Genomic DNA, 140,481 nt, shown 5'->3' with positions numbered 1-140,481 from the left:
TACATTTCTAATAGTTCTAAGCTAATTAATTTCCCACAATAACACCTCCCAGGGACAGAGAGCTGGATAATCCTCAGCCCCTCCTGAAGTTAGCTCCTGTGGGGCTGGGCAGCAATCACTGCTCGTTAGTCCCCTGCCACACACAGCCACAACGGGACGGGGATCGATTGCTCTGCAGGAGCACCAGCAGAGAAAACAAGAGAGGGTGGGGTCCCTGTTGACAGAAACTTCACCGGGAGATGGCATCAGGTGAGGGGCTGGGGGGCAAAGGCAGGCACAGCTCTCTAATCTTCATTGACACACAGCAAGAGAGGAGCAGGGAGCAGCCGGGGGGGTCCTGTCATCCCCTGGGGCACCAGGGTGGGGTGCGCGGACTCCCCCAGACCCCGGGCACAGGCAGGTGCCCCCTGAGCAGGGATCCCACAGCGCCCATCCCTGTGCATCCCCCATCACCTGGATCCCACAGCCACCATCCCTGAGCATCCCACACCCTGGATCCCACAGCGCCCATCCCTGTGCATCCCCCATCACCTGGATCCCACAGCCACCATCCCTGAGCAGCCCCCATCACCTGGATCCCACAGCACCCATCCCTGTGCATCCCACACCAGGGATCCCACAGCGCCCATCCCTGTGCATCCCACACCTCACCTGGATCCCACAGCGCCCATCCCTGTGCATCCCACACCAGGGATCCCACAGCCACCATCCCTGAGCATCCCACACCTCACCTGGATCCCACAGCACCCATCCCTGTGCATCCCACACCCTGGATCCCACAGCGCCCATCCCTGTGCATCCCACACCTCACCTGGATCCCACAGCCACCATCCCTGAGCATCCCACACCTCACCTGGATCCCACAGCACCCATCCCTGTGCATCCCACACCCTGGATCCCACAGCGCCCATCCCTGTGCATCCCACACCTCACCTGGATCCCACAGCCACCATCCCTGTGCATCCCCCATCACCTGGATCCCACAGCCACCATCCCTGAGCAGCCCCCATCACCTGGATCCCACAGCACCCATCCCTGTGCATCCCACACCAGGGATCCCACAGCGCCCATCCCTGTGCATCCCACACCTCACCTGGATCCCACAGCCACCATCCCTGTGCATCCCACACCCTGGATCCCACAGCCACCATCCCTGAGCATCCCCCATCACCTGGATCCCGCAGCCACTGTCCCTGTGCATCCCACACCAGGGATCCCACAGCCACCATCCCTGAGCATCCCACACCTCACCTGGATCCCACAGCGCCCATCCCTGTGCATCCCCCATCACCTGGATCCCACAGCCACCATCCCTGAGCATCCCACACCTCACCTGGATCCCACAGCACCCATCCCTGTGCATCCCACACCCTGGATCCCACAGCGCCCATCCCTGTGCATCCCACACCTCACCTGGATCCCACAGCCACCATCCCTGTGCATCCCCCATCACCTGGATCCCACAGCCACCATCCCTGAGCAGCCCCCATCACCTGGATCCCACAGCACCCATCCCTGTGCATCCCACACCAGGGATCCCACAGCGCCCATCCCTGTGCATCCCACACCTCACCTGGATCCCACAGCCACCATCCCTGTGCATCCCACACCCTGGATCCCACAGCCACCATCCCTGAGCATCCCCCATCACCTGGATCCCGCAGCCACTGTCCCTGTGCATCCCACACCTCAGCTGCCCCAAAGCTCCCCCTGCATGTCCCATGGCAGGAACAGCTCTAAAACCAGAGGAGTGACTGTCCCTAAGAGTAGTGGACAATCAGGGAGGATCCCAGCCTGTGCTGTGTTTTGTGGGAGCAAAAATCCCCCAGTTCCCTCAGAAAAGTCCACAAAAGCCTCGGGGGACAGCGAAGGCCAAGCTGGGCACCCTCAGGGGCAGAACATTGATTGCTGCAGGTTCCAATGCTGCTGGCTCTGCAGGTCACACCCAGGGGAATGGTTCTGTATTCACACAGGGAAAACCAGCACCATGCAGAAATGCCACACACCACTCGTGTGCTAATGCAATTCTACTGTGGCAATAGTGACAAGCACCTTCTGCCAGCTCCCTGGGTATCTCTGAAGCTTTCCTTTGCATCGAGCAGAGAGGAATAGTTTAAATTAAATTACATCCAGACTGGGCAGCAATTGGCCTTTTCTGAGGATGCCCACAGTAACAAGAACAGCAGAGGCCAAGCTGTTCTCACTGAAAGGTGCTGTTGTTCCTGAGGAGTTTGTTCAAAATTCCAATCCAGATTCCTGGAGAATTGAGTCTGTACCCATGGAACTCCCCACAGCACAGGAACATGGCTCAGGCTCTCCAGTGCTGCTCTCAGTGCAGAGTCATTCCCAGTTGTGATCCTTATGGATGCAAACCCGGCTGGGAAATCATTCCTTGCCTTCAACATGGGGCTGGCAGGAGCATCCCTGGGGAGCCCCAGCTCCTGAGCCCAGCTGCAGAGCAGGATTGCGGCTGGAAAAACATCCAGAAAAGCACTCAGCAGGGTGAGACTGGCAACCAGCGACACGTGGGGCACAAGGCACAGCTGAAATCAAGTGTTCACTCGCCTTAACTTGGGGAATTCATTTTTTCTCTGATGTCCAGCTCTCTTCAAAATTTACATCTGCTGACTGGATTGCAGCCTTTCATGTTCTGTTTTTGAATTATATGTTGCATATGTTACAGCGCAAGAAATTTGACTTTTCAAATGCCAGCAAATGGCTACAAAATTGGCCCCTTGTGAATAACAGCCCAGCAACATTTCCATGCAATTATTTTGCCCGAGAATTTAATTTGCAAGACATGAAAGTTCTGCTGGCTGAAAGAGCAGCACATAATGATCCCTAAGCACGGGCAGAGGCTGCCCTGCTGCAGACCTGGAGCTGCTGGAGCTCCCTGCCAGAAACCCAGTCCCTGGAGCCCGGGGTGTCCCTGCCACAGCCGGGGTGTCCCTGCAATACCTGGGGTGTCCCTGCCACAGCCGGGGTGTCCCTGCAATACCTGGGGTGTCCCTGCCATACCTGGGGTGTCCCTGCCATACCTGGGGTGTCCCTGCCATGCCCGGGGTGTCCCTGCAATACCTGGGGTGTCCCTGCCACAGCTGGGGTGTCCCTGCAATACCTGGGGTGTCCCTGCCATGCCCGGGTGTCCCCCCCATGCCTGGGGTGTCCTTGCCAGAAACCCAGTCCCTGGAGCCCGGGGTGTCCCTGCCATGCCCGGGCTGTCCCTGCCATGCCCGAGGTGTCCCTGCCATACCTGGGGTGTCCCTGCCATGCTGGGGTATCCCTGCAATACCCGGGGTGTCCCTGCCATGCCTGGGGTGTCCCTGCCATGCTGGGGTGTCCCTGCCATACCTGGGGTGTCCCTGCCACAGCTGGGGTGTCCCTGCCATGCCCGAGGTGTCCCTGCCATGCCCGGGGTGTCCCTGCCATGCCTGGGGTGTCCCTGCCACAGCTGGGGTGTCCCTGCCATGCCCGGGTGTCCCCCCCATGCCCGGGGTGTCCCTGCCATGCCTGGGGTGTCCCTGCCACAGCTGGGGTGTCCCTGCCATGCCTGGGGTGTCCCTGCCATGCCCGGGTGTCCCTGCCATGCCCGGGGTGTCCCTGCCATGCCTGGGGGGAGCTTTGGGGGACAGCAGAGGAGTGGGGGACCCACATCAGCACCCTGCAGTCACAGCACTGGAGCTACCCAGGGACTGCCATCCACCCACACACGGGCACAGCTCTGCATCAGAAATCCCAAAAATCACAAAATCCCAGCACGCTCTGGGTGGGAAGGGACCTTCAATCTCATCCGTGCCATGGCCAGGGACTCCTCCACCAGACCAGGCTGCTCAGGTTGCCACCTGCTCTTAGGAAACAAAAGATCCTTTTATCACTTTAAAAGGTAAAACACGGAGTGACATCAGACACTACCAAATAAAACCCATGGAGAATCACATCCCACAGCCCCAGAGCCAGCCCACGGTGCCTCTGGGCTCAGGACAGGGGGCTGAGCCCCCCTGTGCCCTCCTCAGCCCCAGCCCTGCCTGTGCTCCCAGCTCCTCATCCCAGGGCTCAGCAGCACTGAGTGAGCTGAAAGCAGATGGCATTTGAGACATTTCATATCACTCCTGTCCTGATTCACTCCAGATAAAGTTCTTACATAACTCTGACATTTAGTGTCTCAAACCAGGGAGAAATTCCCCTTTCTTTGTCCTGTACTCTTGTGCCTTTTTTTTTAATTTTAAAGATTTCAAGTTAAATGTTGATCTTGTCACTGTGGAGCTAAATTAACTCTTGTAGCCATGAGGAGAAGGCACTCAGGGGGCAGGACATGGGCTGTGTGATCACCTGTGTGTCTGTCAGGGCAGGACATGGGCTGTGTGATCACCTGTGTGTCACTCAGGGCAGGACATGGGCTGTGTGATCACCTGTGTGTCACTATGGGCAGGACAAGGGCTGTGTGATCACCTGTGTGTCACTATGGGCAGGACATGGGCTGTGTGATCACCTGTGTGTCTGTCAGGGCAGGACATGAGCTGTGTGATCACCTGTGTGTCACTATGGCAGGACATGGGCTGTGTGATCACCTGTGTGTCACTCAGGGCAGGACATGGGCTGTGTGATCACCTGTGTGTCACTATGGGCAGGACATGGGCTGTGTGATCACCTGTGTGTCACTATGGCAGGACATGGGCTGTGTGATCACCTGTGTGTCACTATGGCAGGACATGAGCTGTGTGATCACCTGTGTCACTATGGGCAGGACATGGGCTGTGTGATCACCTGTGTGTCTGTCAGGGCAGGACATGGGCTGTGTGATCACCTGTGTGTCACTATGGCAGGACATGGGCTGTGTGATCACCTGTGTGTCACTCAGGGCAGGACATGGGCTGTGTGATCACCTGTGTGTCACTATGGGCAGGACAAGGGCTGTGTGATCACCTGTGTGTCTGTCAGGGCAGGACATGGGCTGTGTGATCACCTGTGTGTCACTCAGGGCAGGACATGGGCTGTGTGATCACCTGTGTCACTATGGGCAGGACATGAGCTGTGTGATCACCTGTGTGTCACTATGGCAGGACATGAGCTGTGTGATCACCTGTGTGTCACTCAGGGCAGGACATGGGCTGTGTGATCACCTGTGTGTCACTATGGGCAGGACAAGGGCTGTGTGATCACCTGTGTGTCTGTCAGGGCAGGACATGGGCTGTGTGATCACCTGTGTGTCACTATGGGCAGGACAAGGGCTGTGTGATCACCTGTGTGTCTGTCAGGGCAGGACAAGGGCTGTGTGATCACCTGTGTGTCACTATGGGCAGGACATGGGCTGTGTGATCACCTGTGTGTCACTATGGGCAGGACATGGGCTGTGTGATCACCTGTGTGTCTGTCAGGGCAGGACATGAGCTGTGTGATCACCTGTGTGTCACTATGGCAGGACATGGGCTGTGTGATCACCTGTGTGTCACTATGGGCAGGACATGAGCTGTGTGATCACCTGTGTGTCACTATGGCAGGACATGGGCTGTGTGATCACCTGTGTGTCACTCAGGGCAGGACATGGGCTGTGTGATCACCTGTGTGTCACTATGGGCAGGACATGGGCTGTGTGATCACCTGTGTGTCACTCAGGGCAGGACATGGGCTGTGTGATCACCTGTGTGTCACTATGGGCAGGACATGGGCTGTGTGATCACCTGTGTGTCACTCAGGGCAGGACATGGGCTGTGTGATCACCTGTGTCACTATGGCAGGACATGAGCTGTGTGATCACCTGTGTGTCACTATGGCAGGACAGGAGCTGTGTGATCACCTGTGTCACTATGGCAGGACATGGGCTGTGTGATCACCTGTGTGTCACTATGGCAGGACATGGGCTGTGTGATCACCTGTGTGTCACTATGGGCAGGACATGAGCTGTGTGATCACCTGTGTCACTATGGGCAGGACATGGGCTGTGTGATCACCTGTGTGTCTGTCAGGGCAGGACATGGGCTGTGTGATCACCTGTGTGTCACTCAGGGCAGGACATGGGCTGTGTGATCACCTGTGTGTCACTATGGCAGGACAGGAGCTGTGTGATCACCTGTGTGTCACTCAGGGCAGGACATGGGCTGTGTGATCACCTGTGTGTCACTCAGGGCAGGACATGGGCTGTGTGATCACCTGTGTGTCACTCAGGGCAGGACATGGGCTGTGTGATCACCTGTGTGTCTGTCAGGGCAGGACATGGGCTGTGTGATCACCTGTGTCACGTCACCCTAAAGGGCAGAACCTTCACCAGGACACCCTGACTTGGTCTCACCGTCCAGCTCCACCACTCCAACCCCTTCAGGTTCCCACCACGGGCTCCTCCAAGGTGTGGAATCTCTGGTTTGGTTATCCAGCTCTTCCCAGGAAGAATTTCCTTCTTCTCAAAGGAAAAAGTGAAAAAGAGAAAGTCTAGATAAAATCTTCCTGGATTTGGAATTGGGGCACATTTCTATCCAGAACAAATTTTATGTAATATTTGTTTTTGTTAAACTAAGCTCAGCAAAGTGCTTTCTCTAAAGATCCACAAAAGCTGTAGAAAGACAGAAGCAAAGACAAATCATGGGATCATAGATGATGTGTAGGAATAGAACACTGATGAGTATTTGGTTAGCAAGATCATACTGAGCCTTATGGGATCCTGAGACTCCTGGCTAAATCCTGATGAACCCAAATATAAAGTACCAGAAATGAAAGCTTAATGCTGAGCTTAATTTTGGCATTTTTACCTTGGAAACCTTCCAAGGTAGGCTGGATAGCCAGAGACAGCAACCTTGGAAAAGCTGTGAACCTCCATGAGATCTTCATCAACCAATCTAGATGGGAGTGTCTGAAGGAAAATGTAATCCACATGGAAAAACAAACCAGCCACCCTAGAAAATACCAAATGCCACTTACACAAGTTCATGTTTTCCATTCCATCAAATACCCAGGAATACATTTTAAACAAGATTTGTCCCTGTCTACTGCAGAATGCTTTGTCCTCTCATCCTGTGTTACAGAGAGTCTAAGTAAATTGTTTTTCACAAACAGTTTCGTGGCCATGTTCATCTCATGGCTGTTTGGGCAGCTGGAGGTGCACAGCAGCAGGTTCCAAACTGGCCAGCAAGCCCTGGGCTGCTGAGGGCAGCAGGGCTCTTTGAACATTGTGTGATGTTTGCTGCAGCCTGGGGGCTTGTGCTGCCCCTCGTTTCCCCTGGAGCACGATTTGCAGGCAGATGAAAACTAATTGGAAAATAGATTGATATCAAGGTGCAAAAGGCACTCATTATCCCAGGGAACCTGGAGCTGAGGAATTAAACTCATTCTGCCCTCCCACTGCTGGTGCTCCTCCAGCAGCTTTGAGCACACACCAGGCTGAGCTGGGCCGGGCACAGGGCAAGGCCACGAGTGCTGCTTGCTCTGCAAGACTGCAAAATCCATAATTTGTCACCCCAGGCTGCTTCCAAGAAGGCCCCAGCAGCTGCTGCTGCCAGAGCTGAGCTGCAGCTCCCTCAGCCCCAGCAGGAGCCCAGGCATCACCCTGCTCCTCCTGCCCAGGGCACCCCATGGGCATCACCCTGCTCCTCCTGCCCAGGGCACCTCACGGGCATCACCCTGCTCCTCCTGCCCAGGACACCCCATGGGCATCACCCTGCTCCTCCTGCCCAGGGCACCCCATGGGCATCACCCTGCTCCTCCTGCCCAGGGCACCTCACGGGCATCACCCTGCTCCTCCTGCCCAGGGCACCCCACGGGCATCACCCTGCTCCTCCTGCCCATGGCACCTCATGGGCATCACCCTGCTCCTCCTGCCCAGGGCACCCCACGGGCATCACCCTGCTCCTCCTGCCCAGGGCACCTCCTGGGCATCACCCTGCTCCTCCTGCCCAGGGCACCCCACGGGCATCACCCTCCTGCCCAGGGCACCCCCATGGGCACAGGGTGTCCCTGCTGGGCACAGCACAGGGCTGCAGCCCCAGCAGGAGCCCAGGCATCACCCTCCTCCTCCTCCTCCTCCCCAGGGCACCCCACGAGCATCACCCTCCCCATTCCCAGGGCACCCCCATGGGCACAGGGTGCCCTTGCTGGTCACAGCACGGGGCTGTGCCCCCACACAGCACACCACAGGGCTTGGGACCCATCTGATTGCTTGGGTTAAGCAGCAGTTACACCAAACGGGCGTGAGCTGAAAATGCAAATAGAAGAGGAGCAGTGGGTCTGTTGGAATGATCTTACCCCTCCTGCAGACGGCCCAGGAGCCGTGCCTTGGGCAGAGAATTGCAGTATTAGTCTCTGCAAACCAGTTATGGGCTATTGGCTAATGGGCTCAATTAGTCTCCGTGAAAAATCACCCATTTGGCTTTATCATAAGCCTTTGGCCACAGGCTCTGAGGAGACAGAGATCCATTAATTAGTGCTCGTTAGTGCTGCCTCGGGTGGAAGGAGGGTGGCGTTCCTTCCCCCGGAGCTCCAGCAGCTGGATCCCCAGGGAATTATCCCATGGGATGTTCCTGCCCCACCCCAGGGGCTCCCGCAGCCCCCCAAGGCCCAGGCAGGTTTCCTGCTGTTATCTGAGGCTCATGAAGGGTCAGTTTGGGCCATTTTAGGGCAGGACCCTCAATTCCCTCTGCCCATGGCAGGTGAGCTCTGTGCCAGTCCCAGCCCCAGCCTGGCCTGTCCTGCCCCCTTCCCTGTCCCCTCACACAGTGACCGGGCTCAGGAGCCCGTGGGGTCACACCTGTGCCCAGGTGGGCTCAGTCACTCCCAGCCTGTCCTGTCCTGTCCCCTCACACAGTGACCGGGCTCAGGAGCCCGTGGGGTCACACCTGTGCCCAGGTGGGCTCAGTCACCCCCAGCCTGTCCTGTCCTGTCCCCTTACACAGTGACCGGGCTCAGGAGCCTGTAAGGTCACACCTGTGCCCAGGTGGGCTCAGTCACCCCCAGGGCCCTGTCCCACAGCTCTGGGTCACCCTGCAGAACAGCTCCTGGCTGCACCCAAATTACCTGCACTGGGGTGGGCCACCCCAAAACAAAGAGCCCCGTGGAGACAGTGACAGCAACAGCCCCAGTCAGAGCTGCTGGGGAGGAGCGAATCCTAAGGCTTGGCAATAAAAAGCATCTTTAGAAGTTCATGGATATTTTCAGGGGGAAAAAAATGTAATATTAATCCTAAGCACTGAGATAAACTGCCATGCTACATTTAAAAGATGCTCTATTTATTCTAGGGATTTTTTTTTAATTATAAAATCAATGAAGTGTTAATGATTTTAAGAATTACTTCAGCTCACTCGGAGTTTCAAAACAACTTTTTTTAGTCTATGGCATAAATTCATAAGCTGCTCAGTTTGACCAATTTGTCAAGACAATTTCCATTAGTAAACATGAATATTTAATGAAAAGGAAAAATGGCATGAGCAACTTCACTTAAGCGACTAATGACTTACTGGAAAACAAGTAAGATACATTAATATGCCACTTCTTTAGGTATTTGCAGAGCACAACCACCTAAATATTCAGCAAGCTCCTTATTTTACCTTGTCTTTATTTATCTATGTATCTGTGTGTCTGCCCTTGCCATTGTTTATAGATATCAGCAAATCCACTCAAAAATAAACCACTTTTTTTGTTTAATCCAGTCACTGCTGCTTGTTTCCACGTGGCTTTCACAAGAGGGCCTCAAAGTCTCTTCTCCTCCTTCATTGCTAAATTGGCCAATTTGTTTGTTTAAGGCAAATCCGAAGGCCTGACGACCGCACAGCCCTTGTTAATGAACTGAAGGAGAGAAAATCAGTGCCAGGCTCTGATAAACCAGCCCCAGACCCAGGAGCTGTTGCAGATCCCAAACCACAGCAGGCTGCCAGGAGCAGCTGGCCGACAGCAGCTCAGCCCCAGCCATTCTCTGCTGTGACGTTCCCCTGTGGAAACTCCTCGGGCATTTTGGGGAAAACACCACGGGAGGGCCGAGCCGGTGCGGCAGCCGAGCTGGGAGATGTCTCTGTGCGAGGAGACAGGAGAGTGGTGTGGCACAGATCCCTGGTTCCTCCCTGCCCTGACCCGCGCAGGCAGCACCAGCGATGCTCTGCCTTTCCCCCTGCTTGTCCCGGGGTGGTGTGGCCGTGCCACAGTGTCCCCAGCGCCAGGGCACATCCCTCCGTCCCATGGGGACACTGTGCTGTGCCATGGGGACATCCCTCTGTTCTACAGGGACATCCCTCCGTCCCATGGGGACACTGTGCTGTGCCATGGGGACATCCCTCTGTTCTACAGGGACACCCCTCTGTCCCATGGGGACACTCTGCTGTGCCATGGGGACATCCCTCTGTTCTACAGGGACACCCCTCTGTCCCATGGGGACACTCTGCTGTGCCATGGGGACATCCCTCTGCCCCATGGGCACACCCCACTCTCCCACCGGGCGTCAGGGCTGGTCCCAAAGCAGCGGCCCGGCTGCTCTCCGCAGGCAGGTCCGGGATGCCCGCGGGGCTCGGTCCCGGTTGCCGCTCGGGCTCGGTCCCGGTTGCTGCCCGGGCTCGGTCCCGGTTGCCGCTCGGGCTCGGTCCCGGTTGCTGCCCGGGCTCGGTGCCGGTTGCTGCCCGGGCTCGGTCCCGGTTGCCGCTCGGGCTCGGTGCCCGGATGCCCGCGGGGCTCGGTCCCGGTTGCCGCTCGGGCTCGGTGCCGGTTGCTGCCCGGGCTCGGTGCCCGGATGCCCGCGGGGCTCGGTCCCGGTTGCTTCCCGGGCTCGGTCCCGGTTGCTGCCCGGGCTCGGTGCCGGTTGCTGCCCGGGCTCGGTCCCGGTTGCCGCTCGGGCTCGGTGCCGGTTGCTGCCCGGGCTCGGTGCCCGGATGCCCGCGGGGCTCGGTGCCGGTTGCTGCCCGGGCTCGGTCCCGGTTGCTTCCCGGGCTCGGTGCCGGTTGCTGCCCGGGCTCGGTGCCCGGATGCCCGCGGGGCTCGGTCCCCAGTCCCGGTTGCCGCCCGGGCAGCCGCGGGCACACGGGGCTGTAAGGAGCCGCCACGGGCCCCGTTGCAGCCGTTCGGGGGAAGCGGCGCTCCGCAGGAGCCGCTCCCCTCCCCGCTGACCTCCCTCCGCCGCAAATCGCTTCTGACAGGCGCTCACAAATCCTAAAGTGAAAAGCTGTTTCCTTTAGTCACTATCCCCGTAAAATACACTGACTCTCTTAATTACATGCTTAGTTTTTTTCCAAAGGCTCTACCCATGCATGTAGGCAATAACTCGAGCTGAGAGGCAAGGGACCATGTAATGGAGCAAGAGCAGTGCAGCCTGGTGGAAAACATGCCATCCCAGCGCCCAGGGGAGCCCGGCGGGGCCAGCACCGGCTCCCACTCACACCAGCTGAGCTCCGTGCTGGGGATGCTGCTGTCGCTGTCACTGCAGAGGCACAGCTCAGCCCCCAGCCAGCAGGGTCACACACAGCCCTGGCTCCAGTCACCATGGGTACCACCGAGGACCCAGAGCCCAAATTCCTGCCAGCTGCGGCTGTGCTTTGTGTGAGAGAGCAGCTCGCAGCTGCGGGGGCAGCCCCAGGGCACTCTCTGAGGGTCAGAGAGCCCCGGGGCTCGGCACAGCTTTGTGCTGCTGTGCACTGAGCTGGGGGAACACTCTGTGCCCAGCCTGTGCCTGGTGGTGGCTGTTAGAGAGGAAATATGGGATAAAGGCTCACAGAATGAAGGGATCCCCAGCCCAGCCTGATCCACTGGGCTCTTCCTCTGTGCTACCAGCAGCAAAATCAGCAGCTCCAGGAGCAGCCAGCGGAGCAGGAGCCCCACAGTTCCCACAGAACACCAGAAAAATCATGAAAAAAACAACATTGCCTTAATTCTCCTTTCAAAATGCAAAACGAGGAAAACCATTGCACTCTCCTATTGCTCTTTACTTCAGTGGAGTGATAAGCGAAGGGCTCAGAACACAAAGAGCTGTGTGGCAGCTCCAGCTCACCCAGAGCAGGCTCCTCTCCCCCAGCAGCTCTGCCAGGGAGCAGGAATGGCCCAGTGCCCCTTCCAGAGCCTGTGTGCCCCACCAGGGGCTGCCCCCTAAATCCCAGCCAGGCTCCCCCAAAGGGGGCAATGCCCCAGCCAGGCTGGGGATCCCAGCACCAGGGACAGAAATGGCACAGCCAAGGGGGGCAGAGGGGGCTGCCCTTACCCAGGCACACCGAGAGCAAACAGCTGGCTTTGCCCACAGCTGGCTTTGCCCACAGCTGGCTTTGCCCACAGCTGGGTTTGCCCACGGCTGGGTTTGCCCACGGCTGGCTTTGCCCACGGCTGGCTTTGCCCACAGCAACACCCGACTGACCCACGAATCCTCACAGAAAATCTCTGCTGAGAGCTTTTTTTACCCTAACTCAAGCACATCAAAAGCATTCCAGCCAACCAATTTTATGTGAATTTGATATGGATTTACTCGTGGCAGAGTTTGTTTGAAGTCTGCAACAAGACACCTTTATGCTCTTCCACCCCAAAGCATCCTTCTTCAAGGTAGACTAGCCAAAAAAAAAAATTCAGAAAGGAAACAAACAACCCAAATCCAAACATTAAGAAGCAATTAAAAGCTATGTCTCTGAAAAGAGGAAATTATAAGAAAATGCAAGTGATAGAGCCCTGCGCCTCCCAAGAGAAGCCCTGGCATCATCCAAGCTCACAGATTCACAGCCCCTTTTGCACAGGACGGGCTCTGGAATGCAGGGGAGCCCCGGAGCTGCACTGAGCCCTGCACAGCAGCCTGGGCGTGAGCTCACCCTGCTCCAGGGCGCCGAGCTCAGTGGGCACAGCCCCCAGCACACGCTGCTCAGGACACAAAGTGCCGTTCAAGACTTTCCTGCGCTGCAGAATTCCCTGCTGAGTGCCCAGCAGCCACTGGGAAACAGAGGCTGGACACAGAACCAAAGGAAATCAGGATGCAGAGAGGAGCACTGGGCGTTCCTGGGAGGAGGAGGAACAAGGAGGGAAGACCAGTTAGACACAGACTGGACTCACAGGTTTGGAATTCTGTGCCTAACTCTGCCAGAAGTTTTTTTGGTTATTTATCCAGCTCTACCATGGTGTATTCCAAGTCCATCCCCGCTCAAAGCAACAGAAATAACTACATCCTCACAACTTTTCAGAGAGTTCCCTGCAGTTCTCTGAGTCACAGCCAAAATTCTGTCTGGAGCAGTTATTTTGGGTATGACTTTATCACCAGGGAATGAAGGAATTAAAAAATAACTTCTTTTCTGGTCAAGCAGTTTATTGCCACATCTCACATTTCATTCTGAATTTCATTTTTTCAGTGCATTCCTTTTCTGGAGCAACATTGATGGAGATGATATAAGCAGGGTGCTTGGACAGCAGCTTTCCAGTATAGGGACTTTATTTGGAAGTGCATAAAACCCTAAGAACTAATAAAATATTCTTGACTCCCAAGGCAAAGCATGAGCAAGATAAGAAGGGTCAACACTGAATGGATTATAAACACACAAGTTTCTCCAAATTCCCTTCCCCCACCCAGTTTTTAATACAAAATAAGATAAAATACAGAAATAGCTTTAAGCATGCTTGGGAGTTTAATCCCAGAGTGGGGGAGCAGGGCGCGCTGCTGGGCTGCCTTATCACACAGCCTGGCCTGGGTGTGAGATCCAGCACCCAGGGAGGATGGAGCCCACTGACAGCATCCCCACACACAGGCTGCAAATCCCACTGCCACCCTCACAACAGGAGCAGCACTGCAGGGAGAACTCATCCCCAGGGCAGCCAGGGAAAAATACTGCAATTCATTGCACTTACATTGAGAGATTATATATATATCATGTATTAAATATATTATATATATTATATATATAAATTGAATTCATTGCACATTATCCATAGAGATAATATATTTTATATATATTATATATATATAAATTGAATTCATTGCACATTTTATACATATATAAATTGAATCCATTACACACACATATATATATGAATAAGAAAAGCAGAATCCACTCCACTTACATATAAAAGAGAATTCATTGCACATCTATACCCACACAGACACTTCAATTTAATGTGCACAAGTAAAGCTTTCATTTCCATTAATTTGCACGATAAACATCTTCACTAATTATACACAGTGCTTACACTAATCACCTGCCTGAAGCCATCAGATTTTATGTGGGGCTCCTGTCAGACCTCATAAAGCAGAGAGGGCCGGATCAGATGTTGGGTGAGAAGCCCCTGCACTGCCATGCTAAAATCAGACTGGCTGCAATTCCTCCTCCTGAAGGGGCAGAGAGCAGCTGGGGCTGCCTGCCCCTGCCCACTGGCTGCCTCCAGACACCCCACAACCAGGCTCGTGGCTTTTCCTCCTTCCTCCCCCTGCCCTGGAACCCTTCTGCTGCCCCCTGGAATTGCAGATCCCTGCTGGGTTTGTCCTTCCAGCTCCCGTCCCCAAGGTGCGCCTCATTCAGACATGGCCTCATTGCAGGGGCAGCTCTGTGCTTTTGTGATGGAGAGAGAATTACTACAAAATCCTTCCCTGGCAGGGTGGGCAGGCCTGGCACAGGCGCCCAGAGCAGCTGGGGCTGCCCCTGGATCCCTGGCAGTGCCCAAGGCCAGGCTGGACACTGGGGCTGGGAGCACCTGGGGCAGTGGGAGGTGTCCCTGCCCTGGCAGGGCTGGCACTGGGGGGGATTTGGGGTCTCCCCAGCCCAAGCCACGCTGGGGTTCTGGGGCTGGAGCTGGCAGGAGGGTACAGTGCCAGAACAATCCTCCCGAGGAGCAGAACCCAGCACAGCTCAGGTGGAACAGAAACCCTGGCCTTCCTCAGGCCACCAGCACTTGTGGTCTCTGGAGGTGACACTCACACTCTGCAAAGGACCAGCAAAACAGTGGCCAGGTGCACGGAGCCATGTCAGTGATTGCTGCAGCCCCCAGCTCACACCCAGACAAACATCACAACCACAGCACAGCTTGGCACAAAGCGCCACAGGGTCACCACGGAGGCACCCAGGGTCACTGCTCACCCTGAGCTCCCCTCACTGAGAGGCAGCAGCAGCCCCTGTGACCCCAGAGCTGCTGCCAGCATCCAGCCTTCCCCCCCTGCACCTACCAAAGCTCTGCCTTGGGAGGAGTGTGGAAAATGGTTAATTCCAACTTTTCCCACTGAAAGTGAGGCTCCCCTTCTCCCCTTCTCAAATGCAAAACATTTATTAAAGCAGCATTGATTTCCCATGCTGTGGTCAGCTCCTGCTTGATCTGGAAGCTTAATAAACTCTTCCTGGCACACAGTGAAGTATTGCCGGCTGAATTCAGACGAGAGTTTGCGAGCACTGTCTTTGCTAATTAAAATCAAAATGCTTGCATAGGAGAGGACTGTGCTTGGCATGTGCTGCCAGGGCTGGTGGTGAGCCCGTGGAACAGAGCCCCAGGGGCTGCCAGGCTGGGGGCTGCCATTTATATATAATATATATATAATATACCCCATTATAATGCTCAGATTCACCACATCCGTGGGCTAACATGAAAATAACTACTGTAGGAAGAAACCCCAGCCAGGAAAGTGTCAGAAACACAAAACACCAGTATGTGTACTGTAGCCAAAGAAAGGTTAAGAAATAGAAAATTCCAACTCAAGGTATATTTATAATTCATTTTCAGTGGAGGAAAAAATTCTCTAACCTATAGTTGAGCTCTAAATGTTTTTTTTGAAAGCAAGCACAAAAGAAACAGGAATGCAGCAAAGCTGAAGCTTGATTTTTAGTTTGAAAATACTTGAGGGAACAATTTTCCTGCTGCAGCTTCAGGTGGGTTATTTTGACATTAGCCCAGGAACTGGTTTGTTGGGTTTTTTAACGCCTGTGATTGTTCAGCAAATTACAGTGTTTGCAGCTGCCATCCCAGACACCCTGGTGCTGATTTCTGGTTCACTGAACACAAAATTCCTTCCACACCCCACAGAGACCCACTCTGAGCTGCTGCACAGTGTGAGGAGAGGCTCCAGAGGGCACCCAGACCCCAGCACGGCCCAGCCCTGAGACCACTGAGCCCCTGCAGATGGGGGTGTCCTACATCCCCCCTACAAACTGGGGGTGTCCCACTGAGCCCCTAGAAATGGCACTGTCCCCACAGCACCCCCACTGACAGCAAACGGGGGGGTCCCACTGAGCCCCTGCAGATGGGGGGTGTCCCACTGAGCCCCTACAAACTGGGGGTGTTCCCACAGAACCCCTAAAAATGGCACTGTTCCCACAGAGCCCCTACAAACAGGTGTGTCCCATAGAGCCCCTACAAACAGCAAACAGGCACCCTACAAACAGGGGGTGTCCCACAGCAAGTGACAGCAGTGGCAGTGCCAGCAGGACACGGGGTGCAGTGCCCAAGGGAAGGGCAGTGCCCAAGGGAAGGGCAGTGCCCAAGGGAAGGGCAGTGCCCAGCGGGGTCTCTGGACAGGTGCCTACACGTCCATGTGTCTCCACTTCCCTTTGCCCACATCCCAGTTCCCTTATTTTGAGTCCCTTCCCTGTTCCACATTAAGGACAGGCTCTGGAGCCTTTCCTGCTTCTCAGTGTCAGGGAAGTTTTTGAAGCTTTGCAGAGAAGATGTAAGATGAATATTATGATCTCACCTTTTTATACTTGCTGAATATTTAAAGGGTTTTAGCTCCCTTAAAATAAATCCTTTCCAAGTGGAAGGACAGAGGGCTACTGTTTCCATAACAACCACTCCTCAGAAAATCTCCTTTTGGTAAATACAGCAGAATTAACTGCATAGTTTTAATATTTAATCGTATCCTGTTAGACACGTATGAAAGAAGGTAAACTTTAGTTCACCTTGCCTCTCTCCCACCTGTCTCATTGAGCAAAACCTTCCAGAGAGTAACAGAGGAGCCTTGTGAGCTCATCCTCTGCACTGCTGAGCAGCTGATGGGCACCCCTGGAAACAAAACAGGACTGAAACTTGCTGATGCATCTTCCATCATTGCCATTTCCACAAGGCTGGAGCAAGTCACTCCGGATAAAATCCTGGGATACCAGGGCAAGTGTCTGGGCAATAAACATGAAAAGGCATTCTCTGTTCTGTGTGAGGTGGGGACAAAGGGGAATTGAGGCTCCTGGCAGAAACCCAAAATCAAAGTGAGAATCCCCTGATCTGAATGTGGAGAGAGGCAGCTCAGGGGTCCCACACCCCGTCCAGAGGCAAGAGGAACATCCCCAGCCCTGGCAGTGTCCAGGGCCAGGCTGGACGGGCTTGGAGCACCCAGGGCAGGCGCTTGGAGCAAGATGAGCTTTGGGATCCCTTCCAAGCCAAACCCTGGTGGGATGTGTGGGCTGTTCTGTGTCTCTGCACCCCCAGAGCACTGAGAGGAGCACCAGCAGAGCAGACAAACCCTCCTGGGGAGGGACCCTGCCCACCCTCGCAGAGCCAGCCAGAGATCCTGCCCTGCTAATCAGATCAGAACTGCTCACAGCTCAAATTAACTTCCCACGTACGAATGAACTATGAAATTGAAATTCACAGGTTGAAGGTTTTCACACAAAACTCAGTAAACAGTTTCCATCAACTACACTTGAAAAAAAAATCCCATGTCGTAAATTGATATTCAGCTTTTTCCCCATGCTTTAGACAGACAAAGTCCTTATAAATTTCTGCCCATTTTTAATAAGAGCAGCCCAGCAGACACTGCAATACATGGAGCAGGTAGAATATACTTGCCATTTGTAAATACATTGGTTTGGGCTTTTAATAAAATTCATTTCATTGCTATTGTGGTTGTGTTTCTACTACAAAAGAAGTCCAGCTTCAGCCTCAGGAGAGGTGAAAAGCATCTCCCTCCTTTCCAGGCTGAGTACTGCATAGTGACCCCAAAGAAAGAACATTACAATTCAGCTGATTTTTAACCTTTCAGAATAATAAAATTGGAGATCTGACTTGCAACCACAACTAAAAAGCTTCTTTGAAGCTCTTGATAAAGAAAACATTTCACAAAGGCCGTTTGTGCCTGGCGGTGCCTCGGTAGCACTTGCCCAGCCTGAGACACAATTCAGGTTGTGCCACAGCACCCCTGGATGTCCCCCCAGCCCTCCCTCAAGCAGAGGCTGTTTGTGTCCCACCCCCGTCACCCATCCTGCTTTTTGCTGTGATTATTCCTTGGACTGAAAGCAGAGGACAGACTAAAGCCGTGGGATTTAACATCAAGAAATTGCTGCTGTACTGTGGCTATTCAACACAAACATAAGTACCTGTGAGAACCAGGTGAAGACAAAAAGCACAACACAGAAACTGGCCCTGGGTTAAATCTACCCTGGAACTTTGGTACCCAAGAGGTGAAAGTGGGTTTGCATTTTGTTTTCCAGACAATCACTGGCATTATTTCAGACAGCATGAAGGAGTGAGGATTTCTCTAGACAGGGAGTGTGCAAAGCAAAGGGATGCCACAAGCACAGGTGAAGGTTTCATTGAAGAAAAGTACCAGTTTTGATCAAAGGTGGACAAAGTCGAGGCTCTACAGGTCTTGCCCTCGGTGTAGGAGTGGGGGAGTTGTTTGCTCTGGCTGACACAGGAGCAATTCCCTGACTGCCCCTAACACACACTGAAATGTAAGAGTTGTGTATAATCTGAGCATTGTTTACCTGCATTGCACACAAAAGAATAAAAGCTGTCTGGAGAGAACAGAAGATGGCAGCTGGTTCAGGGCATTTCCAGCTTTGGCACGTGGCACTGGGCAGGGAGGATGGGCAAAGCAGGGACAGGTGAGTGCCAGGGGACAGAGGGCTCCTGCCAGCCTGACACCGAGGGGCAGCGAGGGGCTGGGAAAGCTGCAGAACGCACCACAGAGTGGGGAAAGCAGAGGTTACACCATGAGGGTCAGGCATGCACAAAGCCATTCGAATGTGGCTGCTTCCATGTGGATCAGTGTGAGCTCTGAGACACAGCAGGAGGGGACACCACCACACCCAGAGCCTGCCATCAGAGGAACCCACTCTCCATCCTCGAACACGCCTCAAGAATTGGCTTTCTCCACAATTGATTGCCTGCACTGTTCCCCTTTTTTCAACTCATCTGGGAGGGAAAACGCTGAGAAGAATGAAGGTGTCTTTGACCTTCATCTCCTCAGATGGAGATGGCCCTGCTGCCCGTTTCCTGATTTCCATGGCATTGCACTCTCATTTGGGAAACATGAAAAATATGGCTGAGTCAATCCCTTTGAGTTATTCTGGAGGAGTCAGGCTCCTGGTAAGATGGAAGGTGATTGAAATTCTATGGCTTCACTTTCTAAGATATTGGAAACACAAAACTGCCAGCTGCATGAGCCTGAAAACAGCACGGACGCCTGGCAGAATACATCAGAGCCCAGGATTGTGCTGCTGTTATTTATTGTGCATTTTTAACCCTCCACATTCCCACAGCCAGAAACTGCTCTGCATATCCTGGCCTTAGCTGTCTTTGGCTTTACCTTTGCAAAGACCCTGGATAGGTGGCAAAGGGACAGGACCACGAAGTCAGGACTAAGAAACAGGAGGAGCAGCTCTGGTGTCCAAAGCCTTCGGTGCCACAACAGCTTTCAAACATTGCAGGAATCGACTGGAAAACAGGGACAGCGTGATGCACCCCAAAGTTCATCAGACCTCAGGTGGAATTAATGGAAGATGACTCAGTGCTGATAAATTCCAGCCTGTCCCAGTTTTACAATTAAAAGTTGTCAAGGCGAATTACCACAACCAGGTTCCATTCCTTTCCCTGCATTTCAAGGTGCCAAACTGCCCTGTTGGGTGTTTCCAGCAAGAAGGCAAAGCCATTAAAGAGGGGCTGGTGTAAGAAAGCTCACTGACCAGCAGGCCAGCTCTCGGAATTCACACAAACTCTTTAACACATCTTTTGTAAGCAGGGCCCCAGCTCTGGAGTAATTCTCCCTAAGCACCCACAGCAGACAACCACTGCATCCAGCTCTGTGCTATCCCTGTTACACCTTCCAAAGGAGCTCTGTGCTATCCCTGTTACCCCTTCCACCAGGGCTCTGTGCTATCCCTGTTACACCTTCCAAAGGAGCTCTGTGCTATCCCTGTTACCCCTTCCACCCAGAGCTCTGTGCTATCCCTGTTACCCCTTCCAAAGGAGCTCTGTGCTATCCCTGTTACCCCTTCCACCCAGAGCTCTGTGCTATCCCTGTTACACATTCCACCCAGAGCTCTGTGCTATCCCTGTTACCCCTTCCAAAGGAGCTCTGTGCTATCCCTGTTACCCCTTCCACCCAGAGCTCTGTGCTATCCCTGTTACCCCTTCCACCCAGAGCTCTGTGCTATCCCTGTTACCCCTTCCAAAGGAGCTCTGTGCTATCCCTGTTACCCCTTCCACCCAGAGCTCTGTGCTATCCCTGTTACCCCTTCCACCCAGAGCTCTGTGCTATCCCTGCTACACATTCCACCAGGGCTCTGTGCTATCCCTGTTACCCCTTCCACCAGGGCTCTGTGCTATCCCTGTTACACCTTCCAAAGGAGCTCTGTGCTATCCCTGTTACACATTCCACCCAGGGCTCTGTGCTATCCCTGTTACCCCTTCCACCCAGAGCTCTGTGCTATCCCTGTTACCCCTTCCACCCAGAGCTCTGTGTTATCCTGTGTTACCCCTTCCACCCAGAGCTCTGTTCTATCCCTGTTACCCCTTCCACCCAGGGCTCTGTGCTATCCTGTGTTACCCCTTCCACCCAGGGCTCTGTGCTATCCCTGTTACCCCTTCCACCCAGAGCTCTGTGCTATCCCTGTTACCCCTTCCACCCAGAGCTCTGTGCTATCCCTGTTACACATTCCACCAGGGCTCTGTGCTATCCCTGTTACCCCTTCCACCAGGGCTCTGTGCTATCCCTGTTACACCTTCCAAAGGAGCTCTGTGCTATCCCTGTTACCCCTTCCACCCAGGGCTCTGTGCTATCCCTGTTACACATTCCACCCAGAGCTCTGTGCTATCCCTGTTACCCCTTCCAAAGGAGCTCTGTGCTATCCCTGTTACACATTCCACCCAGAGCTCTGTGCTATCCCTGTTACCCCTTCCACCCAGGGCTCTGTGCTATCCCTGTTACCCCTTCCAAAGGAGCTCTGTGCTATCCCTGTTACTCCTTCCACCCAGAGCTCTGTGCTATCCCTGTTACCCCTTCCAAAGGAGCTCTGTGCTATCCCTGTTACCCCTTCCAAAGGAGCTCTGTGCTATCCTGTGTTACACCTTCCACCCAGAGCTCTGTGCTATCCCTGTTACCCCTTCCACCCAAAGCTCTGTGCTATCCCTGTTACCCCTTCCACCCAGGGCTCTGTGCTATCCTGTGTTACACCTTCCACCCAGGGCTCTGTGCTATCCTGTGTTACACCTTCCACCCAGGGCTCTGTGCTATCCCTGTTACCCCTTCCACCCAGGGCTCCCCCAGACCCATGCAGGCTCTGGCTGCTTGCTCAGATAAACCTGAGCCTGACCTTGAGAGCTGCAGGCCAGAGTGAGCTGTTGTGTAAGCAGTGACAGCCCAAATTAAGCAAACACTGCAGAAGGGGCAGACAGACGAGCAGGAAGGAAAGGTCTGTGCCTAGGGTGGAGAGGCAGCGCTCCCCAGGTGAGCTCTGCTCTTGACTCTACAGATTTGCAATTACAGGTACCAGCAATGTTAACAGTGTGGAATTAAAAAAACCTATTTACTCAATTGTAGGGCTGCCCAAATCTCGTTCAGGCAAACACAAGTTAATGCTAAAACACCAGGAGCCAAGCTGAGGCAGCCTGGATAATGAAGATTCCTGGACTGGGATGAGCACATGTGTTTGAATGTGATTTTCAGGGCTGAACCTGCCGTGATTCATCAGCCGCAACCACGTAAAGACAACATGAAAACAAACTTATTAGCGGCGCTTTTCTGGGAGCTGGAAGCGCTGCGTTCTCCAAGTCAGCAGTTTTCCCAGTCTGCAGGATCCTGTTCACTACTGCTCCACTCCCACCTCGCTGCTCCGACTCACAAATGCTCACAAATCACCTCAAAGCGCCGGCAGCAGCGACCCGGGCTGCGGGGAGGGAAGGGCTGGGCAGGAGGGAGCCGAGGGTGGAAGCCCCAAGACACGGGGCTGGGGGTGCCACACGGGGCCGGGGGTCCCACACGGGGCTGGGGGTCCCACACGGGGCCGGGGGTCCCACACGGGGCCGGGGGTGCCACACGGGGCTGGGGGTGCCACACGGGGCTGGGGGGCTCCCACACGGGGCTGGGGGTCCCACACGGGGCTGGGGGCTCCCACACGGGGCTGGGGGCTCCCACACGGGGCTGGGGGTGCCACACGGGGCCGGGGGCTGCCACACGGGGCTGGGGGTGCCACACGGGGCCGGGGGTCCCACACGGGGCTGGGGGTGCCACACGGGGCCGGGGGTCCCACACGGGGCCGGGGGCTCCCACACGGGGCTGGGGGTGCCACACGGGGCCGGGGGTCCCACACGGGGCTGGGGGTGCCACACGGGGCCGGGGGTGCCACACGGGGCCGGGGGTCCCACACGGGGCTGGGAGTGCCACACGGGGCTGGGGGTGCCACACGGGGCCGGGGGTCCCACACGGGGCCGGGGGCTCCCACACGGGGCTGGGGGTGCCACACGGGGCCGGGGGTCCCACACGGGGCTGGGGGTGCCACACGGGGCCGGGGGTCCCACACGGGGCTGGGAGTGCCACACGGGGCCGGGGGTCCCACACGGGGCTGGGAGTGCCACACGGGGCCGGGGGCTGCCACACGGGCCTCGGGGAAGCTGCGGGACAAATCTCACTGGCCGATACAGCATCCCTGGATGCATCCCCTGCATCATCCCTGGCTCCTGCAGCATCCCCACAGCAGCACCCCTACAGCATCCCAGGCTCCTACAGCAGCGCCCCAGGCTCCAGCAGCACCCCTGCAGCTTCCCGCACCCCCCGGGCACTGCCTGGCCCCGGTTTCTCTGGAGGCTGCTCCTCATTCAAGCCACGTCCAACCAATCCATTGACAACGTGTCATTAAACACTGTCAGAAGTGTCAAAACAGGCATCCCATCGTTTTCCATTTCCGTGTTTGTTGTTATTTTTAATGCAACGGATTCAGCACAGAAAATATTCCAGCTGATCTTAGATGTTCCAAATTTCATTAAATTGAACATTTGAACGTCAAGCCAAAGCTGCAGGTTTCGGACCCTGTTTGAGACCCTTTTTGGGAGTACCCAGAAACAGAAACCTCAGTAACACCTTCCCCTTCCTTGCTTGGTGCCACCTGTCCTCTCCATGAATCCCTGCCCTGTGCAGACCCAACCTGCCCTTAGCCTGCCAACACTCTCTTGGTGCAGCTGAGACCTGAAGGAAGGGATTATTTCCATTAAAAAAAAACCAAAGACCTGCACCTGTACAGTAAGATTTTGAACAGCCATAAAGCCAACAATGAAGAAAAAAACCCAAACCAAAGCTACATACAGCCACCAGCCACCCCAATCCTGCTCCCCGAGCTACACAGTAAGACTGCTTTGGTCACAGAGGCCACACAGGTTCACATCAAGCTTATTCTGTAATGAAGATTAATGTTTCTCTAGCTATAGTTCAGCATTAAAAAAAATTAAGAAGTTTTACTTGGGGAAAAAACCTCATGAACTGCACTCTTCCAGCCTGCCCTAAATTAAAGGGACTTTTTCAAGAGCCTGCTTGCACAATTAAAAGAACATTTGAAATATAAACCTTCCTTCCACAGCTCAAAAGCAAGGCAAAAAAAATGATATTCCATTCTCTGCCAGTAATTGCACAAGGGCTCAATATTAACCTGGTCAATGAAATTCAATCAGCTGAAAAGCACAGGTAGCACTGAGCAGGCCAGGCCGTTCCTTCCTGGGGACATTTTCCTGTGAGTGGAACCAAGGAGGAGCATTTATCCTGCCTGCAGTCCTGGCTGCCCCAGGAGTGGGGCTGGGGCAGCTCCTGGAGCTGCTGCCCTGAGCCCCCTGCCCTGGCAGGGCCAGCTCTCAGCACCCAGCCTGAGCCAGGGCTGGACGATGGGAAGAGGACAGAGGAATTGCTGTCCCAGCTACAGTGACACCAACAAGCAGAATATTCAGTGTAGAATCGCAGCAGCAGGCCGGGAAAGCCCTCTCAGAGCAACCATTCCCCAGCCATGCCACCACTGAACCGTGGCCCCAAGTGCCACCTCCACATTCTGCAAAAACCAAAGGGCAGGGACAGCCCCCACTGTGGGCAGCACCCAGTGAGGAGGGCAAGGCAGCTGCCTTGGCTGCCCCAGTTTGTGTGTCACAAACTAAACTACCCGTCCCAGTTTGTGTGTCACAAACTAAACTACCTGTCCCAGTTTGTGTGTCACAAACTACCTGAGCCCACACAGTCCCACACTGGGATGCTGCAGGGGAAGGTGGGGCTGGCCTGGGGACAGCCCAAGGCACAGCACAGGCTGGGGCACGGGGAGCACAAGCTGTGCCACCCTGGGCTGGTTTTAGGGGGCAGCTCAGTGGCAATTCCCCAGCTCTGGGATGGGCTCTCACAAGGATCAGTAGGGCTGCAGGTTCCTGTTTACAGGTTTGCCAGGTTTGCCAGCTGGTGTCAGACACGTGCTGGGAGGCAGCAGAGGCAAAGCTGGGCTTGGCCTTCCTCAAATCCTCCCTTTGTTCACCTTCGGTTTATCTCCATCTCCAGCACAACTGAAATCCAGACAACACGCAGCAGTGGTGGCTGAAAACAGTTTCAGAGCAGCCAGCAGACCCCTCAGGCACAGAGCAGCACAAGGAACCTGCAGAGCTGGGCACTCTCCCAAGTGAGAAATGATGCACAAGGGCCTCTGCTGTCACCAAAGCAGCCCCACCCCAGCATCTCCTGCCACCAGGTTTGCCCTCCTGCCACAGGTGCCCCATCCCTTTGATTGGGAGGAAGTGCTTGAACCTCGTTTGTCTGAAAAAAGCCACTGAACACTGTTGGGACAGCAGCTGATCCCAAAGGAGCTGAGCCAGGGTCAATAACTATCTAAGGTGCAACTGGAGGAAGCCAAGAGCACAGCCCAGCCTGGGCTCCTGCTCCCCTCAGCCCTGATCCAGCTCTCACCCAGGAGCAGCAGGGCCCCAAGCTGGGGACAGTGCCCAGCCTCATGTAAATACTCCATCGATTTTCTTCCTCTCTCCAGATGGTGCAATTCAGAAAAATTGTTTTTAAATGATGCCTTGCAGAAACAGTGAGCAGCACAGCCAATAACAGGCAGATTTCAGGTAAGCACTGACCTCCTTCCCTCCCCAGCCAGCCAAGGCATCCACAGCCCTGAGACAATTCTGTACAAATCACCTGCAGCCCATGACTCCAGCAGATGGCCTCTAATTGGAACTGCAGCCCCTCAGCCTCTTCCCACTCCGCGTTTATGTCTCCAGCAGGACTCAAGAATGGCTGTGGAAAACAACTCTGACTCCTTGCCACGGTCAGTTGGATTCTTTTCCTTCCCTCTAAACCCAAATAACCACACACACCCAGGAAAAATTATTGGGACTGATGAGCCCAGCTTGTTACTGCTTCCAAGTGGTCCAAGCCCTGCAGTGACAGAGGAGAGCCAGCCTGGAGGGGATGGCTCAGGGTGGAGGGACTGGCACAGGACAGAGCCAGCCCCACACCCCAGGGCATGGGCACCCGGGGCAGACACAGGCTCTGGGCAGCAGCAGTGAGCAGGGTGGGTTTTATTGCCAGGAGCTGCTGGAGGGCTGGGCAGGCTCCAGGCAGCCAAGGCTGCTGCTCTCTGGCTCCCAGGGGACGCCAGGCTCGGGCTGCATTCACCCCATGCTGCTCCTTACACACAGGCAGCAGCGAGGGCCCAGCCTCAGGAAAATTAAGACTTGACTTTTTGGCAGTTTTCCCAGTACTCATAAAAAAAAGCTGTAAAGTAGGTCACTGCACAATATGGAATTTCCCAGATATTTGCACCTTTTAGTAGAAACACTGGAGGGAACAAATTTACACTGTGGGTGAAAATGGGCTCAGGGTCATTTAAAACATGAAATCCAGCTGTGAGCCCCTGGCCTTCGGGAGTCCCCCCTGCTCCTGGAGCTGCCCCACCCCAGCCCCAGAGGGCTGCAAGGCCACCTGGAGACCCCCCATGCTCACCCCATCCCTCACCAGCACAGGGTGGGACACAGGACACAGCCCCCCATGCTCAGCCCATCCCTCACCAGCACAGGGTGGGACACAGGACACAGCCCCCCATGCTCAGCCCATCCCTCACCAGCACAGGGTGGGACACAGGACACAGCCCCCCATGCTCAGCCCATCCCTCACCAGCACAGGGTGGGACACAGGACACAGCCCCCCATGCTCAGCCCATCCCTCACCAGCACAGGGTGGGACACAGGACACAGCCCCCCATGCTCACCCCATCCCTCACCAGCACAGGGTGGGACACAGGACACAGCCCCCCATGCTCAGCCCATCCCTCACCAGCACAGGGTGGGACACAGCCCCCAGCCCTGCACCCCTTCCCTGGCCATGGCAGGGAATCTGCCCAGCCCTCCCCAGGCTGTCCCAGAGCAGCGGCTCCTACCTGGAGCTGGGGGCTGCCCGGAGCCCCCGGGACTGGGAGAGCCCAACCTGAGCTCTGCTCCCTCCTGCCAGGGCTGGGCTGTAATGGGGCAGCTGCTCCTTCCCCAGCCCAGCCCCTGCAGAGGGTTAAATTGGGGGGTGCTGATGGCCACGAGAGAGGCACCTGAGAGCATCAAACAACCACCCAGCACCAGCACTGCCCTGGGAGCCTGCACCAGGAGGGAACAGCACAGAACCCTCTCCCCTGACCTCCAGAGTGTCACTGGGTGTCCCCTGGCCCAGCTCAGTCTGGGGGAGCAGCTGCCCCTTCCTGCCCCTGCTCCAGCCACACAAACACATCCAGCTCCCCTGGAAGTGAGGTTCATTACCATTCCTTCGATTTTCTGTACAGAAATATTTGCAGAGGCTCTTTATCTTTTTCCTCAGAGCTGCATCTATCTCCCCACATGCCCAGCCAGCCTGCTTTTTCATCATTAGAAAACGCTGCAGGCTTAAAAAGTCAAACCCAACAAGGTGTAGCAAGAGGAGAAGCATGGCTGGCTCAGGATGCAGTGGAAGTGCCCCGTCCCAGCTCCTCTGTGCTCCGCCTGGCTGGGAAGGGAAGGTTTGCCCAGTAATTCCTCCCATGCCCCCAGGAATGTGTTTTTTATTTATGGAGCACAGCCAGCACCACCCCAGGCTGACTGGGCTGCCTGGAGCCCATGGTGGAACCAGGGCACGCTGTGAGGCATCCCTGCCTTCCCTCCAAAGCTGGGAAATCAGCCTGGCCTTCCTGCTCTCTTCAGGTTCTGATAAAAACAGCTCATCCTCACTGTGTGCCAGTCACTGCGGGCTGTCTGCCCCTCTGCCAGTGCTGGGGACAGCAGTGAGGGTGCAGCAGTGCCGGGGACAGCAGTGAGGGTGCAGCAGTGCCAGGGACAGCAGTGAGGGTGGCAGCAGCGCTGGGGACAGCTCTGAGGGTGCAGCAGTGCCAGGGACAGCAGTGAGGGTGGCAGCAGTGCTGGGGACAGCTCTGAGGGTGCAGCAGTGCCAGGGACAGCAGTGAGGGTGCAGCAGTGCCAGGGACAGCAGTGAGGGTGCAGCAGTGCCAGGGACAGCTCTGAGGGTGCAGCAGTGCCAAGGACAGCAGTGAGGGTGGCAGCAGTGCTGGGGACAGCTCTGAGGGTGCAGCAGTGCCAGGGACAGCTCTGAGGGTGCAGCAGTGCCAAGGACAGCAGTGAAGGTGCAGCAGTGCCAGGGACAGCAGTGAGGGTGCAGCAGGCTGTGCAGCCAGAGCATCCCTCACAGCACATCCCCCTCGCCCTGGGTTAAAAGCTTTTCCATTAGCAGCTTCACTGGATGCATTTTGTAGGAAGATAAAGCACCATGAGAAAATAAAGCCTTGTCATTTCCCTCTGCAGATAATTCAGGGCTGTAATGAGGAGGAATCAATCAAGGCAGAGCACTTGGGTTGCAAGGTCTCTCCCGTGGTGTCAGTGGGAAGCTCGTCTGAGGCCCTGGCGCTCTCACAGCCCTGGCCTCATCTCTGCACAGGGCTGAGGGGCCCAGCCGTGCCTCTGCTGGTGCTTACAGCAGGTGAGAGCAGAGTCTGGCCCCAGGGCTGCCTGCTGCCCCCTCCCTGACCCGCAGCCACACGCCAGAGGCTCCCAGCCCCAAACCCTGCCATCCCCTGCCCAGCAGCCACAGAGCCCAGGCTCCCAGGGCTGGACCCTGCTGTCCCCCTGGCCCCCAGACCCTGTTCCCATCCCCTGCCCCGCAGCCACACATCCCGGGCCCCCAGGGCTGGGGCTCCTGGCTCCCAAAGGAACTGGGACTGCAGCTCTCCAGAGCCCTGGCACCACTTCAAATCCAGCAGCTGGTAAATATGAAAGCAGGTAATGCCCCAGTCCTGCCCCTCCTACTGGAATGTTTGTCCCATTAGCGAGACAGACAGAAACGATTTACAAAACAACAAATAAACGCAGCAAAAATCACACAGAGCTGAGAGCAGGGAACAAGGAGTGTAAATGACGGGTTTAGATCACGGCACAGCTCCCCTGGACTGAATTAATTGGTGCACTCGGAGCTGTCAGCTGCTGCCAGGGTGGCAATGAGCAGCAGGGCTTTGCTGGGACCAGCAGCACTGGCCAGGCCAGGCTCGGCCTCAGACAGGTCCTGGGCACCCACCCAGCTCCTGCTCCTGCCCCGAGCACAGGGGCACCTTGGCTCTGCAGAACAGGATGGATTTACTGAGCTTTTACTATTCATAAACTCACTCTGGGGCTGGGGGCAGATACAAATGCTTCCTCACCCTAATTGCAAAATCCAGAGTGATGTGAGACTAAAAATGCCAGTCCCAAAATTATACATAGCAGTTCAAATAGAAGCAATTTGATAATTTCCTCAGGCACACAAAGCAGCAACTCAATAAGAATAAATATGCTAATGAATGTATTTAGTCTTGGCCATTACATTTCGTAAATATTTACTGCTCACCATTCAGAGTCCCAATTCACAAGCATCAGGCATCAACCACAGCTACAAGTGCAGGGAAGTGCTGGGCTCTGCTGGGCCCCTTTCCTACAGACCCTGCTGGGGCTCACAGGGACCCTCCCTGCCACGAGGGACCCCGGCACAGCCAGGGCTGGGACAGTGCAGGCACCTCCTGACCCGGGGGTGGCGCCTGGCACAGCAACACACACCTGTACATCACTAACATACACACCTGTACAGCACCACACACACCTGTACAGCACCACACACACCTGTACAGCACCACAAACACACCTGTACAGCACCACACACCTGTACAGCACCACAAACACACCTGTACAGCACCACACACACACCTGTACAGCACTAACACACACCCCTGTACAGCACCACACACCTGTACAGCACCATACACACCTGTACAGCACTAACACACCCCTGTACAGCACCACACACACCTGTACAGCACCACACACACACACCTGTACAGCACTAACACACACCTGTACAGCACTAACACACACCTGTACAGCACCACAAACACACCTGTACAGCACTAACACACACCTGTACAGCACCACACACCTGTACATCACCACACACACACCTGTACAGCACCACAAACACACCTGTACAGCACTAACACACCCCTGTACAGCACCACACACCTGTACAGCACCACACACACACCTGTACAGCACCACACACACCTGTACAGCACTAACACACCCCTGTACAGCACCACACACCTGTCAGCACCACACACACACACCTGTACAGCACCACACACACCTGTACAGCACCACACACACCTGGCATAGCACCACAAACACCTGTACAGCACCATACACACCTGTACAGCACCACACACCTGTACAGCACCATACACACCTGTACAGCACCACACACACCCCTGTACAGCACCACACACACCTGTACAGCACCACACACACACCTGTACAGCACTAACACACACCTGTACAGCACCACACACACCTGTACAGCACCACAAACACACCTGTACAGCACCACACACCTGTCAGCACCACACACACCTGTACATCACTAACACACACACCTGTACAGCACCACAAACACACCTGTACAGCACTAACACACCCCTGTACAGCACCACACACCTGTACAGCACCACACACACCTGTACAGCACCACACACACCTGTACAGCACCACACACACACCTGTACAGCACTAACACACACCTGTACAGCACTAACACACACCTGTACAGCACCACACACACCTGTACAGCACCACAAACACACCTGTACAGCACCACAAACACACCTGTACAGCACCACACACCTGTACAGCACCACAAACACACCTGTACAGCACTAACACACACCTGTACAGCACCACACACCTGTACATCACCACACACACACCTGTACAGCACCACAAACACACCTGTACAGCACTAACACACCCCTGTACAGCACCACACACCTGTCAGCACCACACACACACACCTGTACAGCACCACACACACCTGTACAGCACCACACACACCTGGCATAGCACCACAAACACCTGTACAGCACCATACACACCTGTACAGCACCACACACCTGTACAGCACCATACACACCTGTACAGCACCACACACACCCCTGTACAGCACCACACACACCTGTACAGCACCACACACACCTGTACAGCACCACACACACACCTGTACAGCACTAACACACACCTGTACAGCACCACACACCTGTCAGCACCACACACACACCTGTACAGCACCACACACACCTGGCATAGCACCACACACACACCTGTACAGCACCACACACACCCCTGTACAGCACCACACACCTGTACAGCACTAACACACACCTGTACAGCACCACACACCTGTACAGCACCACACACACCCCTGTACAGCACCACAAACACACCTGTACAGCACCACAAACACACCTGTACAGCACCACACACCTGTACAGCACCACACACACCCCTGTACAGCACCACAAACACACCTGTACAGCACCACAAACACACCTGTACAGCACCACACACCTGTCAGCACCACACACACCTGTACATCACTAACATACACACCTGTACATCACCACACACCTGTACAGCACCACACACACCTGTACATCACCAATACAAACACCTGCACAGCACCAACACCCCTGGCACAGCCCCAACACCCCTGTACATCACCACACACCTGTATATCACCACACACCTGTACAGCACCACACACCTGCTCTGAAGGCCACAAGCAGTGCCTGAGTCCCTCAGTCGCACCTGGAGGGGTCCCTGTGTGCAGGAGCAAGCGCCCCCTGACAGCAGGGAGGCCTCCAGGTGTGCCAGGGCAGTCACCCGTGGGTCAGTCACGCTGGCAGGGTGACAGCTGCTCTTTCTTGCATTTCTCTGACAGTGCTGCAGACTTCCAGGCCAAATGGTCTTCAGGAGGCAAAGGGGCAGGAGGGGACTCCATTAGTGAATAAAACAGGAAGGGGCAGGTAAGGTCATTACCTGGTGTCTTTTCAGCAAGGAACAACCAAATCAAAGCCTGATCAAGTAAAGTTCAAGCACAGATCTCAGCCCCAGGAGGCCAGGCTTGAGGGAGCTAAATTTACCCTGCTCAGAGGGCAGGGACGCACCTGCAGTGCAGAGCAAGCCTCAGCTGCCCATTGAATCTGCATTCCACGGCTAAAAGCTGCCCTGAGGAGGCACTCAGGCCCTGCAGAGCCATCCTGCCACCCGTGTGCCCACCCAGCTGGGACACCCCACATGGCCCCAGTGCAGCAACAGCTCCAGGTGACCCCCGGAGTGAGGGCTGGCACTGACAGTGCCCAGGTGAGCCCAGGGCTGGCACTGACACTGCCCAGGTGAGTCCACAGTGAGGGCTGGCACTGACAGTGCCCAGGGTGAGGGCTGGCACTGACACTGCCCAGGTGAGTCCACAGTGAGGGCTGGCACTGACACAGTGCCCACAGTGAGGGCTGGCACTGACAGTGCCCAGGTGAGCCCAGGGTGAGGGCTGGCACTGACACTGCCCAGGTGAGTCCACAGTGAGGGCTGGCACTGACAGTGCCCAGGGTGAGGGCTGGCACTGACACTGCCCAGGGGAGCCCAGGGTGAAGGCTGGCACTGACACAGTGCCCAGGGTGAGGGCTGGCACTGACACAGTGCCCACAGTGAGGGCTGGCACTGACACAGTGCCCAGGGTGAGGGCTGGCACTGACAGTGCCCAGGGTGAGGGCTGGCACTGACACTGCCCAGGGGAGCCCAGGGTGAGGGCTGGCACTGACAGTGCCCAGGTGAGCCCAGGGTGAGGGCTGGCACTGACACTGCCCAGGTGAGTCCACAGTGAGGGCTGGCACTGACAGTGCCCAGGTGAGCCCAGGGTGAGGGCTGGCACTGACAGTGCCCAGGGTGAGGGCTGGCACTGACACTGCCCAGGGGAGCCCAGGGTGAGGGCTGGCACTGACAGTGCCCAGGTGAGCCCAGGGTGAGGGCTGGCACTGACAGTGCCCAGGGTGAGGGCTGGCACTGACACAGTGCCCACAGTGAGGGCTGGCACTGACAGTGCCCAGGGTGAGGGCTGGCACTGCCCGGGGTGGCAGGAGCTCCAGGGGAACTCAGAGCAGCAGCCCCAGCAGCAGTGATGCCCTGAGCAGCCCCGTGTGCAGCTGGAGTCCCTGCCAGGGGCTGGGCTGGCTCCAGGTGACAGGGGCAGGAGCAGTGCCCACCTGTAGCACACCCCACACCTCCTCTGGGAAGCCCCTGTGGGGTTTCAGCTCGGGTGAGGGGGCTCAGGGCCGGCAGAGCAGCCTGGGCTGGCTGCAGGGAAGGGGCACTGTGGTCACCACACCAGCACCCCCAGGCCAGCAGAGCCTTTTGTGCTCCCTCTGGACACAGCACCCAGCGCCTTTCCTTCTCCTTGTAACCAGGACAAGACACTGTTCAGCTCAGCATTCACTGTTTGAGCTCAAACACCACATCCTGCAGTCAGTTGCCTCCTCCATGTGTTCAAGTCAAGCAAAAGGAGCTTGAAAAGGAAAGCAAGTGCAAATGGTAGAAATGTGGGAGCACTTACAGGGGATAAATAACCTATCGATATAGCAGGAGTTTCCTCCTGCAAAAGCATTCCTTCTGCTGTGGCCTTACCTTGGCTCAGAACTGCTCCCACAGCTTCTCACCTGGCTGCCCCACCTGGCAGGGAGCTCCTGCCCTGGACATGGACAGCTTAACTCAGCCACGTTGTAATCGAGTTTTAAAAACTTCCACACCCAGCCCTGGCTCACCACTGCCCCTCCTGGGCTGGAGACTCTGCCCAGGCTTGGCCTGCAGACCCAGAGCCCCCTTTGCCCTCAGCAGGGAGTGATGCTCTCACCAGCAGGTCCAGGCTGGGCTCTGCTGGTAGCTGCATTTACTGGCATTTCTGCTCAGACTCACAAATTATTCACAAAGAAAGTTTTTGGCAATAACGAGGGTGCACATCATTCATCAGCACCCCTTCTGAACAAGCAATAAAAAGTAAATATAAATGCTGTAATTTGCACCCAAATGCACTATGACCTATACCAAAAACCCCAAAGTGGGGCAGGACAACTTTTTCTCATATATTTTTATTCAGAGCAGGAATAAAGTAAGAGAAATATGACAAATATGAGGAGTTGTGAAATGACACTGGCAGTCCATTGGCATTAAAAAACCCTCACCCCACCCACAGATACAGCTCATGTCTCACAAAAATAATGATTAAATAAATCAGTGCCTTTGGTGTCCTTGAAGAGTTTTACAAAGCATAACTTCTATAAAATACAGATATTTAATCTGGACTGTGTAAATACACGAGCTTTATCATAGCCATGCATAACATTTAATATTCATGCAGTACTTTCTCCTGCTCGTCAAGCAGCTCATCCCTGCTCCATTCCTGCCCCTCACTCTGCTGCTTCCCACTGAGCTCTGACTCCCTTATCTCCGAGCTCTCCAGCAGGTGTGGAGCTGCAGGACCCGGGAGATAGGGAGGGACTGGGGCTGGGCTCTGCCAGCAGCCCCCTCCTGTTCCAGCAGCCCCCTCCTGTTCCAGCAGCCCCCTCCTGTTCCAGCAGCCCCCTGGGCCGGGTCTGTCACTAGGACAGGCTCCCTGGGTCGGGTCTGTCACTAGGACAGGTTCCCTGGGCCGGGTCTGTCACTAGGACAGGCTCCCTGGGTCGGGTCTGTCACTAGGACAGGCTCCCTGGGCCGGGTCTGTCACTAGGACAGGCTCCCTGGGCCGGGTCTGTCACTAGGACAGGCTCCCTGGGTCGGGTTTATCAATAGGACAGGCTCCCTGGGTCGGGTTTATCAGTAGGACAGGCTCCCTGGGCCGGGTTTATCAGTAGGACAGGCTCCCTGGGCCGGGTTTATCAGTAGGACAGGCTCCCTGGGCCGGGTTTATCAGTAGGACAGGCTCCCTGGGCCGGGTCTGTCACTAGGACAGGCTCCCTGGGCCGGGTCTGTCACTAGGACAGGCTCCCCGGAAGGAAAGGCTTTGGAATGCTGGCTTGGAGTCCCTTGGAGTCCCTTGGAGTCCCTTGGAGTGCCTTGGAATCCCTTGCAGTCCCTTGGAATGCTGCTCCCTCGGGTCCTGTGCTGGAGTTTTTATCCCTGTTCCTAATCCTGACTGACACACAACTCCTGAAGTGTCAGAGCTGCTGGGGGGAAGTGGCTGGGGCTGCTGTGAAAACCTCCAGCTGCAAAAACCAGCCAGGGCTGGAGAAAGATGAGATAAACTCCCAGGGCCTACTTGTGACTATTTCAGTGTAAAGGTGCTATAGAAGCACAAATTGTTATTACAGTATTAGCTGGTACAATGAGGCATTAGGAAGAAGAACTGCCTCAATGCCTGGGGGAAATCAGGAATGGGAATGAATTACAGAAACTGATACAGTTATACATGCCCTCTTCTAAAATGTATTTGAAACAAAATTATTACCATAATAAAAGTAAATCCATTTCTGTTCTGCTTATTCTCTGTAGACAAAAGAAAGGGTCAAACATTATTTTCATCAATTAAAAGATGTAAAGAATCAGGACTCAAAACATCAATTTAATTTTGAGCACAGATAATCTGGTGATTTGAAAAAAAAAATAGAATTTAATTCAGGGAAGAAATTCAAGTAATAAATGACTTACCTTCGTCACACCTTGTTTCCAAAACTGACTGTGCGAGTTTCCAGCACACAGTCTGTGAGAAGCCTGTCCTAAGAAACAGGGACAGAGCAGAGCACCCTTTCCCTTTTCTGCCTGCTCAGTAAAGACTGGGTAAACTCTGAGTTACAGAGTTGGGGTTTGATCCCTGAGCAGGGCATTCATCTCTCCAGGTATTTTGTGTGACAACCCCAAAGGCAAACACGAGGAGACAGAGGAACATCAGTGCAAGGAGGGGCGGGGATGTCCCCTCCAGGGCCAGCACGGCCCAGGGTCCAGCAGGACTGTCCCCAGAGGGGACACAGTGAGAGGGGACACAGTGAGAGGGGACACAGTGAGAGAGGGGGGACAGGGCTGAGAGACGACATGGCGGCCAGGGGACACAGCTGAGAGAGGACAGAGCTGAGAGGGGACATGGTGACAGGGGACACAGTGAGAGAGGGGACAGGGCTCAGAGAGAGGGGACACGGTGACAGGGGACGGAGCTGAGAGGGGACATGGCAGTCAGGGGACAGGGCTGAGAGAGAGGAAACAGGGCTGACAGGGGACACCCCAAAGCCAGGGCAGCTCACAGGGCTCAGGAGGGGCGCAGCTCCCTGAGCCCAGAGGGACAGCAGCACAGCCCAGCACAGCCCAGCCCAGCACAGCACAGCCCAGCACACCCAGCACACCCAGCCCAGCACACCCAGCACAGCCCAGCACACCCAGCACAGCACAGCCCAGCCCAGCACACCCAGCACAGCACAGCCCAGCCCAGCACACCCAGCCCAGCACACCCAGCCCAGCACAGCCCAGCCCAGCACAGCCCAGCACACCCAGCACAGCCCAGCCCAGCACACCCAGCACAGCCCAGCACACCCAGCACAGCACACCCAGCACAGCCCAGCCCAGCACAGCCCAGCACACCCAGCACAGCCCAGCCCAGCACAGCCCAGCACACCCAGCACAGCACACCCAGCACACCCAGCACACCCAGCACAGCCCAGCCCAGCCCAGCCCAGCACACCCAGCACACCCAGCCCAGCACACCCAGCACACCCAGCACACCCAGCACACCCAGCCCAGCACACCCAGCACACCCAGCACACCCAGCCCAGCCCAGCACACCCAGCCCAGCACACCCAGCACACCCAGCACACCCAGCCCAGCCCAGCACAGCACACCCAGCACACCCAGCACACCCAGCTCTGCACCAGCTGCCCTGCCAGCAGCTTGTTTGTTTGTTTATTTATGCAGTCCTCAGTGCCACCGTGGCAGGGGACAGAGCAGGGAGGCTCAGGGAAGATATTGACCCCGGATTGATCCCCGGGCAGGCAGCTGGCAGGGCCACAGCAGCACAGCACAGGCACAGGGAGAAGTCTATTAATGAGCTCCAACTACTAAATTATTGACTAGTTAAGTACTGCAAATTTGGTCTAATTGTTTTCATGATGGGAGTTTAATTAAAGTGTCTTTTGTGTAAAAAGTCTAGCAATATCCTTGTTCAGATAGTGTCAGGGAGAGTTTCCAAAGCCTGCCCAGCTTTCAAAACCAAATTAAAAGTTACAGCCAGTGCAAAGCTCTTCAAAAGAGGGAGCTTTTGTGTGGGAGAGCACTTTCATTCCCAGTGAATTCCCAGCTCCAGCTCACAAGTCCTGCTCCTTTACCACCTCTCCCCATCTCAGGCTGCACCCTCTGTGCTGTGGGACTGCAGCTCCCAGGGCCAGGGAACCAGGGAGGTGCTGGGCAGCAATGGGAATGGGAGGGAATGGAGGCATGCACACTGAAAAGCGAAGGAAGGCTCCCAGGGAGGAGGGGAAAGCAGTCAAACCAAACCAAAACACCAAGGGACATCAAATGACACCAAAAATTGAGATTGCACACAATTCCCCACTGCAGAAAGACGGGTATCACCTGCCCAGACACACAGGAATCTGCCAGGACACAACCTCAGCACAGATCCAGGCACTCACAGCAGAGTTTGGCCACTGACCTTCCCTTCAGTTTGGGGCTGAGAGCTCTTCCCAGCCCCCTCCTGCACCACGGACCTGCGCGGGTGAGCTCGTCCCCAACACTGCACAGGTGTTCAGGGCACACACTGGTGCATCACCCAGAAACTGCCCCTCAGGCAGACCCAGCACCTGCAAGCAGAGGGGAGCAGCCGGCAGGACACAGCCTGGCTGGAAATGGCAGCCAGGAGCCGCCCAGGCTGCATCCCCACAGCAGCCCTGAGAGCACTGGGGCAGGAGCTCAGCCAAGACAGCAGCACCGGTGCTCCCTGGCCTCCAGAGGCACAGATATGCCTCATCATGCCCTTTCCATGGCTTATCATTTATTTATGGTAATGTCTACTTGCTATTAGGTATTTCCAGACATTTATATGCCCTGCTTGGAAGCAGAAGAACTCTTTGCTAGAATATGGAGCAGTTGGCAGCGCCACATACACATTTATTTAGGACAAAATAACACCTGCCACAAAGAGGAAGAGCTGTGCTGTGGTTAAATTGACTGTTTGGGACCAAGCAAGTGTCACTTCAATTGCCCCAGCTGCATCAGGGACAGCAGGAAGGTCGCAGGCTCCCCTCCCTGATTTGCAGTCCTCTGGCTGAAAATAACAAAGGATGTGACTGTCAGCCTTAAACTGGATAAACTCCCCACAGCCACGGGCGGGGTCTGCCCGATGCCACAGCCACCGGTCCTTGCAGGGGCGGGGTTGGCAGCTTGATTTGTCACTGCTTTGGTCTGCAAGGGCCGGAGCACAGCCCTGAGCCGAGGCAGCTTCAGGCTCGGGATTCCTGTGGGCACCGGGGCTGCGGCTGCCGGGGACCGGCACAGGGGTGGGCACAGCCCCGGGCACAGGCAGTGCCCAGTCAGCTGGGCACACTCCATGCAGTTGTGGTTGCTTGTTTCTCTCCAGTGCCATTGCACAGCCGCGTGCTGCTGATGCCACATCCCTCCCTCCCTCCATCCATGAGTGTCACTGGGCATTGCTCCGGGCTGAAATCTCTCCCCTGTTTGTCCTGGATCCAGGTAGCTCCAGGGACTCCTGGGGAGGTGACAGCGCTGTGCTGAGCACCCCTGGCCATCCTTGAAGCACCTGGGCAGGGCAGGTGAGCGCCCCCGGTGCCCAGGGCAGCTCTGGAGGCAGCTGGGCCCCACAGCTGTGGGAGCTGCAGCCACACCCAGTGGCCTCTGCCCGTCCCCGTGCAGGTGACACCGACAGGACAGGGACAGCACAGCAGGGACAGGGACCTGCCCCACGGGAACACCTTGGACACAGGGCGTGAGCCTGAGCAGCTGCAGGATTCAACGTCTCCACACAACAGCCCAGCACTCACAGCTGCACTGCAGCTCCGGGAGCCCAGGGAGGACACAAGGTCCCAGCAAACTTGTGAAACAAAGCAGTTTAAAAAGCCAGAGGAGTGTGTCCAGCATCGCAGTGTGGGCTCTCAGAAATGCCTGAGCCACAAGGCATTTAATGTTTTCTGAAGTTACTGGGTTTTTTCTTTAATACCCTCAGAGCTTTCTGAAGTCACGTGGCCCTTGCAGGACAGCCCTGCCACACTTCCCAGGGAGCAGCACCAGGCAAAGGCAACGACGAATTACAAGAGACACCAGAACAAAGGAGGAATTAATGGGGTTGACATCAGCTGGAAATAATTTAATTTTTTTTTTTAAGGACAGTCACATGTCTCACATACCTGCTCATTTCAAAGCTACAGGGATCAGAAATTCCGCTCTGATCCTGCCATAAATGTGCATGCAGACATTTCCGTGTTCCCCTCTGCACCAGGCATGATCTCCAGACCCAGCTCACACCTCTGGGGCACAGCAGACACCACAGAGGAGAGGAAAGGAAAGGGAATGGTTTGGGGAGGAGCACGCTCCCTGCCAAGGGCTGGCAAGCAGCAGGGAGCTGATGATTTTTAAGCTTCTGTCCAAGCATCTGCTGGTGGACACGAGAGCACAGCAGAGGCCCTGCCTCACCTGCTGTGCAGAGCAGCAGGCAGCCTGCTCTGGCTGCAGAGCAGCACAGAAAATTAATTACCAGCAATTATTTGTGCCCTGGCCAAAGAACCCGACCTGGTGTGTGAACCAGCCAGGGGAGAGCTCCAGGACACTACAGCTGTGCTGCAAATGATTCGAGGGCCCAAGAAATCTTAATTAAACCCCTCTCACTCCAAGCACTCAAAAAGCAACAAAAAGCCAATTCTGAGGGTCTGGGCCTGCAGCAGCAGCCCTGAGCAGGCACAGGGGCTGCCCAGAGCCCAGCACTGCCCAGGCTGGGGGTCCGGCTCCCTCCCAGCCCCACAGAGTCCTCACTTGCAGGGGACACGTCCTGTGCCCATGTCAGACAGCGAGTTTGCAGAGCTGCATTTCTTTTCTCCTAGGTCAAGATTCTTTTTCCAAGTAGGTGCCAGGTTCGGGTTAGGTTAACAGCCTGATCTGGGGAATGGAAAAATTATAGCTTTAAACAAAACGAACAAAAAAGAGAGGGTAGGCTCAGTTCTCAATGTTTGGGCAGCACTACTGGCCCCAGAGGCAGGACAGAGGGTTCTGGAGGGCACATCAGCCCAGTTATCCCAAACGAGAGCACTCAGCCATCCCAAAGGCCACACCAACGCCCCAAGACAGCTGCTCAGCCCCAGGAGCCCTCCCAGACCCTGCAGGTCCCCCCACCCTCGTGTTCCCACCCTGCACGGGCAGCCAGCCCAGCAGGAAGGGTCACTGGAGCCAATGTCAGAGTCACCTGCGAGGCAGCAGCGCCCACCCCGAGCAGGCAGCAGGGAAGGGCCCCAGCTTCACAGCAGCTCCTCTAATTCCTTAAAAAAGCCATCCGAGGAAATGGGATCCTCTGGAACAAGAGAAACCACAGCAAAGCATGGAGGTTTTACAACTTGACTAAATTACCTCTCTTACAATTTCAGGAATTACATTCTGGCACATTGCAAGTCTCCATAAGTAATCCCCAAATGCAAACCTGATGAGAGAAGAGAATCAGAAGGGAAGAGTCACAGCAGCATATATTACCATTTTTTAAATAAAAACAAAGAAATGGAAGACTTTACAGCACAGCAAATGTACAAGCAGAAATGCTGGCAAATTACAAAGTACTTGGGGAAGATTTCTTTTTTTTTTTTTTAAGCATAACCCAGGGCTGGTGCTGCTTTGCCAAAGGGCTGTAATGGGGCTGCCACAGGGCTCAGGAGGGCACCTGCACCCAGCACTGCCAGCCAGGGCCCCACAGAGCCCAGGGGACACAGGTGGCACTGCCAGCCCCATGGGGACAGGACCCTTCCCACAGTGAGGGGACAAACACAGCACTGCCAGCCCCATGGGGACAGGACCCTTCCCACAGTGAAGGGACACAGGTGGCACTGCCAGCCCCATGGGGACAGGACCCTTCCCACAGTGAAGGGACACAGGTGGCACTGCCAGCCCCGTGGGGACAGGACCCTTCCCACAGTGAAGGGACACAGGTGGCACTGCCAGCCCCGTGGGGACAGGACCCCCACACAGCCCAGGGGACACAGGTGGCACTGCCAGCCCCGTGGTGCCCCTGGCACTGCAGCAGTGACAGTGCCAGGCTGTGTGGGGACAGGACCCCTCCCACAGTGAGGGGACAAACACAGCACTGAGAGCCCCCTCCCTCAGCCCAGGCAGGGTCTGGAGGGACCCCTGGAGCCCCCTGCTCCTGGCTGGGGGCAGAAAAGCTCAGGGACCCGAGTGGCCAGCCCAGCACCCAGACTGAGCTTTGGTTTCATCCTGCCCCACACCAGCTGCTATTCCCAGGCTCATTCTCTCATTCTCCAGGCAGGCAAACACGCTGTGCACTGGATTTACAGAGCACTCCTGTCTCATCACACATTTTTTTCTATTGAGTTGGACTCGGTGACAAGGACAAAACTATCTATTAGGAAACAAATTACAGTTATTTAGTACTTCTAAAAAACGGCTGGCTTTTAGAATCACTTTGCCTTTTAATATTTAATGACCCAGATCAAGAACAGAACGCTCCCGGAGGAGCAGCCAGCTGGCAGGCAGCCCAGGGGAAAGAATTCTCTGGGATCATGGAGCACCTTCTGGAACAGCTGCCTTTGGTGGGGTCTGGCAAAGGAAACTTCATGGGGTCTGGATTCTGAACTGGAACAAACACATCTCGTGGGTAGCATGGAGCATCCCCACACGCAGAGAGCAGAGGAGCTGCCAGGAGAGGAGCAGCAGCTCCCTGCCCTGAAGAGAGGGCAGCACCTCACTAACAGCCACAAACAGCACAAGCCTGGCACCAGAAACCACCACCAAACCAAAAGGCTTCTCTAAATGCATGGCAAAGAATTTAGGGGCTAAAACTCTGGGGATTACAGCATTGGGGACTAAAAATATAATGCCTGAGAGTTGCTGTTTCATCCAAAATGAGCATTTGATTGCAGTTCCTGTAGGAGGAAGAAGGTGGGCTGTTTCCCCCCAGGTCCTACAGCACTTGTTTCCCACGTGGTGCCACAACTGTTAATTCATCCTAGACATGGGATAGGCTGCTGGAGGGCACCATCCTGTGTAAGAAAAGCATGCACACAACAGGACTTCTGAGGAAGAACTCTGCTTGGGAGGGTACAAAGCCCTGGCTAGGAATGAGGCACAGGGGGGACCTGGCTCCCCATCGCAAAAGGCAATCAGCATTCACCTGGATGACAAACGGCACTGTAAGGCACAAGATAATTTAGTGATCCCAGATAGTACCAGAACATTACTGTGACTCCCATACTAATACGAGTGCCAGGCTAAAGAAATACTGCCATCAGCCTGGCAGGAAAGAAAACACAAAGCTTTAGGGAAATTGCATTTTAAGGCCAACACAGTTACATAGTACAATTATGATGTGCAATCACACGTGCTCCAAAGCTCTGATATAACAAAATTCTGATGTAAAAGGAATCTCGTGTTCTAAGCTAAAAAGGTTGACAACTCCAGAAAAAAACTGTTCAATAAACCTAACCCTTCTGTTTTTTCCTGCTGCAGAATACAAGTTGATTGAAAAAGCAGGAGTTTTTCAAGGCCTGTTCTATACCAAAATTGGAGGCTTCTCCAGTGCGTGCTGCTTTGAAATGGCAGTAGTGGCATAATTACATTATCGATGTAACTTGCACTCTCCGAGGCCCAATCGTGTGAAACAAAGAGCCATTTACATAAATCTTTCACTAAATAGCAGGTTCTATTACCCAGTATTTAAATAGAAGTAGACTCAATTTCCCACACGTAACTGTGAAAGCAATAGCATTGCAAGCCTGCAAGCAGCTGTAATAGTGGCTGGGACAGGCGAAGAGCCCCAGCACCCGAGCGTGCAGCCAGGCACAGCCCCCTGCAAGGTCCCAAAACCCGGGGATGGATGGACTGTCCCAGCAGCCAGGCACAGCCTCCCGCATGGTCCCGTTCCCCGGGGATGGACTGTCCCAGCAGCCAGGCACAGCCCCCTGCAAGGTCCCAAAACCCGGGGATGGATGGACTGTCCCAGCAGCCAGGCACAGCCTCCCTCAAGGTCCCGTTCCCCGGGGATGGATGGACTGTCCCAGCAGCCAGGCACAGCCCCCTGCAAGGTCCCATTCCCCTGGGGATGGATGGACTGTCCCAGCAGCCAGGCACAGCCCCCTGCAAGGTCCCATTCCCCTGGGGATGGATGGACTGTCCCAGCAGCCAGGCACAGCCCCCTGCAAGGTCCCGTTCCCCGGGGATGGATGGACTGTCTCAGCAGCCAGGCACAGCCCCGTGCAAGGTCCCGTTCCCCGGGGATGGATGGACTGTCCCAGCTGCCAGGCACAGCCACCCGCACGGTCCCGTTCCCCCGGGGCTGGACTGTCCCAGCAGCCAGGCACAGCCTCCCTCAAGGTCCCGTTCCCCGGGGATGGATGGACTGTCCCAGCAGCCAGGCACAGCCTCCCTCAAGGTCCCGTTCCCCGGGGATGGATGGACTGTCCCAGCAGCCAGGCACAGCCTCCCTCAAGGTCCCGTTCCCCGGGGATGGATGGACTGTCCCAGCAGCCAGGCACAGCCTCCCTCAAGGTCCCGTTCCCCGGGGATGGATGGACTGTCCCAGCTGCCAGGCACAGCCCCCTGCAAGGTCCCAAAACCCGGGGATGGATGGACTGTCCCAGCTGCCAGGCACAGCCACCCGCAAGGTCCCGAAACCCGGGGCTGGACTGTCCCAGCAGCCAGGCGCAGCCACCCGCAAGGTCCCGTTCCCCTGGGGCTGGGCTGTCCCCGTGGTCCCCCCGGTCCCGGGAGCTCCGGGGGCAGCGCAGCGCCGTCCCTGGCCGGGCACGGGGGCTGGGGCAGCGGGACCGCAGAGCCCCCGGGGCCCGCTCTGCTAACCCCGGCCCGGCCCCCAGCGCTCCGCACCCCCTGGCCCCGGTGTCTCTCGGTCCCCGTGTCCCCCGTCCCGCTGTCCGTCTGTCCCTCGGTCCCCCGCACCTCCCGGGCAGTGGCGCCACCGTGTGGCCATCCCCAGAGCCCGCGGGGGGACCCGGGGAGAGACACCTGGGGAGGGAGAGAGAGAGAGAGAGACCTGGAGAGAGACACCTGGGGGAAGAGAGACACCTGGGGAGAGACACCTGGGGAGGGAAAGAGACACCTGGGGAGAGACACTTGGGGAGGGAAAGAGACCTGGAGAGAGACACCTGAGGGAAGAGAGACACCTGGGGAGGGAAAGAGACCTGGAGAGAGACACCTGGGGAGGGAAAGAGACACCTGGGGAGAGACACCTGGGGAGGGAGAGGGAGAGGGAGAGAGAGAGACCTGGAGAGAGACACCTGGGGAGAGAGAGAGAGAGAGAGACCTGGAGAGAGACACCTGGAGAGAGACACCTGGGGAGGGAGAGAGAGAGAGAGAGAGAGACCTGGAGAGAGACACCTGGGGGAAGAGAGACACCTGGGGAGAGGGGGAGAGAGAGAGACCTGGAGAGAGACACCTGGGGAGAGACACCTGGGGAGGGAAAGAGACACCTGGGGAGAGAGAGAGACCTGGAGAGAGACACCTGGGGAGGGAAAGAGACACCTGGGGAGGGAAAGAGACACCTGGGGAGGGAAAGAGACACCTGGGGGGAGAGAGATCCCAGGCTCAGGGACCCCCGGCCCTCAGCTGTGCCCACGCCATCCCTCAGAATGCCCAAGCCCAGCAGGGACAGGTATCCCCACAAAGCGTGCACACTTCTCCTAAAATCGTTAACGAGCTCCTGTAATCAATTTCTTCCCAGAATGATTTGCTTATTTGTCCTCCATCACACTGATGGACCTAAAGCAACCACAAAACTGACTTTGCCTGCAGCTCACCCATAGGTCCAAATTATTTTACCCATCCCACTGTTGGCTCTGAATGTTTCCAGAATCCCTCAGCACCTCAGCCTGGGGGTCCCGGTGGTTCCAGGGCCATCCCTCACATTACTCCAAGCAGAACCAGCCATTCCCCACTTGCAAAAACCCAGCAAATAAAACTACACTAAGAATTCCTGTGCTCTCACCCATCATCCAGCAAATGCATGGACAGTTTCCCACTAGCAGCACTGAGCAGAATGGGTCACATTGGCCATTATTCTGAATCCAGGGAGTTGAGAGCCCACGTACCTGTGCTGGCTGGAACCTGAGCCATCCTTTCCAGAGGACACCACGGCGTTTCTCAGAAGTTGTTGCAGGGGAATCACTGGGCTGCACAGAGTTCTGCAGCAGAGACATCACTGCAGCTCACACAGAGCAGTTTGTATAAAATCAAAAGATTTCAAAGCAATGAAGGGCTGGCTTTACATGTAGATCAAACGTAGCTCACATAAATCAAAACGACAGCCTCAAAGACTTGCAAAAATAATAATGTTTAAACTCATAAATATTCTGATTCTTTCTTTTTTAACTGCAGGGAGATAAGGCAGTGATATTGCAAATTCAGCTAAAGCCTTCCAGATTCCTCCACTTGTTTTCTGCTTTGGAAGGGTGGTGGCTGTAAATGAACGTAAATTAAAAACCCACTGCACAGATTAGTCATGTGATAAAGATTGATAAATACAAAACCCTTTCACATATGGACGTGCATATTTCAAATACAGATCAATTCATCATACCTGAATAAAGTGTTTTGTTCCCAGGTCATGGACTCACTTTAAAACAACCCCTGCGATCAATTAAAGGCCACCCAAAAACTCCCAAACCCTAGAGCAGTGCTTTCCACTGTCCAAGGGACCTCTGTGCTCCATCCCCATGGACCAGAAGGTGCAGCTGATCCCCAAATCCCCCAGCTGAGCCCACACGTGGCATTTCTGTGGGCCAGGAGGTGTCTTGGCACTAACGTGACCTTGAAGAACCCCAAGAGCCTTGGCCCTGATGTCTCTGAGAGCTCGTCTGGTCACACCTTCCCAGCCTGATTTGCAGCACAGCAACATTCCAAGGCTCCACCTGCAGAGTCACAACAGAGAGAACCAGGCAGGAGCAGGAGTCAGCTTTAACCAAGGCATTTATTAGTAACTCTGGGAATCGCCCCTGCAATGCCACTGTGTTCTGGGCTAGAGCCATGCAGCACCCTGCACCACCACAAACAGGATTATTTATCCATTTAACCTCCCATTCTGCGCCCTGCTGCTGCCAGCGCCCCTGCTCAGCTCCAGCCGCCCCTCCTGGGTCTCACACAAATGTGGAACATGGAAACCACTCCCTTTGCACCCCTGCTCTGGCTCAAACCCTCCACCACCACCAAGAGCACTGACTCTGCTTCTCCCTTCGCCTGGAACTGCCAAGCACTCAAGGAGGTCAGCGAGAGGAGGCCCTGGCCTCTCTCTCCCGAGTTTGCTCCCAGTGTTCCCCCGCCTTGCAGAGCACATCCATCACTTGGCCATGGTGTGGCAGCCAACAACAGTCAGTGGATGAGGCTGCCCGAGCTGCCAGACACAGCTCTGCAGTTCTGCAGTGGAGCAAGAGAACAAATGGTTCCTTTTACTCTTCGGTTTGTTTTTTCTTTAGAGAAACCTTTAAATTCCTTTTCGTGTGCTCCCATTCTAAGGCAAAACAAGAACAGCTGTAGAAAGTTAACAAAAAACATGAGAAATAGACTCCAGACTAAGCATCTTTGCCTGTATTTACTGTTCAAAGTCCTGGAAGTTGCAGAGATATTTGGGTTTTTCCTTTGTAAAAGAATATCACATGCAGGACAGTTTGAGTTTTGGTACACCACCACTCCCGGGGTCTGCTTCTATTATTGAGCCATTAAACGCCAGAAAAAAAAACAGGTGCTTAATTAAACCAAACCCACATTTTTTATAGACTCCTGTATTTCCTCCACCATTCTCATCAGAGACACTTGAGCTGACCCTGCTGAGATCACATGCAGAGGCCTGCTGAGTTCAGCCAGTCCCATGTCATCTTTCCAGGCCTTCAGCAAACAGGAAAAACTCGTTATTTTTCAGCAGAAGCGCAACACGTCATCCTCCACTCCTGCCCCGACCCATAAAGTAATCCAGTTTGTAAAGATCTGACAGTTTTTGGTAAAAGGTCACCCAACAGAACTCCCTGTCCAGCTGCTGGCTGGCAGCAGCAGGAGCCAGGCTGCCCGGGGCAGGCCAGGGGGCACTGCCCATCACGAGGAGCCCTGGGCACTGCCTCAGCTGTGCCCATCGAGGCTGGGCCATGGCCAGAGCCAGGTCTGTGCCACCTGTGCCGCTGAGCTGGTGACAGAGGCCGACAGGGCCGCGCTGGGGCTCAGCTTGTGCCCTCCACCCTGTGCCACCAGCCCAGAGGGGAGGGATGGAGGGAGGGATGGGGGGCTCTGAAGGCAGCAGAAATAACAGCAGCAGCAGGTGACAAGCAGCCCATTGCCTCAGCAGTCTGCTCACCAGGATGCTGCAGGAAAGTTCAAACTTGTGCAAGGTGAAATAAGAGCATTTATTGGGTAAATCAAGCCAGCGTATTACCAAAAATGAAAGGAGTACATTGGAAGCTGGGGAAGCAAATCCCTGCTCTGCTTGGTCCCCAGGACACTGGAACCTGTGGGATAGGACTGAGCAGGGGCAGAGCTCAGCTCCTGGCTGCAGGCATCACCCCTGTGCCATGCCCACATGATGGGAACTGCTGACACAGCCAGGAGGAGTGACAGCGGTTGAGAAACATCATCATTACCAAAGAACAATAAATATTGATTTTATAAGTGCATATTTGTGTCTAATTTTATTGTAAACACTATCAGGCAATTTTTGCCTGGTTACTTTTTTCTTATCTTAGGCCAGCAAACTCTCCAGCAAGCCCAACAAACTGAGATCAAACAGGTTGCATTTGAGGGAAGGGACCTGCCTGACAGCAATTTCTGATTTGGGAAGTCTCACCTGCCCTCAGTGATACCCCAAGGACAACATTTTCTGACATTGCAGGTATGATATGATGAATGAGGCCAATCAGGTATCTCCTGTAGATCGATGCACTTTAAAAAAAAAGAAACCCTCAGTACCCACAGCACAATTTCAGCAGAAGACACATGGAAGTGGAGGAGCTAGAACAGTATTATTTTGAATAATTTCAGTATTGCAGAGAAACCTTGTAACCTACCACAGGAGAAGAGAAACTTGGCCATAAATGACCCTGCCTGGGCTTGCAGCCTCAGCGTGAAGCACACGTGAGCAGCCTCTAACTCATCAGGGTCTCAGAGGTATACAGGAGTTAAGGCTGCACTGACATCACTCCTGAATATAAAAAGTAATAAGTCAATGCTTTAGAGAAAAAACAGCATTTCCCCTGTTTACTTCAGGCTCCCACAGCACAGCCCCTGTGCTCTGTGTGCCAGTGGCAGCCTGCAAAGGATCCCCATCGTTGCTTCATTTCACTAATTAGCGTTTACCTGCTGCAGATTACAACACGGGATTAGCGTTAAGCAAGAGCTGTGCTGCTCACCCTCAGCCTGGTCCTGAGAAGTGCTGAGCAGCATTTTAATTCAGCCCTTCCTTGTAGGGAGGCTAAAACTTAATAACTTCTATTTAAAATAATAAATACACATACTTTTTTTATACCTCCAGGTTTGGGAAGGGTTTTCAATTCCCACCATAAATCAGACCCCAAAGGAACCCCTGTGTCACTGAAGGAGGTGTCAGAGCAGCAAAACCTCGGGAAATGCTTGTGACCCTGCAGGGCACAGAGAGAGGACTGCAACGGCAGTGCCACTGTTGGGGCCCAGCAGGTTAAACCCAGAGAGGCACTGCTGGGACAAACAGACCCGGGCTGGACTCCACTGGTACCAGCACCCCTGGTGCCAGCTGGCACCAGTACTGACTGCAGCTGCACTGGTACAGACTGGTCCCAGCACTGACTGCAGCTGCACTGGTACAGACTGGTCCCAGCACTGACTGCAGCTGCACGGGTACCACCTGCACACCTGACAGGCGCTGACGCTGTCCCTCCCCTGCTCGGAGGAGCAGCTTCACACCCACAGTGAGACGTGTCCAGAGCGCCTTTCCCCATGGACAGTGTTCCCTATGGACAGAGCGCCTTTCCCCATGGACAGAGCGTGTTCCCCATGGACAGAGTACCTTTCCCTACATACAGGGTGTTCCCCATGTCCAGAGCACCTTTCCCCATGGACAGTGTTCCCTATGGACAGGGTGCCTTTCCCCATGGACAGAGCGCCTTTCCCCCACGGACAGTGTTCCCTATGGACAGAGCGCCTTTCCCCATGGACAGAGCGCCTTTCCCTACATACAGAGTGTTCCCCATGGACAGAGCGTGTTCCCCATGGACAGAGTACCTTTCCCTACATACAGGGTGTTCCCCATGGACAGAGCGTGTTCCCCATGGACAGAGTACCTTTCCCTACATACAGGGTGTTCCCCATGGACAGAGCGTGTTCCCCATGGACAGAGTACCTTTCCCTACATACAGGGTGTTCCCCATGGACAGAGCGTGTTCCCCATGGACTGAGTACCTTTCCCTACATACAGGGTGTTCCCCATGGACAGAGCGTGTTCCCCATGGACTGAGTACCTTTCCCTACATACAGGGTGTTCCCCATGTCCAGAGCGTGTTCCCCATGGACAGAGTACCTTTCCCTACATACAGGGTGTTCCCCATGGACAGAGCGTGTTCCCCATGGACTGAGTACCTTTCCCTACATACAGGGTGTTCCCCATGTCCAGAGCGTGTTCCCCATGGACAGAGTACCTTTCCCTACATACAGGGTGTTCCCCATGGACAGAGCGTGTTCCCCATGGACAGAGTACCTTTCCCTACATACAGGGTGTTCCCCATGTCCAGAGCGTGTTCCCCATGGACAGAGTACCTTTCCCTACATACAGGGTGTTCCCCATGGACAGAGCGTGTTCCCCATGGACAGAGTACCTTTCCCTACATACAGAGTGTTCCCCATGTCCAGAGCGCCTTTCCCCATGGACAGTGTTCCCCATGGACAGAGCGTGTTCCCTAAGGACAGAGTGCCTTTCCCTACATACAGAGTGTTCCCCATGTCCAGAGCGCCTTTCCCCATGGACAGTGTTCCCTATGGACAGAGCGCCTTTCCCCATGGACAGAGCGTGTTCCCCATGGACAGAGTACCTTTCCCTACATACAGAGTGTTCCCCATGGACAGAGCACCTTTCCCTACATACAGGGTGTTCCCCATGGACAGAGCGTGTTCCCCGTGTCCCGAGCGCCTTTCCCCGGTGTTAACCCTGTCCCCGCCGCGGGCAGGCCGGGCCCGGCCCGGCTCAGGCAGCGCACACCCGGCACGGCTGCAGGCCGCTCTCGTCGCACGCCGGACACCGCAGCGCCCGGTAGGACTCCCGGAATCGGTTGGCCAGCATCGAGAACTTGCTCCCGTGGCACAGGGAGCAGGGAGCGCAGCCCGAGCCCTTGCACTGGGAACAGCCGTGCCCAGCATCGCCCTCCTGCAGCAGACACAGAAAAACACTTGTTAGTGGGTGGGGGATACCAAAGTCAGGAACATTCCTGGGAGAGGGAAGTTCTCTCTCCCAGCCTTTGCCATCACAGTTGCTCCTGACACACCACTCTGCCCATGACAATCAGTTCTCCACAGCAAGGACTTGGACAAAAAGGCTCCCACATGCTTGGGGGACAATTTGTGGCTGCTGCTAGAAAATGAGCAGTTAGTGTGACTGGGCTTATAACACAATACTCCAAACTCATCTTTCTCCTCTGCACAGCTCCACCCATCCTCCTGCCATTTCTTATCACACCATTTCCACCCTGTAGCCTCAGGTTTGAGCCACACTTCATTTCTTCAGGGATTGCTCGTCACCCTCTCTGCCCAAATCCCTCATCACCAGCATGCACGCTTTCTTTTGAGCTGTGCTTTGTGCCTGCCTCTCTCCCACTGTGCCAGGCAGCCTCTTTCAAATCCCACCTTGAAATTCCTGGGAGCAGAAGGACCGCAGTGACCCACGCTCAGTTCCATGAAACTGCATCAGCTCCACATGACAGCATTAGGTTTTGTGGGATCAAATCATGGTCAGACTAATTGGGATTCTGACCAACAAAGACTCCCCCGTGAGAAAGCAAATGTAAGGCACAACCTTATTTCAACTGATGCTAAAGTTTTAGCCTGAAGCAGTCTCAGCCACAGAGCAGCTGTGTTTAGCCTTGTCAGGCTGGAGAAACTCTGGCCTGCTCTTATCCCACTGGGAGGGGTGACCAGGGATGGAGCCCAGCCAAGCCCTGTAAATGCCAGCCATCTCCAGGGGAAGAAATCAGTGGGAGACATGAGCACCTGGAGCCAGCATTGTCCCCAGAGCAGCATCTCAGCAGTGTTGGTCGTTATCTCCCGAGGGAAACAGAAAACATTTGCTTCTTATCCAAACTTAGCTGGGAGCCAGATACAGAGAGGGATGGGGCTTGGGTGGTTGGACCAGGGTTGTGGGGAAAAAGCACATTCCATTTTCTCTTACCTGCACATACTGGCTGCAAGTGACCACATTCTCCACATCTTTTTTATGCCCGCCACTAAGGCGCTCTTTCTTCTCCCGGTACACGAATGTCCAGTCATTTATTCCCTCCGTCTGGATGATTCTTCTCATGAGCTCCTTCTGGTCCATCGGGGCACGGATGATTTTCAGGTTATTGGTGTAGATGATGATCTTGCCAAAATCTACAGCTGGGGAAGCCTGAAGAAGGAAGTTGCCAGTGTCTCACCAGGATAAATTCACTCTGCAAACACTGGTGGTCCCTGAGCTTCCAGAAGAGTGTCCCCTGCCCCAGGCCAGCTCCCCTGACCACCCCCAGAACATCCAGCAAATTGGTGGAGGTACAGCCCAGCTGGGTGAATTTGTATTTTTTTTCTAGCCATTTTAAAGCTAAACTTGGTCAAACATTTCCCTGAGAGCAGCACTTTGCTGACCTGGTCCCTCCTCCCTGGAGTCATATGGAGTTACTGGGGCCTATTGTTTTACACACTCTTCATATTTCACAGGCATTCTAAGTGTCTGTGTCAGGAAGCCGTGCAAAAGGAGACGTTCTCCTACAAAGTGCCCTGAGTCACATCAGCTGCTGCGGTGGCTGGTGCTCTCCTGGCAGTGGGCACCTGCTCCCTGTGGGGAGGAGCAGACACGGCTCTGCAAGCACCCAGTGCGTGTGGATGCAGCACAAGCTGGTACTGGACAGCGTGGTCACTCCAGGTATCTGTGGCTGGGGACACTGGGGAGGAAGAGGAGCATTACCCAAGAATGCAAAACAAATTAAACGGGCTGGATAAGATCACAGCAGTGCACTGCCCTCGGGCAGGAGAGATGCATCGTGGTCTGATGTTTGCAGGCAAACTGCATGTCCAGTGTGTCAAGTATCAGCCATCTGGGTTTCCCACACACAGCTTTGATGAGCACCAGGAATTAACAGACTTTCAGTGTGTTCAAATCTAGGCCATAAAAATTATTTACACATATTGTGCATGTACTGCCTCTTTATAAGGACTAAAGAAGCACTTCTCTATCAGTAGCACTAATAACATGTTAAGAAAATAGCCAGTGAAACTAAGCTGGGATTGTCAAAGTAGCCAAAGAGGAATTCTGGCTGCCAGGCGATGCAGACAACAATGGCAGCGCTGGCTTCCTGCCAGCCAAAGTCACACAACTTTAATATTTTAAATCTATCTCATTAACTTAACATCCTCCTTACAACATTTGACTGATCTAGATGCAGTAGGATTCCCATGTACAGATAGCAATAGGTAAGGAAATTTTCTCTTTTACTCTACCCAATGGACAGATGCAGACCAGACCGGGAGAAGCTGGAGCACAGCTGGCAGATGCTGTTCCCTCCTGCAGACCCTGAGGATCCTGCCACATGTGCCATATTCAGCACACAGAATTCCTGGAACAGTGGCTGGAGATTCACAAGCACCCTTTTCAAGTCCTGGCCTGACAGAAGAGTTTCATGTGGATGAGGCTGAGGTGTGAGGCTCCTGTCAGCACGTTCCCCCGAGCAGGATTTAGGCTGGAGCTGAGCCCAGAGGGGGAAAGGCAAGGGCAGGCCTTACCCTGCAGGGGCTGGCAGGGGACAGCCATGGCCAAGGGCAGCATTTACCCTGCAGGGGCTGGCAGGGGACAGCCATGGCCAAGGGCAGCATTTACCCTGCAGGGGCTGGCAGGGGACAGCCATGGGTGAGGGCAGGCCTTACCCTGCAGGGGCTGGCAGGGGACAGCACTTACCCCGCAGAGGCTGGCACAGGACACCCAAGGACAGCACTTACCCCGCAGAGGCTGGCAGAGGACACGGTGGGCAGTATTTCCCCGCAGAGGCTGGCAGGGCACAGCACTCACCCCGCACAGGCTGGCAGGGCACAGCACTCACCCCGCACAGGCTGGCAGGGCACAGCCATGGCCATGGGCAGTATTTCCCCTCACAGGCTGGCAGGGCACACCCAAGGACAGCACTCACCCCGCACAGGCTGGCAGTGGCACAGCCATGGCCATGGGCAGTATTTCCCCTCACAGGCTGGCAGGGCACAGCACTCACCCCGCACAGGCTGGCAGGGCACAGCCATGGCCATGGGCAGTATTTCCCCACACAGGCTGGCAGGGCACACCCAAGGACAGCACTCACCCCGCAGAGGCTGGCAGGGCACAGCACTCACCCCGCACAGGCTGGCAGGGCACAGCCATGGCCATGGGCAGTATTTCCCCACACAGGCTGGCAGGGCACAGCACTCACCCCGCACAGGCTGGCAGGGCACAGCACTCACCCCGCACAGGCTGGCAGGGCACAGCCATGGCCATGGGCAGTATTTCCCCACACAGGCTGGCAGGGCACAGCACTCACCCCGCACAGGCTGGCAGGGCACAGCACTCACCCCGCACAGGCTGGCAGGGCACAGCCATGGCCATGGGCAGTATTTCCCCACACAGGCTGGCAGGGCACAGCACTCACCCCGCACAGGCTGGCAGTGGCACAGCCATGGCCATGGGCAGTATTTCCCCACACAGGCTGGCAGGGCACACCCAAGGGCAGCACTCACCCCGCACAGGCCCGTCCCCGGGCGGCAGTCGCGGAGCAGGCCCGCGCTGCCCAGCAGCCGCTGGTGCTGCTCCTCCCGCAGCACGCTGATCCTGCGGGCGGTCAGGGCCGTGGGCCAGCAGAGGCTGTCGCTGCTCCCGGGCGGCTCCCCGGGCCCGCACAGGGGCTCCCCGGGCTCGAAGCTGTGGCGCAGGAAGCGCCGCGAGCGCTCCTTGGCCGGGGGCTCCAGCTCCTGCCCGTCCTCGTAGACCTGCTTGAGCACGCGGCCGCTGCAGGCCGAAGAGATCCTGAACCTCACCCTGCGGGGCCGCCCCTCGAGCTGCGGCTGCTGCTGGGGCTCCTCCATCACCGGGGCCCAGCTGCAGCTCCCGCAGAGCGGCCCCAGGAGCTCTGGGCCCAACAGAAAACACTTCCAGCCTCCCCCCCACGCATGATGTATAATTCAAGGTTTCTAGTAGTTCCTCTCATCTTACAGCAAAACTGACTCCACTCTATTAAATATTGATAGGAATTCACAAAGAGAAAATATCACTGGTAGTGAAGTCAAAAGCAGGTTGGTGAGTGGGGGCCAGGCTGGACACCACAGCAAGAAAGGAGTTAACCTGGAAGGAGAGAATTAAATGGGAAACTCTACCCATGTTTCTGAAACCATGGAAATGCTTCTGCCACGTGCTGTGATAAGAACTACCCCAAATACATCATCCCAGTAGCTTTTCATAATTTTCTGACAAGGTAAAAAGTTAAAAAGACAAGTTCAGAGAAAAAGCAATCCAGCCTCACAAATTGCAAATTGAAATGAATAATTCCTCTCCCATTCTCACACTGAAACCCTGAGAGCACAAAGCTCAGTTTCATTTAATCTAATGCGTTCCTGTACAGGTTGAGAGATCTAATTGAGATATTCTCTCGTTAGTGCTCAATCCCTATTTGTAATTCTTGATGCCTTTTAGGGCCTTTTGGACCATTCTGGGTTTGGTTTTCACATTTAGGAGACAGTCACTGATGCAGCCCCAGCTTCCTTTCCCCAGCACTGCCAAACCTCCATCTCCAGGCAGCCTGGGACCCAGACACATCCCAGGACAGCCCATCCTCGGAGATGCCCCTGTCGGCTAGAGTGGGACCTCACTGGCCTGGTCTCTGTCACTGAGGGTTTGGTTCCTGTGCCCATCCCTGCCTGGGCACCTCGAGCTCCTCTGACCTTTCGAGAGGTAAAATAAAGAGCACGTGTGGTACAAACACATCTACCAGGTAACTGCTGTCTGGGCTTTAAACACCTCCCAACACTTACTTGAATCACATAGGTCCCCAACAGGAGTTATAATCTCTTTTTTGGGGTTTTTTTTTGAGTTCCAAGATTTTAGTACATATCCACCATTACGGATCCAGGGGTACTCTGCCTTGGCAGGATGTAGGCAGAGGGCTTCATTTAACTTCTTTCAGCTCAAACCCAGCACTGTTAAAGCTTAATGCTCTCAATAGGTTAATTCATTATCCTTTAAAAGTTCATTAATGAAATCCTAGGATGACACATTAGAATCTGCACAGCCCTTCCACCAACCAAACAGCCACCACGAGCAGTTTCTGTCACTACAGACCCGCTCTGAGGGTCCCCCGGGCTGCGGGAAGCCTCAGCACAAGGACGGTAGAAATGTTTCCTGCCCCAAGAGAGCAGGTCTGAGCACGCCTGGGAGAGCTCCCGGCCCCGGAGCCGCCCTTGGCACGGCCTCAGCCCCGCTGCAGCGCTGCTGCCAGGCTCCTTCCCACCCCACACGGCACAACCTCGCTCTGTATGAAATCTCGGATTTGCATGGCCTCAGCCCCGCTGCAGCGCTGCTGCCAGGCTCCTTCCCACCCCACACGACACAACCTCGCTTTGTATGAAATCTCGGATTTGCATGAGCCGCACCGGGCTCCTGCTGATTCCCTTGGGAAGGCGGATCCACCCCTTCCCCTGCGAACCCACTGAATCCAGCCTCAGAATTGCTGCTCTTCAAAGGGTCCCCAGCGGCCACAACCCGACACAAATCGCACTGTGAGGTACCTCAATTGGAGCTCATTTTCTTTTGATTGAGGGAACAATCAGGCAGGAAAGGCAGTTCAAAGCAGCAATGAGAGAACAGAGCAGGAGCACCGCTGCGAGCCGAGCAAAGCCACGGTGGCAGCACAGTTATCCACAGGTGCTGCCCCGGCTCGGATCCAGACCGTGCTGCTGGCACAGCCCTGCTCGGCGGGACTCAGCCGGGCACGGCCGGCCCGTGCCTCCTGCTGCCCGTGTCACCCCCGGGCCGGGACACAGAGCCCGCCGTGGCACCCCTCGCTCCTTTGTGCCCGTGCGCTGGTGACTCTTGCGAAGAGAAGTTCCCCAAACGGCCATTCCGCATTTCTGAGCTGTTCTGAACACCCCGAGTCAGTGCTCCCACACTAAATACCCAAACGGGGACTTCCCGGGTGCTGTTTGAGGAGGCGACCCCCGGAGCCCGCAGGGTGCGGGGACAGGCGCTCAGCGTGCGGGGCTGGCCCGGGACGGGCGGCTGCGGGACGCGGGAGCCCCGGCACGGGATGGAGGAGCCTGGCAGGGGCGGGTGCGGGATGGAGGAGCCCCGGCACGGGCGGGTGCGGGACGCGGGAGCCCCCGCCGCCCGCACAGCCCCGCAGCTCCCGGGGCCAGCGGGGGTTTGTTTCCCACAGCCCGCACGAGCCTTACTAAAAATGCAACAAAAATAATTTAGCATTCAACAGTGAAGTCATTAAGCTGCACGACCTAGATGATCACAGCACTATATTTGACTTCAGACTCTGTTCCAGTGCATTTTAATGACATCTGTCTCCCGAGCGTGGGGCCCGTGCTCCCCCCGCAGCAGGGGAGGATGGGGCGGCCGGGGGCTCTGCAGAGCACAGAGCCAGCCCCTGCCCGAGCAGCACAGCAGCAAAGCAGGGCCCAAAGAGAGCCAGAGGCAGCTGTGGCTGCAGAGCACAGAGCCAGCCCCTGCCCGAGCAGCACAGCAGCAAAGCAGGGCCCAAAGAGAGCCAGAGGCAGCTGTGGCTGCAGAGCACAGAGCCAGCCCCTGCCCGAGCAGCACAGCAGCAAAGCAGGGCCCAAAGAGAGCCAGAGGCAGCTGTGGCTGCAGAGCACAGAGCCAGCCCCTGCCCGAGCAGCACAGCAGCAAAGCTGGGCCCAAAGAGAGCCAGAGGCAGCTGTGGCTGCAGAGCACAGAGCCAGCCCCTGCCCGAGCAGCACAGCGCTGCTCTGGAGCACTGCAGCAAAGCTGGGCCCAAAGGGAGCCACAGGCAGCTGGACTTTCAAGATGTGTTTCCACCTGCAAGCTTTGCTGGAAAAGGCTTTGTTGTGCTGTGCTTCCTCAGAGCAAGCCATGCTGCCCTCCTTGCCCTGCACTGGGAGCAGGATGGGGATGAGCACCAGGCTCTCAGCTGCAGCAGAGCCCTGCTCACATCACCACGAGCACACAGCACCCGGGAGCCAGGTGCCAGCACACCAGGGACGTGTCCCAACAGCCCATGTGACACAAAGAGCATGGGAGGGCATTCACAGAGAGCCTGCACAGCCACCACTCCCTCTGGCCTGGCAGCCTGCGCCTGGATTTCATCATTCCTTGTGCCAGGGGATACTGGCATCTGCAGCTAGAAGTGAACCTTAAAAAACACAAGTGTTCTGCTAACTACTGCTCAGGAGCTTCCCATTCAGCAGCACTGAGACAGTCTCAGCTGGCACTGTTTTTTACAAACCTGTCCACGTGAGCCAAGGCAAAGGCCTGCTTCCAGCTGTCTCCAATTGATATCTGCCAGCAGCTCAGAACATCTGTAATCTTTTATCTGACATTAAACAACACATTTTAAAATGAACAACTTTTAAAGGGTGTAGAAGTTTTAAAATAGGATCTGCCCCAGCCAGACCTGACAGGTCATACAGTGCTCAGGGCTGGCTGTGCCCTGTGCAGGGTTTGGTTTGGGATCCCCAGGGTGGGAGGGACCTCAGGGTACCTAATGCAGTCCCCCCCAGTCAGCCTGGTCAATGTTCCAGCTCCTACCACGATGCACTGGATTTGTTTGGATTAGCAGAAAACAGGCACCAAAGAGCAGCACACAGGAGCTGCAGTGGGTGGCACCTGCACAAGCAACCCTGGCACTCACTGCCCTAACACCACTGTTTCCAAGTCAGAAACACTGCAGGATTGGCTCAGGTGTGAGCTCTGATGTTCAGATTAGGAGGCACTAAAGTCTATCTCCAGCAACCTGACCCACACCGAGCATTTTTGGCATTCCTGGCCACCATCATCCTCTGCCAGGGACTTACACAGACGTGCTTGAAGTACTGGCCAGGTGGGTGGTTCCTGCTGTGGGCAGGCACAGATCCTGTGAAAATCCAAGGAGTGAAGCAGGAGTTTTCTTCCCTCCCAGTGAGAGCACAGCCGTGGCTCCTGCAGAGGGAGGGTGGGTGGGTAGAGCCCAGCATCTCTGGGCTGGGGGGCTTGGTGTGTCCCACTCCCCCAGAAGCCCTGCAGCCATCAATGGCGAGCAGAAGCTGATCACTCACTGTCAGCACGGGCGTTCCCAAACATCCCTGCTGTACCCCAATCCTTGCTCCAAAGAGAGCTGAACAAGGCACCCCCAGCCTGCCATCGGGGCTGGGACACGGCGGGAATGGAGCGGCAGCAGCAGCCCCTGCACACATCAGGCACGGCCGGGACAAGCTGGGCTCAGGGCTGAACCTCTGATGCAAACATCCAACCCCTCCTCGGGAGTCCTGAGCGCCTAATTAGAGCTGAACTAAGGAGTGATGTCATGCTGCATCACCTGCCCTCATGAAGGGGCTGACAGGGCTTCCTTTTGTGCTCAGCCTGCTGTTTTCACAAATTGCCAAAGTCGCGGGTTATTTAAAATTCCGGATGCTTTAACACTCCAGTGCTAAAGCTGGATTCACGAGTCACGAGGGTGCGCAGACACAGAGCTGCACGCACACACCTTCACACCTGCCGTGAGCCCGCGGGACTCCAGGAGCCGGGACGCTCGGAGGTTTCCCCGTGCCGGCAGAGGCAGGGCCCGCTGCGCATTCCTGCGGGCTGGCGTCAGCGGGAGCGGAGACACCCAGCACCGCCGGGAGAGCCGGCAGGCTCGGGATGGCAGCCAGCTCACGCTGCACCTGCCTAAGTAAGCACAAAAATCCTCAAGTCACAAAGAAACAAAGGAGAAAACAGGAAAAAGAGCTTCAAAGAGGGAAATTCCCAGGTGCTGAGTTTTGTCTACAGACACAACTCTGCCTGGGCTTCTCCTGAGAGCAGCAGCACAGCCTGGGACCAAGCCCAGAGAATACGTGTGCAGTGGGCAAGGAGCAGCCCAGGCACTGGCCATGGCAAGGGGCACTGCCCACCCAGAGCACATGGGCAGGGAAACGGCCCTTGCTGGATAAAGCCAGCTGGTGATGGAAGCGAGCCCCCAGAGCACTGCTCTGCCCTGCAGAATGGAAGGACACTGCTCTGCCAGCACAGGGGCGCTCCACCACAAGGGCTTGAGCCCCCTGTGCGTTCTCAGTGGCTCAGGAGCAGCCTGGTGCTGCTCCAGACCTCCTCCCACAGGCAGCTCTGCTCTGCAAGCAGGAGCTCTGAGAGAAGCCCACTCAAACGGAGCCCCCAGAGCCAGCAGCTGGACCAGTCTGTCCCCAGCAGTAAAGCAGCAGCACACCTGCAGTGCTTTGGTCAGCGCTCACCTCTCCAAGCTGCCCCTCCTGCTCTGCACCATCCCCTCCTAGAGCTGGGGGCTGCAGGGCAGCAGGATTTATAGCCTGCTCCTGCCTGCAGCACTCACTGGTGGCCAGAAGCACCTGGGGGCCTTGCAAGCAGCAGGGCCATTTCCATGGGTTTAATTAGGTAACTGGAGCCTGCTGTTTTCTGCTGTCAAATCTATGTGGAAACCAGCTTCTGGGGGCCTGTGTTCAGGTCCATACTGCTTGGAAACCCTGAATTCTTGTCTTGGAGGATTAAAACTGCATCCCTGCAGGTTCAGCACTGATGGGCAGATCCCAGAGGAGCTGTGCTTGGTGTTCTGTGGTTCTCTCTGCACTGCAGGGAAAAAGGAGCAGTGTAGCAGAAGCCCAGAGCTGGTGGGGGGCACTGGGCACTCTCTGCTGAGGGCCAGGGGCTCACAGGCAGCTCCAGCTCCCAGCAGAGCAGAGGGGCTGCCCACTGCCCCCCTGTCCCTGTGGGGAGGCTCCAGCCCTGGGCCGTGCAGCTCAGAGGTATCAGAGCTGGTTTGTGTCTGCCCCACGGGCTCACAGCTTCAATTGCCCCCATTCCATTCCTGCCAGGTGCAGGGACCAGGCAGCGGGAGGAGGAAGAGGAGGAGGAGCCGAAGCAGGTGGCCTGGGTGACCTCCCCAGTCACAGGAAGGACATGTCCATCCTCTCTCACTGCTGCTCAGCCTGGTTCCACCGCCAACTACTCCTAATGACACTTCAACAAACACACAACAAGCTGTCTTCATGAAAATCAGTGAATAAATTTAATTTAAAAATACTTTTCTATTTCTGGGCAGGCACCACTCTGCTCCAGCTACTTCAGAATCAGCTGAAGCCTGCACAGTGCCCAACAGCCAGACTGCACAAGGCTGTAACGGCAAAACACAGCATTCAGCCCTCTGTGAGCTTAATAAACAGCTCCCCTCACCCCTCCTCTTTATGAAGTGTAGATGGGGTCTCAGTGTTTGGCTTCCACCCTCCAGCTGATGTGTACGTACCTCGTGAAGGGGCAAAAAGGAAAAGAAAGCCTGAGCCGTGCAGCTGCCCCAGGGTTTGTCCCTGTGGGGCCCCTGGGGCTGTGGGGTGGGCATGGAGCAGGGCAGTGGTGCCCGCTGCTGCTGCCCAGCACAGGACACCAGGCATTGGTTTGAGAGGTGGAACATTTCAGAGGCTCTTTCTCTGCTGGCTGCAGGTCCCCCCAGTCTGCACATCCCTGCAGAGTCACGCTGGCCTAATTATGTCTTGAGGCAAACACAAGTTATTTACTGAGAGTGCAGGGCTCTGCCTGGGCACCGCCGCGCGCTCAGAGCCCACAGGCAGCGGGCACTGCCCCCAGGAGCGGCCATCCCGTGCCAGGAGGGCACTGCCACCCTGACCCTGGGGTCTGCAGACACAGGCAGGGCCTGCCGTCCCCCCTGTCAGCAGCAGCGCTGGGCGCCGTGCTTGTGGGTGGGTGGGAGGGTGAGCTGCCAGCTCAGATCTATAATCTGTAGCAGCTTGTAAGAGGCACCCCCTCTCCCTGCCCTCCAGGAGCTAAAAACAGCCTGAAGGTCCCTCTTCCCCCGGGAAGGAGGCATGTGGCATCCACTTGCACGGTGCAGAGTGGCTGAGGTTTTTATCCGCCCTGGAGGTGCTGCCGTGCTGGGCCCTCATGGCACACACAGCCCTGGCTGCTGCAGGGCTGCAGAGGCCACTGAACCCCAGCCCTGTGCCCTGAGCTCCTGGGCATGATGAGGACAAAGCTGCTCCGCTTTGCTTTGGGATCCACTGGATCCATTCACAGTTCTGTGTCCTTTCTAATCTAATCAGATGAAAATACAAACTGAGTGCTAATCACGGAGCACAAATAGGGAAGAGTACGTAAAAAAGAAAAACAACCCTCACCATCTTTGTCTTCAGTAAAGTTTAAGTCATTTTGAACCACTGGCAGAGGAGGTGAAGGTGCTTGCATCATCCCTCATTGCCAGTGTGAGCCCCACCAGCCCAGCACACACCAGCACAGCACAGGCTGCAAAGCAGCACCAAGCACAAGGAAACTGGAGATGAAACAGAGTGGGGTCATTGGCTCCTGGCATTATCCTGAAGATGTTTGTCAACATTTTAGTTTAGCCAAATGGCCACTATACTACAGAAATACAGAAATATTTTGTTTTGATATAATCATAATCTGGGGGGGAGAACGTTTGAAAAAACACATTAACCCTTTCCACACTGTACTTCTGAAGAATCCTGAGAATAGAGCAGGGACAGCTGCAGCCTGATGGCATTATCTGAGACATCCTTGGATTTACAGTCTTGTTCTCTAACATTTGTAGTACTCTTATGTTGAAAACACAGGGCTGAAATGCAGCAAGGTTTGTAAGGAAAGTGGTCTTGGGCCTTAACTGCCCCTCCTGCTCTGCTTAGGCAATCCATCAGTATGTGCAAGCAGGCGGTCCCGAGATAGGGATTCAGCTGATAAAGGGAATGCAAATTGCAGGTACCGAGATGATGCCTGGCCTCCCTGGCCAAAGCCAGTGCCTCGCGGGGCAGGAAGGGGCCCCTGGGACCCCTCTGGCTGTGCTGGGCTCAGGTCCCGCTGGGCTGGGCTCACACACGGACCCTGCCCGCAGGGAGAGGGGCCGGCCGTGCTCAGCACCCGGCTGTGCCCCCCTTGCCCGGGCACCAGCGCGCTGCCGGCCAGCCCGGAGCTGGGAGCGCTGGCAGTGCTGGAGCTCAGATGCTCAGAGCACCAGAAGGCGCTCAGAGGGTCAGCCCGGCCCCGCTGGCGCTGTCCCGGTGCCCCTGTGCCAGGGGCGGGCCGGGGTGAGCATCCCCCGATCGCGACAGGAGCGATCGCACCGGGCGCAGGCAGCCGGCTCCGGGCTGGTACGGCACCCGCAGCAGGCCCGTGCCAGGCCGCACAGGGTGCCAGGGGTGCCAGGGGTGCCCCGTGCCCTCGGCGCACCGCGGCTGAGCTGCAGGAGCAGCAGGCCCGTGCCAGGGCTGCCCCGTGCCCTCGGCACACCGCGGCTGAGCTGCTCCCGCAGCAGGCCCGGGCTTGAGCCGCGCCGAGCGCGGCCCCGCAGCCGGAGCCGAACAGGTTGGACGGCTCCGGGCCGTGGGAGGAATAATCGCTCGGGGTTGATTCAGCGAGCTGAGGCGGCCAAACCGGGCGGGGATGTCACTGCGGAGCCAGCCGCGGCACCGCCGGCTACCCCCGGCCAGCGGTGCCGACTGAAGGACTTTTTCCAGAGCCGCGGCGGGGCGGCGCGCAGGTGTGCGGGGTGTGTGCGGGGTGTGCGCGGGGTGTGCGCGGGGTGTGTGCAGAGTGTGCGCGGGGTGTGCGCGGTGTGCGCGGGGTGTGCGCGGGGTGTGCGGGGTGTGCGGGGTGTGCGCGGGGTGTGCGCGGGGTGTGCGCGGTGTGCGCGGGGTGTGTGCGGTGTGCGCGGGGTGTGCGGGGTGTGTGCGGGGTGTGTGCGGTGTGCGCGGGGTGTGCGCGGGGTGTGCGGGGTGTGCGCGGGGTGTGTGCGGGGTGTGTGCGGTGTGCGCGGGGTGTGCGCGGGGTGTGTGCGGTGTGCGCGGGGTGTGCGCGGGGTGTGCGGGGTGTGCGGGGTGTGCGCGGGGTGTGCGGGGTGTGTGCAGAGTGTGCGCGGGGTGTGCGCGGGGTGTGCTGTGTGTGCGCAGAGTGTGCGCGGTGTGTGCGGTGTGCGCGGGGTGTGCGGGGTGTGCGCGGGGTGTGTGCGGTGTGCGCGGGGTGTGCGCGGGGTGTGCGGGGTGTGCGCGGGGTGTGTGCGGGGTGTGTGCGGTGTGCGCGGGGTGTGCGCGGGGTGTGCGGGGTGTGCGGGGTGTGTGCGGGGTGTGCGGGGTGTGCGCGGTGTGTGCGGGGTGTATGCGGTGTGCAGGTGTGCGGGGTGTGTGCGGGGTGTGCGGGGTCTGCGCGGGGTGTGCGGGGTCTGCGCGGTGTGCAGGTGTGCGGGGTGTGCGCGGGGTGCAGGTGTGCGGGGTGTGCGCGGGGTGTGCGCGGGGTGTGCGCGGGGTGTGCTGTGTGTGCGCGGGGTGTGCGCGGTGTGTGCGGGGTGTGCCGGGTGTGTCAGCGAGCGCCGCCGCAGCCGGAGCCCCGCACCGCAGGTCGGGGCTGATGCTTATCACGGACTCTTATCTCCCGAGCTGTGGTTTTTTCCGTGCCGTGTCAGCCCTGCTGCGCGGAGCGGGAGCGCTGCAGCCTGCCCTGCGCCCCGCTGCCCCTGCCCGGCTCCGGGACCCCTGCCCGGCCAGCAGCCCCGGGGCTCCGGCGCTCAGCCCCGGCCGCAGCCCCGAGCCGTCCCCCGGCTGCAGCTGAGTCAGGGGTGACTCATTTGGAGCCGGGCTGCGGGCGCAGCGAGTGCGCTCAGATTGGCTGCGAGCGCAGCTCTGGATGTAGGTGGCTGCGTTACACGCTCCGGCAGCAGCGCAGCTCTGCTCCGTGCTCCCTCCTCCTCCTCGCCCTCCGTGCAGGATTGCTGCCTGAGCCCGGGCTCTGCTTCTCGCGGGAGGGCATCTCAGGCGGCTCCGGTGGATGCGGGCTGCGGACGGCCCCGGCCCCGCTCCTGAAGGGGCTCTGCACTGAAGATGGATGATTTGGCTCTCCTTGACCTGTTGGAGTGTCCCGTGTGCTTTGAGAAGCTCGACGCCACAGCAAAGGTGCTGCCGTGCCAGCACACGTTCTGCAAGCCCTGTCTGCAGAGGATCCTGAAATCGCAGAAGGAGCTGCGGTGCCCCGAGTGCAGGACCCTCGTCCTGGGCAGCATTGAGCAGCTGCCCTCCAACCTGCTCCTCATTCGCCTCCTGGATGGAGTCAGGTGCGGACAAAGCGTCAGCAGGTTTGGCTCGGTGCAGAGGTCGGGGGTCCTGTCGTCCCCCGCCTCCATCAGGAGAGTCCCCAGGGGGCTGCAGCTGCACCAGCACCGGCTGGCAACCAATCCCCGGATCCACATGGAGGGGGTAAGGAGGCTCTTACTTCTTTCTTCTGCCTGTGAGCGTAGAAAGGTTCCTGCTGTGTGCCCAGAGCCAGGAACCTTCTCTGCTAGCAGCGCTGCAGAGTGCTTGAAGTGAGACTGAGTGTTTTGTGCGCACATTTGGCTGCTGTTTCGGTGTGATATTTGACTCTTTCCAGCTCACTACAGCAGAAACTGACTCCCAGGCTGAGACAAAGCCAGCCTGCCCTTCTTACAGAAACTTCCCAGCAGCTCTTTTCTCCCAGAGTTTTCAGATGCTTCCTGGCTTTTGAGGGCATTTCAGGTGCTTGGACTTTCAAGCAGTACACTGCTTTTGACTGATAGCAATTAAGTCAGTAATTGCAGAGCTGTAACTGTTAGTGGTGGAGAAGGTATTTCCATAGCTGCACCTCAGTTTCCCCGCACTGGAAGAGAAGGGAGGGGGTGCCCAATGCAGCTGCTGTTGTTCAGTCCAAAGTTATTGGAAGTTCACTAGTTAAGGATTTTAAATTTGACTCACTTATGACTGTACCTAGGGATGATTTACTAGGCTAATTTTAAAATTCTAAGTTCTTTCCATCATTTTCTTTAACAATACAAAAGCTTTTCTTGAATAATGAGGACAGGATATTAGACCTGTTAAAAGAGCTTGGCTCAGTTGGAATTTAGGGAAGAGACTTGTGGCTTCACCTTTCCCACATTATATTCCTGGATTTCCATTTCTCTCACCTGAACTGCTCTGTACATTGCCTCTAAAGCCTTTTAATAACACTCAGCAGCTTGGCTGAAAGGGCTGCTGAGCCCCAGAGCCTGCTCAGAGCTCTGCAGGTCTGGAGGCACAGCACAGGTGTTGTGCCCAGGGAGCCATGCAGGTGCTGCTGTGTCCTGTGGGTATGAGCTGGCACAGGCAATCTCTGTGGTGTTGGTGAGGGATCTGATGGATCTCACACCAAACCAGGCAGCCCTCAGGAGCTCCTGTCCCTGGTGTTCCCTCTGTGCAGCCTGAGCCCAAGGCACCGTCCAGGGAGCACAGGCAGGGACAGGGGCAGGTCCTTGGCTGGGGGCTCCCTCCACAGGGCCCTGCTCAGGGTCAGACCCTTGCTGGGAGCCCCCGGGAGCTGCTGGGGGACAAACCCTGGTGCAGGGGACAAACCATGCAACAGTGACAGCCTTCAGGCACTGCCACCCGGGCAGCATTGCAGCTGACAAGGAGAAGGTTGTAGATTGTCCAACTGGACTCTCCTGGCCCTGGATAAAAGAGCACAAGTACACTTGTCTGGCTTTCTTCTCTCTCACTCATTTCATGTTTCTTTAACTGGTTCTCAGGACAGGTAGGAACTTGCTGCTGGTATATAATGGCAACATCCATCCATCCATCCATAGCTCCCAAAAGCTTTTAAGACCAACTTAAGACCAAACTCCTGGGAATCAGCAGAGCCAGTGAGCACTGGGGGAGCTGTGGCTGGCTCCCTGGCACTGGGACAGCCCTCTGAGCTCCTGTGCCTCTCTGGGAAGGGATATAAAACACATTACACTGAAATACTCTTAGACTTAATTAGGTACTTAATTATAAAACACTTTGGAATCCTCTGCTGCGAGGTGAAGAATGCAACTATTAGTCACATTTTGGCTTTAGTGGTTTGAAATACCTGCATTCAGGACCAGACGTTGCTTTGGGTACTCCAGTGGGATGTTAATGGGTTTGGAGCCTCCCCTGAGCTGGCACTCAGTGACAGCAGCACTTCACCCAGCACAGCAGGGACACATTTGAAAGTGCCCATGCAGTGCAAAGATGAGACAGTGCTGAGGGTGACTTGTCACCACCCTACCCCTGGATGCTTGAGTTCCAGGGTCACCTGAAGGAACCTGGGTAAGCAGAGACCTGCAGATGCTCGTGAACCTCAGAGCAGATTCTTTCTGCCAGGAATCACAGTGAGAGCAGCTGCCCTGCAGTGCTGCTCACCGCACCACAGCTCTGCCTGGGTACTGGAACTGCAGTGTCCATGTGCTGCTGCAGCACAGGGTCACAGCTCCCCCAAACAGACTGCCCCAGCCTGCAAGGGCTGCTGATCACCCACCACCAGTGCTACAAAGCAGACACGACTGGTGTGCTTCACACAGCTCTGCAGCCAGAGCCACCACCCAGCCAGGATGGGGGCCAGCCTTGGTTTCACCAAGGCAGCTCTATAAATAAACTTCCTTTACTCCCTGGGGCTGAGAACATCGCAAGTTTGATCAAAGTTTCTCTCTCAGCAGAGAGGTTTCCTTGCCAGCTCTTTGCTCTTCATGCTCACGAGTATCCATGAAGGCAAAAAATAAAACCAATCCCTCATCACCCAGCGAGCCAAGAGCTCATCTCCCTGTGAGCAGGAGGAGCCAGCAGGCCCCCATGGAGCTGCTGGGTTGGCACAAGCACAGCCCTGCTTTGCAGGCAGGAATTTCCCAGAGCCAGCTGTTAAAAAACAGGGAATTTTCTAATTGCAGCCCATCCCAAGCGATTTATTTGCTGGCATTTAAATCCCTTTTGAATGCACTTCCTACGAGCAGCCGTGGTGTGGGCACGTGCTGGCCGTGTGCACGTGGAGCAGCGCGGGTGCGCCAGGGCCCGGCCTGAGCCCGGCTCTGCCCCTGCTGCTCCTGGCCAGGCCTTCAGCTCTCCAACAGCAGTGCGGGGAGGACTTTGGATTTTCCAAATCTCCACATAAGAAACTGTCTGGAATTTAAGAATAAAGGGACTTGCTGGGAGGTGTATGCGTAAATAAGGCACGCTGGAGCCTTTGAACTCTGAGGAGCCGCCCCTGGCATGTGCCAGGTGTGGTCACAGCCTGTGCTGAGCTCCTCCTCACCTGGCTGCAGCCCCAGCCGAGCTGGTGAGCAAGCAGAGCGTGTGTGCTGAGGTGTGCACGAGCCTCCCACGCTCTTCAGGGGGGCAGGATGACCCCTGCAAAACCCATCCAGGCACTGAGCAGCTGCTGGGGTGCTGAACCTGGTCATGCAGCAAACATGGGACAGTGAGCCAGAGGAAAAAAGTTCCCAGTGTGACAGCTTGCCTTAGGAAAACACGGACCACGCAGATTTAACTGTGACTTGGGCTATTTTCTCTTTGCATGAACTGAGTGCTCAACACCCCCTTCCAGCATTTCATGGGAGATAGACAGATAACACCTCTATTGGGATAAAAATACTCTGCACTCCAACGTCCCACCTTCACACGGACGTCTATAGATAGTGCCTGCGTCTTGGTATTTTCTTCTCCTCCAGAGTCATCTCCAACTCCTTTCTGCCTTTGACAGACAGGACTTGGATTGCTGGAGCTTCTTGTTCAAAGCAAACTCCATGTTTGCACCTGGCAGAGGCACGCAAGTTTCCTGGCCCCCTCACTGATCCAACCCCCTTCCCACCCCCCCAAGCCCCCAGCAGTTCCTGTGCAGTCCCAGCAATGACCTCAAAGTGTGTGTCCCATGCTCTGGGCTGGCCAGGAGCTCTGGGGGTGTCACACACCCGCAGGTGCTGCCCAGGCCTGGGCTCTGCCTGATGTGCTGCTGCTGGCTCCTTTCCCCCAGAGCATCCTCGCAGCCGCTGGGGTGGGTGGGGTTGTGCCACAGAGCCCCTCAGCTGGGCACAGAGATGCTCCATGTGGCTGCACAATTCTGGGTGGCCTTACAGCCTTTCTGGAGGCAGGATTTGTCCCAGGTCTCCTCCACCACAGTGTCCCATCTGGGTTTGTCTCATTCCAGCAGAGCAAGGAGCTGCTCCCACAGTGCTGGTGGCACCTTGGGCCAGGCATTGGTGTGTTTTCTCCCTCTGCATGCAGTTCTAGCACTTTTATCTACTACAAAGAGAGTCAACGTAGGCTGATGGACAATGCACAGCCCAGAAGCTGTGTGAGCACCAGAGCCAGCACAGGGCACACCTGGGTGGTACCTCTGGCTCTGGAAACCCAAAGACCTCCACAGCCAGCAGCAGGAGCCAGTTTCCCTGGTTTTACAAAATTAGGTACCAAGCTGCAAACACATAAAAGTGTTTTAATTTGTTTCCAAGGCAATGAGTCAGGCTCAGATGGCGAGTCAGGAATAGCACAGCAGGGCTCCTCTGCAGCTCACCTGCACAGTGCTGTGGTCAGGCAGGAGCCCCGAGGTCTGAGCCCCCCCTCTCACACCCTGCTGCTCACTGGTCCCTGTGTCCATGGGGCCGGTCCCTGGCCTGCGTTTGGGTTTTCCCTCTGCAGGGAGGGGTGGGGAGGAGGCACCGTGCTGTGAGCTCTGCAGGCGCGGGGCTGGAGGCAGCAGTGTCCCCACTGAGGGACAGGACAGCTGTCCCTGCTGCCAGCACTGGGCCTGCAGAGCGGCCAGGCCCTGTGCCCACTGGCAGAGCTGCCCATGGTGCCCAGGGCTGGCGGTGCTGGCTGAGCAGCCACACCAGCCACACTCCCTTTCCCAGCACAGGAGGCACAGAACCAGCAGGGAGAGGGCTGGGGAGCAGCAGCAGGGAGCAGGATGCAGGTTTCCTCCCTGCACAGCAAACAGCCTCTCCTGAGAGGTGCTGCCGAGGCAGAGCATCGTGACTGGGCACGCCGAGGGCTGGCACCGTTTGCTTTGTGCAGCTCACACCCATGACACACGGCCCAAGCACTGCCCGGGCCTGCTGACAGCAGCGGGGCCCATCTGCTCCTGCAGCAGCCAGCCAAGGGCCTGGAGGGCTGGGTGCCCACTCTGCAGCCCCAGCTGGTGGCACCCAGGGTCAGCCCCTACCACGTCCCCTGTGTCCTGTCCCAGAGCTGTCCCTGCTGTCCCTGTGCCTGCAGCTCTGCCCTGACCCGACCAAGCCACGCTCAGGCCCAGCTCCAGCCCTGGGCACTCCCCCTGCTCACCTGGATGTCCCCCGTGGCCCACGCGGGCCACGTGCAGCCCGTGTGCTCCTGGGCAGCCCTGGGGCATCCCCAGCACGGGGCCAGGCGTTCCCCTGGGCGCTGGGGGCCAGCAGTGCTGCCTCAGCACCTCTCACCCTCCCCATCAGAGAAGCTGCTCTGTGTTTTCTTTAATCATTTCTCGCATTTTCCATGCCACCTTTGCATTCCAAAGCCAGGCCACGTTCAGAAGTGACATGGGCCTTGATGCTGTGGTACCCGGGGCTGTGAGTGGGCACAGGGGGTAGGAGCTCCCAGTCCCTCTGCCACTGCCCCAGCCATGGTGCAGATGGAGCAGCACAAAAGCAGCTAAAGCCACTCAATTCACATCCCCAGCACCTCCCTGTGATGGCCCAGGAGCAGGTGGCCACCAGCATTGGCCATGGCCAGGGCTGGGCTCCCATTTGGGCAGGCCCAGGGGGGAGTGGGGGAGCTCCAGGGCTGACGTGAGCAGGAGGGACTGGCTCTGTTCTCCCTGGTGCTCACAGTCTACGTGTGCTTGGAAGACAGGAACAGTTCTCCTTAGGGAAGAAATAATGCAGAAACCACCCAACTGTCTGAATCCTCAGAATATAATTATGTGAAGAGATTGAAATGACAAGTTCACTTTTGAAGGTTTTGTTCTCTGTGACAAGGCTGAAGTTATCTCCTCTGCCGAAATGCAGAAAAACAGAATTGTAATGGCAATTAATTTACATTCAAATAGCTCTTTTCATCCACCTGGATCCTGCAGAGCCCTGAACGGTGCTAGCTGAGCACACAGGCAGGTGATGGGGCTCATTCATGCCATGGAGACATGGGCAGTCTGGCAGGAGGTTGGAGCAGCTCTCAGGAGTCAGGATGGATGGAGATGTCATTGATCATCTCCATAGGAAGGCAGCGTGTGCCCGTCCTGTGGTGTCAGGGGTGGATAACAGCCGGCTCCAGTGCTCAGTGCCAGTCACAGCTCGCCAGGAGCAGGGGCTGTGCCCTCAGGCCTGTGCTGCAGTCACTGGCTGCCCCAGGGGCAGGCATCCCCTGCCCAGGGCTGTCCTGCACAGAGACCCTCCCTGGGGCAGCTCCCATGGCGCCCGGACTGGGATCGGTCCCTTGGCATGGACTGGGGACAGGCACGGGGGCAGCTGCCCCAGGGCGTTCCCTGCGTGGGGCTGGGAAAGCCAAAGCTGGGAAAGCAGCAGTGCAAGCCCATCTGAGGCCATTCCTCTGGAATTCACGAGTGCCCTGCTGCCAGTCCTGAGGAGTTATTTCAGCTCGTTTCAGACAATCACAGGGTGCATTTCTGTGCTAGGAAGAGATGCCCCACATTGCTTCCTCACACACATATACGTATTTTTAATCTTTGTTTGGTGCAGAGGGAGACTCAAAGGGATTGGATGGCTGCCCAGCACAGCTGATGCCAAATGCCAAAAATAGTGAAAAAAATCAAATCTTTTCTCCCTTATTGGCCTCAAATCCACTGAGAATGGGGACAAGGAGTTGAAGTGCATCTGCCATGACCATCCCTGCTGGCAGAGTGGCCAAGGAGAGAGGTGGGGCTGATGAAAGGGGGTTCTGCCCCACTCCTGGCATTCCCTGCTGCCTTCTCTCCCCAGGGCTGCCCCATGCTCTCTCCAGGCACCCCAAGGCAAGAAGCACCTGGGGCTTGGCCTCTCTGAGAGCCTGATGTGGCTCCTGGGTCTCACTCAGGCATGATGGGGGAGAAAACAGAGGGGAAAATCAGGAAAAATGAGGCAGCATTGGAACAGTAACAGGCACCCCCAAAATGGGTTTCTTTGCTGTAGTTTCTCTCTCTCTGCTGGGCAGCCATGCTGTACACAAACTTGCAGCACCCTCAGCTGAGTTTTCACAAAGTGAAGCTCCCAGAGTTTTCTCTCTGGGCTGTTCAGACAGATGCCAAGGGTGCCCAAGGGACTGGACCATGTGTGCCATCCTGGGCTGAGCATTTTGCTGCCGCTGCCACCCTGCTAAAATGAAAGGCTGCTTTGGGCTGAGGAGAAGCAGCTGGCCATGCTAACGGGAGAAGGCTCCACCAGAAGAGAGCAGGTCCTGCTCCCCTGCCCGGGCCGTGCTCTGGCCTGGACAGCCTCTCCCTCTGCCCTCAGCCACCTCAGGCACTCCTTGTCTTTATCACAGGTTAATTAGCACGCCAGTTTCTGCCTTTGCAATTAACCTACTTTAAATAAAGCACAACAGATCCCTTGCAGAGGATCTGGGGCAGCCGGAGTGGGCAGGAACCAGCCCGAGCTGAGAGAGGCTCAGCTCAGCTCGGCTCAGCTCAGCTCAGCTCAGCCCAGCTCAGCTCAGCTCGGCTCAGCTCAGCTCAGCTCGGCTCGGCTCAGCTCAGCTCGGCTCAGCTCGGCTCGGCTCGGCTCGGCTCAGCTCAGCTCGGCTCGGCTCGGCTCGGCTCGGCTCGGCTCAGCTCAGCTCAGCTCGGCTCGGCTCGGCTCGGCTCGGCTCAGCTCGGCTCGGCTCGGCTCGGCTCAGCTCGGCTCAGCTCGGCTCAGCCCAGCTCAGCTCGGCTCAGCTCGGCTCGGCTCGGCTCAGCTCGGCTCGGCTCGGCTCAGCTCAGCTCAGCTCAGCTCAGCTCAGCTCAGCTCAGCTCAGCTCAGCCCAGCTCGGCTCATCTCAGCTCAGCTCGGCTCAGCTCAGCTCAGCTCAGCTCAGCCCGGCTCATCTCAGCTCAGCTCGGCTCAGCCCAGCTCAGCTCAGCTCAGCTCAGCTCGGCTCAGCCCAGCTCAGCTCAGCTCGGCTCAGCTCGGCTCAGCTCAGCTCGGCTCGGCTCAGCTCAGCTCAGCTCGGCTCAGCTCAGCTCGGCTCAGCTCGGCTCAGCTCGGCTCAGCTCAGAGCTGCAGCCAGGAGGGAGATGCTGGCCCAGGGGTGCCCACCCAGGGGCTCTGCTGCCCAGCCCAGCCCCAGCACCGTGGCTGGCCCTGCAGGGGGAAGTTGTTCTTTCCTCCACCCTACAAACACATTAGAAAACAGGGACTCTGCGTGTCCTCCTGAAATCTTCAGCTTGCAGATTTATTTTGTGACAGCGCACATTAGTTGCTCCCTGTGGGTAGGTAAAGGCTTAGTTTGTGTCCTAAATAGAGTCGGGAAATTGATGGGATATTTTTGGCTCGGCATCTGAGAAGCCAAACAGAATTTGTTTTAAAAAATTGGAAGTATCAAAACCTACAGACTTTGGAAAAAGCTGACTTGGGTTGGGAGATTTGAAAAGGCAGAAAAGTGTGAGGAAAGGGTTAAAGAGGAGGGGAAGAGCTGAAGGTTGTGAGTGTGGTTAGAGGAAGAAAGAGCCCATTCATCCTACCGTGCATGCATGGGAGTGGAGGGATGTGTTCGGCCAGAGCTAACACCACAAACGCACCTGTCCTGTCCTACCTGGGTTCTGGGTATTTATCCCAGTCTGCCCTGCTGTCTCATCCCTTTGCCTGCTGAAGAAAGAATATTCCAGACTCTCAGCCCTCTGTTGCTTGCTCCCTGTTCCCTGGTAGCACCAGGTATGCATTTCATTTCAGAGTTTCTCTTCTTTGTAATACATTTCCATAACTCGTCCATGCTGCCTTCAATGCTTTGCTGTATCCTGCCATTCCCTCGCATCCCAGACGTTGCTGCTCCTCCTTCCCAAGCCCTGTTCTCTGCCTTTGTGAAGGTCCCCTTGTTTTCTGGTTGCTCCTGGGGCAGCCCCCGCCCTGTGCTCCTCGTGCCAGTGGTCCCAGCGTGGTTCTGAAGGAGAGCTGCTGTCCCCAGCCTGTTCCCCTCAAGGCACGCTCACCTGCCCAGGCGTGTGTTTGCAGGGAGTCCCCATGGCCCCACAGAGGTTATCCCCGCTTTTCTGATGGAGAGCAGCACTGGCCCAAGCCTCCCTTCCCCGTTTCCTTTCTCCCAGAGATGTCAGTGTCACTGAGCCAAGCACATGTGTTCACTCTGAGCACAAATTAAGAGAGAGAATGACTTAATTAGAACTAAACATTAAACTAATTGCTTCCCATTTCAAAGACTTTGAAGTAAAAGCAGTACATAAAATTTTTCTCTTCTTGGTTCCTTTTCCCTAGCAGGCATCAAGGTTTGGGGATGCTGGAAGTGCCCTCTTTCCAAAAACTTAACTATTCCCATGGGAAATTCGATCTTTTCCACACTTCTGGAAACTGATGTTGAAATTCTTGCTTGTACCTTCCTGACCTCTGAGAAGTGGCTGAGAGAGAGGGAGCTCTGCAGGAGTCCTGCCTGAGCCTGGTCACAGACACGGGTGGATTTGGGGAAATGCACAGAAAAAGGCAGGAAATCAGGAACGTGTCACTGGTACAGAAATCTCCTGTGAGATGAGTGGGAGGGGGTGACTGTGGCTTGGAGAAGCTGCAGGGCACTGTCCTCACCATGCCACAGCACCTGGCAGCCTCTGAAGAGAGGAGAAGGACAGTCCAGAGGGGCAGAGCTCGTGGGGAAGCAGCTGAGCAGCCTCTTGTCCCTGGGCACTGGCACTTCAGCTTACAGCTGCCCAAGGCTCCAGAGCTGGGGACAATCCCAGCTCCCCAGCCTGCCAGAGTGGAGATCCGAGCTGGGAGGGCAGAGCAGAGCTTACATTTGGGTTATCCCTAAGGTGGAGGGCTCACGTTTGGGTTATCCCCTAAGGTGGAGGGCTCACATTTAGGTTATCCCCTAAGGTAGGGGTTCATATTTGGGTTATCCCCTAAGGTGGGGGCTCACATTTAGGTTATCCCCTAAGGTGGGGAGCTCACATTTGGGTTATCCCCTAAGGTGGGGGCTCACATTTGGGTTATCCCCTAAGGTAGGGGTTCATATTTGGGTTATCCCCTAAGGTGGGGGCTCACATTTGGGTTATCCCCTAAGGTAGGGGTTCATATTTGGGTTATCCCTAAGGTGGGGGCTCACATTTGGGTTATCCCTAAGGTGGGGGCTCACATTTGGGTTATCCCTAAGGTGGGGGCTCACATTTGGGTTATCCCTAAGGTGGAGGGCTCACATTTAGGTTATCCCCTAAGGTGGAAGTCTCAGCATTTGGGTTATCCCTAAGGTGGAAGGCTCAGCATTTGGATTATCCCTAAGGTGGGGGCTCACATTTGGGTTATCCCCTAAGGTGGGGGCTCACATTTGGGTTATCCCCTAAGGTAGGGGTTCATATTTGGGTTATCCCTAAGGTGGGGGCTCACATTTGGGTTATCCCTAAGGTGGGGGCTCACATTTAGGTTATCCCCTAAGGTAGGGGTTCATATTTGGGTTATCCCTAAGGTGGGGGCTCACATTTAGGTTTTTCCCTAAGTTGGGCTCTGCAGTGCCCAGAGCCCTCACTGCAGGGAGGGCAGAGCCCCAGGCCGGGCTCTGGGACAGGCAGGGCTCAGCACAGCAGCTCTCTTAGGGCAACTTGGTCGTTTCATCTGGCTCAGAGTCAGGATCACAACGTGCCTGCATCTCTTGTGGGTTTGCTGGGTCTCTTCTATGTCACATTAGACTGCAACAATGATAACATGAACCCACCCCTTCCCAAACCCAGGGAAAGGCTGGGTTAAACCCACAGTCACACGTGTTACAGCAGGGATGGAGCCAGGGGAGCACAGAACCTGCACTCACCTTGCTCTGCGCCTTCTCCTGGCAGGTGACAGCCACCAGCTGGGCTGGGTGATGGCTGTGACCTGCAGTCCTTCTGAAATAGAAATATCTGGGCCATTAGAATAGATATTGTGTTGGAGGAGCCCTTATAGCAGGCAATAAGATCCCACGGGAAGAGCAATTTAAGGCCTTAACTGTTTCTTAATATTCTTAAACAAGTCCAGCCTGCTTTTCATCTTGATACAAACTTAGCATAAGTATTTGGGAGCTTGTCTTCATTAGTAAAAGCCATCAAGGAAGGATGTGGGTAGTTAATCCTAATAAATGCATGCTTGAGCCTTAGACCTCTGCATTTTTTTCTCATTAATTACGAGTGCTTTTGGGGAGCTCTGTCTGTGTGTGACGAACGCAGGGGCTGTTTCTGGTCCCCCAGGTGCCCCGAGCCAGGGCTCTGTACTCGTACCGCGGGCACAACCCCGGCGAGCTGCGCTTCAACAAGGGCGACACCATCGCGCTGCTGCGGCAGCTGGACGACAACTGGTACCTGGGCGAGCTGAACGGCGCCAGCGGCGTCCTCCCGGCCAGCTCCGTGCAGGTCATCAAGCAGCCGCCCCTGCCGCGCCCTCTCTACGGCCTGGAGCTGCGGGGCCGGGACAAGGCGGACGGCAAGGACATCCTGACCTTCCCCAAGGTACCGCCCGGGCCAGCCGGGCTCGGCAGCTCCCCGGAGCTCCGCTCTGAGGCTCCCCCGGCCCCGACACTGCAGCTCCCCCGCCCTGCCATCCCCCTGCCGGGGCACGCAGGGTGCCACAGGTCCGGAGAGGGACGGCGGCCCCGGCCGGCGCCAGCCCCGCGCTCGGGGCCACGGCTCCAGAGACTTCCCAGCCTCCCTTCCCTGGCAGAATTTTCCTCCAGCCTCCCCTCCCTGGCAGAATTTTCCTCCAGCCTCCCCTCCCTGGCAGAATTTTCCTCCAGCCTCCCTTCCCTGGCAGAATTTTCCTTCCCAGCCTCCCCTCCCTGGCAGAATTTTCCTTCCCAGCCTCCCTTCCCTGGCAGAATTTTCCTTCCCAGCCTCCCCTCCCTGGCAGAATTTTCCTCCAGCCTCCCTTCCCTGGCAGAATTTTCCTCCAGCCTCCCTTCCCTGGCAGAATTTTCCTCCAGCCTCCCCTCCCTGGCAGAATTTTCCTCCAGCCTCCCTTCCCTGGCAGAATTTTCCTTCCAGCCTCCCTTCCCTGGCAGAATTTTCCTCCAGCCTCCCTTCCCTGGCAGAATTTTCCTCCAGCCTCCCCTCCCTGGCAGAATTTTCCTCCAGCCTCCCTTCCCTGGCAGAATTTTCCTTCCAGCCTCCCTTCCCTGGCAGAATTTTCCTTCCAGCCTCCCTTCCCTGGCAGAATTTTCCTTCCAGCCTCCCTTCCCTGGCAGAATTTTCCTTCCAGCCTCCCTTCCCTGGCAGAATTTTCCTCAGCCTCCCTTCCCTGGCAGAATTTTCCTTCCAGCCTCCCTTCCCTGGCAGAATTTTCCTTCCAGCCTCCCTTCCCTGACAGAATTTTCCTTCCAGCCTCCCCTCCCTGGCAGAATTTTCCTTCCAGCCTCCCTTCCCTGGCAGAATTCTGTCAGCACTGGTCTAGACATTAATTGTGTTGTGCACTTTAGCTTGAGATGCAGGGTGTACATGGCACCGGCACCAGTTCCTAGAAATAAAATTAATACTTGTAATGCCCATAATTACAGCAAGCTCTGCTTTGTGGCTGTTTTATAGGAGGACGCAAGCAAAACATCTTATTTGGAGTTCTAATATAGTTTTTAATGTCTTTTCATTTAATGAAATCATTTTAGCTTCAGTAATGACTTGTTCAAGTCTGGCATTGAGAGACACAAGTTAGTTAAGGGACACATACAGCCACCAAGGAATTAGAAATTAATTCTAGAGAAGGCAAAGGTAGGGCTACTGTGGGAGACACGAGGCTCTCCTGGCTCTGACATGCAGTTTGTGCCCCATTTTATCATGTCTTCTGGGACTTAGGCAGAAAGACATTTCCAGTTTGCTCACACACAGAAATGACAGGATGGCCATGGCACATGTGTAGCTACACACACACTGTGGGCTTTAAGCCTTATTTTGGAGAGGGGAAATGAGAAACCAGCCCCTGTTGTAAAATATCAACATCTGAGAGCCACCTGTACCTCCCCTGCCATGGTCTCCCTGTCCATCCCCGGCATCGAGCACATTGCCTGCCACGAGTGGGTGAGAATCCCAAGTTTTGCAATTCATTAATGTCAGCAGTAAATCATGATTAATTCCTGTGGCACCCATGGTGGTGAAAAACGCTGTCACCACATGCCCTTTGCTACCAACACCCTGATCAGCAGTTTCCAAGAAGTACTGAGTGAACACTGCCCGTATGCAAACTCAGGGCCTGCCTCTCCCTCATCAACCCAGTCCTTGACAAGCTGGGAGTTTTTCAATGGAAGCAGCACCAAGCCATGCCCTCAGCTGCAAGATGCACCCACGTGTGCCAGCACAGACAGGGAAAGGGTGATGAGTCCAAACATCCCTTCTAATTCAGAGCTAGAGTTATTAAGTGCAGCTCTCCCAGCACCTCTGCCAGCCAAAGCTCTGGATGAGGAGTGTGTTGGGGGGAAGGACTCATCCTCAGTAGTCCCTTGTCTTAGCACAAGTTTTAAAAACCACTTTTAATTTTGCTGTCAGCTTTGAATCGAGAATTTTACACCCCGAGTTTGTCAGTGACACCAGCTGAGAGAAATGACAGAGCCCCAAGATATTAAAGATAGCTTGGTAAAGGTAACGCCACCTGAGCCCTGGCTGCCAGAGGGAAGGGAGCAGAGCATCGGGGGCAGTGCTGGCTGTGGCCCCTGAACCCCGTGTCCCCTGTTGTCCCTTGCAGCCGAGCGCGGCCCAGCAGCTCCTGCAGGCCACCAAGGGCCACTGGTCCCCCCCGCCCCGGGCCGCGTCCCTGCGCCCGGCCAAGGCCCAGGCAGCGGAGCCGGCGGCGCTGCCCAAGGCTCCGGAGGCGCGGAGGAAGAGCTTGCGGCAGTTCTCGCTCACCACGGCCCTCAACACGCTGAACCGCATGGTGCACGCCGAGCGGCCCGCGCTGCACATCAGCCCCCCCGTGCTCATCAGCTCCAGCAACCCCAGCGTGCCCACCCAGAGCTGCGAGAGCACCGAGCTGCCCTGCGCCGCCCCGCTCCAGGTAAGGCAGCGCAGCCCCAGCCCGGGCTGATCCTGAGCACAGGGAGCCTGGCGCTGAGCTCCACACCCAGGCTGACCCTCTGGAACTCAGCCGCCCCAGTCTCATTCCTTCTTCCCTCTCCGGCTGAAGATCTGAGCACAGAATCTTCACAGATATCTGATATGGGAGAAAAAGGGGGTTTTTACATTTATATGGCATCTTTCATAGTGAAGGTTGCTCCCACCTTTTTTAGAGCAGTCACCCAGCCCCTGGCAGTCCGTGTCCAGGCAGGAAAACCCAGCAGGCACTTTGTCCTGGGCACCAGCCTGCAGAGAGCTGGGATGTGATATCCTGGGTTACAGAGGGGAAATGAAACAGGAGTTCCATAATTCAGCTGGAACTGTATCCTGTCTCACACCCCAAAAGGATCTCACCCAAAACTCTCAGTGTGAACTACTGCCAAGAGCAGAAATGAGAGAGGGGACATGTTATAGTTTGGCCTTAGCAGGGTTGGAAATCTCTTGTTTCCAATCAGCAGTGCTGCTCCCAGAGGTTTGCAGGGGAACCTGTGCCATTTCTGGGCCTGCACAGGATGCAGCTTTCCTTTTCCATCTCTGGGTTTGGGCTGCAATGACTGAGCTGCAACGCTGAGACCCCTTCCCAAGCCCAGCCAGGGTGGCTGGGAGCCGAGGGAGCAGGGGCTGCACCCCAGGACAGGCAGCAGCCCCTGGACAAGGCAGGGCACAGGGGCCGCGCCAGCTGCAGGGCTCCCGCCGCGGGACCTGCCTGCCTGGCATTGCCAGCACCAGCAGCAGGTCGGACTCCTCTCGGCCCATAAAAGGGAATTCCCAGCGCTGCCCCAGCCTCCTCCCCCGGCTCCCGCTTCCCCTCGGCTGCCAAGCTCAGCTGGAGCCAGAACCGGTCTGCAGGGCTGCGGTGGCCGTGTCTGTGCATGTGCCTCTTGTGCAAGCGGCCACGGGGGGAGGGCAGCGGGGCACCCACGCCCTCCTCTCACCGCTGGAATCTCCTCCCAGCGCAGCCCAGCCGATTCCCTGTGCTGGCAATCCTGGCTGGCTCTGACCCAGAGCTGCTGCTGTGCCCTGAGCTCGGGGAGGGAGCTGATGGACCCACAGCTGCCCCCAGCACACCCGGCTTTCCTGAGTCACAAATGTGGAGCTGGCAGGGCCCAGTGCCCAGAGCCCCGTGCTGGGATGGGCAGGGCTCCCCTCACCACCAGGAGAGTCCCAGTAGGGCCTTGCCTGCGTCAGCAGTGCCGGGGTCACATTGGTGACACGCTGGAAACGGAGATGGAGCAAGAGAGGGATTTCAGGAGAGGCAGGGAATTAAACCCTTTGTACTTACAAGGGCTTGCAAGGTACTCGTGGGAGATCAGCAAAAGTGAGTGCTGAAATCAGTTGTACGTGACTCGAAAATATTTCTCCCAATCTTTTTTCCCCCCTGAATGTTGCAAATGCAAAGGCAGCTTTGAGGATGCTCTAAGTGATGGCTGCTCCTAGGGACAGGGAACACAGGGATGAAAAACGTGGAGCTTTCCACCCAGAAGGGGACATTTCAACACAGTTCCATCAGGAAAAACAGCAAAAGGCTGGTTTTTGTTCCAATGCAGAAAAGGCTGGTCATTTTGTTCCAATGCAGAAAAAAAAACAAACTCCAAATATCCAAATTTCAAGAATTTTGATTATGGTAATTAATAAAACAAGATTATAATTTCCAGTCAACTTTATGAGCACCTGGTCCAATCCTGCCTGGACTAGAAAATGAGGAATGCAGAGAAGGTTTGAAGCTGACCTGCTACTCCAGGTCCGAGACAGAAGCTGGAATTGCTGGGGTGTTTTAATTAATTTAATTTACTGGGGAGCACCAGGGCGGGTGAGTCACTTTACTTTTTCCCTAGGTCCTTGCCAAGCCAGTGCTCCAGCACCGCATCACAGACATGACCACTAGAAATTAGATTTGAAACGAACATGAGATTAAAGCCCCAGCTTGCATCATTTAGATGCTGTGGTGGCTGCTGGAGAGCGCAGCTGCCGCCACATCCAAGCGCGGCGCGTTCCGCTGCCCGGAGCTTCCCGGGGCGCCGCTGCTGCTGCCACCAGCGCTCGGAGCTCCGTCCTGGACAGGGGCCGCTGCTGCTGCTGCCACCAGCGCTCGGAGCTCCGTCCCGGACAGGGGCCGCGCTGCTGCTGCCACCAGCGCTCGGAGCTCCGTCCTGGACAGGGGCCGCTGCTGCTGCTGCCACCAGCGCTCGGAGCTCCGTCCTGGACAGGGGCCGCGCTGCTGCTGCTGCCACCAGCGCTCGGAGCTCCGTCCTGGACAGGGGCCGCTGCTGCTGCTGCCACCAGCGCTCGGAGCTCCGTCCTGGACAGGGGCCGCTGCTGCGGCTGCCACCAGCGCTCGGAGCTCCGTCCTGGACAGGGGCCGCTGCTGCTGCTGCCACACGGCGCAGGGCACAGCAGGGCACGGCCAGGCCCCGCCGCGGCGTCGCTTTGAGCGAGGGCCGGGCTGGTCCGGACGGGAAGGAGCCGCTGCTGGCAGCTGCTCACCCGGGGACGCTTTGAGCTGCAGGAGGGACGGCCCGGCAGCAGGGACAGACGGGACAGGAGGGACGGCCCGGCAGCAGGGACAGAAGGGACATCGCCATCAGCCCAGCGGGGAGATGAGGAGGGACAGGGAGTGGGACCAGCCCAGCGCTGCTCGTGGCCTCAGGGGCACAGCAGGGACAAGGAGCCACCCTCTGGCACAGCGCAAGGCACAGGTCGAGGCACAGGTAGCTCAGAATCGGGGCTGCAGTTCCTCCCTGGAACACCAGAGACCCCGAGAGAGCCCGGAGGGGACACTGTGGTGGCTGGTGCCACCCTGCAGGTGCAAAATGACAGTGGGGAAAGGACCAGGTGGGGATCCATCACAGGGTCTCGATGATCCTGGAGGTCTTTTCCAGCCTAAACGATTCTGTGATTCTGAGTCTTCCTCTTGCTGCCTGGTCTTTTTCTAAGTCAAATGCTCCAGACTCTTCCATTTCCTGAAAAGTCTCTGATGGCTTTTTGAAGGGTTGGTGAAGCCAGTCAAGGGTTACTGTCCTCCAGTGGCTGAAAGCTGATAACCAGATCAATACTTTGTTTTCTCTGTTTCCTTTCTCCCACAGGTCTACCCCACACCAGCAGCACTTGGGCCCCCGGCAGCCATCGTGACCCTTCCCCACCTGCAGCCCCACGGGCCAGCTTACCTGTACGTAAGGAAACTGGGATGTTTGGGTGTCATTTGCTGTAGCCTCAGCAGGAGCCTGCTCCTGCCAGGCAGGAGGTGCAGACAGACCAGAGCACAGCTGGGATCCAAGGGCAGATCCGTGTGGGAATGTCCCTGGCTGGTCCAAGCCAGGGTGGCAGAGATACCACAGCTGAGTGCATCTTTCTGCCTCACTGCAGGTTCTGTGGAGAAACAGTTCTGCCTGTTTGCCGACAATATATTTTAGGGGTTTTTAAGTGTAAAGAAACTAATTACTCCTTAAGTGCCTCTAGTTATTTATCCTGAAACCCTCATGGCCATTGGTGTTTTGAACAATCCAATTTCTGAAAACTTTCATAGAGTTAAAATTTGCAGATAACGCTCTATGGTGATTACATCAACGTAAGATTCACCACCCTGGCATTTAGTAAAGCATCTGAAATAACAGCAGCATCACAACACACTGTTTACACAGCACTCAGCACCCCTGGTGCAGGCCAGGCCGTGGGAATGCTGGTGCATTGACCCACACACACCATCATCAGTCAGCCAAGACTCCAGCACACAAATAATCCAAAGGACAAGAGAACTCCCAAGGCCTTAAAATAATTTGCAGAAGGGTGGTGTGAGAGCGTGGCACCAGCTGCCAGGTGTGCACAGGGGCAGGGTCAGAGCAGCCCCTGCAGGGCCTCCCCTCCAGGTGACCCTGAGCAGCCTGAGCTGGGCAGCTCCTGAGCACACCCAGAGCTCCTGAGCACACCCAGAGCCCCCTGGGCTGTGCCAGCCCCAGGAGCCGCCCCTCACACACACTGGCCCAGCAGCTCACACCTTCAGAGGCTTGTGCTGAACTGCAGGGAGAGAGAAACCCTTCTGAGAGTTCTGGGGTAGCCCTGGCTATCCCAACAGCCCATCCATTGTTTGTTTTGTAAATAACACCTGATACTTGTGGTGCTGGGCTGTAACTCATTGATTCTTGGAGCAGATCACGTTCCCCTTGAAAAAAACAGCAGTGCAATTAAATGTGTTACACTGGAGACAAATTCAAGTTCTTTAAGGAGCAGATAGGGAAAAGTTTTGAAAAATACAAAAGAAATTTCTTTTGCTGCTGTTTTGCTGTGTGCTCACACGTGGCTCAGAGGGAAGAACGAAGCTTCAGCTCCTGGTCCCAGTCCCAGAATCACAAGAGAGGTCTAGGGGGGATTTCAGACTAATTTCTAGTCTGATTTCCTCACTACCCTGGAGTGGAGCCATGTACCTCCTCCTACCTCCTGCTCTGTCCATTCTCCGTGGCCTCCAGTGGCTGCCACTCCTGTCCTTGTGCTCCAGTCAAGGAGAAGGAGGCAGGGAGGCAGGGAGGGAGGAAGGGAGGCAGGGCAAGAGTGGTGCTCTTCCCTGGGCCTCCAACACCTCCTGGTCATGCTCCAGGCAAGCAGATCCAAGGCCTCTGGTTTCAAAGGCAGAGCTGCCTGATGCTATCTTGAACACGACACCATAACTGTGCTCTTTCAAGAGCTTTGCCTTAGGATAGGTACTTGTCAGGCCCTGATCCGTGTTTCTGGTGGAGCACTGCTGTGTGAGGTGCAGAGCAGCAGTTTCCTCCTCCCCAGCATTTGTCACCCTGGGCTGGCACTTCTGGGACAGAAACCGTCCTCATGAGCTGCTTTGTTCTCTATTCCTGCTGGCCCTTCTCTTGTCCATGTCCCCTTTGGCCTGAGGCTCCTTCCTCCCTGCGAGTTCTCTCCACAAACGTTCGATGCAGCCCTGGCTGAAGGGCTCAGGAACATCCTCCCCCTGCCCGGTTAAACCAGAGCTCCGCGGGGCTCCAGGCACAGCCAGCTTCTCCTCCCCTGCCCGGTTAAACTGAGGAGCTCCAGGCACAGCCAGCTTCTCCTCCCCTGCCCGGTTAAACTGAGGAGCTCCAGGCACAGCCAGCTTCTCCTCCCCTGCCCGGTTAAACTGAGGAGCTCCAGGCACAGCCAGCTTCTCCTCCCCTGCCCGGTTAAACTGAGGAGCTCCAGGCACAGCCAGCTTCTCCTCCCCTGCCCGGTTAAACTGAGGAGCTCCAGGCACAGCCAGCTTCTCCTCCCCTGCCCGGTTAAACTGAGGAGCTCCAGGCACAGCCAGCCTCTCCTCCCCTGCCCGGCTAAGCCGCGGGGCGCTGCAGCCGCCCTGCCCGGGCAGCTCTGCCTCCCCTCACAGCCTCTCTCCCCAGGTGCGTGGCTCTCCACTCGTACGCGGCGCACGGACCGGACGAGCTGGAGCTGCAGAAGGGAGAAGGGGTCCGTGTCTTCGGCAAGGAGCAGGACGGGTGGCTGCGGGGCATGTCCCTGGTCACCGGCAGGGTCGGCCTCTTCCCCAGCAACTACGTCTGCCCCCTCTTCAGGTCTGGCACTTCTTACGTGAAAATGAACGGGGAGAGGGAAGGGGGTAGCACGTAGAACTTGGGGTTTTCTTGTTTCCACAGAGAACCCATGGCAAGGCATCCCCCCGGTACTGACAAGGGACCCCCCAGAACTGGGCAGGGCCAGGGGTCCCTCGCCAGGTGGGATGGCACCCGGCAGCCCTCGCCCTTTTTTCCAACAGGAAATCCAGTCTCTCCGACTCGAAGATGCCTTCCCTGTACACCTCATGGACGCTGTCCACGTCCTCGCTGTCCTCGCAGGGGAGCGTGTCCGAGAGCGGCCCCCGGCAGAGCCGAGCGCTGCGGCCGCTGCTGCTGCCCGTGCCCATCCCCTGCCCCGGCCGGGCTCCGGCCCCGCTGCGCCGCGGCCGCGGCAGCACCAGGAGGAGTGAGTGAGGGGGAGCAGGGGGAGCGGGGACACATCCCCCAGGAGTGAGGAGTGAGTGAGTGAGTGAGTGAGTGAGTGAGTGAGTGAGTGAGTGATTGAGTGAGCTCTGGGGAGTGGGGACACATCCCCCAGGAGTGAGGAGTGAGTGAGTGAGTGAGTGAGCTCTGGGGAGTGGGGACACATCCCCCTGGAGTGAGGAGGGAGTGAGTGAGTGAGTGAGTGAGTGAGTGAGTGAGTGAGTGAGCTCTGGGGAGCGGGGACACATCCCCCTGGAGTGAGGAGGGAGTGAGTGAGTGAGTGAGTGAGTGAGTGAGTGAGTGAGTGAGTGAGCTCTGGGGAGTGGGGACACATCCCCCTGGAGTGAGGAGGGAGTGAGTGAGTGAGTGAGTGAGTGAGTGAGTGAGTGAGCTCTGGGGAGTGGGGACACATCCCCCTGGAGTGAGTGAGGGGGAGAGAGAGTGAGTGAGTGAGCTCTGGGGAGTGGGGACACATCCCCCTGGAGTGAGTGAGGGGGAGCAGGGGGAGCGGGAACACATCCCCCAGAGCACACCAGTGCTGCGGTTCATGGACCCTCAGCCCCGCTTGGCCCCGGCTCTGGGGAATTCGGGAATTCCAGGGATGTGACTCAGCATGGAGAAATTCCTGCGAAGCTTTGTGCTGAGCTCGGTGGTTATATTCTCTACAAGGAGGCCGCACGGTTTATCTTCATCCCATACACTCTGTTTTGTAATACACTTCCAGGAGTATTTGGGGAGCCAGGTGTGCGTTCCCAGCTCTGGCAGCAGAGCAGCTCCCGGAGGCAGCAGTGCCGTGGCAGGGGCCACTGTCAGAGCTTTTACAGCCGGAATCGGTGCCGGGGCACAGGGGCGGGCACGGGGTGGTCCCTGGGAGCCGCAGCCCCACAGCCTGCGGTGAGCGGGGCTGTCGGTGGGGGCTGCCGATAACCGCTGCTCTCTCTGCACGTTTTGGATTCCTGACTGAACGCCTTTCCGTGGTCCTTGCTCCCCAGACGGATCCCTGCAGAGGCCGGGCCAGGCGGGGACCCCCGTGCAGATCACCGGCTCCCTCAGGCGCCCCACGGCTGCGGGGCGAGCTCAGCACTTCCAGCTCTACCCGCACAGCCCCCCCGGCGCTGGCACGGACGAGACAGCGAAGCCAAACTCCTCCTATGAGGCTGCACCGGCGCTGCTGGTCAGGGCAGGGGAGAGCCGAAGCCCCTCCGTGTGCAGCTCGGTGATCCTGGACGCCAAAGACCCCTCGGTGAAGAGCGAGGCCGCTCCAAAGCCGCCGGCGTCGGCCCCGCCGTCCATCCTGGTGAAACCAGAAACCTCCCGCAACAGCGCCGAGAAGGTACAGAACCCCCTGCCCCAGAGCATCCCCGCGGAACCCCAGCGGCAGCCAAAACTAGCCAGAGCCAAACCCCCCGGGGCCTTTGCTCCATCCTCACCAATTTCTTCCAATAGAAATCGGGGCGATTGACACATGCCTTAGGAAATCGGGTATTGGTGCTGCTGAGCAGCTGTTCAGATTAAGCTCTGAAGAAAGGCAGGACTGCAGGGGCTCTGTCCCTGTCACCAAGCTCAGTCGCAAACAAATCTCGAGACGTTTCTGAGGTCATAAATTGGGCAAAAATCTGTGAATTTGGGAGCAATGCCACAGAACTGGTGTCAGGCAGAGTTTTGCAGAACTCCCCCATCTCCCTCATGTCACTTGGGCGGAGCCACTTAGAATGGGAATTTCTTTCCCTTTTGGCAGCCAGAAAGAAATTTCATAAAGGTAAAATCATTCTGAAAATTGCCCTTGTGACAGCTTCCCTCTCCTACAGTACCCAAAGACGTGCCCAAATCGTTCCACATGCCCCCAGAAGCCCAGCCAGCCCCAGAGCTCCCGGGCAGCTCAGCATCAGCAGAGAGAGCCCGCGGCTCTGCGAGGGCAGCAGCTCCTGGTGCCTCCCGCTCCCGGAGCAGCTCCTTGGTCTGGAGGAGCTGCCGGCACTGCTGAGCTGCTCCCCGGGGCTCTCTGCCACCAACGCGCATCAGCCTGGGCTGCTCTGCGGGCCCGCTGAGCCCCGCGGGGCCCGGCCGCCCCCCGAGCGCATCCCCCGGTTCCGCAGGGCAGGGCAGGGCAGGGCAGGGCAGGGCGGGGCGGGCTCCGCAGCGCCCACCTGACCCTGGCCCCTTCTCGCTGCAGCAAGTGAAGACGGTGAGGTTCCAGAACCACAGCCCGCCGCCGCCCAAGCGGCACAGCCTGCAGCCCTCGCCGAGGCTGGCCCGCAGCAGGACAGAGCCCGGCCCCGAGGGGCTCCTGCCCGAGCCCCGCCTGGGCCCCGAGCTGCTGGTGCTGTACTCGCCGCGCCTGGGCTCCAGCCCCCTGCACCCGCGCCGGGCTCTGCACCCTAAGGCGCTGTCGCTGGACCTCTCGGGGCAGCTGACCTTCCCCATCAAGAAGAGCTACAGCAGCATCTCGGCAAACTGAGCGGGTAACGCGCGCCTGCCTTCCTCCCCGCTCCTGCTCCTCTCCCTCGGCGCCCGGCCCTGCACCCTCCCCCCGGGCAGGGGCCGCTGCTCCCGCACCGCCGGCACCTCGGGAGCTGCGGGCACCTCTCAGGGACCCCGAGCCCCAGGGCTGCCCGAGCGCGGGGAGAGGTGCCCGAGCACCGGGAGAGGCGCCTGAACGCGGGGAGAGGTGCCCGAGCAGGGGAGAGGTGCCCGAGCAGGGGAGAGGAGGTGCCCGAGCAGGGGGACAGGAGGTGCCCGAGCAGGGGGAGAGGAGGTGCCCGAGCAGGGGGACAGGAGGTGCCCGAGCAGGGGGAGAGGAGGTGCCCGAGCAGGGGGACAGGAGGTGCCCGAGCAGGGGGAGAGGAGGTGCCCGAGCAGGGGGAGAGGTGCCCGAGCACGGGAGAGGTGCCCGAGCAGGGGGAGAGGTGCCCGAGCAGGGGGAGAGGAGGTGCCCGAGCAGGGGAGAGGAGGTGCCCGAGCAGGGGGACAGGAGGTGCCCGAGCAGGGGGAGAGGAGGTGCCCGAGCATGGGAGAGGTGCCCGAGCAGGGGGACAGGAGGTGCCCGAGCAGGGGAGAGGTGCCCGAGCAGGGGACAGGAGGTGCCCGAGCGCCGGGAAAGGTGCTCGGCTCCGCGGCCCCCGCAGAACCGACGCTCCCCAGGTCGCTGCCCGCGCTGCAGCACCGGAGCGGCGGCAGGGCAGGAAGCGTGCAGCTATCGGAGGGAGTCACACTTGCTTTGGTCTCCTCAGGGCTGCAGGAAAGCCCAGAGATCAAACACCGCCTCATTACCTGCCTGCCTCAGGATAAAGAAACCATAAATCAGAATCAGTCAGCTCCCGGCTGATGGTTCACGCTGCCTTTGAGGGGAGGGGGTCACTCAGATTTTTTGTTAGGGTGGTTGCTTGCTTGCTTTTCTCATTGGTTTTAGCCCAGGAACTTTAACACAGAAGCCTAAAAGGTGATTTGGAAGGCAAAGAGCCAATGGAAGGGGCTTTGCCCTCACTGCAGTCACCCAGGCTCTGCAGTGAGGGCACTGAACCTCCCTTCTCCTCATTGCTTGTTTTCCTCTGGTCACCTGTCAGCTACCTCCTGCCCATGAGCTCCTTCCAGCCCCTTCCCACCACCCTCCCACTCAGATGTGGCTGTTGTAAATATCTTAAGTGGGATTCATGGGTTTCAGATGCATGAAACACTGTCTATGTAACAGAGAGCAGAACTCAGAGCTCACCATGCCCCAGACCCCCTCTGCCGCCCAGCCCCAGCTCTGATTTGCAGCTCACCCCAGTCCAAGCATTCTCCTGTGAATCCCAGGGAGGCCAGCAGAGCTCTGCTGGCTCACAGCTGTGCCTGCTCTCTGTCAGTCTGCCCAGCAGAGTTTGGTTTTCATGCTTAGTTTCCATTGCTGGTTTATCCATCGGCAGTTCCCAGCCCAGCTGCAGGCACCGGCTGCCCTCTCCTGACAGGAGGAGCTGTGCTCCCTCCAAAACTGCCCTGAAATCCCATCCTCGGTTCCCTGCCTACAAACCCGGGGAAGGAACTCCACTGGTCAATGGAGACTCCTCAGAGAAGGACATTTTTTCCTAAAACTACACAAAGGGAATGGATAAAACAATTCACTACACCACAGCCCCTGGACCTTCCCTCTTGCAGACTTCCCGTGTGTGGAGCAGGGAAGCTGGGTCTGCCTGCGGGGGTTTCAGTGGCACAGCGACCTCCAAGGCACAGCCCCGCTCTCACTCCGTGCCCTCTGCCAGTACTCGTGCAGGAACACCCCGACCAGCTGAAAGCGTGCTCTGTGCCCAGGTGGGAAAGGTGGCAGCAGCTGCAAGATGAGGGTGAGTCCAGCTCAGCCATGCCACCTCAGAGACAGCTGAATGCCTCGGGGGAGACGTGCTGGCTCTGCGCTCAGGGCTCCTGACATCCTTTTTAAACCGAACCAGAAAGCAGCTGGCTCTGAGACTCATCCACATATCCCAGCACAGCGTCAACGGAAATGAACAGAATTGCACTCAGTCCACCAGCCCCTCGCTCCCTCTGAGAACTAAGAATGCAAGCACTGGCTCCAAAACGTTTTAGATGGAAACACGAGCAGCCTGGGACTGTGTAAAATCTCACATTTATCATTCTTAGGAGGTTTATTCACTGCCCAACAATCACTGCAGTTAATTTGTGAAATGGGTGTTGGAAGTGTAATCACAGCTCAAGACCTCTCAGGTTGTTATAAACTTCAGGATCTGTCCCATTTAAAAAGCAACACTTCCAAATATTAATGAGATCAGTGTTTAGAACCCCAAACTGTCCACAGAGCCCGTGGGAGCTCCCCAGGCTGATCTCTTTGTATGTGTTTCCAGTGGGAAGCACTGATGGATCCGAGACTGCCTGGGGACAGCACACGAGGGACCCCAGTGCCAGGCTGGGGAGGACTGTAAGGGGAATGAAGGGGAAAAAGATCTCTCTGCACCAAAGTTACAGCCAGAACAGAGCCTACGGGCAGAAGGGGTCAGCAACAGTTCCCTAATCCTTTATGTGACCAAGCAGGGAGTTCCATTGTCTACTTTCTGCATCCAGCACAGGGAATGCTCCAATTAAAGGTTACAGCCAGGTCACCATCAGTGAGAAATCATAAATTACTATTTTTACATATATATCTTAGAAACAGTAGGATGTATAACATTTGCTTAGTTGGTGATGGGTAGGAAGAATAAATAATGTTTAGTTTATTGTTCAGAGACACTTGTACAAATTCAGGGATGCTGAATATTTTTTCCATGAAGTGAAGTTCATTTTTTAAAAAGGTTTTTTCAATTCAAGGCACTATTTGGGAGAAAAGTCAATAAACAAGAAGATATTAGTTTCCTGTTTTGTATTAATCCTCAGGCTATTTATTTTGTATTTCTGTAAAAAAAAAAAAAAGCAATGGTTTAAAGATATTTTAAGTTTTCAGAAGTTTATTCATCTAAGTTTATAGCACTAATGCTTAGCTCTGTAGCCTGTAGATAATTAAATTAATTGGGGCCAAATGGATTACAGCCCCTCATGCACTGCAAGCACTGGGGAGTGCACTGGGGAAAATGGGGCTCAGGAAAGATTTGGCACCCACCGTGTGAGACACCAGCCTGTGGGAGCTGCTGTGGCACCATTAAAACTTTTTGCATGAAAGCATGTTTATTTCCACTTTCTTATTTCAGGTTTTGCCTGTTGGGAACAGATGGCAAGGGGAGGGTGGGAGGGTCACTGGCTGTGGGTTTGAACTGGAATAAAAGCATCCTGAGGCAGTACCCAGGAGAGAATAAACCATGATGAGACCCTAGACATCCAATGTGTCAGAAGGACTTGGAGGCAGCACAGGTGACACCATCCTGGTCCTTGCCTTGTGTCACACCAGTTCCCACCTCTGCCCCACCAGGCTCTTCAGTTAAAGCCTTTGGCTGAATCAGCTTTGGAGGCAGCTGAATGCAGCTGAGAAGCAGCACAGCTCGCTGGAGCAAGGAGTGGAATTCTAAGCATGGCATTCAAATTTGTTCCTGAAGACCCTGCCCACAGCTGGAAAAGAAGGGTCTCCAGGATAACTTTCTTTTCAAAAGAAGCCAAAGCACCACAGGAAAATAATTTTATTAAATCCCTGTTTAAAAGAGCAGGGGCAACTCACATGTGAACTCAGGTCGGTTTGGGTGGGCTTTATTTTTTTACAGAACAAATTCTCCCCTTTGTTCAATACAAATGCTTCCAAGTCCCTCCAGGAACCCTCTCACTGGATACACGGCCGTTCAATGGACCAGGTAAACAATTGTGTCCCCAATGTCCCTTGTCAGGCCGTTCTCAGTGACACAGACGTGCCTCTGGGCCAGGTCAATGTGGAAGATGGCTTGCTCCAGGATTGGAGTTTTCCCTGCTTCCTCTTTGCCAAGCACTGGAACACGGCGGGGCCCAAGCACGGGATCATCAAACCTCATCAGCTTCACTTTAGAGAGATCTGCACAGAGAGAGCAGCTGGTCAGGCCCTGGGAGCTGCACACAGGCCACAGCACCCAGAGTTAATAACCACAGCAATGCTGAACCCTTGGAACGTCACACCTGCTCCAAGGAAATATGTTCTCATGGGAATACCTGTCGTGCCAAGGTTTACACCAATACAACAATGTCCTTCAGGGGTTACACAGTGAGTTACCAACAGAAATGGGGATAAACCACACAGAAACACCAGCTCCTAATCTCACATTCCAAGCACTGAATTTGCTTTATCTGGCTCAGGAAAGGTCTGAGTAACTGAACAGTTATTCCTCGTTTTCTGAGGGATGAACTGTAGAGAGCGGGAGGAAGAGGAGGGTGAGAGTTGATTTCAGTACAATTCCCTATCAAAAGGCAGACTAATAAGACTGCTAAGCAGACCAAGAGCCTGAGACCCTTCAGCTAAGCCTTCCTGCAAGTGCAGCCTTCCAGCCCTGTGCCCCACAGCACCCTGACAGCTCCTGGGAAGACAGGCAGGGAGTCCCTGTTTCACCTCCCTCATTCCCAAACCTCCACCCAGGAGCTGGCACTGACTCCCACCCCTGCACACACAGGGCACGTCCCACGTCTGTCACACCCCTGAGCACCCCCTCAGCAGCTGGCACAGCTGTGCCCTGCACTGGAGGCTACCTTTGATCCCCCTGTCCATCTTCATCAGGCGCCTGATGATGGTCTCTCTGTTGTCCCCTTGCCTGATGTCCATTTTTGTGGAGAAGTGGCCGTTGCAGGGCTGAGGGTTCACCAGGAACACAGACACGCCAGGCTGTGAGACACAACACAGACCTTAGAGGAGAACTGTGCATGTGATCCCTCAGGAGAAACATGGAACTAAACCAAATAAACATCTGCTGTTCATGAATCTTCCAGAGGGATAAAATCCCTTTAGAACCTGCCTGCCCGTGCTGGATACCAGCACTGCCCCAACTCTAAAATGCAGCCCAAAGTGTAACAATTGTTTAAGACATATTTAGGGAATGACATTTTTACTTTGCAAGTAGAAATATTCATACATGATAAACATTCATGTCTGAACAAAGTTTTTAAATGGCATATTTAAAAAAACCCAGACAAAAGTAAAGTTTCAATTTAAGTTTTTTAATTAAGTTTTCAGACTTTCAATATCTGAATTTCTGATACTACCTCAGTTCTGAATACAGAAAATGGTTTTCCAGGACAGCAGTCTTCTTTGATTTTATCTTCTGCTTCAGAAGCAAACTTCACCTCAATGTGATCCAGCTGTAAAAGAAAAAATGGGGGAGGAGAGAATAAGCAGGAGTTTAATGGCTTTAGAGGGAACAGCAAAGGCTACAGCCCCATCAAACAGCTGGTGCTCCAGCCATCCCAATAAATGCCAAGTAGTAGGTGCCAAGTCTGTACCAACCTCCAGGGAATTTGTCAAATAGACAATGTTCTCCATGAGCACTGCACGCTCATCGAACTCCAGCTCAAGATCAAGAACACGAGAACCATTTTTCTCCAAGTTTTCCTGTGGGGGGGAGGGAAAAAGTATTAAAACCCTCCAAAGGGTGCAAGTAAAATGGTGCTTCAAAATGGCAAACTATCCACATTAGTCATGAAAAGAATAGGCTTGTAAATCCAAGAGCTCTCTGCTGGTACAACATTAACATTGGAGCAATAATTTTCTTGTAACAGGGCTTCTTCTTCTGCAGGGAGCTGGTGACACTGATGGGAGGAGTAAGAGCAATTAGAACACATTTTTAATATAGAATTGAAAAGGTGTTTGACATTCACAGTTATTTAAATCCCTACTTAATGTGCAGGTTGAGAATTCACAAAATCAGTCAGCATTTCAGTGGTATTTCACAGCAGGAAACTCAGGCTTATGACCCAGTTTAAAATAAAGGACAAGCCCACAACACCTGGACGTGCTCACAGCGAGTTCTCTGCAGGGAAATAACAACCACTTTGTACGTTAACATAAAAGTAACTTAATTAGTCCAGAAAGCCAGCAGCAACAGTCACAAGAGACACAGTATTAAAGGCAGTATAAAAACCACACTTTTTTTTTTTAGCTAAAACAGAACTTCCTCTTTGGAGTTTAATCTGTCCCTGCCTGGCTCTCACATGCTGAGCCAGCTGTCTCCTTTGAAGCTCTGCTTTGTCAGCCTCAGCATGGTTGTGGTTTCCTGGTTTCCTCATCAGTTTAATGTGAAAGATTCCCTTTTAACATGGAACTGCTTCCCTTTGTAAATCACAGAGGCGCTCCTACATTTCAGCCTCCTCTGATGAGTAGGAAGCACAAGCAGAGATGTTCCTTGTACCCTGGAACTGATTAATAATTGGTTTCAGAGAAAGACACTGCTCAGGGGAGTCCGAGCTCAGGTGTTTCCATGTCTCTGTGGGAAACAGGCTGCTGCTCTTTGGAAGCAAAAAGATGGGTTTGAGGTAAGCCTCAGCTCCTTCCCCACTTGCCCCAGGATCGCTCACTGCTGCCAGACTAAAGACACCAGAACACAGCAATGTTTCAGCCCTAACTCTGAGGACTGAGAGCTTGTCTGACCTTTCCCAGCTGGATCAGTGGATCTAACACATCTTACTGTTCTTACAAACTTAGACAGGGAGCTCCAGAACTGCTCTGTGCTCTCTGCTCCTCTGAGGATTTCCAAGCTCCCATGAAAAGGAACAATCAGAACAACCCCACAGAGAGAGCAAAGAACAGTTCCACTCCTCATGACAAAGCTTACAAAGAGAAGTAATTATTATGTGCATCTCAAAAATCAAGCTAAAGCTTAAGAACAAAAAGTAATTTTTTTTTTACACTCATTAAGATTTTTTTCCATTTCTAATCCCTCTCAATTTCTACAGATCATGAAAAGTCATTAAAAAGGTTTTAAATCATACACTGCAACCCCCACCCCTCATTTTAAAAAAAATTTGTTAATTCTTTGTTTCTTGGCTCTCCCTAGTTGCATTGAATTTTCATCTGCAACAGCAAACACAAGAAAGTTTCTTTAAAGAAATGGAAGCCAAGATTTTCATAGACTTGCATGACTCAGGGAAAATAATGGACTAACAGCATATTAAGTGATAAGCATTAATAATTACACACAAATTTCGTATTTCCATTCAAGGCTCAGAACAATCTGTTGTTTCCTCCCTTACACATACTGCAATCAATCAACTCTTGGCCTTACTCTCAGCTTCCAGTTTCTATGTCTCCAAAGCAACACTCGACTCATTTCAGCATGAAAAACTGGAGAAGTCAAATAGGACACATTTCAAATACAGAGGGATCCAGCTATGTTTGAAGTACAGATTGCATCACCCACAAAACACAGAAAGCACCAAGCCCCAACCAGCTCCAGAGCTCACCTGGGCTAATTCACACAGAGACATTTTTATTATGTAGCTCTTCTAGAGATGTAGAAGATGTTTCTAAACAAACTCTTGAAGATGCCAAATAAGCACAGGGCAAGGGGAAGACACTGCATTCCCAAAAGCCTTTCCTGTAGCAGAACTGTCCCTCTGACACTTACCTTAACCATGGCAACAAAGGGCATCACCTTCTTCATATACTTCTTCAGCTCTGGCAAGGTGCTCAGCTCACTGGCAATTACTTTATTATCTGGCAGCTGACCTCCACTGCCCTAAACAGGGATGAACAAACATTAAGGAGAACAGCTATAATGAAAAACTTGCCTTTCAATACCATGTACCTTTCCTGCTTTCCCATAAATACCAGCAAGGTTTGTCAGCATCATTGATTCCACAGACAGTTTTCTCATCCTTCTGAAACCCAAACAGCATTTAACACTAATACAGAAAAAAAAGCCTATACAATGCCCAAAGGTGAAAATACCCCATGAACAAATCCCACACAAGGAATTCCACAAATTCCACAAGCTGGAATAGTCAGGACTCCCAAATCTATCAGCTACAACCCTGGTGTGTTCAAGCTGAGGATGGTCCATTGGGATCCCAAAAGCCACTCTCAGCAGTTTCCCCATGTCTGAAACAAATCCTTCTGTTTTCTTAATATATTTCTTCTTATACTCACTTATTCCATTTCAGCTATTTCTTGTGACACTGCTGAGTGGTTTACACTTACTCAGGACTAGACAAAGCTTTTAGGCCCACTTGTGGAGTAAGGCAGCAGTAGTCTGTCAGTCAACCATGTTTCCTCAAAAACATACTTGTAAAGAATATTTAAAAGCTCACCACTTACAATTGGAAGAAGCAACAGAGCACAGGCATGTTTTTTACTCAGATTGTCAAAACCAATGAAATGCAACTGTCAAATCAATGACAGTCCTTGGGACATTTTCATTAAGCATCAAAACTTACTGGACAGTTGTAAAAGCATGAAGAAAATTAATCTACTGAGATAATTTGATAACGAGGTGCAGCTTATAAACTTTGTACAGATGAGCCCCCAGAGAGCTGGCAAGCAGCTGGAGGGCAGAGGAGGGGAGGAGCACCTGGAAGTGCTTGCGCAGGACGGACAGGGTGGTGTGCTGCCAGGGTGGGTAGCTCTTTGCCACGTAGATGGTGCAGTGAGAAGGCTTCTGGGAAGGCTCTTTTGTACCTTTCTGAGGAAATAAAAAAGCCCATCAGGAAGGGGTCCCTAGGCAATACAGAACTATCACACGTGCACACAAACAGCAGCCTCACCTTTCCCTTCGCAGGGGCCATGTAGCTCTTGAGGCGCAGGCGGAGGTCGTGAGCTGCCTCCATCAGGTACTGGGAGGAGCGGATCAGCACCTCATCCACGGGCCCTGCTGCTGGCCACGAGGCCCTCATGATGGAGTCAGCCTTGGGGCAGAGCGAGACAGCAATGCACTGAGGAACACACCTCAGCTGGGCTCCCAACCAGTACAGCTTCATTGGAAAAGGGAGTTCAGCCAGTTTGGGCCCAGTGAGCCCCTACCCATAACCACCCAAAGGAGGGGACACACAGACGAGAAGCACTGCGAGTGTGTTCAGGACTATACACACAATCACAACTACCATATGCCTATGGAATGCCACCTACAAGCAGAGGGCTTAAAAAACATCAAAACCAAGCTTTATGCAGAAGTGTAAGACTACTGCATTGTTACACTAAATTTCAGATCACCTCTTTGTAAGCAGACAACGACAGTGACTGGTACTACTGTTGCACATATCATCACAGCAACAGGCCAGCTCCCTGCAGTCACTGTCCCAGGGACAATGAGCCACTATGACTTCTTGTGCTCTGACATGTCCTTTCTACTTGTACACAAATATCTGTAAGCCTGACGTGGGTGTTACTGAAATCCATAAAAGCTCAGATGCGAATCAGTGACAGAACTGAAACGTCAGTACCTTCCCCAGCAGGGACCAGATGTGCTCACACAGGTGGGGGCAGATGGGAGCCAGCAACAGAGTCTGCACCTCGATGAACTGGAACACCAGCTCCCTGTGCATGCCCTCGATGGCCAGCTCCCGGTACTTGTCTTTGGCTGCCTGGAACAAGAGCACAGCCATCAGCCCTTGCTGCCAGGGACAAACACACACACACCCCTGCAGGCTCCAACATGCCTTCAGAAGGCGAGCAACTTGTCATAATCCATTATTGAGTTCTAGGAACTGTATTTTCCTGAAGCACCCACATGTGAATGTGCCAGTCGGCCATTGGATTTTTGCATTTATGTGGTACTTTAAAAAACTGTTTATTGGCACAAACATAAAAGACAAAAACATCCACAGCTGCATATCAGGTGCTGTCATCCCAAATAACTTACATACTAATAAGAACTAAGAAAAAGGCAATGAATATGATCTATCATTACACATAATTCAGCCTATTTAACCCTGCTCCTGAGTATCTCAAAGCAGCCACATGAAGGAGTGTGTGTAATTCATTCAATGGAGCAGCATGGCTCTGCAGACACTCTGGAGACATGGTTTATGGAGGATATCAAAAAGCACTATGCTTCCAAACAATTTTGTTGATGCATTTTCTAGCTTTCTTATGAAGAGTCCTTTATCATGAAAGATATAAAGGCAACACTATTTTTAATAGTGTCTTTTTTAAAGCAGCTTTTTGCTCATATTAGATATCAGGACTATTCTGCAGAATTGGATTTGCTTTCCTCTGGACCTTTGTAAACTGACACAAGCACATTTCTACGATTCCACATTTATTCCCTTGAAGTACTCTGTTTTCTTGACACAATTCTGATTCCAGTTCAGCTGTATGATTAAGGATCAGAGACAGAAGGATTAAAAGAAATCCACTAAGTAACAAATACCAGATGTCATTTTCTTACATCTCCTACCTGAAACTCAAAGAAGCCAGTTTTCAGAGCTTCCTTAAACATCATCTTCTCATAATTTTGGTCTGTCTTCATTATGCCTGCATTCATCTCACTGGGGAGGGAAGGGAAGTGACAACAATTATCAATACTGCATAGTCTGCCCCGTGTAATGGCAACATTGTAAAACTGTCACCAATGCAGCCAAACCCCTTAACCTAGTCTGGAACGAGATCTGTTCTATGAAATTCATTAATTTTTAGAAAAAAAATAACGACAGGATTCCTCCTTGCAAGGAAAAACCCGGTCCAAACTGTATTATTAACCTTCGTACCACACCTGGCAAAGACTCTGTCATTGAAGGTGCTGGCTGGGCCACTCCTCAGGCTGTCTCTGTTTGCAATCATCTCCTTCACCCACTCCACCCACGTGTAGAGACGAAGAATACCAGCATCTGCCATGGCTTCCACAAAGTTGGCATCTTCGACAGTGTCTCCAGCATCAGCCAAGGCCAAACGCATGCCTGAAGAACAGGGGATCAGCTGCCAGGGCTGGGTGCCAGCAGGCTGGGTGCCAGCAGCTGGCCAGTGCCCGGGGCGTGCTGAGCCTCCTGCACCCCTGACAGCTCCCTTCAGCTGCAGCTAACAAATGCAAGCCAGGTCACAAACTGCCTGGCCAGCCAGAGGCGCCTCAAAGGAGGCACTGCCCTCCCTGGGAGAGGAACACGGCCCTCCCTGGGAGGGCACCAGAGAGACACCAGAACCAGGAGCCCAGCACGGTCCCTGCCCAAAACACAGGAGCATGGCACACATGGATACACAAGGCACAAACATGTACACAGCCCATGCGCACCAACAGCATGTCCTGTGCTCTGATCTCTTTAGTGGATGTAGAGAGCCCAAGCAGGCTGCTCCTGGAGAGCTCAGCCCCAGGAGCAGCTCCTGGCTGAACCAGGTGTGCTAACACACATCCCAATCTTCCATGTGCAGTTCAGCTTTTCCACAAGAACAGGTGGTAAGTGGCAGATTTATTGCCATTCAATACTCCAATAAACTTCTTTGAGAGCAAAACACTAATTTTAGTCATTTTGGCATAATTGACAATCAGATGCAGGTCAGAATGCACTCACCATCTGCAGAAAACTTGTCAACAGCTTGAGTGAGGGTGAGGAAGTTGCCTGTCGATTTAGACATCTGAAAGAAAGATAAGAGTGTTTGTTTTCTCACACATCCCCTGTGTTGGTGGATAAGCAAGACAGACCCAGCAAGGGTTTGGGCAAACAATTTTCTCATGAATCACAGCAAAAAGCATTTTGGTAAATCTGAATGAGGTCTCACAGCAAAAGCAGACTGAACTCTTCTAGAATTATATTTTGTCGCTGCGTGCATGCAATTCCCTAAATGAAACTTAAATACCACTTTAAAACTGGTAGCTTCAGATCACCATGTATTGATTTTTCAAGAGGAACTCCACTAGGGTTTATTTTGGGTTTTTTTGATTAATATCAGACAGTCCCCAAGGCCTAATTCCTGGGTTCACACACTTGAATTCAGTGTCAGAACTTGCACATATTAGCAAGCTATTGCCCCAAACATTTTCCTCTCATTGCACCTACTCCAATGCTCTAAAAATATAAACTTTACTTAAATAAATAAATATTCTATATTACCCTAAAACTTAACAGAAATCTTCACTGAACTTTTCACTAAATTGGTGAGACCACACAAGAGCTGACTTAAGAGAAAATGCTACATAAAGTCACACACAAGGCAGGTCTTTACCTCTAATGAATGAAAAACTGGAGGGGAACTAATGAAGAAATGTCACTATTTCCCCTGCTTACATGCCAAGAAGAAGTTTCCAGTCTGGCTAGCAAATGCCTATTTTGACAACACAAAAGCCTGTCACACAAAACCTCACCGTACCTTTTCAGAATTGAGCAGCAGATGTCCATTGGCTCTCACAGCTACTGGCCATTTTTCCCTGTACAAAGGCAAGATAGAAATCTTTTGGCCAAGAAAATACATTTTCTCTTTTTAAAAATAGGAACAAGCATTTTATATTCCAGTTTGAGATGAATGCCTTGAGTGGAATCTTCAAAAAAAAAAAAACCTAAGGGCTGTCTTAAATATATTAAGGAGTATCTCTGAAGATGAAAAGAACTACAGTATAAAGGCTAAGGATTCTCATTGCTGAAACACAGGGCAGGGAGCAGTGCACCTGCAATTACAGTTCTTTTACGTCACCCTCCTCTGGTCAGATATTTTAATTTAAAGGCCAGTGATTGGCACTGCCCAAGAGCTGGGTCCACATTTCTACCCATGAAGGAAGGAGATATTGAATTATCCACAATCATCTTTACTATACATCAGAAACACTTTTCCTATGTACAGTTTTATACAACCCCTAAACCAAAATTCAAGGGAATGCAAACAGTATCTTCACCATAAAAGCATCATGCAATGGGCAAAGATTCTCAACCAGTCCTGCACAGCCCATGGGAGTACACATGGCTCTTTTAACCATCCTTGAGAAGGAATTAAGGAGACTTAATAATAATGCCAAATAAATTCCAGTGCAGGAATGCAACTCAACACTTAGAAATTCATAGGAGGAGATAATGCAGAAAAACCAGGGGAAATAATGGTAAAAACTCTTTCCATTTCAATCACTTCTGCGATAGACAACTGTATTAAAGCTGCAATATGAAAGAATACATTTTCAACACAATTCTAAATGCTGTACAGTCCAAAGGCCATTAGCAAATGTAACAGAACTGCAGTCTCCAGCTTTACCTGCCTCACATCCCAACTCACCTTTGCTCTGACCACATGGCCACATGATTGTAGAGGTAGTACGACAGGTGATTTGGAACAAGATCTTTGCCAGAAACTCTGAGATCCACAGGATACCAAAATTCAAACTCCTCCTTCAGCTTATCCAACTTTTCCTTTGGAATCTCAGTTTTAGGGAACGGAGCTGTCTTGAAAAAGATGTAATCCCAAACCTCTTTGCTCATTTGATGTGCCCTGCACAGAATCAGTCCCACATTGCACAGTCAGTAAAAGCTCCTCACATTCTAGCACTTTCTGTAAAGCAGCTTAAACCTGTGGCTCCATTCTCACAGCACAGTCCACCTGATCAACAAACACAGAGAGAGTGCCCATGGCCTTTATCACCTGAGTTCAGGTGATAGCTCTGTGCTATGCAGAGAGGAAAGGCATTCTGGACCCCAAACACTTCCAGTACACATTAAAAAACACCTCAGATGGTGATCTGTACTACCAGTCCAGAAAAAATCCTAGAGGCACAGGCTTGCTGGTTTGGTTCTGGCAGTTCTTGTTCCATGCTCTAAATTCCAGTGCCGTGACTGGGCTTGTGTTTGGTGCCAAATTCATTGTAACTGAAGGTGACTGAAAGGATGGGTCATAAATCCCCTTTTCCTTCACACCACAGAACAAGTATCAGTAAAAAGCATTTTCCAAGGCTTCTAGATGTTATCTACTTGCATAGGAGAGCATTCTAATTGTACATGCTTAATTACATCAAATCTGTAATTCAGGGACCAGGATGCTCACTTCAAAGCTTGTTTCTAGACACGACTAGCTCGTGCATAGCTTCTCTGTAATTAGAGAGGTTTGAGCCCAAATGACAGCCTTGCCCAGTCTCAGAGGTATTTCTGTAAGAATCAGAATATTTACTTTGGAAATGGTTTTCAGATTAGTTATAACATAAAGTAAGAAAAGTTTCCATTCCAATATGTAAACTACTCCAGAAATTAGTCCATAAACCACACAGAATTAGATGATTCAAGGCACAATCTGAAGTGTTTTCTCAGCTCCAGACTGAGCTGTACTATCTCATCTCTCTGACCCCTATCACCACACTTCAAAAGCCCCTCCAACCAAGAGGTCACATGCTTCCCCCCCCTTGCTCTGAAGACTTCCACAGACAAGCTGTGGATAAAAGATGGTTCTGAGCTTCCGGGAGAGTGACAGCGACAAAAGCCAAGAGCTAAATCCTACTCCCTCTGTACACTGGAGCCTCCAATTTATTGTGGTGCACAGCAGTCTCAGCAAGCAGACACCCAAGCAGCCAATCACCCAAAAACCTGCCAAGGTCCATTTCAAGGCAAGTCAAACAGTATTGAAAAAGGTGATTTACTCTCCACACAGTTCTTTCAGAGGTGCTTTCAGAAGCATTTTTTCACTCTCTCTTCCTCTCACTGCCTGTCACACTCCTCTCTTTCCTTACCGCCCCTCTGTAAGCTGTTCTAACTCAGCTCATGACAGGTTAAGTTTAATAAAGATGCTTTTTATACACAAAAGCAAAGACTCAACCTCCTTGGCAAGTCTTTTCTGCAGAGCAATTCAGGAGATAAGCACACCTAATTAAACAAGAGAATTTAATGGTTCATTCTCCTTACCTGATGCCCAGAGGAGACTCTCCTTGGCCCCTCAGGTTCCCCCCCTGCAGCAGGTGAGCCACGGTGTAATAGGCCATGTAGATGGTGGAGTCAGAGAGAGACTCAATCAGCCACTGCTCATCCCAGGGTAAGCGGGTCCCTGCAGGGGAAGGCGGTGTCAGGCACCCAGCACCACCCTGACCCCTCACACACAGCTGTTGATGGTGATTTCACATGGAACACATACACATACACATACATACATCAGGGGAAGGCTGTGTCAGGCACCCAGCACCACCCTGACCCACACACAGCTGCTGATGGTGATTTCATGTGGGACACATACACATACATACATACATACATACATCAGGGGAAGGCTGTGTCAGGCACCCAGCACCACCCTGACCCACACACAGCTGCTGATGGTGATTTCACATGGAACACATACACATACACATACATACATCAGGGGAAGGCTGTGTCAGGCACCCAGCACCACCCTGACCCCTCACACACAGCAGCTGATGGTGATTTCACGTGGAACACATACACATACACATACATACATCAGGGGAAGGCAGTGTCAGGCACCCAGCACCACCCTGACCCCTCACACACACAGCTGCTGATGATTTCATGTGGGACACATACACATACATACATACATACATACATCAGGGGAAGGCTGTGTCAGGCACCCAGCACCACCCTGACCCACACACACAGAGCTGCTGATGGTGATTTCACATGGAACACATACATACATACACATACATACATCAGGGGAAGGTGGTGTCAGGCACCCAGCACCACCCTGACCCCTCACACACAGAGCTGCTGATGGTGATTTCACGTGGAACACATACATACATACATATACATACATCAGGGGAAGGCTGTGTCAGGCACCCAGCACCACCCTGACCCACACACAGCAGCTGATGGTGATTTCATGTGGGACACATACACATACATACATACATCAGGGGAAGGCTGTGTCAGGCACCCAGCACCACCCTGACCCACACACAGCAGCTGATGGTGATTTCATGTGGGACACATACATACATCAGGAGAAGGCTGTGTCAGGCACCCAGCACCACCCTGGCCCACACACAGCAGCTGATGGTGATTTCATATGGAACACATACACATACATACATCAGGGGAAGGCTGTGTCAGGCATCCAGCACCACCCTGAACCCCCCCACACACAGCAGCAGCTGATGGTGATTTCACGTGGAACACATCCACATACATACACATACATACATCAGGGGAAGGCTGTGTCAGGCATCCAGCACCACCCTGAACCCCCCCACACACAGCAGCAGCTGATGATTTCCAGTGGAACACATACACATACATTAGTACTCATGCTAATGGGTTTAAAAAATATTTGGTTTAAAAATTAAACTATGCATTTGAAAATTTTACTCAAGGGTAAACAGTTGCTCATTTTCAACCTATTTCCTGGCACAGCTCAGCTGCAGAACATCTGCTGTGGGTTACAGTGCACATTTAGCAGCTGGCCCATGTCAGGCTACACAAGATGAAGGCTAATCAGGATTCCAGGAGAAAACTCAAGAAATGGTAGAAGCTCCCTTTTCTGAGGTCCCTTCCAAATCAATGGCCCAGCAGAAAGCTACTAAGATGCTACAAGGACTACCTGTAGTAACACAAACATTACCAGCCCCATGCACTTCCAACAAAGCACCCCTTCTCTGGGATGCTGGGCCAAGATACAATTGGACAATGTTGCTCCCACACTTCCTGTATCACTGGGGATGTTATATAGCACTTCAGCCTTCCAAATGAATGAGGAGTACCATCCTTACAAAGAGCCAACCGAGAAAGGAATGTTTTGCCTACCTAAGCCATACGTCCTGGAGCACGCATGCTCTTGTAGCCAACCTAAGGTAGCTTCAAAATTTCTCCTAGTCTCTTCACAGAACCTGTAAGAAAGAAGCTCTTACTGCCTTCAGCCCTCTCAGACCCCACCAAGAGCAGCAAAGTCACCCTTCTTTACAGGCACATTCATAACTCACGTCTCCAGATGTTGCAAGCACTCTGACGTCTGTTTCTTCCAGCTCACTTCACCATAATCTAAATACCTACAGCCAGGAGAGGTTTATTGTAATAAAGCAATCCAGAAGTAGTGTACAATTGGAGCAACTTCGTAACTGCAGCTTTGTTTCACTCACCACTGGTCACAAAGGGCCACAACACACTCATCAGCAGATCTTGATATAACTTGTTTCTCAGGTTCCATATAAATCATGGCTTCACCCTAAGATTGAAAGGGCAATGGAAGCTGAGATTTAAGTACTTACCAAAGTACTGAAAATCCTGACAACTTACTAAAAAGCATCCCCTCCATTCTAATTTGGTTTATAGCATTTACTGCACAGCTCTCACCACTGCCGAAGCTCTCTGCCTCAGTATTCCCTCAGGTAAAATGAGGCAAGGCTTGACTCGGTAACTTCTCTAAGGTACCAGCTCACAGCACTTTGTACAAAATGCATGAGGAAAAGGAGGACATAAGCACAAAATATTCCCCACCAACTATGCCCCCTGACTGAAACAGCTCCTAGGAAACTCTGGAGGACAGAGGGAGGGGGAAAGGCAAAGGAAAATGGGATGCTGAGCTTCAAATCTGCTGCACACATCATGCGTGCTGATGCATTATAATCTGGCCATAACAGTGCCACAACAACAAGGGAATGATGACTAAATGCCTGAAGCCTCCTCTCACTCCCAGTCCTCATCAGGGAGTCTCATTAGAGGGATGCCACAGTCATTGATTGTTTACTGCTGTTTTCTGAAACAGGAGCCCAGCAAGGGGGCATTTGCACATCACACATCTCCTTCACTGGCTTGAATGAGACTTGACAGCCCAGGTCCTACACTTCAGCACCCTCCCAGCTATGCTAAAGAATAAATTGGACCACCAGAACATGTCCTAGGGAGAGTGACAAAATAAGGCAGGGAACAAGAGAACTCTAATGAAGCTGCTCAGCCCACTCAGCCCAAGAACACCAGGTCCCTCTCTCTGCAGCGACCCACAGCACCCCGAGGGCTGCAGAACCACACCAGGGGTTTCTCTGGTGACTCAGCCCTGTGAAAAGGACAAAGCAGACAGTTCAGAAGCAGCTGTGTGCACACTGCCACTTACCTTATCCAACATCAGCTTCTGAATGCGTTTCTTGACATCTTGAACTTTTTGTCCTTTGAATTCATCCACCAACATCACCTGCAAAGATGGGTCACAGAAGATAATTTTTTTCAAAATTTAGCAAGAAATAGGTGCCATAGTTGTTCAAATCAATATAAGGAAATAGCAGGTGCTGCAATCTTTGACATGCAAAAAATAGGAGTACAGGTATTAGGTTTTTTTCATTATGTGCAGTCATCTTTACCCAAAAACAGTTTGTACACATGTCAGCATCCACACAGATGACAGACTGCAAAGAGTCAGAAATAAAAACTATTGCTTGCTTACAAAAGAACAGCTGAGAAATACACATGGTAAGCTACTGAGGTAAAGACAGGAGAAAAAAAGAAAAAACATAACAAAACAAAAATCAAAAAAACAAAACAACGAAAAACCCCCAACCCAAAAACAACAACAACAACAAAACCTGCAAATAATAACACCTTCTCATTTCATATCAGTTTCCCTATCTATACTTGCAACAAAATGGATCAGCTCCCTAGAAGGTGATCACTTGTTCAGAGACCAGGTTATAATGCTCAGAAAACACAGCAATGTGTGAGTGCAAACTTTCTCCAATTCTACATCACTCCTTCAACTGCAGAACCCTACAGCAGGAAAAGTCTAAATGAAAAGTCCTTTGGGACTTTTTTGGGAAAACAGGACATTGTCCCTCTTTCTTGAGATTTTTTTTTTTTCATTCTTTACCTGCCTTTTTTTTCTCCTAGTTGAACTCACCAAGAAACCACTTACCAAAATCTTGTACTACTTACTCCTTCATAGAATCCTTTCAGGTACACTCTCTCCTTGGCCTCTGCAAGCTTCTCTCTGTCATTCTGGCTCTGGATTTTGAGCTCATCACAGACAAATGGAGCACAAAGGCTGCCATAGCCTGGGATTTCAATGATGGGCACCTGAGAATTAACAGAGGGCTGTCAAACCTCTCCTGCACCCCAGTACTCACTCCATACATTCACAGCATCCAACACAAGTTACACAGGGCTTACAACAGATTGCTGCAATTGCACTCGTGGCCCAGAAGTTCTGGCAGCCCCCAGGGGGACTCCTGAGCTGCCCAGGTGTGTCCCATGACATGGCACCACACAGAGCTGTGCCAGGACTGGAGCTGGCCTGTGGAACCAAGGGTACTGCAGAATTCTGGGATGGCTTCACCTGTAACCTGCATTTTCTAATGAACACTGCCTCTGCCTCGAGGCTGTGCTAACAGAGAGGGACTTCAGCTTTTTGCATTGAACAGATACCCTCCTCATCTGGCCATCAGGGCACAAAGTTTTCATCAGCCAACAGGTTATTAGGATAATGATGCATTCCATTTCCCAAAACTATAACTCCTATAAAAATTGATGCTTTCCTTTTTCTCTGAAACATAGCATACAACAACAAATCTTGGTTGCAACCCTTAACAGACCAAATGTGACAACTACAGGAAAGCATGAAAACTTTACGTTTTTCAGCTTTCAGCTGAGAAGGACTTTAAACAGAAACCCTGGCAGAGGAGGCACAGCTCCTGCTTTGTTTCTCATCAGTGAACATAAGATCCTGTGCTCAGCAGATGGACACGTCTGGGTGCACTCACCGGCTCGAACGGCAGGACCATTTCATCTCTGATGCCATACTTCACCCTCAAAGCCTTGAAAGTTGGAAGAAAAAAATCAATAGATAGAAGTCTTCTAGATGTAAAGGTTTTTATCCATTCATAGTGGGTTTTTTTTACATAATGCTTTATTACAAATCAGACAAAGCCACTTCCCTGCCTTCTCACCATTTCTGACACCTGAGCTCAATCTCCATCTCATTTCCAGGTGATTCCTTGCCATAATTGTCTACATTTTTTAAAAGGGCAAAAATTGATATTGCTCTTCCCTGAAATGAGTGGGCAAAAATTCAGTAGCCAGGGATAGCTGTTCAGACACTGAGGTACTCCTGCAGTTAGTAACAATCACTTCCAGTCTCATTTGAAATTCATAGAGAATCTTAATCTCATTTTCGGAAGTCATTTCCACAACAGGAATTCATTTCTGTTTCCCTGGTGCTCTTCTCTACCTTAACATGCAGCACAAGTTAAATGATTCTCATCCAAAACTCAGACTTGAAGTCTGGAAAAAACCCATCTGTCCTAGCCCAGTTGGTTTAAACTTCATTTATTTTTAAGTGCTTTGATTTCAAGTTAGAGATGACAGAATGCCAATTAAAGCAAGTTTCGTTTTTCTCACTGGATATTCACTTTTGACCCTTTTCACTAGGGAAAGGAAACAGAAACAATTCAGTTAACAGACTGACCTGCTTCTTTTTCAAGTCTCTCAGTGCTGCAAAGTCATCTGGAGAGTCAGAGGGAACACTTGTCACCACTCCAGTTCCTTGGCAAAGGAAAAGATAAACAGATGAAAGGATTAGTCCCCCATACTACATGCCAGTGCCCATCCAAGAGGCTCTGCTGCAGAATTACCTTTATCCTCCTTGATGGTGAGCATGGGCAGGGCATATATGACCTTGTAGGTGCTGAGGGGTGCTGAAAGTGCAGCACCAAGAATCTCCTGAGCAGGACAAAGGAACAGCATTACAGTAAATCAGGGGCTTTCAGCCTAGTAGAGTAAGCTCTCCTGGCTGATATTCTTCCAATTTTCTGTAAATTTTCCCAACACATTACAAACAAACTAAATACATTTTATGTACAGATGGATAAGGAGGAAGTACATATGAAAACGTGTGGTACTATTTGAGACAGGATATAGGTTATATAATGGTAGGAAAGTAAAATACCAAGAAACTTAAACTACAAGGATGTAGAATTGGGAAAGCATAGGAAGCAGAAGGACAGTTTGCTTCCAAGTATCTGAAGCACAACAGCACTGAGGCAAAAGTGGCTTAGGAAGCCAGTGTCAAAAGTGACATTAAACAAAGAAAGCATATTGTCAAGATAGCCACACACTGACAGGAGGCAGGCAAGGTCTAGCAGCTGTCTTCTACCTCACTAATTTGCTTGAATTCACATCATGTCTACTAACAAAGGAAAAAAACACTATTTTCTACTTCATTCTTCAAGGCAAGATCAAGGAAGATGGTGACAAGTTGTAGTGAATGGAGATCAAGGGATGCAAACAGCTGAAGGTGCTTTGTATCAGGATGAATAAACACCACTGATGACACTTGCACAAAGCACACAAGTTAAGGACAGCAAACCCCAAAACCACTGACATTCACTACTCAGCTAAGAAAGCTTCATTCACACAGATGTACTGGAAATGTCAGTACCAACAAAAGCCTTTTCCCCATAACCCTTTCTAGCTATTGCTTTTCCCCCTCCCTTTCCATTTAATCTTCCCAGCAAGAAGGAAAGCTTTACTTAACACTATCCTTTCACCACATCATGCTGAGGGAATAGGAATGCATCAGTCCCCAGCTAAGTGCGCCAGGTTATTCTCCCAGCAGCAGCTCTGGCTTGGCTGCCACAGAAGCTGCCTGCTGCTTGCATTGTTTGTCACTGAGGATTTCAGTCACTCCAATATTCCTGTAATCCCTCCTGTATTTTCTTTCCCGTTAGAAGTGCACCATCATCACCCTTGTGAGCCGCAAGGGGCAGCAGAGGCGGGCCTGCAGGCTGCTCACCTCTCCCATCAGCTCTAAGGATTTCAGTCACTCCAATATTCCTGTAATCCCTCCTGTATTTTCTTTCCCATGAGAAGTGCACCATCATCACCCTTGTGAGCCGCAAGGGGCAGCAGAGGCGGGCCTGCAGGCTGCTCACCTCTCCCATCAGCTCCTTGACCACGGGCAGCACGCCGCTGTCCCTGCTGAAGCCCTGGTAGGACATGTTGCGGGCGGCGCGCTGCGTGCAGATGAAGATGTCCCCGCTGCCCGTCTCGAAGCCGATGTACTTCATGTCCGGCCGCAGCCAGCAGTTGGTCTGCCCAAACATGGTCTCCGGCCTCAGCGTGGCAGCCACCAGGAAGATGTTCTTCCCTCTCAAGCCACTGGGGGGAAAAAGTACTGGCTAAGTTAGCAAAATAAAATCATCATGGCTCATACAGAACAGGCTTTTACACTAGCATCAACTTCCAAGCAACATTTCCTAAGAGACAGAAGTGGGTCACTAGTTCATTGTGGGTTTTCCTTTTTTTTCCTTTTTTTTTTAATTCCATCTTGAGGTCCATGCAGACACAGCAAATAGAGCAGGTCAAAATTCTGACTAGGTCTTTGAAGTGATGGAAATAAGCAGGTGAAATTAAATTCTGCACTAGGCAAAACACACTGTTTAATTCAATGGTCAGTTCTGGCCAGGAGATAGAGCTCATCTACCACTAAAAAGTCAAGACTTACCTCAATTTTGCAGGGTAAGGATCCAATACCTTCATTTTTATCAGTGTGTATTCTTGAGGCCCAACACCCTGCAAGTCCCACAGGCAATGCAACAATCAATAAGTGAAACTCACTTGAGTAGGAAAGAAAACAAATCCTAATCTCTAGGAGCCTAATCCAAACACTATTTAAGGTACTGATGCTTTCCTCAAAGTAAATCCTATTTCCATTAATATGAAAGGCTGTTCACTAAACTGCAGACTGCAGAGAGGTTATACTGTGCTCCTACAGCCAAAAACTTACTAGTCCCAGACACTGATTCAGCAGCATCCAAGTTAACAACAGCTTGTTTATTTAGTTTCAACAGCTAACAACACAATGGAGTAATGCTGCTGGCACAGATTGCCAATCACAGAAACCAGCTACAATGTAAAATACTATCCAGAGTTCCAGACAAATCTGCTCAAGAGAGGAGTTCATTCAATTTTCACATGCACTGACAGCTGAGAGCCAGTGACTCTGCACATCCAAACTATGTTTTGCTCTAAGATACAACTTACTTTCCATTTAGCATTTAAGATCATAAGCAATGCATGAAAATGTCAAGTTAAAACATTACCTCTCCTGTTTGCCTGTCATGATCCATGCAAGGCTGTCCATCTTTAGGAGAATAAATTGTATATCTAGAAAAAGATTTTCATTTAGCAGTGAGTAAAATAGTGTATAGAGCAAGAAAAAAAGTACAGCTCTCTGGGAAAAAAAGACCTCTTAATGGCACTTTCAAATTTTGTTTGGATCTGTTTCCATCAGTGCTAATGTTCAGTTTTCACAAGAGCTTTCAGAATTGCCTGTTTTTTGCTTGGAGTTGGTACCCAAGGAAAAACTAAACCTGGAAGACAAATCTCACATGCTTTGCTACACACACTTCACTGCATCATGCAGAGCAGCAGCAAGGAACAAGTCCATTTTCTGTTGAGTTAAAAGCACACTCTAGAGACGTGTCACAGGGCTCTGCCTCTGGTACAGCTGAGCTTATCCACTCTCCCAAAAACTCAGAGCCGAGTGGCAGCTTACCGTTTGCCAAACTTAATCTTATTTCTTTCCTTTAGAGTAAGGAATTGCCATCGCACAAAGGAATCATAGTAGGGATTGACATTGGTTGTAATGAAGGAACGCCTCCAGTCCACCTGAAAACGGGCAAGAGGCTCCAGTAAGTAAGCACAATCAAGAAATCAAAGGAATCTCACAATACCATAACTATTGCCTTAAAAATAAAAACAGCTTTCTCTCCAAAAAGACAATGCAAGTACATGTCCCATAAAGGGTGTAAACTTAAATACACATCTGTGCCTGCTCTCTGAGCAGAGATGTCAAAGACTTGAGGTCCCTCCACTGACTGAGAAATTCAGAGGTTTTGTAGTAATTTAAACCAACCATTCGAGCTGCATTTCAGCACTGCCCTGTTTCATCACCTTTATTTCTCTCCATTTACAAAAATCTGTTGTCAGCAGGACAAGTACTTTTAGGAAGAAGAATGATGAGATGTCAAATAGAACTACTGTCAATACTGACTACTGACAAGTTATCTCACATGGGAGCCATAAGTCATAATGTCTTTATTGGACTCATTTCTAGCTGTGACCACTGTACAGGGTACAAGCTCTATATAAGAAATCACTTAATTATCACCCAAGACCTTCAATGTTAAATGACTAATTCCATAGATAGCAGAAACATTCCTGGAATTATGCTGGTATTACTCAGAAAATCTCACAGAGAAGCAGTACATTCACCAACACAGTAACAATACAGGTATGGCTGCTGCATAACTGAGGTTGGGATCACCCAGAGTCACCTTCAATCCCATGCTCTTCAGATCCTGGACAGCAAGGGGAGGGAAATAATCCAGCCAGTGCTCAGCTTCAGAAAAACTGACCACTTCTTCATCAGACAGACCCAAAGACTTCATGATCCCCCACTGGTACTTGGAAGAGCCAGTCTTGGCAGCAGCCTTGCTCTGAAAGAACAGTTGGGATTAGGAAGAAGTCCACAGGCTTGTCACAAGAGCATTTACCTCTGTTTATGTTATGGTTTCTGATTCCAGATACACAAGTTAATACAAATACTCTCACATCCTCCCTCTAAGAGTGAGGGTAATTGATTAGAGTTTCCATTCTACACCCTGTATTCCAATCTACCATACACCTTGTATTTACTGTTCATTCCCTAACCCTCCTCTTCCCAACTGCCCCATGCCAATGTCCAAAACACCTGCAGAGGCTCTGCCACAACAACCTGGCAAGGAATTGCCTGTTGTCAAGGCCCTGCTCAAACCCATGGGTTTTTGCACCACAGAAAGGTGATAGCCTTGCACCCCTGTACCAAAAACCTTTGCTGCTGTCACTTTGCTCATGGTACTTTTCCCAGCTGTTGTCCCTTGAGAATCTCCTGTCTCTCCCCAGCAGTGACCCAGGCAAGGTCACACCTTCTGTCCTGTGGAGCAGCCAGAACCCCAAACCCAGCAGCTCCAGCGGGACAATCTCTTGAGCATAGATAAACAACATACAGTGCATCTCGAAGAGTCTTTTCCCAGACTTGATTCTTTGCCTTGCTTTGGAATACTCCCAAAATCCTAAATCTCATTTAAAAACCTGGTAAGTGAAAATAGTTTGGATGATTTTACTGAGCCTATCTAGACAGAACTGGCTAGACACCAACTTAAAAAACAGTAACTAGAACAGCAGGAATACACATGCTTTACCTCTGAGAAAGCAGGGCTATTTCCTACAACCTGCTTAGGAATGTTCCATGAATGGATTAAAAAAAAAGAGAAAAAAATGAGAGTATTACTCTGGATTCTTTCTCAGAAAACTATGAGGCAGCACATTAGCTTACCAATAAGGGCTCATGCATTAACATGGTATCTCTGGAACCATGCAGCTAATGCATTTTTCCAAGTCCACCCTAAAGGTAACTCAGTTACCTTGGAAAAAAACAAAAAAATCTTTGTATTGAGATTTCTGTGAGCCCAAAGGAGGAAAAGCCTACAATGTGCACACTGAAGTTTTGACAGCACAGCTCTCAGTCCAGGAAGGCTTGGTTTAAACTTTACCTTTTTGCCTTTTGCTTTGTCTTTGATGATAATTTCTTCCCCTTTTTTACCAGAATTTTCTTCCTCTTCCTCCTCCTCATCAGGAAATTCCGGTGGGCAACCATACAACTCCATTTCTCTTTTCAGCTTATCTGCACAAGCCTGAACAGAGTTATTGGGAGTGTGTCAGCCAGGGCACCAGCTGCATCCACAGCCAAAGACAGGGTTTTACTGATAACATTTTGCATTCCATGCTTTAAACTTTTTTTGGACCTTGCATTAAGATCTAGGAGATCCTGCCACTTCCAGAACACCTTCCAGGGCAAGAAGGGGTTTACTGTAAGGATTTTCTTGCAAAGGAAAACATACTACAGGTAAAATGCAGTTTTCCAGCACTTTGTCTTTTAAAGTGATGTTATAGCTCAAGAAGCACAACACAGGTTTATTACAAATTCAGGTTCCAAATCACACCATCTTGGTGAGCTGTTAAATAAACTAAGGTGCTGCTGGGGATGGACAGTAAGCAAGGCCCCGAGCAGCCTTAGGGATAAAAACCCCATCAGAAACAACCCCCCAGCAACTGCCAAGCTCTCACCTTGATGGGCATCCCCGTGCAGTGCAGCCCGAAGGGAAACAGGCAGCTCCTCCCCTTCAGCCTCTGGTACCCGACCGCAAACTGCAGGCAGGGAAAAGGGAACAGCTGAGACAGGAACAGCCGGGCTGGGCCAGCTCCTGCTCAAACACAGCTGTGCCTCCTTCTGCAACACAGCCCTGGCACAGAGGGGAAGCCGAGTTTGTGTCCAGGCCTGCCCCTGTGGCTGCCCAGGCACAGGCATGGCTGCACCAGAGACCCACAGGTGCACAGGGGGCTGCTCTGGAATTCTAGCACCCACAACCTGCTCCCACATAGAGCACAGCAACCACAAACAAAAGGGACAGGTCTCTTGTGAAGTTTGAGCCCTTTAGCAGCATCTCCTAAAAATCTCATTTCAAAGAACAAACAGGGGAAACACCTGCAGCCCCATCTCATCAAATTAAAAATTACATTAATGGAATTTCCCTTTAGCTAGCAATATTCCTACTGAAAATGTGGGGAAAAAGGAAAGTTTTAATAAGTCATTACTAAAGCTGTAAAGGAATTGACATGGCATCCTATTAGCTCAAAACTGGACTACAAAATCAGCATTTGTTCTAGAATAGTATTTAAAGGTATCAGCAAAGGAGAATTTTTACCTCACATTTAGATAAGGAAAACGTGTGTCCCAGATGCAGGCGACCATTCATGTAAGGGTAAGGAAAGGTAACAAAGTACTTCCCTTTGCTGAGAAGAAAGTCAAAGGATTAAACACATAATGAGCTTTGTAAATGACCGTCAGACAATACACAGCAAAACAGGTAACTGGGATGTTCAGCTATTATCAGCCCACAATGATGTTAAAATATTTTCCTCACCGGTAACATGAGTATTTGATTTTAAAGAGCTGATACACTAACAGGCTTTATCATCTTAAAAAATAAATACAAAAGAAAAACCCACAGAGGACTGGCATCACACAGAAACATTGAAATAGATACAGCATGCTCCCAAAGGTAACAAATTCTAATCCTGCTTCTGTAAATTAATTACAGCAAAGTCTTAAAGTCATTTCTTTAATCTCCCATTGTGTGAGTTCAGATTTTAAGGGCACACTGCTAGCAATCACTCCTTTCACAGGGACATATTGTTGCAGGGTGTTTCAACGATGCATTAAGTTGTTGGAACCCGAGCTCTCAAAGCAGCTAAGAAAATATTTACATTTAGGACACTGAATTTCTACCTCCACCTTTGTACTTCACGCCTTGTCTCTCCCCTTCACACACTCCCTCGATCCATTACCATGAAGGAATAAAGGCCAAGTCATTTGTTTGCCTGCAAAATCTACAAGTTAAGAACCTGACACCTGTTACACCACTTCAGTTATTATCTTGGTTTAGTCTGACTTTCCCACACACCAAGTATTAACCTCATCGTGCCAAGGTCAGCGCTTTTCCAGCCAGAAAACCACAGGATTAATGCAGCTCCCCCAGACAGCCCTCCACAGCTGTGAGGAGCATGGATCCCACCAATTCCAGAGGAACTGTGCTTCCAGGCACGCTCCACTTTCCCAGAGGATAAACAAGTTTCTCAGGGTTTACTCTGGGGCAGAAATGAGAGCAAGAGTCCCATGGTCTTCCCCAGAGTGCAGAGCACCCCCTGCACCTGCGCAAGGCTCTCCCTCCCCGCAGCTCTCTCCATGCCCTGGGGCTGGGGCTGCAGCCAGTGGTGACCAAAGGGGCCCACCCAGGACCCTGCCCTCCTCCAGCTCCACACAAGGACAAGAGGCTGCTCCACAGCAGGACCTGGGCTTCTGCTGTGCCCCGTGAGGCAGAGCAGGACACACCTTCCCTCAGAGTGAAACCTCCCCAGGGGGAGGGCTCAGGCACCCACTGCAGAGCCTCCTCCATGTCAAAGGGTACAGGTCACCAAAGAGAACTGGTTTTCAGCCCACAGAGGGTAACTGACACTGCCAGGGAATGAAAAAGCCTCTCTCATCCTGCTGGAACTCAGCTACACACGTACCCAGCTTTATGTCATCAGCTACAGAAATGCCAACAACGTGTGAGCAAGTCCCTGCAGCTGAGCCATGAATACTGCTCATTACAAAGGGGCCACTTTTCCCCCCAGCAGATCTCGAATGAAAAGACATTTTGAGCAGTGAAAAACGAAGTACAACCATACCTCCTCTGGTCCTTCCTGTCTGCAGCATTGACCTCAAACACTCGATCACGCTCCCACTTCTGCTGGACCTCTCTTTCAATCTTCTTCAGGAAATCCACTTTCGCTGTTCCTTTACGCTCCTGTTCAGCGGAGAAAGGAAGAGAAGTCTGGCTGAACAGGGTAAGAAAGAACTGTAACCCATCACAGCCCACCCTGATCTCCATGGGCAGGGGCAAACACTGCCCCCGGTCCCTGCAGCAGCGGTGGCTCTGCCAGCCTGAGATCCAGCCCTCTGAAACTGGAGCCAAGATCTGCAAGGAAAGCATCAACAACCATTTTCTACAGCAAAGGACTCTACAGTAGCCAGGACGCACACACACACTGACCATCTTGCCAATAAAACAGAGATCTCTGAACTGGGGAGGCAGAAGAGAATATAAATCATAAGTGAAAACTTCTATAGAATTCTGGTTTTATTCCAGGCTCTCCATAAACCCACGTCATGCGTCCCCCTCTTGACGTACATAACGTGGGCACAGCAATCCCTATGCCAGGAAGAGGGCAGGTAACAGCTCTGAGTGTAGTTCACGGAGCTCCTCAGGTAAAGCATTCCAAGCGATTTTAATTAAATCAGTGCTCAGCAGCCCTTCCTCTCATTATTTTATCAAATAACATATGGCAAGTATTAAATGATCTTATTCTTTCACCGTATAATACACAGGAATTGTTTAAGGACACACGCATTACGGACACACGCATTCTGCACTCATAAAGGTTGAGGATGTATTTTTTGCCCATCAAAACCAAGACACGCCTAAGACCTTTACACCAAGGGGCCGCAGCCGCTGGCCAAAGGCCCCGCGCACGCCGCTATAGGACCCTCGTCCCGGAGAGCGCGGCACCGAAGAGTGACCCTGAGGAGCGGGTGAGGAGCCTCAGGAGCGCCCCGAGCCCCCAAGCCGAAGCCCCGGCCCGGCTCCTGAACTCACCGCCATGTTGCCGCGCCTGACGGGGCCCGCACGGGCCGTGCCAACAGCGGCAGCGCGCGGGGGAGCCCAGGCCGTACCAAGGCAGCGGGCGGGGGGACACCGGGCCCTTTTTAGCGTGCAGGGAGGGGAGAGAAGGAGAGCGGCAGGAAGAGAGAGCGGAGCGGTCGCTGCGGGCACTCGTCCTGGCTGGGGAGCGGGGACCGAGCCCGGTGCGCCGGGCCGAGGGGTGCGCCCGCGGGCACGCTGTCCCTTTAAGAGAGCCCCCCCCAAGATGTCGCCGCCGGTTCATGTGCTCGCTCTACCGAACTTGCTGGTTCTCCCTGACCCTCGGCTCGGGCTCTGGGCGGCTGCCATTGGTTGGCAGCGCGGAGCAGCAGCTTCTGGTTGGTGGTGTCGCGCGGCCCCGCCCCGGCCATGCCCAGCAGGCTGCGCTGCGGGCGGTGCCGGGCAGGTCGCGGCGATGGCGGCGGCAGTGTAGCTGGGAGCGGGCGGCGTGGGGCCACCATGATCATCGAGAGTGTAGACGCGCTCAAGTCCTGGCTCGCCAAGCTGCTGGAGCCCATGTGAGTGCGGGCGGGCGGGCCGGGCGGAGCGGCGGACAGCGCTTCCCGCGGGCCGGGCCCGGCCCAGGCGTTACGGCCCTGCCCCCGGCCCGGGCCCGGCGCGCCCGGAGTGCGGGACAGCCCGGGCCCGGGGAGCTGCCGGCGGCCTTCTGTCCTACAACGTGCAGCGGAGCTGGAGAACGGCTTGGAGCACAAGTCTGATGAGGAGCAGCTAGGAAAGGGGCTCAGCCTGAAGAAAGGGAGGCTCAGGGGGGCCCTTGTGGCTCTGCACAGCTCCTGACAAGAGGGGACAGCCGGGGGGGCCGGGCTGTGCTCCCAGGGAACAGGGACAGGAGCAGAGGGAGCGGCCTCAGGCTGGGCCAGGGCAGGCTCAGGATGGGCACTGCAGGAATTTCCCCATGGAAAGGATGCTCAGGTGCTGGGAGTGTTCATCCCTGGAGGTGTCCAAGGAAGGACTGGCCGTGGCACTCAGTGCTCTGGGCTGGGGACAAGGTGGGATAGATTGAATTCGGTGATATGGGAGTGCTTTTCCAATCTGTGTGATTCTGTGTGCTCCCAGCTGCTGCCCCGGCTATGCTGTCGATTTCAGTCCCAGCTCTGTCATCTCAGAGCAGAGCCAGGGGCTGCTGCAGGAGCTGACAAAACCAGGAATAACGCTGAAACTGTGGGAACTCTGCATTTACATCCTGCTGCTGCTTGCGCTGGGAGTGGGACTGGGATGGAGTCAGCATGGGTCCAGGTTGTGTCGTGCATTTTGTGGGTTCTGATAACTGGCTGCAGAGGGGCCGGATTTGTGCTGGTCCCGAGCTCTGCAGTGCCTGAACACAGCTGGTGCTGGTGGCACAGGCACAGCGAGGGGTCAGCAGGTCTCACCAGGGGAAGCTGCTTGTCAGTGCCTGGCCAGGCTTGGGTCTCCCATGGAGTACAGCTGAGGCCCGTGGGAAGAGTTTTAAATAGGCCTTAGCTCTGCTCCGTTGCCATCATTAAGTATTGGGCTTTTGGAAGTTCTTCACTACTTTCTTTTTCCCTTGTTACAGTCACGGGTTTCTCTGGTGTTTGGTCAAACCCTGCTGAAAGTCTCTAGGCTGGAGCACGACTCCTGCTCCTGCACTTTCCCTGCCAACTCCAGTCGGTGTCGAGCGTTCCTTGGGCATTTGAGCTGCACTGTGCAATGGGAGGCAGGAAATCAAGGAATTGGCCAGTGGGCCCTGACAGTCACAGACTCTGTAGTGGCACCAGTGTGACAATACAGACTGGCTTGCCTGGAGGAGGGCACTCACCTTGTGTGCCCCTGTACCCCATGATGGGATGAGGTGCTTGGGGGGGTCTGACATATGGAGGAAGGAAAGGTAATGGTTGTGAAGTGAGGGATAACTTCTTCTATTTGAAATTGAACATTTATAGTCAGTGGGTGAGGGCCCCAGTACATCACACACAGTGAATGGATCACATACAGGTTATTTCTCTGTGTGTGTAAGAATTGTAAAATCTCTTAATTTGTGGTTTCTTTGTTCTTAATTGCTCCATTTACCCTGGCTTTCATTGGAGGTTGGATGTTGTTGGAGGCTATATGAGAGCAGAACTACTTGATTGCTGCTCATTGAGGATTTTTATTTCTTTCACCTGTTGCCCTCTGTTTGGCTTTTTGCCTTTTGCTTGTTTTCTGGATGTTTTCCTTACTTGGGATTATTTTGAGGTATATATATTTCAGAATTTTCCTTTCTATTTCCAGAGGTTCTGTTCTCAGAAAATACACAATCACCTCTTTAAATGTTACTTAAAAAAAAAAAAAGTCTTTTGGGTATTTTAGGTTTCTGCCCCCACCTGATATCTGCCATCTGCACACTCTGAGAGGCCAAACAAGGAGCTGTAATTTAGTCACACTGTTACTCTCTTTCATACCTGGGGTGTTCCTAGTAGCTGAATAATGGGATCTAAAGCAATATCCAGTTATAAGGTCAATGGTGAAGTATCACTGCACACAGTTGGTGACTTTGGTCTTTGTGGACCAGATGCAGGTGAGGGAGTGTGAGGAGGGAACCTGGGTCAGTAATTGCTCCCCTTTAGGTGTTGTACCAGCACTAAAAGGTTGCTGTGAAATCTGGCATGGAAGTGTCCTCGAGGAGGAAACCCCAGGACAGTCACTGAAGCTGTGCAGAATGTGTCTGTGTGTGTATTGAAAATGGACCTCTGTGACATCTTCTGCACTCCTTTACAACAGTGTTTTGATTTTTAAACGCATGTTAATCAGTCCTTCTCAGCCCTTGTGCAGTGCCTGCCCTGGCCCGTGCTGTGCTGTGCTGTGGAGCCATTGGAGGTGTGCTTGCTGGGCCAGGAGGAGGTTCAGCAGCAGCAGTGGGTCTGTCTGGGCAGAAGAGAGGTGCTTTTCTTTCAGCAGAGCTCAGGAGGAGCAGGGAAGAGGGGCCTTGGCCAGGTGTGGTTGGGGGGGTTCTCAAGGCACTGAAATAGTGGGCTGTGGTTGCAAAGAGCCCTTTGCAGGCTCCATGGCCCCAGTGCAGCTGTGCTGGTGCTGCATGTGAGCCCAGCAGTGCAGGGGTGTTGCAGGAGCTCCAGGGGGCTCTGCAGTGCCTGTGCCCCCATGGTGCAGCAGCCAAGCACAGTTCTCTCTCTCTCTCTCTCTCTCTCTCTCTCTTACTAGATGTGATGCTGACCCCTCAGCCTTGGCCAACTATGTCGTGGCGTTAGTCAAGAAAGACAAGCCTGAGAAGGAGCTGAAAGCTTTCTGTGCTGACCAGCTGGACGTGTTCTTGCAGAAAGGTGTGGTGGCCACGGCTGGCTGGGGGCTTGGGCTCTGCATGGGAGGAGGGAGGGTGGTGCACCACTACTGCCTTCAAAATCTTTCTTGGTAGCCATGAATATTCCATACAGAGTTTGAAGGAATTGTGTGATTAAAAAAATAATAATCATAAGATGAAGTCATGTAACTTGGACTTTTCACAGTGGGTGGGAAGAAATGTTCTTAAATAAAAGCAGTTTAATTAAAAGTGTCAGTCGTGTTGCCAGAAGTTTCTCTGACAGGTGTTTGGTAACTTTTGAAAACCTGGTCCATGTTAGTCCTCCAGACTGCTGGGACCTTCACATGTGGCAATTTGCTTCATAGTCAAGGGTTTAAACACCTGAAGGTCTGACACTCACTGGGAAGGTTATTGTGCATTTCTTATGATGTTGAACTGCTGGTGAGGGTGTTGAAAATTATTTACTCATAAAAATTGCCCTTGAGAGGCTGCTGAGTGTAGCTGATGGAACTCATGGATAGCAGCTGTGGACTTGCTCCTTGATCACAGGCACCAATCATGCTTGCCCCTTAGAACAGAAGAGTCTCTGTTGCTGTCTGTGATATACCCAAGGAATTTCTTTCTCTAAATGAACAGCCTCAAGTGCCACAAATGTAATGGCAGCTCCTTCAGTGGAGCTAATGCTCATTAATCTGAGGTGCTGCTGCTGCTAACAGCCCACCTGGCTGACTGTTTTCAGGGTCTTCTCTAGTAAATGTAAGCATGCACTTTAATGCATATGTAACAGTATTTTTTTGTGTTCTGTATCCTCAGAAACTTCAGGGTTTGTAGATAAACTCTTTGAAAGTTTGTACACCAAAAGTTATCTTCCTTCTGCTGAGCCCACAAAGGCAGAGGCAAAGCCTGCAGGACAAGAGAAAGAAGAAGTCAAGGAGGAGGTAATGTTATTTATTCTGCCTGCCTTTTATTTTCAAATTAGCTCTCCTACATTTGTGAGGCAAAATGTGACAGAAAAATGTACTCTGTTGTGACTAATGATCTCTGTGCCAAAGAACTGTGGAAGGTGACTCTTCAGACAAGAACATTTTACATCCCTTTGTAGAGTCTACCTTTGATTAAGCGCTCAGAAATCCTGTTCACAGCTCTGGTAATACCAGTGGGTGATTACTTGGAGGAGTTTGAGAGGGGGAAGCAGCAAAAACATTTCCAATTTTGTATATTCTGTGAGGAATGAAAATTACTTAAAATGTTTTCTGTGATGCTTAAAATCATTGAAAGATGTCAGCCTCTGTATTGTAATAATTACTTTGGAAAGTCAGGTAGGGTTGGTTTGCAAAGAGTTTTACCTTAAGTTCTGTTGGCAAAATTGAAAGCAATCAAATTTTTCAGAGAAGGTGACAAATAATTGCAGAAATTGTCAGTCAGTGAAACCCGGTCAGTGAAGCCCAAACAAGTGCAGGTCCATATTTAGCTGCCTGTGGTTCATCAACTGATTTAGATTAAAGTTGCTTTTTACTTTTTTTTTCCTTTTCTCTGATGTCCTTTTTTACCTGAGGATGTGATGCAGAGTTATGACGATTTATGGAAGTAGCTTTGCTTATGGCAGTTCATAATTTGAGCAAGATTTTCACTGTAAGAGCTTTCCCCTCTGTTCTCAAAGTACTGCCATAGTCTATAGACAGTCCCATAGAACTACCTTCAGCTGACTTTACCAGTGCTCTGGTGGGGGCAGAGGAGGAGGTTTGAGGGGCTGGAGGGGAGTGGCAATAAGCAAAAGAAGATATCTAGGACAGCTTTATGGGACAACGTTACAGAATTCAGGACATTAATTAGTTACTTTGACATCAGCAAGGCCTTCACGATGTGGCATGAAGCTCAGTGCATGGTGTGATTCCTGCACACAGGCCATGAAACAAACCACACATGGAATCTCAGTGAGGTCAGAGCTGGAGGGGACCCCAGGTGCTGTGTGATACACCTTGTGCTGGGAGCAGGACGGCAGGTGGAGCTCTCCAGAGCCAAGTCTTGAGTATTTCTGCCAGTTCTCCCCAGATAATCCTGTTTTAGAAGGATGCAGGTAGCCTTCCTTTTGGTTTCAATTGGTAAAAAAAGTCTTTTAAAAATTAGTGCATGTAAGCTTTTTCCACCAAAATTTACAGTAACTTGTAAGCAGTGTGAAATGGCAGCAGAAATGCAGAATGTGTCAGTGGTTTGCAGTAGTGGTACAGCTGGCAGACTTCTGAACCTGCTGTAGTGGAGGCCAGCAAGAAATGTGACAAGTTCCCCCATGGAAGCAGGTTTTTGCCTTGAAGCAGTTATTTAAAATGTCAGCTAGTGACTTCCCTACCTGGAGAGGTGACTGCAGACTTGGTTTAAAGGTTCAGGAAATACCTCACTTGTAGAATTGCTTATGCTAAATAAGGAAGTAGAGTGGAGAGAGATCTTGTCCTTCATGAATCCTGTTTAGAAACAAAACATCAAAGTGGTTTTATTTAGGGGCATCTCTTCTGCAGAAAAAAAAAGCAAACTCTTCAACAGACTCTAGTGCTTGATTACTTGTAGTGCTTCAGTACTCTGGGCAAGTAATACTTAAATATCGTTTTCTTTGTGTTGCTGTCTGTAACTTGAACTACATTTTGCTGTCATTTTCTTAATTTAAAAAAGTGATACTCGTCCTTGTTTGGTAGTTGTGTGTTAAACAGAATTTTCAAGAGTCTGTTGAAGAAGAGCGGGAGAGCAGGAAGAAGAAGTATTCCAGTCCCCAGAGGAGTCGTGCAGATTCCAGTGAGCAAAGGTTAGCTTTGAGCCACAATGTTAAGAAATTTTTACTATATTTTTTGTCAATCTTTGACTGTGTTTTTTTTTACCTTGTAGGTAGTGATTTTTGTGAAAAATAGGGATTTTCTCCTTCCTTTGACTGTGATACGTTGTACGTATGCTGATCACGTACATGAGAAGTCTCCACAAAAAGTAGGCCTCTTGCACAAGAGGCCAAATATTCTTCAAATTAAAATTCCTAGGAATGTCATCAGTTCCATTGTTTCCTTGTTATATAAATGAAGAACATTTTTGGGGCCTGTAGTTTCTGGGGGCAGTTGTTCACACTGTGTCAGCATCACTTTTAAAGCCTGTTCTGGTTTGAGCATCATAACTGTCTCACCTTGCCAGTTCCTACCCCTGCTTTCTACAGACCAGTGAATCAGCTTAAAGATTCTGTACTTCCCTGTGTAATTTGTGAAATTCTGACTGGAGTGTTTCACTGCCCAAATGGATGGGAAGGGTGAACGGTATCTCTCTACGTTGCAAGCTTCTTTTTTAATTTTGTTTCTCTTTTCACTGACATGGTCTACGTCTGTCTTTCCTAGAACCAGAGAGAAGAAGCGGGATGATGGGAAGTGGAGGGACTATGACAGGTACTATGATAGGAGTGACTTGTACAGGGAGAAGTCTGGCTGGCGCCGGGGCAGGAGTAAAAGCCGCAGCAAAAGCAGAGGGCTGAGTCGGAGCCGCAGCCGCAGCAGGGGCCGCAGCAAGGACCGGGACGGCAGCAGGAGCGGTGAGTACCCGGGGTGCTGCTTCAGGACAGCATCCCACTGCAGTGACAGCTGGGACTTGTACATTCTGGATGATCTAGCAGGCAGGAGATGCCCTTGAGAAGTTGGAGCAAATTCTGGTAGCTTTGTGTTCTTGAAATTATTAATTAAGATGCTGTTCTTCAGAGTAGAACAATTAAGGGGTTTGTTTTCTTCTTTCCTAACCTCTTAATTTATCCACAGGTGTATTCCTGTGGATAGCAGTAGCTCATATTTTGAACAGTAGCTCATATATCCTTTTTGTGCTGTGTGTTCTGACAAAGCTGTTGATTTTATTATTTTTCCCTCTTAAGGACTGAACTTTTTGCAAAGCAGTGTTTCCCTCTTTCGTTTTGTTACTGTGTATTTTCTAGAGAAGGCTTCTTTGCAGTTGCAGGTGGTTACCATATGATTGTTCTTTTAGGGCTAGTTCAGGTCTGTCGGAAAAGTAAGTCGCACAGATTACAGCATTCTACGCACCTTGAGACCGCGTTAGTTAAGGGCAGAGGTAGGTTTGTTGTTTCAGGCTTTTGCCCTTCTTTCTCCTTTAAAAGAGAGCTGTAAGCTAGAGTGAAATAAGTAGTAGAGGAATGAATGTGCATTTTGCAAAGAAAACTTGGATATTTCTGAAGTTAAACCCCTGTTTACATTATATTTAGTTATTACTCCATTGGTAAGACCAAGCTCCTTCAAGAACAGTTCAATGTGCAGAATGCTGAGTATTTCAGAGAATGTATTATTGTCTCTTGCTCATGGCTCTGATGTACAGAGCAAAACATGAAGGCTTTACTCAGCTTTATTTTTTTTAAACAGAGCACCGAGAGAGAGAGAGATCAAAATACAAGAGTGAAAAAAATGATGTTGAAAGCTCATACAATCCGGTGTCTGCATCTCCCAGTAAATCCTCTGAACAGTATTCCTCTGCACAAGCTATCCCCAGTGCTGTAACTGTAGTTGCACCTGCGCACCACCTTGAAGGCACCACAGAGAGCTGGTCAAATTACTTCAACAATCACAGCAATCCCAGTTCATTTGGCAGAAACCCTCCCCCTAAAAGAAGATGTCAAGACTATGATGGTAACTGTTCCTTAGTTTTCAGTTTCATGCCTTATTTCAATGTTTATGTGACTTTTTTTTTAGGTGTTCACTGAATGTGAGCAGCAAGTGATGTGTACCTTGTATGTAACAGATGCAGAGATGCCCTTTGTTGTACTGGAGAAATAACCAATCTTACCGCAAGCAGTTTGCATGTGCTGTGGTAGTTGCTGGATAGGAACATATGGAGTTTTTTCACAGTTCTCTATGTGCTAGACAAATACCTCAACCACTGGCAGTCCTGGTGCAGATTGCAGTGTGTGTATGTTTAAAATAAACCGCAGTACTTCTGATTTTTTTTCCACAGCTTTTATGATGAATGCGTGTACGTTTGTGTGCTTTTATGGAAGCTTGTTCTAATTTCAATTATTTTGTGAAACCTTACCTTACAATGTAATAATGTATCAGTGGATGCATGTTTTCTTTAGTAAGAAACTCCATGAAAACCTGAAATGTTACAAGTGACTGAGAACTACTGCTGTGTGTTTTGTAACCTGAGGTGAAATGTCCTGTTTTGCAGAGCGAGGCTATTGTGTCCTTGGTGATCTCTGCCAGTTTGATCATGGAAACGATCCTTTGGTGGTAGATGAAGTCTCCTTGCCCAGCATGATCCCGTTCCCGCCGCCGCCGCCGGGGCTGCCGCCGCCGCCAGGACTGCTGCTGCCGCCGCTGCCGGGGCCGGTGCGCGGGCTGCGCCTGCCGGTGCCGCAGCCGCACCCACAGCCCCCGCCGCCCGTCGTGCTGCCCGTCCCGCGTGAGTCACGGCAGGGGATGCACTGCAGCTCCCTGGCTGGCAGAGTGCGGTCCAGAGCTGCGGCTCCTTGGCTGGCAGAGTGCGGTCCAGAGCTGCAGCTCCCTGGCTGGCAGAGTGCTGTCCAGAGCTGCGGCTCCTTGGCTGGCAGAGTGCTGTCCAGAGCTCCAGAGCTGCAGCTCCCTGGCTGGCAGAGTGCTGTCCAAAACTGCAGCTCCTTGGCTGGCAGAGTGCTGTCCAAAGCTGCAGCTCCTTGGCTGGCAGAGTGCAGTCCAGAGCTGCGGCTCCTTGGCTGGCAGAGTGCAGTCCAGAGCTGCAGCTCCCTGGCTGGCAGAGTGCTGTCCAGAGCTCCAAAGCTGCAGCTCCTTGGCTGGCAGAGTGCTGTCCAGAGCTGCAGCTCCTTGGCTGGCAGAGTGCTGTCCAAAGCTGCAGCTCCTTGGCTGGCAGAGTGCTGTTCAGAGCTGCAGCTCCTTGGCTGGCAGAGTGCTGTCCAGAGCTCCAAAGCTGCAGCTCCTTGGCTGGCAGAGTGCTGTCCAGAGCTGCAGCTCCTTGGCTGGCAGAGTGCTGTCCAGAGCTGCAGCTCCTTGGCTGGCAGAGTGCTGTCCAGAGCTCCAAAGCTGCAGCTCCTTGGCTGGCAGAGTGCTGTCCAAAGCTGCAGCTCCTTGGCTGGCAGTGTGCTGTCCGGAACAGTGCCCAAAAAATTCTGAATATTCAGCTGGTAAACCATGATGTTCCAAGCACTGCAAACTGAATTAAATTGGGCGGGGGAGTGGAGCTGGAGATCTTTCAGCTCACCTCAGTGGTAGTTGGTGGTGATTGGACTGGTCACTGACACTTACTAGCCAGGTTTTTCCTTGCTGTGTAATGCAAGAAATGTTGCAATTCAGTCTCTTAGAGGTTCTAATAAAGATTTGGTGTTGGTGCTACATTATCCACCACTAGAAGGCAATACATTATTGCCACATTTAAGAGCTTTCTTCACTCGCAGTGATCTGAGATGTTAAGCCTTCTGTGTTACCCTACTGCATCTTATGAACGCTATGAAGAAATAGCATATTAGGAGCATGCTTACTCTGTTTCAGTGTCTATTCCAGGGACAAAATAAATGCTGTGATAATTGTGTCCAATATCAGCAATTTTGGGATGAGGAATAATTTGATACAGGATTAACCCTAAACTTTGCATGAACCCTTTAGCAAGCAGAAGTGACCTGCTGTGAGAGAACAGACAGTGCTCAGGATGGGCTGTGTAGTGTCACTCGGGGTCCTTTTTGATCATACAGTCAGTAGGAATGTCTGTATGGTACATGGGGAAACCAAAGCACAGCCAGCTAGAGAAATTCCTTGTCTGGGAATGCCTCTTGTCCTGCAGTTCTTATTTCAGAACTGCAGTCTGAATGCTGCTGAAGTGATCTCTTGCTCTGAGCAAGCGTTGTCTCTCCATGGTAGAGCTGAGGGAGGAGCTGCTGTGGTTAAGGCATCTCTAGCACTAACAAACCACTGGGGAGGAAAAGACACTTCTTTCTTTTCCCTTAAAGCTTTGTCTCTCCCAAGAAAGAGAAGTTGCTGGAATCAGAGTAGCTTACCTGAACAGGCTTCTCAGTTTACTGTTACTGTGGTGGAATTGGACATATTTACAACCCTGACCTTGCTCAAAGCAAGGCATGAGCAGAGCACTGAATTGTTTGCACGTTCAGCTTTGAGCTGTCAGTGTGTGATGTGTTGTGTGGTGTTGTTGCAGGCCCACCTTTAACACAGTCCAGCTTGATCAACAGTCGTGACCAGCCGGGGACAAGCGCAGTGCCCAGTCTTGCACCCGTGGGAGCAAGGCTGCCTCCTCCTCTGCCTCAGAACCTGCTCTATACAGTGTCAGAACGTAAGCAAATGCCTTTGGTTTCAATCTGTTCGATGGAAACATTTCCAATTTTCTCTGTTGTTGTGTGATTAGAAATTATCATCTGTCTTCCTCCAATATATACAAATCTAAAAAGAAGTCTGATGGCTCTCCCTGGCTCAGCCCATCATCCGTTCTGGGATGGAGTGGCAGCAGTGCTCTGCCCTGGTCTGAGGAGGAACACTGTGGGGAGCTCTGGGTTTCATGTGCTTGCAGCAATCCAATTGTTGTATAAGAAATGTTCTTTTCATCTTCAAGCCATTCAGTAGGATATTAGTAGGTGAAAGATGGATCTGCAAACCTGTAATTGCTTTTTAACTTAGGTTTTATTCCTCTTCACTTTGGACTAATACAGATGAGAGCTTTTTTTTCCAGCTGTATGTCACAGTAGTCTGTACAGTCTTCATAGACATCAGTGCTTTTTCTATTCTTTTTCCAGAATCACCCTGACTCTAGCTTTCTAAAGGTTGTTAACTTCCACTGGACACATACCTCTTCCTTAACAGAGCTCAAAATTTTTAAAAGTATGTTTTTACAAGGGAAAAATAGCAAAATACCTGGAAAGTTCTAGATTGCTCAATTTAAATACAACAAAATTACTTTATTTGATAATTAAAGGATTAATGGCATTCCCATATTCTCTGTGACCAAAATAGATAATTAAATGTCAGTGTTTTATAATATTCTCATCTGGGGTTTTTTAACATAAATATTCTGAATTTTATTCAAAGAGGGGATCTAGTTCAGTTCATGATCCATGTCATTTTATTTGTAACTTCCATGCTTTTCAGAACTTGAGACACTCAGATTTCTTATTAGATAACCTGTTCAGTGATCCCCAAGTCCTGTTGGGTGTTCAGGTGTCACCATCTGATCCTTTCAGCTCCAGAACTTCTAATGGGTGATTCTGCCTGTTGGAGCTCACAGGGCTTCACAGTAACTCTGTTCTCCAGGACCTCTGTGGAGATTCTCATGTCCTGTTCTTGGACTGTTGTGGTAACAGCTGCTGGTTGCCCTCTTGCAGTCAATCATATTCTAAATAAGGGAAGAGGAGCTTGTGGTTCTGCTCCTTCGAGGCTAGAGAAAGTTCTTGTTTTACAGTGTCAGGCTCTGCTATCAATGTGGATATTGTGGAGCATCTGATTTTAACTGTAGAGTTGTCTTTGCTGCTGCAGAATAAGGAGCTGAGATTTTGGAGCCATTCATGTTTGTCAGGTTCCCTTGTACAGGCATTTGTTCTGTTCATGTGGAGGCTCTTCACAGACTTCATTCATTCTAGTTCTTGTACAGCTTTTTCCTTTTTAAGGTTAAAAAAAATGTGTTATCCTCAATTTGGACCTTGGGATGGAGGAGCAATAGGAGTCAATTGTCATCTTGTATTCTTGCAGTGACCACTTCTAATGGAAATAATCATTAGTACCTTACCTAAGCTAGGCAGCTGATCTCACTCTTACATAAAGAGAGTTCAGTAGGTAAGTATTGGTCCCATTACCTCATTTCTTAGCTTTCTTTGATTGAAATCATTTAAGTATGTTCTCCACCTAAAATTCTTCTCTGAAGAGACCCAGACTGTTGGGCAGCAAAGGCTGAAAATCTCTTTGCATCTTAGACTCTACAGTATAAATGCTGAAACCAAAACCTGTGGTTTTGCCCTTAAAACACTGCCAGATGTTGTGCACGCTGTCACACAGACACCTCAGGCTTTCCAGGCAGTACTCTGTATTGTGACCTGTGTGCTTTGGACAAACAGTACCAGAATAAAAACCAAAAGAGAATGTGTTTAGATAGGCTAGGCCTGGAATGCAGGTGAGGGTTTGAAATGGCTGCACAGGTTGGCTGTACCACCTCTTCCCTTCATCCAAGACAGCTTCTGACTCTTGGACATCCGTGCACTTCCTTGAAGGAAAACTAACCCCGAGTCTTAAACTCACTTGAAAAATTCTGTCGTTTCTCTCCTTTTTTTGTAGATACATATGAGCCAGATGGCTATAACCCTGAAGCTCCTAGTATTACCAGTGCTGGTAGAACTCAGTATCGGCAGTTCTTTACAAGAGCACAAATGCAGCGTCCAAATCTAATTGGCCTAACATCTGGGGAGATGGATACAAACCCTCGAGGTAGGAAGGGTTCTGGTCATTGCTGTTGCTATTTTTGTCCAAGACCGTCAACACTTTTCCCTCTTTTCAGGCTGAAAGCACTAGTTTTTCTCACTGATCTAGTGTTTCAGAGCTTTTTTTTTTTTGGCATTTCTACCTTTTTTAAGTGCTAACATGCCCATATTAAAGTCAAAGCAGCCTTTTTTATTAAAAATAACCACTTGCTTGGGAATGCTACAAGGGTTTTGTTGGTTGGTTGGGGTTTTATTCCTCTTAAGCCTGTGGAGGTATTTTCCAGGTACTGGTAGCTCCTAGAAAGAAAAATGGTGCCTAAAGGTGGATTTAGCAGCACAGTCTGCAGACTGCTTTTGATCAGCCGAGGGCACAGAGGTGATGATCCAAGCTCCTGGCCTTGGCTGTTGTGATGATAGTGAAGAAGGGAGCTGCCATGGCATGTTTTGGTGCTTCATGCTCTGACTCTGTCAGCCAGTTGTTCTCTCTGAAATGAACATCACAGGTATCATTCCAATTTCCCAGCTGATAGGAATCCCAGTCTGCACTGACATAATTCCTAGCCCCTGCCTGAATGGATGTGGCTGCTGTCTCTTAGTGGTGATGTGCACAAAGCATCTTTTAGGGAAGGGCACAGGTCAAGTCTCTTCAAAGTTTAGTTGTAGTAGCAAAATTTTCTTTCTCCCTTGTGTTTTCCTGCCCTGATTCTTAAAACCAAAGATGTTAAGTTTTGGGGTTTATTCTACTTCAGTATTTCTTACTCAGTAGATAACAAAGTTTGGTTTTTTTCAGTATTTCCTTCCAATGATTCATCTTATAAGGAATATGGCTAAATATTATTGTAGAAATTGCTGTTGCTGTTTGCATCTTAATGACTGTCACAGAGGCAGGGTTGGGGCTTCATTGAGAGCCCCTCCCAGGGGTAAGGCAGGGATGAGTGCTCAGTGGTAGGGCCTCACTAAACATGTTTTACTGTCTTTATCACAGGTGTGAAAGGTTTGCTCTCAGATCATCCTTCAAAGTGAGGATGCCATGCCCAGAAATGCCCAGTCTCTGTTCTCACCAGTGTAACCAGCAGAGCCCTGGCTTATATAAAAGCCATAGAAATTGCTTGTAGCTCAGACTTCTTTTTAGGGGTTGAATATTTGGCATTCACAGGAGACTAACACAAAGGCCATAATCTTGAAAAGGTTGCAAATAAATTTCTAGCAAACTTTGTGTTGGTAGAATTTGCTTCAAGCTTTAAATCTAATGTCTTAAAAGAGTGTAATAGTTATGCTTAGTTAACAGTTTGTTGCTGAAACCTGTCTGGATGGCTGGCAGTGGGATAGCAGTGGAAAGAATGGGTTTTTGGTTGCTTTTGCTCTGTCAAGGGTTCCTACAGGGCAAGCTGGTTGTTAATTCAGCCTCTGCCCATTGCAGAGCTGTGACTTAAAGCCTGGGGATCCATCCATGGGTTCTTTACCTCCTTTTCTGTTTCATTGGGATTTGGAGTTTTGTTTTTTCTGTCTCTCCCTTTCCCACAGAATCTGAGTTTTTAATACCTGAAAAATGAAGTTTTAGCTTTGTTTCTTCAAGCTAGTACCAGCCTTAAAGGTCAAAACCCATCCCTCCCAGCTGGACCATGTGTGTTTCTCTCAGGATGTTTAGTTAGGCTAGGGAATGATCTGAATGATTTTGTTCGGAAACAAAACTGACCAATTTGATAAAGTCATCCTAATGTTTATGTTTTTTAATCTCAGTTCTGTTTTGCTGTGTGAAAGCTTTTCCATGTGTGATGGAATAACACAGGCTTTTTTCCTTCCCTCCAGCTGCCAACATTATCATCCAAACGGAACCTCCCATTCCCATTACAAATAACAGCAGCAATGTCACTAGAGTTGTCCTGGAACCAGACAGCAGGAAGAGATCTCCAAGCAGCATGGAGTGTCCACCGTTGAAGAAACCCTGGTTGGGAAAGTAAGAGTTAGCTACAGATGTTAATTCAAATGTACTCAATTGCTGTCAGTGCTGTGAACATTGCTACTCACCAGTCTCTGTCATTTGGGATGCTTGGGTCACAAAGTCTGTGTCCCCATAATATGGAGACTAAGCATGGGGTCAGGGGAAGCTCTCTTTTGTTAGTGGCTAGAGGGAGTACTTTTTAAAGGAAAAATGCAATTCGGATGTATGTTAACATTTGCTGCTTTAATTGGGCACTTACGTACTTATCTGAACTCTTCCTGTTCTCCTTTTCTCTAGGCAAGTGAACAACAGCCAGAATAAGCCAGGGTTTTTGAAAAAGAATCAGTACACTAATACAAAATTAGAAGTTCGAAAAATTCCACCAGAACTGAACAATATTACACAACTCAACGAACACTTCAGCAAATTTGGAACTATTGTAAACATTCAGGTAAAAAAGCCAAAGTCAGTTTTATGTCTGTGTGTGGGTATTTTATTTTCCCTGAAACCTGCTTGAATACTGCATAGTTTCTTTGAGAAGTCTTAGAGGAGACAAACTGGGAGAGGAGGTAATCAAGTTCAGAGAAACCTTTTCTTGGTCTACTGTGTATTATTATCTTAATACTGTAAAACATATTGGTTTCAGCCTTCATGATGACTGCATTTGAAAGGCTGGCAGGTTTAACAGTGTCTAACCAACTCAGGGTTTTGAGCAACTTGTGTATAACTTTTGAAAGAGATGATCTGACAGTTTGTCTTATATGATAGTCATTCATCTGTTTATTTGAATGTGTATAGACTTTGGTGCAAGTACATGTGAAGTTTGCCAAAAGCTACTTTGCTTTAATTACATCGTGTTTTACCAGTGTTTGGAGCTGTCAATACACTGGATACTCAGCTCATCATTGCACATTATTTGTAGGTGGGGTGCTAATGATTGAAATGTTTTCTTCCTTGAGAAATGAAGCATTTGTGAACTCTTGCTTTAGGTGGCTTTCCAGAACGATCCCGAAGCTGCTCTCATTCAGTACTTGACCAACGACGAGGCGAGGAAGGCGATTTCCAGCACGGAGGCAGTGCTGAGCAATCGCTTTATCCGGGTGCTGTGGCACAGGGAGAGCGAGCAGCAGCCCCCGGCGCTGCAGCAGCAGCAGCCGCCGCCCGCCCCGCAGGCGCTGCAGCACCTGCAGCAGCAGCAGCAGGCGCTGGCCGCGCCGCCCGCCGTCACCGTGCACAGCAGCCTGGCCAAGGTGCGTGTGTCGAGGGCTCAGCGGCGCTCCCGGGGCTGCTGCTGCACAGAGGGACAGCGTCTAACCTTGATGTTTTCAAATCTGTGCATACACAGGTGATGAACAAGCCCCTGGCGTCTGGTGCCTATGTCCTTAACAAAGTCCCAGTGAAAAGGCGCCTTGGAGCAGCGGGCGGGAGCCAGCCTGAGCTCAGCCAGCCCGGGGCTGGGGTGGAGGAGTCTCAGGTATGTTCAGAGTGGACCATGGTCATGCTCTGAGGTACAGCTTTAGTTTGTCAGCCAGGAAAGAACAAGCAGAGAGAACTTGTGCGTTGTCCCCACTTGGTTCTGTTCCTTTTCAGTAATGTTTTGTGCAGCCATGGTCAGTCACTTCTTCCTCGTTTCATCAACTGTTTATATGGAATAGGGACAATGATTTTAGGAACTATCAACTACAACACTACCAGTCTTGTAAATAGCATAAAATATTTTTAGCAGTGCTTGATAGTAAATAGTAAAGTCTGACAACCTGAATGTGATACCAGCCTTTTGTTGACAAATCTAATGGCTCTCCTAGTAATTTTTGTGCTTTAACAGCCGTGCTAGAAGCTTAGAGAGTATTTGTACCCAGAGTTCAAGCCAATAAGTGTTCAATTCACACTGATACCATAGTGCAGCATGTGTTCTGGGCCATGGGGGAGTTCTTTTAAGAAAGGAAGCATGGAGTGGATTTTGCTGCCTTACTTGATCAGAAAGTGGGATGTTGGGCTGTGACTGAAACTAAGGCATGGGCTGATCATCACCTTCAGTTGTGTCCTGGTGGGAATCAGGATGCAACAGGAGTCTGCCATGGAGCAGAAGAGGATTTATTTTTCAGAAACCCTTTTAACTGTACTGATGTCTTTATCCATGTGTTTTAATTGCCTTGGTCTTTCTGCCTCCTTGCACAAATCTGAACATCTGAGCTGAGGTTCCAGGGAACATGATCCGCTGAAGTTCCCTGCTGGTATATCATGGTCACTTTGAAACATTCCATATTTTACTGGGTGCTTTTTACTATTTCAGATATTTCCTACTTCTACAAGCCACTCAAAAATGGTTTACAGTTCCCCAAACTTGAAGACAACTCTGAAGTCTGGTGCAGGGTCTAAGCCTCATGATGTGCAAGAAGCCCTTAAAAAAAAACAGGTACTTAATGCTTGATGGCTGCCTGACAGTGTAAGGAGCAAAGTGCTTTAAATGCAAGGTTTGATGGACACCTGAAACCTCAGGTGCCCATCAAAAGCCACTCCTCTACAGCTTTATATGTGGGTGTGGAGCTGGTCCTTGTTATGGGGTGGTCTTGCAAACACACCTGGGGTAATCATGTGTGGAGTGTCCTTTTGGGGTGTCTTACTTGATGCTCTTGGCCATATTGGGTTTTCTGGGTTTGCTTGGGGTTTTCTGGATCTAATCTCTGCAGGTATGAGACACTTGCAGGACAGTGCACACAGTATGTTTCTTAAGACGTATCTGAAAGGGGCAAAATGTTAGTAAAGTACCATGCAACAGAAAATGAGGATTTTATTTGTTTTTTATTTATTGAATCACTTGCACTTCATACTTGTGCTTTTTGCAGACAGTACTTTTGGTTGTGGATTTCACTTCCATAGCTTGAAGGGGACAATATGATCCCTTTGAGTACATACATGATCTCTATGAGTACATACAATGCCAGACTGCTTTTTACTGATGGAAAGAATTTTCTCCTCTTATAGGAGGCAATGAAACTCCAGCAAGATATGAGGAAAAAGAAGCAGGAGATGTTAGAAAAACAAATAGAATGCCAGAAGGTAAGTCTGGGATGTGGCCAGTAAATACATTCTGATTTTGTACATACCTGTCTGTTGAGGGCTGTTTTTCCTGGAATTTTATGTTCCTGTTCTTTTATTATTGTATAGATGTTAATATCCAAGCTGGAGAAAAACAAGGCCATGAAACCAGAAGAGAGAGCAGAAATTATGAAGACTTTAAAAGAACTAACAGGAAAAATATCTCAGTTAAAGGATGAATTAAAAACTTCATCTACAACCTCCACACCATCCAAATTGAAGTCCAAGACAGAGGTATTTCTTGTGCAACACACTTGCCTCCTTGGTTTTTATTTCTATTAATGTGTCTTAAAAATGCAACAGCATTAGATCAAAACACTTGCAAGCAGCGTTTTAATGTGAGTGATAACCATGGACAAACAAGCCATGGTTGAAGGAACTCCATGACCTAGTTTTGCTTGTAGCTCATTCGTGTTTGTTCCAGTTCTAAAGCAGCGAATTCTGGGTCCTTCAGAAAATGGGGGGGACCACACACACAGAGAGGCAATTAAAACAAAACTGAATTTAGAGAAAAGCATGGCTATTGTGTCCTGATCTGTCTGTATCATTTGCATGAATGTACTGCTGAAGTGGAATAAAACATTACGAGTGTGCCTTACAGTTCTGCCCTTTCCTTCTGTTTTCCGTTCCTCTTTTTCTGCCAGGCACAGAAGGAACTGTTGGATGCAGAGCTGGACTTCCATAAGAGACTGTCCTCTGGAGAGGACACAACCGAGCTGCGGAAGAAGCTCAATCAGTTACAGGTGGAGGTGAGCCGCTCTGACTGCTGCTGTTCGTGAGTTTGTGCGTGCTGGCTGTTTCAGCTCCTCTCATGGGGCCGTGGCTGTGTTCCTTCCCCAGGCTGCCCGCTTAGGCATCCTGCCTGCCGGTCGAGGGAAGGCAGTGGCAGCCCCGGGCCGGGGCCGGGGCCGGGGCCGTGGGGGCAGAGGCCGGGGCATGCTGAACCACATGGTGGTGGACCATCGGCCCAAGGCTCTCACCGTGGGAGGCTTCGTTGAAGAGGAGAAGGATGAATTGTTACAGCACTTCTCTGTAAGTGTGGCCTGTAAATTAATACAGGTTTCCTTTACTGCTGTAAAATCAAGCTTGTCTTACAATAGCGATAAATCTGAGCTTTTGCCCAAAAATACAAGTACTACAATAGTGATGGCTGATGCAGCTGGGAGTCCTCTGGCTCTCACTTTTCTGTCCAAAAAATCAGATTTCAGTACACTACAATTGTACCATGATTATGGAAGTGGAGGAGAACATTACTGCTGATCCTAATGAACTTTTCCTCACAGAAATTTGGAGATATCGAAGATCTTCAGGAAGAGGATTCCCCATTAAGTGTTGTTGTAACTTTTAAGTCCCGCTCAGAAGCTGAGAATGTAAGTAGAATCATGGATATATTTTTTCACATATCTAAAATAAGAGTTTTTAACTACTTGCGTCTACCTTTGTATTTTAAGATTTCAGAGGCTTTGATCCCCCAGTTTGAGCTTGATAGTGCTTGGTGCTGCTGCAGGTAGTGCTGCTGAATGGGAAGTACCTCCTGGTGGTCTGAGCAGTGACACAGGGCTTTCCCTGACAAAGCTGCCTGTCCCTGGCAGTTCAGAGCTCTGCTCATCCTCTCAGTGCTGGGGCACGAGCAGGGTTTGGCAGATTTGGGTGTGGCTGAAGTTGTTCTTGGAACACTGAAGTGGTGATTGTGGTTTATATATCTGAGATCTTCAAACATGCCTCTGTACCACATGCTGTGGGTCTGGCTGTTGCTGATGTTAGAAGTTCTTTGCTGTTTGGTCCTCTCTGAAAATCTGTCCATTTAAACCCGACTCAGGCTGCTAACCAGGGATCCCGCTTCAAGGACCGGCGGCTCCAGATCTCGTGGCACAAACCCAAGGTACCCTCTGTGTCCACAGAAGTCGAGGAAGAGGAGCCCAAGGAAGAGGTATGGAAATCTCTTAATAACCCGATCATTCTTACTGGAATCTAATAGCTGAGAGCTCTTAGCATCCAGTTTCCTGTGTGCTGAAGAAACTTCAAAAAAGATGTTTTTACAAACCAGGAACTGAACTGGTTTTGAATAGTCAGGTACACTTCCCACATTTTAAAACAGAGAAAATGGGGAGAAGAAAAGACACTTTGTGGATGGGCTGTTAATTTGTCAGTGATGTAAACAAGCCTCAGGTTCTGTATGTGCAGGCTGCAAAGCCTTTTACTTCTCACTCTTCGTGCTCTACTCTAGGAGAAGTTGTGTGTTGTTCCCTATAATTCACCTTAACAGCTTTTAAGGTTATTTTGTTGTAGCATTTAACAGAAACCTTGTTTGGGAGAGGGTGAGTGGTGGTTTATTCCTGCTTCCTCTGAAGCTTTGCTCTCTCTTTCCTGACATGAGGCTGCTGTTCTTCCCCTAAACTGTTTGGATGTAACTGTGTGAGTTTGAGAGAGACGTGCAGGCACCAGTGCAGACACCAGTGCAGACACCAAACACCAGTGCAGATACCAGTACAGCTGCTGCTGTGAGCTGGGGTGTGTCCCTGGGCAGAGCTTGGAACTTGCATCTGAAAGTTCATTTTTTTTCTTCCTCCAGGAGACTGAAACCTCAGATTTATTTTTGCACGAAGATGATGATGATGATGATGAAGATGAGGATGAATCCCGTTCTTGGAGAAGATGAAACTTGATGTTCGAAATGTATAATTTTAGGAATATAGTTCAAACTACATCTTTTAAACGTTTATTTAAGGAAGTTGATGAGCCAAAAAGAGCTTTACTTTCTTTTCAAACCACAAAATTTACCATGAGCAGTTTGGTATGAAAACATTTGGGACACAGAGCTGTGAGACTGAGCTAGCCAAAGGCCCAGGAACTTCTTACAGGATTATCAAGCTCACCAGGGTGGTGATTTTTTTCTATTTAAGAAGGATAAAAAGGGGGGGAGGGGGTTGGAAATCAGTATTTTCTTGTCCTCTTTTTGTGTCACCTGTATTACCTTGGTTTGGGTTTTTTATAATGTGATTGGTTTGTTAGTTTATAATTGAAAAGATATTACAGGTTTTATTTAGCAATATTATGAGGTTAGGGGAAAGACAAACTTTCATTAAATATTATGAAAGAAAAACTGGCCTCATTTGCTCGTTGAAAAAAGAGGGAGCATTTTATTTCCTGTGGAGTCTCATGTTGTAGGAATTATTTGTGGTTAGATTCTTAAATCATTTACTTCAGTATGTATGACAGCCACACTATCTCTGTGTTGTGCTGCTTTTTGTGAGAGGAGGTGGAAGAAACAATTTAACAGGATATTGTTATAACATTGTCCAGTTCACTCTGTTTCTCCAAATTCTGCTTCACAGAAAACATCAGCAGGAGCACACACCAGAGTGGATTTTCACTCCTTGATTTCCTTCTGTCATTTCAGTGTAAGGCTCAGCGTAGGTCAGGCTGTTTATTGCATTTCAGTATTTGTGAGCAAGAATGGAAGGAGTTCCAGTCTTCCGCAAAAGCAGCTGCACTGGCCCCTGTCTGTCAGCCAGGAGCAGCTCTCCTCTGGCTCTTCCCAGCTGTGTTCCAGGCAGAGCCCTGGGGTTCTGAGCAGGGTGGGTTAGAGCAGGGTGGGGTCCAGCCCACAGGACTGGGGTGTCCTGCTTAGCCAGCCCTTCAGCAGGGTCCAGTGTCCCAGGGCTGCTCAGGGCTGTGCAGTGGGTGTCCCTGTGTCCCCTTCCCAGTGCCTCTGCTGTGCCAGGGCTGTGCAGTGGGTGTCCCTGTGTCCCCTTCCCAGTGCCTCTGCTGTGCCAGGGCTGTGCAGTGGGTGTCCCTGTGTCCCCTTCCCAGTGCCTCTCTGCTGTGCCAGGGCTGTGCAGTGGGTGTCCCTGTGCTGTGCCAGGGCTGTGCAGTGGGTGTCCCTGTGTCCCCTTCCCAGTGCCTCTGCTGTGCCAGGGCTGTGCAGTGGGTGTCCCTGTGTCCCCTTCCCAGTGCCTCTCTGCTGTGCCAGGGCTGTGCAGTGGGTGTCCCTGTGTCCCCTTCCCAGTGCCTCTCTGCTGTGCCAGGGCTGTGCAGTGGGTGTCCCTGTGTCCCCTTCCCAGTGCCTCTCTGCTGTGCCAGGGCTGTGCAGTGGGTGTCCCTGTGTCCCCTTCCCAGTGCCTCTGCTGTCCCAGGGCTGTGCAGTGGGTGTCCCTGTGTCCCCTTCCCAGTGCCTCTGCTGTCCCAGGGCTGTGCAGTGGGTGTCCCTGTGCTGTGCCAGGGCTGTGCAGTGGGTGTCCCTGTGTCCCCTTCCCAGTGCCTCTCTGCTGTCCCTGTGACCCAGCAGGGCGTGTGCTGGGCTGGCTCTGGGCTCTGTGCCTTGTGGCTGGGGCACCCAGCAGCACCTGCCCTGACTGCCCCCTTGCCCTGGCCACTCCTCAACCCCTCTTTTGTGCATTTCCACACAAAATCAGCACCGTGGCCATGCACAGCACTCCTCTCTCTTGAATGGCTGCCAGTGTAGGCCCCAGTAACTCCTGACTGAGGGACAGCATCTACCAAACCCTTTGTCTGCCTGTGGCTCTGAGTGTGGCCAGGGCAGGTGCTGAGCACCCTTTGGGCTCACAGCCCTGCTGACGCTGTCCTTGTGCTGTGGTGAGGTACCCAACTTGTGTCATGTCCTGTTTCTTGTCAACTGAAGGGGATGTCTCCAATATTCTGTCTCTTTCCAAACTCTCCTCTTCCTAGAATTAGGACTGTCCTGCTAATGCTGAGACTAAATTCCAGGCATGAAGAATTGGAGGAGAAACCCACCCCATGAACTTACAAGAATGTCTTGCTCTTCTCCCATCACCTCCAGGGGTTTTAATGTCTGTGGCACAGTGTGTATCTTGAGAAGTCCATTGCAGCAAACATGTCCGAGTCCTGACAACTTAAAAAAGGAGAGAGGGATCAAAAGGATTTATATATTTTTTTGTACAGAGTTTTTTCTTAAACTGTATAATTTTGTAAATATTTTGCTTTTTTGTGTACTAAAATTACCGGCGTATAGATTTCAATAAGAATTGTTGTATTTTTGTATTTGGAAAATGAAAATTACGGTGGATTAATTAAGCTGTAAGAGAAATTGCGGTAGCCTTCGACACACACAGAATGGATTCCTTTTCATATGGTTTTAGCTCTAAGTGACACTGGGCTGGCACCTATGTCTGGTGAGGGAGTGGGGGCCTCTCTGAGAGCTGCATCCCATTGCAGTTGGCCCTCCCAGTGCCCCTGGCAGTGCCACAGTGCCAGGTGCCACCCCAGGGCGGGCAGTGCCCCAGCCTGGCTGCACCAGGGGGCAGAGGAGGAGAGGAGAGGAGCTCTGTGACACTGGCCTGCCTTCTGCCAAAGCTTATGCACCCCCCTGCATTTCAGGGCATCCTGGGCCTGTCTTGGGGTGTTTGGCTTGGATTTCTGTGTTTCCAGAGGCAGCAGGGCAGGAGCACTGAGTTCATTTCATGGTGATGCTTTACTGGGAAGTTCACCTGTACCTTGGGCAAAACAGCCCTTCAGGGTACCTGTGTGCCCCAGCCACGTGTACCAGCCTGAGCTGGGGGCCAGACACCGAAGGATGAGGGGATGGGGAAAGGAAGTCACTGCAAAGAATTCCCTCCCTTTCTGTGCTGAATTAACCTGAGCAAAAATAAACAAAACCACCTCAAATACAAAACCAGGCACCTGCTTAGGAAAGCACCACTTAGCAAAATCATGTGAAAAGGAACAAAGCTCCTCTTGGTGTATAGTAACCTTGTACTATAGTTTTTACAGATTGTGAACTTGTGTAATAGGATAATAGCAGATATTGTTGAATTTCTAATTGTTTACACATTAAAATTCATATATGTAATGTTTGTTTTATTGATTACAAGCCAAATTTCTAAGATGCATGTTGACTTTTTTTGCAATAAAGTTATAGTATGGAATGGTTCAAGATTTAGAAGAAACAGAATTCTAACTGAAATAAATTGGAAGGAGAACCATTCAAAAAAATGACAACTCAGAAAAAGAGCATTATCGCTTCTTTTGGGGGAAGTGAGTGTGTGAAGGGGGATTTATGTGGGTGTAATGTGTGTGCAGGTTTGGTGTAGGTCAGAGCTGAGAGAGAAATCTTCCAAGTGCTCTGGAACAGAATGCGTTAGGACAGGTAAATGGATGTGGGAGGAGATGGGGTGGGGGAGGCCAGTAAAGGCTTGGAAGGATGCACAGGAGCTATTTGAAGGGAACAGTCACATGAAGGTACATTGTTGGTGTAACTGTCAGGCCAAGAATCTCTTTGTTGTCTCCAGCTGAGGCTGTATGGAATGTTCTGGAGAGGGTTCCCAAAGGTGACAATCTAATTTTAACTCGGCTCTGGAAACAGGGGACCCAGTTCTGTCCTCTGGAGCAGGTTGTGTAACATGTCTGGGCCTTTACTGATGAGATCACTGATACAAGGGGCTTTCAAAAGGGAAAAATAAGTTTGTCTGATGTTTCTCTGGAGGTTTTTGTGTGCTGCCACCACTTTATTCCACGACAGACTTACAACTGCGATGATCAAAACCTAAATTCATAAACTAGAGCACTTTCTTTCTTGTCAGGATCATTCCACAGACAATTTCCAGTGGCAGTCTCAGGCTGATCCCTGTGGGGTGCTGAGGTGGGCAGGGCTGGTGGGGTAAGGCCTCGTGTGCCGTGCTGCCAGATGCCTCCTTCCTGGAGCTTCCCCCTTTTTCCCACCAAAAAATCCAGGTTTTTTCACTACTTTTTAATGGCATCTGGAAAACACATTTTTTATCAGAAACATCTCTTGGATTTGAAGTTCAAAAATACGTGTTACGTGATCAAGAGGCTTCAGCCCAAATAGAGCCGTGACAGCTCTGTGGGTGCCTCCCGCGGGGGCAGAGGCGAGCGGCCAAGGCCAGAGGGGCCCGGCAGGAGCAGTGACCCCGTCAGCAGAGCCGGTCCCCGGCAGTGGCCCTGTGCCAGCTGGGGGGGTCGGGGACAAGAGCCTGCACCGGGGCCGCTCTTCCACGATGCTCCGCTAATGCCAAAGGCTTTGGGAGCCGGGCTCAGCCGGGGCAGCTCCGGGGGACGCCTGAGCCCTGGCCCGGGCCCCGGGGACAGCCCCAGACCGCGGCAGCACCGGCATCGCCCCCGGCCCGGGCTGTGACTGCTCTGCTGTCATTCATCTCATTTTTAGGAGCCGAATTCCTTTCGTGCC

The 140,481-nt window shown here is 52.5% G+C and overlaps 4 protein-coding genes across 6 annotated transcripts; 2 read left to right on the top strand and 2 right to left on the bottom strand.

Annotated features, from left to right (window-relative positions):
• Nucleotides 1–49,855: 49,855 nt before the first annotated feature.
• GRXCR2 (glutaredoxin and cysteine rich domain containing 2) lies at nt 49,856–53,958 on the bottom strand. The gene is made up of 3 exons (XM_066560487.1): nt 53,614–53,958; nt 51,053–51,268; nt 49,856–50,035 (listed from the first exon to the last, which is right to left on the bottom strand). The coding sequence occupies exons 1-3, from the start codon at nt 53,956–53,958 to the stop codon at nt 49,856–49,858; spliced, it is 741 nt and encodes a 246-aa protein (XP_066416584.1).
• A 9,948-nt stretch (nt 53,959–63,906) lies between these two features.
• SH3RF2 (SH3 domain containing ring finger 2) lies at nt 63,907–86,724 on the top strand. Its single transcript, XM_066559915.1, has 8 exons — nt 63,907–64,323; nt 75,224–75,481; nt 77,697–78,005; nt 81,148–81,230; nt 83,440–83,610; nt 83,811–84,016; nt 85,026–85,366; nt 86,207–86,724. Exons 1-8 carry the CDS (start codon nt 63,952–63,954, stop codon nt 86,489–86,491), a joined length of 2,025 nt encoding a protein of 674 aa, XP_066416012.1. The 5' UTR covers nt 63,907–63,951; the 3' UTR covers nt 86,492–86,724.
• Nucleotides 86,725–90,110: 3,386 nt separating this feature from the next.
• On the bottom strand, nt 90,111–115,533 carry LARS1 (leucyl-tRNA synthetase 1). The gene is made up of 32 exons (XM_066559913.1): nt 115,518–115,533; nt 114,550–114,668; nt 113,025–113,112; nt 112,387–112,467; nt 111,813–111,953; nt 110,556–110,717; nt 109,775–109,887; nt 109,320–109,383; nt 108,722–108,789; nt 108,150–108,375; nt 106,851–106,938; nt 106,685–106,761; nt 105,981–106,034; nt 105,157–105,297; nt 104,345–104,422; nt 103,374–103,459; nt 103,218–103,283; nt 103,042–103,124; nt 101,188–101,326; nt 99,578–99,790; nt 98,687–98,744; nt 97,891–97,954; nt 97,101–97,284; nt 96,786–96,876; nt 95,830–95,970; nt 95,155–95,295; nt 94,962–95,072; nt 94,020–94,130; nt 91,904–92,008; nt 91,663–91,758; nt 91,153–91,285; nt 90,111–90,487 (listed from the first exon to the last, which is right to left on the bottom strand). The coding sequence occupies exons 1-32, from the start codon at nt 115,521–115,523 to the stop codon at nt 90,282–90,284; spliced, it is 3,534 nt and encodes a 1,177-aa protein (XP_066416010.1). The 5' UTR covers nt 115,524–115,533; the 3' UTR covers nt 90,111–90,281.
• Nucleotides 115,534–115,974: 441 nt separating this feature from the next.
• On the top strand, nt 115,975–139,289 carry RBM27 (RNA binding motif protein 27). 3 transcript variants are annotated; one of them, XM_066560089.1, is made up of 22 exons: nt 115,975–116,080; nt 118,740–118,858; nt 119,650–119,774; nt 121,524–121,630; nt 122,202–122,392; nt 122,833–122,916; nt 123,222–123,485; nt 124,024–124,257; nt 125,995–126,129; nt 128,115–128,264; nt 130,067–130,214; nt 130,497–130,650; nt 131,189–131,449; nt 131,545–131,673; nt 132,493–132,615; nt 133,185–133,259; nt 133,368–133,532; nt 133,943–134,047; nt 134,139–134,330; nt 134,582–134,668; nt 135,118–135,228; nt 135,871–139,289. In XM_066560089.1, exons 1-22 carry the CDS (start codon nt 116,022–116,024, stop codon nt 135,955–135,957), a joined length of 3,105 nt encoding a protein of 1,034 aa, XP_066416186.1. In that variant the 5' UTR covers nt 115,975–116,021; the 3' UTR covers nt 135,958–139,289. The 3 variants fall into 3 exon arrangements, with proteins under 3 accessions (XP_066416186.1, XP_066416184.1, XP_066416185.1); XM_066560087.1 differs by lacking the exon at nt 122,833–122,916; XM_066560088.1 differs by lacking the exons at nt 122,833–122,916; nt 128,115–128,264.
• Nucleotides 139,290–140,481: the final 1,192 nt, after the last annotated feature.

Source organism: Molothrus aeneus, chromosome 15 (genome assembly GCF_037042795.1).
Source record: "Molothrus aeneus isolate 106 chromosome 15, BPBGC_Maene_1.0, whole genome shotgun sequence".
Lineage (NCBI taxonomy): Eukaryota > Metazoa > Chordata > Aves > Passeriformes > Icteridae > Molothrus > Molothrus aeneus.
Note: the sequence above shows the minus strand (reverse complement) of the source record. Positions and strands in the feature narration are given on the sequence as shown.

What these genes read in the sequence shown, in the direction of transcription:
- GRXCR2 (XM_066560487.1), bottom strand. Translation starts at nt 53,958, where the DNA reads ATGGAGGAGCCCCAGCAGCAGCCGCAGCTCGAGGGGCGGCCCCGCAGG. An exon ending in CGGGGACGGGCCTGTGCGGG is followed by an intron (nt 51,269 to 53,613) that starts GTGAGTGCTGCC and finishes TTCCTTCTTCAG; the next exon opens with GCTTCCCCAGCTGTAGATTT. An exon ending in CTTGCAGCCAGTATGTGCAG is followed by an intron (nt 50,036 to 51,052) that starts GTAAGAGAAAAT and finishes TGTCTGCTGCAG; the next exon opens with GAGGGCGATGCTGGGCACGG.
- SH3RF2 (XM_066559915.1), top strand. Translation starts at nt 63,952, where the DNA reads ATGGATGATTTGGCTCTCCTTGACCTGTTGGAGTGTCCCGTGTGCTTT. An exon ending in CCCCACGGGCCAGCTTACCT is followed by an intron (nt 81,231 to 83,439) that starts GTACGTAAGGAA and finishes CTCTCTCCCCAG; the next exon opens with GTGCGTGGCTCTCCACTCGT. An exon ending in TACGTCTGCCCCCTCTTCAG is followed by an intron (nt 83,611 to 83,810) that starts GTCTGGCACTTC and finishes TTTTTCCAACAG; the next exon opens with GAAATCCAGTCTCTCCGACT.
- LARS1 (XM_066559913.1), bottom strand. An exon ending in TGAAAGGATTCTATGAAGGA is followed by an intron (nt 104,423 to 105,156) that starts GTAAGTAGTACA and finishes CCATCTTTGCAG; the next exon opens with GTGATGTTGGTGGATGAATT. An exon ending in TGGCCCCTGCGAAGGGAAAG is followed by an intron (nt 95,073 to 95,154) that starts GTGAGGCTGCTG and finishes TTATTTCCTCAG; the next exon opens with AAAGGTACAAAAGAGCCTTC.
- RBM27 (XM_066560089.1), top strand. Translation starts at nt 116,022, where the DNA reads ATGATCATCGAGAGTGTAGACGCGCTCAAGTCCTGGCTCGCCAAGCTG. An exon ending in CCCGCTCAGAAGCTGAGAAT is followed by an intron (nt 134,669 to 135,117) that starts GTAAGTAGAATC and finishes AACCCGACTCAG; the next exon opens with GCTGCTAACCAGGGATCCCG. An exon ending in AAGAGGAGCCCAAGGAAGAG is followed by an intron (nt 135,229 to 135,870) that starts GTATGGAAATCT and finishes TTCTTCCTCCAG; the next exon opens with GAGACTGAAACCTCAGATTT.